This window comes from Pseudopipra pipra, chromosome 14 (genome assembly GCF_036250125.1).
Source record: "Pseudopipra pipra isolate bDixPip1 chromosome 14, bDixPip1.hap1, whole genome shotgun sequence".
Classification (NCBI taxonomy): Eukaryota; Metazoa; Chordata; class Aves; order Passeriformes; family Pipridae; genus Pseudopipra; species Pseudopipra pipra.
Window position 1 is genome coordinate 17,849,871 of NC_087562.1, and position 144,179 is coordinate 17,994,049.

General features: G+C 39.8%; 2 long non-coding RNA genes across 2 annotated transcripts; both read right to left on the reverse strand.

Moving 5' to 3' along the window:
- Positions 1-27,985: 27,985 nt before the first annotated feature.
- LOC135421808 (uncharacterized) lies at positions 27,986-115,187 on the reverse strand. Its single transcript, XR_010434208.1, has 4 exons — positions 115,095-115,187; positions 39,757-39,817; positions 37,418-37,514; positions 27,986-28,212 (listed from the first exon to the last, which is right to left on the reverse strand). It is a non-coding gene; the product is annotated as an uncharacterized LOC135421808 (long non-coding RNA).
- Positions 64,805-66,462, reverse strand: LOC135421807 (uncharacterized). Its single transcript, XR_010434207.1, has 3 exons — positions 66,334-66,462; positions 66,096-66,185; positions 64,805-64,915 (listed from the first exon to the last, which is right to left on the reverse strand). It is a non-coding gene; the product is annotated as an uncharacterized LOC135421807 (long non-coding RNA).
- Positions 115,188-144,179: the final 28,992 nt, after the last annotated feature.

A 144,179-nucleotide genomic window follows, 5' to 3' on the forward strand; every position in this document is an offset into this window, starting at 1 on the left:
AAGGAAAAAAATTAATTCAGGTTCATAAATATATCAAAAGCCCCGAGGTTTGCAAAATATTTGGTGCTTTTTCATGGAGGAATTTTTAGGACCAGGCAGACACCTACCTGCTGAGTACTTCTTTTCATGAGAGGGACCTCTGCTTGTCATGTTGGTGAACTGGAGGCTGAGGTTTTTTGGACACAAACAGTCTGGGTGCTGTATTAAACTTCAGCAAAACAGTGAAGTGGGTGAACGAGACCACAAATAAAACTGTCACGTAATTTTAACTTGAATCTTTATCTTAATTTCTTCACCAGAGTCAGATTAATTAGCAAAACGAGAGTTATTGCAAGTGCTGACATTTTGCAAGCACTAGCCTGACTGAGCACTGTGACTGTGACAGCAAATTGTATTCAAGTGCTACTCTAATGCCAGAAGGAGCAGAATAAAGCCCTCACTTCTGTGGGATTACAGCAGCGGGTGTGTTTATGACTGCTGGAAACATCCAAGGCAGAGCCATTCCAGCTGCAATCCAATTGCTCAAATCCCCACAAGAATAAGAAGCTGGGGCTTAGAGTGCAGGGTCATTTGGGGTACTTGGATATGCACAGTTCCTGGATTTTGAATTCCCTCTGCTGTTCCTGTAACTATTCTGTTAAATGTTACTGTGGCTATGAATGTCGAGTTTGCATTTTCACAATCCCCCCACCCGTGTGCCATGAGTAGGTTGGAATTCTGGCTCTGTTCCTGTGTACAGAGTTCTCATTAAGTGCATCCCAGGTTAACACCCCCTCAGCTTGCAGTGATCATCACCCTCAGCTGTACTTACTGTCACATTCTACCAACAGTCTTCCCCCAAATTTACCAAACTTGTGTCATTTTTTCAGAAAATCTCAGCTTCAAGAGCCATAAATACCCACACTCTTTGCTTGTGTACAGCTAAAAATCGTGGATTCCATAGACCTCTCCACTTCAGTGTTGAATTAAGCAACTCTGTTGAATCAATTTGTCAAAAAGACCCAAAACAACAAGCCTAGATGATTTGTTACCCAGCCTTATTTTGAGTCCACGTTAAAACTTGTTCCTCCAAGCTTCTTGATTATAATTTCAGAAACATATGCATAAACTCTTGTAAGATGAAATCGTTATTTTGCACAATGCAATAATGTTGGAGGTGGGTATCCTAAAATAAACAGAAATTATTCGGATCTCTGAACTGACAGTGGGCAAAGAATAAACTTTTTTACAACTCATTACGCACATCAGTCCAACTAGAGGCTATTTTGAAAAGGAATAAACTCTTAAACTGTTCCCCAAACCAAACTGAGTTTTCGGGTCTCTTTCCATTTTATGTCTTGTTAAAACTAGCCAAAAAGAAATGCAAAGGAAGGGTTTGAGGTGCCACACTTGGTGGTGTTCATAAAGAACTTGTGTGTAATTCCTCCTTTATTTACAGATAAACCCTCCCCAGGGACACCATAAGGTAAACTTTGGGCTTAAAACACGACTTTGAGTGATTCATGGAGGCCACTATTTCCTTTACATTCCCAAACAGGGGACTCAGGCTTTCAGAGACAGAACCTGAAGTTCCAAAGACACTTAAAAAAAATGTACTAATTTTGTATTTTCCACAGCTAGTTTACCCCTGTAGATAATATGCATATAAATATACATGCACCCATATAAGTGCATACATATTTATGCATATTTTCTGTTTGAAATATTTATTAAAATATATTTCATATGTATATATATATATATATGAATATATATATTAATATATATGTAAATAGAAGTCCTAAGGCAGAAGTCTGGCAACAAAAATATAACAATCCCTTGCTAGAAGCAGCTGCTTATTCATTTGTTCTGTGAAAACTCTGTATTTCACGTGGCTATCTCTGCAAACCACAGTGCTTATAGTACTTCTGGGACAGGGGATTTGCCTCCAGAAATAAATATGCAGTGATATGTGTAATTGCTGAAACATTTTCAAGGCAAGGGAAAACGCTATGAAGATTTTGCTGGTCTGAAAAAAATCTACCACTGTTTGTGTTGTGGGGTTTTTTTCACTCTGCTGTGTATTTTAAAAGCTGCAAGCACAAAAGTTGGAGAAGGGGGGGAATCCTCAAAGTGTCTGAATGAAATCAGATCGTTTCCTCCCAAATCCACGACTGCAAAATGCAGGATTTCCTCTCTGCCATTTCCTCCCCCAAATGGCTGCTCTGTGCTGCCTCATTGGCCAGGACACATCTATATAATCTGGACATTATCTGAAACAGGGCTCGGCTGGCAGGGTAATTAAAGCAAATGGGCACAAGTGAGGGAGCAGTCTGATTAACTCACTGAGGTTCCAGTCCAAGTGGTTATCAGCCGAGGATGTAAAACTGTCAAATTGCAGCCAGTATTTTGGAATCTCTAATTTAAAGGAATCCCTGCAGCTGTGTGTGAAACTTTACAGCGCTTGCTTCTGATTTAAAATATCCTTTAGTTAATGCTTGTAAAAGAGAGAAAAGGTAAGAAAAGCATTGTGTAAATACTAAGTGATTTTTTAAGAATGTTAATGATTGTCACAATGAAAACTAAGAGGAATATCAGCATATCTTCTAGGAAGCAGGTCTTGTATCTGCTAAAGCAAAGTGCTTTGGGCAATAATGCTTGGAATGTGTTCACACTGAATACATGGATAGAGATTATTTTAATTTTTGTCATATGGAAATCAATGGGTTGTTTTATTGACTTCACAAGGAACGAAATCATCTTGCATGTGGAAGAAATTTCCAAATCTCTCTCTGTAACACAAGTAAATTGTGGGTAAAAATCAATATGAGTAATCTGATCCTGATCACTAATGCCTGTCTCATATTCCCTCTCTATTCCTTTCATTCATCTCTATCACAGGAAGATTCATTGCTGGTTTGGAACAGATGTCAGCAGCACTAAACAATCTGCATTTCCATAACTTATGATGCACCTGTGTAATATTCTGAAGACAAACAAAACCGTTAAACTAATATAATCCATTTTGTGGCAACAATAGCCACTTTCTCTTGGCAGCTTTACAAACAGTTGAGTTGCCTGATGGTTTACTTTTTATTTTTAATTAAAAAGTCCTTCACTTGTTAAGCTTTGATCTATCTTTCCCTCTGCTTTGTCCTTTGCACTCAGCTTAAGCTGCTGTGTGAATCATTCTTCACCTGCACTCTTCTTGTTTAGTGCAACTTTATAGTCACTGCAAGTCCTTCAAAACCCAAAAGGAATATATGTCTCAAGTTTTGCTTTCAGAAGCAATCCAAGCCTGCAGAGCTGCTCTACGTTCTTTATATCCTCAGTTCCAAGCCTGCAGTGCCAAGAGTTGTTCAGACCTGTGCAATTGGCTATAAGGCAGTAATTTTTGTCATGATGCTGCTGTGATAAAAGAAACATGAAGAGTTCAGTGATGTCTAGAGCTGGAATTTCAATGGTTTAACCCTGCTCCAAAGCACAGCCTAAAAGAGCAGGTAGGGAAAACAGGAGAGATTACCTGGAGGGCTGCAGAAGCCATGAAATGTTTTGTCAAAAAAATTGTTTCTCTATTTTGCCACTGTATTCAACTCAGCTCCCTGTAACCTGTATTATGCAAAGCTCAGAAACCACTGCTAAAGGAGTTGAATTGTTGTATTCCAGGTGGAAACTTAAAAAAACTTTACAACACTTCCTCAAGCTCAGTGAAGCCTTAAAATCCGTGTCGACATTCAGAGACTCTTCTCCATTCAGACCTGATCATTGACCTTGACTTACAGTTCCATAAAAATCTACTAAAATGAGATAAATTAATGGTATCAAAATAATGGAAAGAAGACAGAAAGAAACAGTATAAAACCAGCTATTCATTCTTTCCTTTTACATTAATTTCTATTTTTATCCTCATGTCTTTTTAAACTTGGATTCCTGTTTCCAGGTTCTAGGTTTATTTTGCATTTTTTCACTTATCACTTGGCAAAATCAAATTGTCCTCTTCCCCCATGCTGCTCACTGAACCTTTAAGTTTCCCATAATTTCTGCAATATTATATGTGGGTCTGAAGGGTTAAAGTTCTTTCAGGTAACGCTGAGAAGAGAGCAAGGATTTTGGCCAAATCTTGTATTCAATTTTTTCTAAAAATAACCAATTAAATATATATATATATATATATATACACACACATTAGACAAAGTCTTGAAACAACTGAATAAAAACAGTTCAGGTTCGCAGCATCTGGTATTTTTTAGTAGTTCTGCTGTTTCCAGCTGCTCATACTTTTGCTCATAAAGTTGGATATTACTTTTTTTGCACTCACCTCTGGAATCTGGATAAAGTGAGAGCATCACCCAGTTGGCCACAGTCTTTCAGCTCAGCAGCCACGAGGAGTCTCACGAAATCTCTCCTGATTCAAAGCCAGGGGAGCTGCAAGAGAGAGGAGGGTGGGTCATCACACATTTCTCCTCTCTCAATCCAAACTCATCCCACTTCTAGGAGCTGCTCTGAATCTTCTCAGTTGCTGTTGCTCAAAGGAAGAGTTAATCACTCTATTACTATATTGCTTCTACTGTCACACCAAGCTGCTCTGCTTCACTTATTTTTCTCAGATCTTCCCCATAAAAGCACATTTTAAAGTACTATTTTCTGTTAGCTGAGAATAAGAGCTGATAATTTCAGGAAAGAAAAGGTATAGGAAGCACTGCACACAGTCATTTTAGTGAGAGAATTGAGTGCCTACAAACACAGCACTAAAGATTTCTCTGCAGAATAAGGACACAACGTTGCATTGTTGGTGCAACATCAATTTTATACCCGGGTTTGAACTGATTTTAATGATAAGCAAAGATATTCAGGATCAGAGAAAGCAATATCTGTTTAAAATATATGTGAAGGAACTTAAGAATAATGATAAAAGCCAGCAGTGGTACATCTTGCAAATATAACATGTGAAAAGATCCCAACACTCTCTTTGAACACAGCTCTTACACATCCTTTCCCCTTTAGATGCCAGAACACAACATCTGACATAAATTGATTTATATTTAAAGCACTAAAACGGTATTTTTCTGAAATCCTCTAGAGAAACAGCTTTACCAGCTCTATGTTCCTCTGGGAACTCTTTTGTTCAGAGAACAAATGAAGATAAATAATGAAAACTTTTGTTTACATAATAATTCCTGTGCATTATTGCAGTGAATATCCAATGATATACAGCTGTGAGAAGATTCACTTGCTTTTTTTAATAGGTATTCATGAAAATCTGAGATCAAACATTGGAAGAAATACATGCAGAAGCCTGTATTGTGATTATTTGATCATGCAAATTAGTACAGAGCAATACCTTATTTTGAAGGCATTTTAATGTTTGGTCATATCAAAAACTTGTTTGCTGAGAAAATAATGGGGTAATTGCTAAATACTCTTTTAGAATTTAAAATTTAAGTTTCAGCATCAGGCCCAATGTGTTAGGAATTGCAAGAATATCCTCTGCCTTTACCTGCTTGCAGACAAAAGTGGACTATAGAAAGCAGGAGAGATGAAACAGTGTTAAATTGTGAAAGGATGAAAAGGAAAATCCCTAAAATGAATTTTCTGAAAACCCACTGAGATAAAATTTTGAAAGCATTCGTTTGAAAACTGTTCTACTTTCAAATAAAAATTATCTTGCAAGTGGCACTATTACCTCAAAGAGAAATTTCAAGTTTCCAAAACCGACTCCCTCTCAGAATATCAACAATGAAGAACTGGGTACAAAGCAGCACAGATTTACTCTGACAAATTATAAATAAATAAATAAATAAATGAAAATCACTAATAAAGTTGAGTGATATATTGTCTTTAAAGTAGAAGGACAGAGGAAATGGTAAAAAAAAAAAAAAATTTTGATATCTGGACATTTTTTACTGCCTGGACATAAATTCCTAAAGAAAGCAAGGCTCTGTGGAAAAGAATGAACTAAAAGAGCAATGAAATGTGAAAAAGAAGAATCTCAGAGAAACCAATATAGCTATTCCAGGGATCAAATATGAGAGGATAAACACAGTCACCTAAATTAAGGATAATCCTATTTTAATGTGAAAAGAAATACATGTTTGATACTGGTTTTTTATAGAAACCAACATTCTGCAGCATCCTCTAATTACGTATTTTCTGCACCACAGTAACTAATGACCCAAATTTGTCCAGTGAGAAACACATTGTTCATAACTGTCTGCAATGAATTCAAGAAATAGCTTGAGTGGGACAAGAATCACAGTCCTTGGCAGGAGGGGGTGGAGCAGCAGCAGAATTCTGAAGGTAAAATTAATGGAGTTCTGATTAATCTCTCCAGTAAACACTGTTTAGGGGGGAGTTCAAGAGGCATCTGGAAGTGTCTCCTACTGAGGGCGAAGCTGAGCATTTCAAGTGCAGCACAACTCACCATGTCCTGTAACTTTTCCCTTTTCTCTTGCTATCTCACCTCCCAGTAAGTAAATACTAAAAATGGGCAGATATTAGAGTCATCCTGGGGCTGCTCTGAATTATCCCAAAGTCCTGGGAGAAGATAACTTTTAAAACATGAAGATTAATGAATATTGAACAGAGGCAGCAAATTAAAAGAGGTAAAATTACCTGTTCAATGGTATCGGTTGAAGACTAAAAAAAAAACCCAGGAAGTTATGATTGTGGTTAAACCCATTTTTTTAATTCTATTTTTTGTGGATGATTATGGCTTAAGGAGGAGTCCTCTTCATCCCCCAGCTGTGTGTAACTGCCAGATATCAAGGAGATGCCCTTTAATCACATTGTTTGATGTGTGTGTCACATTGATAAGGAGCATGAATCAAATGCACATTATAAATATTCAGGATCAGTTGCAGACCTGAATATCTCTGGGAATGTGAAGTCTTTAAAACCTATTTGTTATCAAGCAAATGTGTTTCTTGCCCATTCACCATTTTTAACTTTGAATTCCACTAACAAGGAACAGAGGCTGAGAGAAAAACTCCCCTCAAAATCTCAGAATGAACCCAGCAGAATTTCAGCTCTGTGTGTGCACGTACGTGTATAAACCACCCCCCTGCATCAACATTTTCCAGGGGAGCCACTGCATGTGAGTGTCATTCTTTCAGTTTAAATGCAAACTGTCTTTTAAAAATCACTTTTTAAAAGCACAGTGGAACACAAAATTGAATTAATGGGATCACAGAAGAAGAACCACGGAAGAGGTCAGGTTGGAAGGGACCTCAGTGGGTCAGGTCCCACCTCCCTGCTCAAGCATGTGACACTGAAAATCAGGCCCTGACTGTGTGGGCTCTTCATTTTTCTGTAGCAAAACCACGAAAATATTTGCAAAAAGTATACAAATTAATACAATATTATTCTGCCTGCTCTGATGATCTTTCACATTCATTGACTCATGTCCATCATGTCATCAGAGCTCAAAGTAAAAAAAGTTAGAAGGGATGTTCAGAGGGCAGTGAATTATAAGGAATCCTTGATAATTATTGTAGGACTCACCATAATTTTGAAAGGAAAGCTGCCTTTGTGTGACAATTGCCATAATGCTGTTACATTGCTGATTTCTGAAGCAGGAAAACAGAGAAGAAAGTTCTTACGATCAGAAGAGTTGATGCCATAAAATTCTTACAACAATATTTTGATAGAGAAGGAGGAAAGATCTTTTTACACACGAAACAGAGATTAAAAAACGGCAACCTCCACTTACATAACACAGATTAAAAATAATCACTTGTATAATTACTGCCATATTTATTAAATTCAGCCTCTGGCTCTGACACATCCCAGGCATGGGGGTGCTTAACCCCCAGTCATGCACATGTTGTTGTGTTTGTTTGGAAATGTATCACCCAGGGAAACTTCACAAGAAACAAGATTTTCTTACCTGTATATTCTCCCACATCCAGAAAACCAGCTCTGTAAGTTTAAAATAACACAACTGCATGGATCCAATTAAACTGCAGCTGTTTTGCAATCAGACCAAGAAACACCTTCCAGCCACCTTTTAATCTTCCAGCTGATCATGGGAACACCTTGGAACCAAGTGTGTGGTTGGCTCTAATTTTCATAGGTAGTACCAACAGGCTCGAGAGTATCAGCTCAAGTAAACCCTGGTTAATTAGGAGCATGCTTTGAAAATGTTCCTCCAATTCAGATCTCTTCTTAGTGGTGAGAAGATTTCAGCACAGGAGGCACAGAACTGACAGACACTGCATAGGATGCAGAATTCCCTTTGCTTTATCATAATATCAAGTCATGCCTTTGATGTCCTTATTTTGGCTTCTCAGACAAAACCTAAAAACCAATATACTGCTACATCACTGTCAGTCTGCTTTCCTTTAGAAAGAATACATTTCAAAACAGAGAAGTCTTAGTACCGAAAATTTTAATTTCCTGTTTAGAAAGGTGGAAAGGGTATACATTTATAAACTGCATTAAACTAGTCTGCTCCCTCGCCTTTCTGTATTTTTGTAATGGAGCACAATTAGTCATTGAAAGAATAGATAAAAGGTTTATGTATTTTTTACTCATTTCTTGTGATCAGTATCCTACTCCTACACAGAAGATTAGACCCATTTATTTTGCACATGTTCCATCATAAAACATCACGTTAGTGTGCTGCCACCACAACCCAGTATTAAAAAAAGGTGCCCAAAAAAAGGTATTTGATTAAATCTTCTAACTGGAATGTTTGCTTATGAGCAAGACATTAAGCTGTTTATGGAATTATTAAGGAATTCATGAATGTGGCAGGAGGATGATAAAAATCTGACCTGAGTATTCCAGCTGTGTGAACTTTTAACATTTTAACAATGGAATAACTAAAGATAACACTTTCTTTGAAGCTTGGCAATAAAGAACTCTTTGTAGACAGCAGAGTTGGCATTCAGAGATGTTGTGACAGACATATTTTTGCTTATTTCATTAATGTATTGAAATTAAATCTTCAAACTAATTTAATTCGAAGCTTCTTTCCATGAAATTGTGCTGTGTGGTATTTACTATGCAGAGACTCGCTGACCTTTGATCCACAGCAGATGGCAGAGCCCACCAAGGAGATTCTGCAAGACTTCACACCTTCTGAGTACTGACTGCACCAGGAAATATGTCCCCACAGCATCCAGAATAAAGTAAGTCCTTAAAGGGGCACGAAACAGTGCAGGGCATCTATAAAAACAGTTATTTCAAAAGCATTGGGGGGGGGCATTTGTATTGTTTTAGAAGGATAGGACCTACTTATATTCCTTTATTCTGCTGGCTTGAAAGGCTTAAGTTTACAGACTGATAGAAAAATGTGGCACAGACTGTTTTAGTGCCTTTTGTTTCCCTCCACACTTCCCAACTGCAATAGAACATCTATTCCCAGGCTTTGAAAAAGAGGAGGCAAAAAAAGGTTTTTGTGTTTCCAAGCCTTTATATATCCTGGAAGGGTTTGGATTATAAGGGACCTTATAGATCATCTTGTTCCAATCCCTGCCATGGGATTGGAACACTAGCCCAGGTTGCTCCAAGCCCCGTCCAACCTGGCCTTGGACACTTCCAGGGATCCAGGGGCAGCCACAGCTTCTCTGGGCAACCTGTGCCAGGGCCTCCCCACCCTCACAGGGAGGAATTCCTTCCCAATATCCCATCTATCCCTGCCCTCTGGCAGTGGGAAGCCATTCCCTGTGTCCTGTCACTCCAGGCCCTTGGAAATAGTCTCTCTCCATCTTTCTTGTAGGGTTCTTTCAGGCCTCCTCTGGACTTGCTCCAGCAGGTTTCATGTCCTTCCACCAGCAAAGTATCCATTTACACATAGAAAATACTTGTGGCTACTTTCTGTAAGAAATACAACCTATACTTTCTGTTCCCCCATACCTTACAAGGCTTAAATGAACTTGATTTCTTTAACCAGTAGGATGCTGGACTATGCTTGGACCTTTCCATGAGTGAAGACAAGGCATCTGTGACTCTTTTTTTAAAAAATAAATGGCTACAACTCAAATATTCCCCAGAAATATGGTATCAGTTTTTCCATATGTGAGCTACAGACAAATACATGCAGGAAGAAAATGGGAAAACAGCAATTTCATTACCCACCCACTTCAAAATTCCATAAAGTCTGGCTATTAGCCACCTGGTCTGCAGCAAAAAAATTATATTTACCATGAGAATTATTGAGATCATAAAGCATATTTAGCATTCAGATATATTTGTCCTGGTTGCTCTCTAATAACTTCATTACTTACAGTAAAGCTCTCTGTGTGTGTTTGGAAATGATGCTCTATGGCTGATGCTGTGGTGAACTGTCATCGACGCCACACTGAGTTTATGGAGATGCTGGTAAAAATGCAAAGCCATCTTCAATTATTCAGAAAGGTCATTTACAGAATATTTTGTGGGGGTTTCTGTAAAATTGTTCCTAGCTAGCAGAGAGTTACGTATACATTCAAATGTACAATAAGAAAAATTTCTTATTTTTGGTAACGTCACCATCTTTTTAAAATAATGAGGAAATGCAGAACCTCCTTTTTATTCATAAATTCTATTCATACATTAGAAGTTATATATTATTATATATAATTTCCTTTAAAACCACGTTAGTTTAGTCTTGCACTATCATTCTGGAAATATCAAATGGTTACTATTGCTCCTCTAAACTATTTCCAAAATTATTTTCACCAACAGAAGCAACCCCATGAGCACTAATATAGCTCTGACACCAGAGACTTGTTTTATCATGTTGCTGACTAATCCTGCTCAGAGTTGTATAAAATACTGATAACTACAATAAAGAACTGGTCTATTTAAACCTCATAATTTTGGTATAACTGATAGTGGCTAAATACCCAAGGTAAACAAAGCTTAGTAGAGCCTTGTTGTGACAAAAGTAAGATAAAATGAAGGTGAGTCAGTTGAGGAATAGTATTTTAAAACATCTCTGCTATTTCCAGGCCTGTGTCATGTATATTGTTGCCTCTATGAGCAGTTATTCCTTGTAGATAAAACTGACAAGATTTTCAAAATCAGCCACATCACATTTTGAAAAGAGTTGCTTAGTCAAATTTTGCCCAAGGGCTCCCTGCTCTGATAAATTCAGATCTAGAGCCCTTGGCTTTCATGTGACTACTTATGGGATTAAACTCTGTTACGTGTGAGGACTGAATTATCCACCTCTTTGCCATCAATTCTCCTGAGCAGCAGATCTGAAGGCAAGGAAATCACAACTCAGAGCTACAAAAAACACAGGCAGTGACAGCCCATTTATGTAGCTAAAACAGAGGGATGAAAGCTTGCCCAGAGACAGGAACACACCGGGGAGGAACAGCCCCAAGGACCAGCACAGCCTGGGGGCTGATCTGCTCGGGAGCAGCTCTGCAGAGATGGACCTGGAGCCCTTGGAGGGTGACACATGGACTCAGGGTCAGCTCGTGTCCCAGCAGTGTGTCCCTGCAGCCAGGAGGGCCAGTGGGATCCCGGGGTGCATTGGGAAGAGAGTGGCCAGAAGGTCAGAGAGGAGATCCTGCCCCTCTGCTCAGCCCTGGTGAGGCCACAGCTCGAGTGCTGTGCTCAGGTCTGGTCTCCACAGATTGAGAAAGACAAGGAGCTACTGGAGTGGGTCCAGTGGAGCCCCCAGAGATGGTGAGGGGTCTGGAACATCCCTCTGATGAGGAGAGACTGAGGGAGCTGGGCCTGGTTGGTCTGGAGAAGAGAAGACTGAGAGTGGATCTCATCAAGCCACAGAAATATCTCCAGGGGTTGTCAGAGTACGGCGCCAGATTCTTTTTGGTGGTGTCCAGTGACAGGACAAGGAGCAGTGGCCATAAACTAAATGACAAGAAGTTCCACCTCAGCATGAGGAAGAACTTCTTTCCATGGAGGGTGGCAGAGCCTTGGAACAGCTGCCCAGGGAGGGAGACATTCCAAACCCACCTGGACACATTCCTGTGCCACCTGCTCCAGGTGTCCCTGCCTTGGCAGAGGGGTTGGACTGGATGATCTCCAGAGGTCCCTTCCTACCCTAAAGATCCTGTGACTCTGTGAATATGGACATTTTTTCCTCCTGAGTGTTTCTGGTGGACTGTAACTTCAGCTACACTGATTATTTGACTCCTCGATATTGGTTTTACAGAACCACCACCTCTATGTGCTACATATGGATCTCATCCCACACTGGAAGCTGCAATTCTCTCCTGCCTTGGAGAGAAAAACATTTTGCCCTGAGCAAACTTAACATAGCAAAACTAAAGGTACAGGCCTAAATATCTAACAATACACGTGACAACTTCAGTACAAACCCCAGGTATCATGTGGGAGAATAACACATTCAACAGCTACTGCACAGACCTTGAAAGTTAACATCAGGATGCTTTGATTGAGGTTAAAACCACAGAAAACAGCTCACAGGAAGAAAAATCTTCTATGAAAATGTGCTGTTTCCACTTTAGTCGCATTCATCAGATCCCATCAAACACCAAAGCTCTTCCCTACCAGTTTTAAAGTAAGTATTATGATAATTTCATTTTATTTTTTAGCTAGGATTGTGGTTGGATTCTTTTGCACCTGTTAAATTTACCCTGTGATAGGGATGTAGGGGTAAGAGAGTGCAGAAAGGACAAGAATTATAGCTGTGCTCTGAGTACATGAGAACTCTTTCAAGACAAGGTACTTTACTTTTTTGTTAAGATACTCCTCATTCTACGATGTGAATTCTGTGAAAGTGGTGTAAAGTTGTAATTTAAAATGCTTTAAACTCTCAAAATTTGCCTGGTCTCATACTTTGATAAAATGACTTTTCATGGAAAGTCTCGAAGAAACAAGTCACTCCTTCAATAAACAAAAAATTAATTCACCACCCCATCAACTGAGTCCACACAATCATGGGGACTGCAAAAATGTTACTTTAAAGAAAAAAGCCAGGCTCCTGATTTCCTAAGGGGGACACTGGAGAGAAACAGTGGTTCCTCTGAGCCCAGAAATGTACTACCCTGCACCTGATATTTGCTTCTTCATTTCAACAAGGTTTTTTAATCTGTTGAAGACCTCCCTTTTCTTCCTACCATTATCTTGGCTGGCCTCTCCTGTTTTATAGGGAATGGGCAGGAAAGGACATAGAAAACTGCAATTTGGAAAGTTGTGCAGAACACTGTAATAAAACACAAATGGGTGCTGAAGTGTTTGCTGGCTCTCAGGTCAAGTGTATAAATCACATTTTGGGAGGCGGTTTGAAATATGCATTTGATTAGAGATATTTATGTGGATTAATAAACTTTCACTCCAAAAGCACTTAGAAGAATCAGATCCATGTTTATTCATTGTATCCAGCACTCTAACTTACACAATTTTCCCATTTTTAGAGCATGTTTCTTTAATGTCTGCTATGATTGCAATTAGATCGGTACCTAGAGGAAATGTATGCACTTAGAAATTGATTGAACCCACTATTAATAGTGCTTTTTGGATTCTGCACTAGATAGCAAGGAGTCAGATGAAACATAAAATATTATTATAATTGAACATTAATGCAAAGAGTAAGAAAAAAATCAAATAAGATTAACAGAACATAGATGCAGTTTCTCACTTGGACTAATGTAAGAAATAACCCTGCAAAACAAGGAATTGTATTCGCAGTTTTTCTTTATATTTCAACAACAAAATATAGAGGAGCTGGTACTCTTAGGAAATAAAATCACCATACATTCTGCACACTTGAAAGTGTTGCTGAGTATTTTGAACAATATACCTGAGAAAAACTGTGTTGACTATTATAAATGCTCATTAAAATGTGATGCTTTAATGTTCTATATATAGCATACATAACGCTGTATAAAAAATACTATTTCACATCCCTGCATGCCTGGAATTAAAGCTGCTTTTACTCTACTAGAGTTCCTGGAAATCCCTGATCTGTGCACTCCACAATGGATCTGGAACCACTCTCCTCACTGCTGGCTGACCACTGAACTCCTCTGATATCAGCACTCTCCAGCTGTTATTTCCATACAGAGCTGTGACCTGAAGATCCATCCCACTCACAGAATCTATAACATTTTGTCCCTGTGTAGGTGCTTCTGCAGAATCATTCAACCCATCCCAACAAGAGCTCTTAAGATTTTTGACTATTCCAAAAGAAAGCCTGGCTGACAATTACGGCAGACCCCAAAATAACAAGTGTTCCACAGGTCAAGCCTCCTCAGCTCAACTCTGCTCCTGCAAACAGCAGGGCATGTGTGTTCAATTCCCTCTGAAGTAGGGAAGCCTCAAAGAGTAAATGGGACATGGACTATCCAACAGGCAGTTGCTAAAAGTGGGTTTAAGCACAGGAAAAATATATTCAGTATCCTGAGTAATGTATTATGCCTCAGACTAACAAAAAACATCGAAGAACACAAACACCTTGTGTTTTCTCCCTCTTACACTGTTTTTAAGCAGAAGATGGGAAGTACCTGGAATATGTCTGAGGTTTCTCCCTGCTTCTCTAAGTTTAGGAAGAGAATTTTTAAGGTGATGTTGTACTACATGATAAAAGAAAGAAGTTGAAGTACAGAGCCAGGTCACTTTTTTCCAAGGCTAGTAAAATAATATGTCTCAATTGGCTCTGGTAAATTGAGAGTCAGCTGAAAGATAATGCTGCTACACTACAGTAAGGAAAGTTAGACTTCTGTTAGTCAGTATTAGTGGAGCTTAGGTTAGCCCAGGGACTAAGTAGCAAGACAGGAGCTAAAAAATTACCTGGATCTATACAGTAAGTAACAGTCAGTGCTGCTGGTCTGTTTATCTGATTACCAGGGGACAGGTGGAGGGAGAAAATTAATTATTAAAAAATTATTAAAATCACTTATACCAGGGTACTTGACTCCTAAAGGGCTGGTGTTTTACCCAGAGAACACTGGTGTCATACAGCTCTGCATCCATGGATGCCACTTTATCCCTCTTTCCTTACTCCCAGTCCTGCAGCACTGTTTTTGTTGAGAGAGCCCACGGATCAGCTCTGGGGAGTTTCTGATACCTGGAAAAGTGTGGAAAAGGCTGTGGTGACAGTGGGGCCACACACCCTGCAGGACCCCCCCCGTCCTGTGAGCAGACAGATCTGCTGAACACGTCTGCTCATGCAGGTCTGCCCACATCTGTGCCCTGGCTGGGGACTCCTGCTGCTGGAACAGAGGAAAGTCCCCATCGGTGCTCAGTGCTTTGGGCTTTGGGGAACTTGATAGTCTTGTAGAAAGTGAAAAACAGGTTAAAAGGTTGTGACTTGGTGTCTTCATTTAACCCCAGCTGGTAACTAAACACCACACAGCCAAGGGAGAGAATTTAAAAGTGAGAAAACCTCCATCCCTGGAAGTGTCCAAGGCCAGTCTGGACAGGCCTCGGAGAAACCTGGTCTAGTGGGAGGTGTCCCTGTCCATGGCAGGGGGGCTGGAATGAGATGAGCTTTAAGGTCCCTTCTTACCCAAACCATTCTGTGATTCTAAAATTTGTGAGAAGAGATAAACACAGTTTAACAGGTAAAGCAAAATCAGCACACTCAAGCAAAGCAAACCAAGGAAATCATCCCACGCTTGGCACGGTTAGACAGGTGTGTTTAAGACAGCAGGACTCCATCTCACAGAACTGTGACTTGGAAATTCAAACACCATCATTCCAAATATCCCTCCCTTCTTCCCTCTTTCCCCAGTTTTACATCTTGAGCATGACACTGTATGGTCTGGAATACCCCTGGAGTCAGTTGGGGTCAGCTGTCCAGGCTGTGCCCCCTCCCAACTCCTTGTGACCCCCCTATGGTGGGCTAAGAAGGAAAATCCTTGTCTCTGTGTAAACCCTGCTCAGCACTAACAAAACATCCCTGAATTATCAGCCCCATGTTCAGCACAATTCCAAAACACATCCCACTGGGGAGAAAACCAGTTTTACCCCAGTCAAACCCAGCACACTCACACAAAAGAGAGTGTTCACATCACTGCTTGGAATGTCACTGGCTGTGTATTTGCAGTGTACAGGGCAAGCTTTTCCATGATCCTCAGTGTCACGGAAAAAGTTTGCTTGGGCTTTGGTATTTAGACACAACCAAACAACTCTGGTTTTTTCAAATGTAGCAGTTCCATGGGAATTACTGCCAACCTAACCTGGTGTTCACAAATTTTGCTGGGTATTTTGTGTGATAGACTAAATGTGAGTTGTCTATTATGATAATTATGTAAAGTGATGATATATTTAAGCTTGAGGAAGATACTATATATATAACAATTATATATATATATATGAGAGAGAGTGACAGAGTTATAATGGTTAAACTCAGCTTATCAGTGTTAAGCTAAGTGAGAATACAGGAGACGCTGTCCCTGACTCTGTATTTCATTTATTATTGGGAAAAATAACCCAAACAGTAAAAACAGAACCAGAAATTCCTACATGACTGAAGCAATCAAATCCTTCTTTCCAGCCAAGGAGGAGGAACTGAGTATTGCTGCCTTGGAATAGCCATTAGAACTCATTTTGTGGAAGTGGAATGGGGTATGATTTACTTCAGGTGGTAAAAAGGAAGTAAACAGGTTCCTGGGTCTGTTTTAAGTTCATTCAACTGCTTAATGAAAGCACCCTTGAATTTTATTTTTTCTTTCTTATTTTAAGTGAAAAAAGTACAGACTCATACTGAAGTAGAAAACTGTTCACAAAGTGAAGCAGGACCTTCTGATAAAACCAGAGGAGAAAAGCTGTGATGCTGCTCAGCCCTCAGCTTAATGCAGACACAAGCTCTTCTCTTCCACAGATATTTGTAGATTTGTGCAGAATAAAAATACCCTGACAGGTGTTTTTCCCTTAACAGGAAAAGCTGAGAATCTCTGGCACTTCATGTGCATCCAGAATCAGGTTTAATCTGACCAAAAGGGAAAAAACTCAGGGTATGGAGGAATTAAAATTGAAAATTTTTACTTGGATACTGAAGCTCTTCTTAAATCTGTGTTTGATCTGGAATTTACACTGGGGTGGTTTTTTTTAAAGATCTGTAACTATATTGGAAGATTGGTAGCTGGAAAGATCCTTATATTAGTTTCCATTCACAATCCATAGACAATATCTAAATTATTCAGAGTGGATCAAATAGTTTTATGAAAAACAAAAAAAAATGAAACAAAAAAACCCAAATCAAACCAAAAACCAAAAGCTGAACAAACAGCTTTTAGGGGATGGGTGTAATTTTTTATACATAACCAGAAATGTTCTGTTGGACACAGTTTTTTATTCAGTATGAAAAGTGCACAGACTAAAGCTTTCAATTGTCTGCCATGATCAGATATTTGTGACAGGTACCTCAAGTGCTTTCATGGCTCACAAGCTCATCTTCACCTGTGAACTGCAAACTAAATTCTACGTTGAGTGAGTTAAAACTTACATTTCTCAACTTGATTTTGGAAAATGAATGAGCACGAGAAAGCAGCTGAACTAAGAACCTCACCCTAAACAACTGTAACTATCCTGTGGGAATAGTTCTCCAGTTAATCCGAAGCCACTGACTACTATTATTGGCTCTGAGTTTGGAGCAGACACCTCACAGGTCTTTTTCACCCTCTGTGTAAACAGAAATTTAACAAAAGCAGACTTTGCCTCCTGGAGCTTGCTTTGTATATCTGTCATTCTTCAATAAAGGAGTGCAAATCCAGCCGGTAAACTAATTAAACTGTCTCAGAAAAATAGGAATAAAAAAAAAATAAAATGCCTTTGTTGATATTTATGTTTGTGCTACACATTCCGAGCAGGCTCTTGGAGTATGTGCCAGGTACAAACTGCAACCCGGGGAGGATGGATTGGTGAACGATCCCCACTCATTTGCACTCCTCTCAAAGGTGACTCCATCACCGGCGTCTGAAAGACACTCTGCCCCTCGGTAACAAATGATTACAGCTAAATGAATCCCACAGGCTTGCCACTAATGCAGAACAGAGGCATAAGAATGAGAGCCGTGGTTCAAGATCTATTTTTTATACCAGCATAATTTTTTGCTTCACTGATCTATCACTAAACAACAGCTGCTGGGGTAGAGACTCGGTGGAACTCAAATCCTTGAGTGACTGGGCACATGTGTTTGCCTCAGGCCTCCAAAAAAGTCAGGAGCTTGGGAAGAGGGACTGGCAGATTAATGTCACCTTATTCTGTAATAGATTTGAAGATGTGACATGTTGGAACAGCAGCCTGCAGTAAACTGAGATTTCTAAAGGACTTGTATCGAGATCTAAGGACGTGTGACCAGCCCCTGCTGAAAGGAAAGGTGGGAGAAAGAGGGAGGAAAAGAAAACTGAGTAAAATTCAAACAACTCGGGGAGTTTATATCCTGTGTCTGAAATTAAACTTTTGCAGCGTTTTATAAGATGCTGTTTGGTTTTTTCCCCAATAGAGACCTAAGTTCTTGTTTCCAGATTCTTGAAATAACCTTCCTATCACTTTTGGGGCAAAAAGTGTCATAAAAATGGCAGCATATAAAGCATTCATAATTGCAGAAAAAAAAAAACAAAGCCAGAGTTTTCTTATGTTAGATGCTATCAGTTGTCTGTATATAATCAGATTAAAGTGAATGAAATTATGTGGATTGCTTTGATTTCCATGGAAACTCAGAATTCTCTTCATTAATAATCACCTTTTTGATAACAATAAAATTTCTTTTCATTAATAATCATCATCTATGTCTGCATATTTTTGGAGAATCTGATAGATAAAGGGGATTAACCTAACATGCTTCTGAATGATCCATAAAAGATCATTTCCCAACTTCTCTTAAACTTTGTAACCTGGCAGTTAGAGCCCTAAACCAAGCAAATGAGAAATGGACGATCTTTTGTGTGCTTTTTCCACTCCTCTTTTTCAGCAGATTATTAGAAACCTTCACCATAAACTGCAGAGTTTCAGATTTGTTTTTTTTCTTTTTGTTTGTTTGGGGTTTTTGTTTCTTAGTTTGTGGTTTTGTTTTGGTTTTGCTTGGTTTTAGTTTTGGGGGTTTTGTGTGTGTGGGTTTTTTGTTGTGGGTTTTTTTTGTGGCAGGTTTTTTTAATGTTATTTAAGTTTATTTTTCATAAATAAAAAGATCTGGTGATAGACAACCATATGAGCACTAGGTTGGCTGCTGGATCAGCTGCTCAGCTTCACTGTGTAAGTGCTGTGTAAAAGACAGTGAAGAACAGTAACTACTGAAATATCAGAAAACTGGATACTAGTATGGGAATAGCTGTAAGGAGAACGGTCTGTGAATGCTGTAGATTCATTTGAGGAATTGGCATTTACAAAAATGAATTAATAAGAGTTCAAAACTAAAATACTACATGTTGGAGCTGCTCAAACAAGAATGGGTTTGGTGTAATTTCCTTAATTATTTCTAGATGCCAGCAAGTCTTTCATCAATTTTTTAGTCAGAGATAAACTCGATGTGTTTTCTAAATGCAGAAAATAAATGATGCAAATACTTTTTGTTTGGAAGTTTTCTTTCAGAGCATTTCTCCAAGAAATTCCCCTGCTGATGCCTAAAAATCTGTCTAACGCAGTTTTGCACTTTTTTGGGATGTCTTTCAGTTGTTAAGAAAGACAATCTGACTGCATTATAAGTTTGAGGCTTTATTCTTCGTCCTCGTCGTCCCCGGATAAATGGCGGAAAAGGCATCCAATATTTACATTAACATACTTTTATCACACTTAGATGGTTGGTTTCTAAGGTACAGAAAAGAAGGCACACAGGGATCTATTTTTATGCTGTTACACACATTTTTTAAGTTTACACACTTCTTTCAAATTTTTTAACACACTACTATTGCTAAATATATACCGGTATATATTCTATAAGTGGTGTTAGCCTAAAAGAGTTTTTTCTATCTTATTTTTATCTTTAAGTGCAGGTACCCAAACAGGTATTCCTCTGCTGGAGTTAGCAGCTTCTTTGCTCTCCTTCCCAGGCTGCCCAAGGTCTTTTAGTGAATTCCTGCATTATCTCAGAGGCCTCTGACTGAGCTGCTGTCTCAGGGCCTCTGACTGAAACACCTGCTTGGTTCCCTACATTCCCCTACCTGTCAAACCAAAGAATCAGTTCTGAAAATCTGAATATCTGCAGAAGATACAGAAACACAAAGTGCTCCTAACTAGGAAGATCTCCAGTGGAAGCCCTGCAGATTTGACCCCAGTTTCCTGTTTCTCTGTGAAGAGCTGGGAGATTAAACCAACCGAGCAGGACGACACACAGGTCCAACACTTACAATTCCTGACTCCTCCTCTTGGATGGACACAAATCCGTCTGGAACCACATGAAAGCCTGGGAGAGGCAACATGATGAATGAGTGATGGGAGAGCCATCCCTGTGGAGCAGGGATGAATCTGACAGGCTGAGCACTTGGATTTTCCCGGGGTCGTGCTGCTCGGAGTGACGATGGGCACAGATGTGCAGCTCTGACAATTAGCAAAGTGTACAAAGGACTGGGAAGTTCAAGTTGAAAGCTCGGAATATTTTGATGTTGCAGTTCACCTTGTCACAGGAAGCATCCCCAAAGTCTTCAGCAGTGCCTGACATATTATAAAAAATGTATCTGGAAAAATCAAATTTTAGTCTTGCTACTGGTCTGATGCCTGAAAGCTTATTCCAGCCAAAAAGAGCTGTATCTGTGCAATAGAGTCACTCCAAATATGATTTTTGAGATACAGAAAGCTATGAGAAAAAGAGAGTGTGTGGATGCAACGTATGAATGATTTCTTTCTCTTTTACTCATGAAGTCCCAAGGCAGAGGTTTTTAAGACTCAGTTTGTAACTGAACTTCCTTTCTCATATACAGCACTTAGAAACATTTGTTCAACTCACACTCAATAAATGCATATAATTGGTATTTGCAAACTTGTTTATTCATATTCCAACAATCTCAACTTACCTAATTATCATATGAATGCTTTCAAGTCCCTATAGAACATCTGCAAGCAGAATAAAAAGCAGTGGCTGTGCCTCAGCAATCATAAGCTGGAAAAGATCCTATAACCAATCATAGAATTATAATCACAGAATGGTTTGGGTGAGAAGGGACCTTATAGATCGTCTCATCCCACCCCCTGCCATGGGCAGGGACACCTTCCACCAGCCCAGGTTGTTCCAAGCCCCGTCCAACCTGGCCTTGGACACTTCCAGGGATCCAGGGGCAGCCACAGCTTCTCTGGCCAACCTGTGCCAGGGCCTCACCACCCTCACAGGGAACAATTTCTTCCCAATACTCATCTATCCCTGCCCTCTGTCAGTTTGAAGCCATTCCCCCTCATCCTGTCACTCCAGGCCCTTGTCCAAAGTGTCTCTCCATGCTCTTTGCAGGCTCCCTTCAGACACTGAAAGGCCACAATCAGGTCACTCCAAAGCTTCTCTTCTCCAGGCTGAACAATCCCAACTCTCTCAACCTTTCACTAAGATACCTCTGTAGAGTGGAAAGGGAGTGAAAAGGATGAGAAGATGATACAGTTATAAAAACCTTTCTCCATGGCCAGCTTACTCCACCTCTCACCCCACTAAATCTTCCTTTCTGTGTCCTGATGTGAATTATCAAAGGAAGTCAACAGCTCTTGTACATCAAAGCCTCTTTGTTCACTTCTTTTTCATGGATGTGTAGGAGCTCCAGAAGAAATGGAGGGATGGGAGAATGACTGTAGAACAAGTAGGAAAATTAAACATTTTTCTTTCAACTTTGTCACCATTTCACATCAGTCTTCCCATTTGAACCCTGTTAAATTGCACATAAAGTCATAATAATGAAGGCCAAAAAAGGTTTGAGGAGCAAATTGCTCAAGGCATAAATGCTAAAAATAAAAGCTTTTTCAAACACAGCAGAAGCTTAAAGCCTGCCAGGGTTGGTAGGACTGACAGATGATCAAGGAGTAAAAAGAGAACTCATGGAAATTAAGGCCACCACAGAACAACTAAAGAGATTCTTTCCACCAGTGCCTACTACGAAGTCTGGAGAGATTCATGGCATCAGGGCCACGCTCTAAAAGTTATGAGTTCTGGATCTGCTCAATTTGAAATGTCAATAAAAGGTTTCATGGAAAAAGAAATATTATAAAGCTATCAAAAGCTGACAGTAGAAGAAATGATTCACCCAGAAGTTCTAATGTAATTAAATGTGAAAAGGCTGGACCCTCAGGAGGGTGTGTTACCTGCTGGCTAAACTCCTTCAACAACTGAACAGAGGGCATTAAGTGCAATATCTGAGTTAAAAATGGGACCCACTGATGATTTCATGAGCACAGATGAGCAATTCTGACCCTTATACTAAACACGTTTGTAGAAATCTGAATAAAGAACAAAATTTCTGTGCAAATTCATAAACCTGATATACTTGTACAGAGTGAACCCATCCTTGTTGATCCATTTGATTAAGGGACTCCAAGGGCAGGTACAGAAGGATGATCCAGAGGATTATTTTTTAATTTTTTTTTTTTTAACATGATCCATTTCCAAAGACTTAGCAGAGAACAGAGATGGCAAAGGGTAAAGGAGAAGTTTCTCTTAAGGACTATTGACAGTTTAAAAGCTGGGATACAGTGGATAAGGAGAAAGACCTGTTACCATTATAGGAAAGGCACCAAAGGAATTATGGAAGGATTTATGTAAAGACACAGACTATTCAACATATGGGGTCCAGAAGAACAAAAGAATGCTGAAGTAAAAAAAAAATATGCTGATTATGCAAAAATATTCCAGATAATGAAATAAAACAGTTATATGAAAAGAATTATGTTGAAGAACTCCATAATACTAAGGATAATAAAACAACAAATGAAATGAAGTAATGCTGAATGCAAATAAATGCCAATGGACAAGAAACAACATCAGGATATGCATCTATGCTATTATTTTCAATGATTTTCACTGGGGAGACAGAACTTCATTTCACTTTGGATTGTTCTTTGCATACATTCAAATAAGAACAGAACTCTTCTATAAGGGAAGCAGAGCATTAGAAATTACTGAAAATAAAAAACACTACTATATCACTACATAAATTATTCACAATCCAAAAATGTAGATAGCTCAGGCTTAAAATATAAAGTAGAAACAAAAAAAGTATAAAGAGGCTGACATTACTGATGAGACAAGATCTCTACAAGAAATTAGAGAAGCAAGACTAAACCTCTTCAGATGGGAGAATAAATCCCCTAAAGGGTCTGTGATAAATATTTATCACAACATGGGTATTTTTAAAAATCTATTATAACACAAATGATTGCAGGAGTAATCACTAAGTTCCCAAAGAGCAAAAATATATAGCACAACAAATTTAAAATCAGAATTATTCATTGGCTGGTGTGAAGCACAATGGTTTCGAACATACAACCAATTCCAGAGGTTCTTAAACAAAGACTTTTAGAAATTACAAGCCTATAGAACTGCAAAGATCCTATTTTATCTGCCCTATGCCATAGATGTGCTACCAGCCAGAACTGCAAGCAGGATACTAAATGAGACCTTTGATTTGATATGGTCTCATTTTTAGACTCCCTAAATCCAACAAATAATAATACTAGCTCTGAAGTTCATTCACATATATATACATAATATATATATAAAATTTGTATTAACGGGTTTGTAATTTTCTTCTAGGACAATCAAGCAAACATTAAACTATTAAAAATCCTACTCTGCTTCTTGTCTTAGCCAACAAATGTTTTCTCTTACCCTCTTAGTGGGTTACAAGATTTGCCTGCCCCAGCCTGTTTTCTGTTTTTAAAGTTATTAAACTATTAATTTGCTATTCTGTCAGTACAAAGACACACTCCATACTTTCATCCAGATAAAGGACTGCCAACTTCCAGGTTACTGGTGGAGTATTGCAGCAGCCAAAATTATGTTGGAGTAAAATATTATTTAAGCATAAGTGGATCAAAATGTTTCACTTTTTTTGCATTTCTCAGTGATCTGACAGTGTTGGAGCAGAAGAAGTGACTGTATTTGTTCCTGTGCTCCACAAAAGGGAATTGCAAATTGGAAAATCACGGTCAGCAAAACTTTCTCAGGGTGGTCCCCAATTTGTCAATGAGTACAAAGTCATTAGTTTCCTCAATGCCAAAGGGGGAGCTCTTGGAATTACACAATATGTGTTTGCCAGTGCACAACCAAGGTGGTTCTTCCATTCTGGATGTGAATCCTCCCTCTAGAATTCCTTGAGGTGCAATAAGGGCACAGCACTCCTGCTGCAAGGACAGTCACTGGGGCTTTGCCACTGCTTTATTTTCCTTTCTCTTTTCCTCTTTTCTTTTTTCTTTTTTTTCTTTTCTTTTCCTCTTCACTTCTCCTTTTTTTTCTCTTTTCTTTTCTTTTCCTCTTTTCTTTTTTCTTTTCTTTTCTTTTCTTTTCTTTTCTTTTCTTTTCTTTTCTTTTCTTTTCTTTTCTTTTCTTTTCTTTTCTTTTCTTTTCTTTTCTTTTCTTTTCTTTTCTTTTCTTTTCTTTTCTTTTCTTTTCTTTTTTTCTTTTCTTTTCCTCTTCACTTCTCCTTTTTTTTTCTCTTTTCTTTTCTTTTCCTCTTTTCTTTTTTCTTTTCTTTTCTTTTCTTTTCTTTTCTTTTCTTTTCTTTTCTTTTCTTTTCTTTTCTTTTCTTTTCTTTTCTTTTCCTCTTCTCTTCTCTCTTCTCTTCTCTTCTCTTCTCTTCTCTTCTCTTCTCTTCTCTTCTCTTCTCTTCTCTTCTCTTCTCTTCTCTTCTCTTCTCTTCTCTTCTCTTCTCTTCTCTTCTCTTCTCTTCTCTTCTCTTCTCTTTTCTCCTCTCTTCTCTTTTCTCCTCTCTTCTCTTTTCTCCTCTCTTCTCTTTTCTCCTCTCTTCTTTTTTCTCCTCTCTTCTCTTTTCTCTTTGTGTCTGCAAACACTGGCCTTTTTCTTTACTCCAGGAACAGCTTTTGTAAGTATTTATGTTTTGAAAAGCCATTTATTAATTTCTCTATCAAGTTTATTTACCCCTATAAAGTGGATTTATGCTTCATTATCTTCAATTGACGTTTGTTTTTGCCAAAGTTCCCTTTTGCTCTCTCCAGACTGTATGTTGGGAAATGCAGAAGGTTTTTCCTTCACATTACAGTTCTCTAACTCTCATGATTGCCCTCTGGGTTTCACCACAATCACTGGCAGTTGAGCATGAAATCGTGCTGCTGAGTGAAACATGGTGGCTTCCTCGTGAAAGAATTCTTGATTACATCTCTTTTACATATTTATTTCTACGTCAGACAGAAGCTGAGGAACAGAATGCCAGTCACTGAGCCCCACTGATTGGCAGGTGAGATCCCTGAACCACTGAGCAGCACCTGTGCCTACACAGTGTTTACAACAAATCAAGCCTTCCATGGAAATTAATTACCCAACCTAAACGCTGGAAAGGCCAAGTGACACTGATTGGGAAATCAAAGCAGGAGCTGAAATGTTACCTGCCCCCTTCTCTGGAGTCACACAGCTTCCTCACCGCTGCATTTTCCACTTTTAGGAAGCGAAAGCTGGGGCTGGCTGTAGGAAAATCTGCACCTCACACCTTTGTGGTGCAACTGCTTAATACTGTTTGTTTGCTGCTGTTCGAAGAATAGGGTTAAATGATTTAAGACATTGATTTTTGAAGCAAATCGTATTAAATTATGTCAGCAATTCAATTCTGTCTTCCTGAAACTCAATACAAATCGGGTCACTTGCACTGACAGGCATCTGAATTCTTTATCCTAGAGGCAACTCATTTAGCTGTGATTGTATCACTCACTGAACACCAGCATTTCAGAGCACATTCCAACACAGCAGCATTTCCTGATTTTTCCTGATGCCTCAGGTGATGATGGGAACAAAAATCAGACTTCAGAGAACAGACAAGAAAACAGAGGTTTTTCGCTGTCAGGGACAAATTCTTTTGCTTCAGATGGATACACAGTAACAAAAAGCTCAGGAAACAGTTGTCCCTTTTAGGCATTCCAGCCTGCTTTCCATCTTCTCAGTAAGCAAAGGGTGCTGCAAGGCAGTGCCCAGATACAGGATTGCACACACTGGTGATCTGAGCCTGCTTCCATATCCAAACCACCCCAGTAAAGAACCATTCAAACCTACTGGATTTCTTTGCATGACAAAATGTGAAGATCACAATCTGCTGGGTAGAATTCTCCATCACTTCTTGTGTTCCCATCGCACCTTTAAATGAAGCGGACTTTTCAAAAATATCCAGTTTTTAAAATAAATAATATCAGGGTTATTAATGTGGTATTTTTGAACGCAGTTTAAATCACAGAATCATAGATTGTTTTGGGTTGCCAGAGACCTGGAAGATCATCTCATTCCAAGCCCTTCTGTGGGCAGGGACACCTTCCACCAGCCCAGGTTGCTCCAAGCCCCGTCCAACCTGGCCTTGGACACTTCCAGGGATCCAGAGGCAGCCACAGCTTCTCTGGGCAACCTGGGCCAGGGCCTCCCCACCCTCACAGGGAGGAATTCCTTCCCAATATCCCATCTAACCCTGCTCTCTGTCAGTATGAAGCCATTATTCTTTCTGTTTTAATGTTGTGACAATCCATTTCACACCATTCAGTCAAAATTTTTGTAGGAATTTCCATCCTTGCAAAGGTTGGAAAGGTTGGGAGGGGGCAGAGGAAGGTCTAAATTATCAGAAAAGAACAGAATATAAAAATACCATAATACATGCAGTTCAAATGAAATCTTGACAGCTGCTATTCACAAATATTGCTGACATGATTTATATTATATTAAAATTCAGAATTACTGCGTTTTCATCAGTTCCTCATTTCACAGCTGGCATTTCATGCTGTCAGCATCCTGTGATTTACAAGGCTGTATGTAGTGTAAAAATGTTGTTTTAAATGGACAATCTCATAAGCATGTTAACTAATTGATAGTCTGGGGCAACATAGAGTGTAAACATACCGTGTGTTCCAACAGCCAGAGTGCTTTCCAGAAGAAAAAAACTGAACCTAATAGCTCCAGTTTCATTAAACTTTTATGAAAGTCACCAGCAAACAGACATTTCCATGCAAATTTTAAAATAATGGCTTAATTTGTGAAGTTACTTTTGCAATGTCAAAAATGCAAAGTAAAATACATTAAAAAATGATGTTGATACTTGTTATTGGAAGATATAGGAGCTCCTAACCAGAGAGACCGTGGAGCCTTAATAAAGCATTGTTTTCTAATAATGTTTCCATAGGATTCATTGTGATATTTTCCAAAGTGATATAAAGTAAGCCTGGCACAAAATGCAAACGCTCTATTCCAGCAATGTTATTCTTTATCTAAAACTGCAGAAATGATGGAAAGGACAAATTTTCAGGGAATTAAGTCAATATTTCATACATTTCATCATGCTCCTCTATTCCAGTCCTCAGCAGGAATATGGGATACAACTTGCATTTCCACAGTTCCTTGTGACATGAAAAATCATGTGCATATAAGTAACTTGGAAAGTTTGGGTATGTCCACAGAATTTAGTGGAATTCCTTATGTATAACATTAGTCAGAGAAATGAAAGCACTGCTTTTGTCAAAGCTGCCTCTCCCTTTTTACATAAGCTGAGCAGTCCAAAGCCTGGAATATACTTCTATAATTCATACAAAGTTTTAACAATAACAAGACACATTTGAATTTTATCCTAAAATCTGAAATATCCCAGAATATTTTGTAACAGAGCTGAGAGAATCAGGAGAAAGAGGTGGCAAATTGATTGCAGGGCTAACCACATTTCCCTCTTCAAGCCTTTTACACTTTCACTAAGAAAGAAACTGTCCTTGACTGTGTCCAAGCAATGCTGATACTTCACTGCTTTAATTTTCAGGTTTTCTACAGATTTTTTTTTGCAGACAACCATGGAGAGAAGCTCTGATAGCATCACCAGCAACTCAGCACCCTCCTCCAGTGACCTTCTTAGTCAAATCCCTTCTCTTCCCACCCATCTCTTCCCCAAATATAGTTTATTCCCACATTCTTTTGGTGTTTTTTTTTTCCTAGCACGATAAAATAAAAAGTACAATTTTTTCTAGTCTGAATTTTTGCCATAGTTTGTCACTTTATTTCTGCATAGCAATAGTAATGATGTTTGCCTTTTGTAACATCACAGCTGCAGGTTTTCCTTCCAGTTCTGCTGGGGGCAGGTTTGCTTGGATACAGCTGGAGTTCAATAGGCTCAGAGTGTCCTCAGCAGGTCATATGAAAATCAGACAGCCAGAAACCCTTTTGGCTAATCTTTCTGCATAAGTGGATCATAATCCGTCCAGCCTGCCCCTTATCTGGAAAGTTTTAAATTTTTGAATAATGTTTTCAAAACGGATTTCCCTTAAAATTATGACAAACTCCATCCATCAACACAAAAATGTTTAATGTCTTGCATCAAACAGGACATGATCACAGCCAGGGTCTGAGCACTAAGTCCAAAATATGATAATTAAAACAAATCTCTCTTTTGGGGTGTTAGGTGAAGGCTGCACACCAGCCACCACTCGCCTAAGCAAAAATGTGTATTAATAAGTGTCCTGTGGCCTCACAGTATTCACTCCAGAGGAGCACAAGTAATCATGGCACTTGTAGGATATTCTTTATCTTGGCACTTAGATCTGACACATCTCCATCCTTCAGGTGTGCACAGAAGTCCATGTATCTTCTTGCAGAAGCCTAAGCATTCCTCACGTGAGATTTCCTACCACTTTTTATACAGCCCGAGCATGAATTAACTGGAATATGCTGCTGTTAGAGCCATGATTTAGGCAAGAGGAAGCAGATTTTCCTCAGCTGTGGTTGATGGCATGAATTCCTCCAGAAGTCAGCAGAGTTCAAGTCCAGAGGAGGCCCCAGAGTTGATGAGGGGACTGGAGGCAGGATGGGAGAGTTGGGGCTGTTCAGCCTGGAGAAGAGAAGGTTGTGTGGAGACCTCAGAGCCTCTTCCAGGATCTGAAGGGGCTACAGGGAAGGTGGAGAGAGACTCTTGACAAGGACCTGGAGTGACAGGATGAGGGGGAATGTCTTCAAACTGACAGAGTAGGGTTAGATGAGATATTGGGAAGGAATTCGTCCCTGTGAGGGTGGGGAGGCCCTGGCACAGGTTGCCCAGAGAAGCTGTGGCTGCCCCATCCCTGGAAGTGTCCAAGGCCAGGTTGGACGGGGCTTGGAGCAACCTGGGCTGGTGGAAGGTGTCCCTGCCCATGGCAGGGGGTGGCACTGGATGGGCTTTAAAGTCCCTTCCAACCCAAAGCATTCTGTGATTCTATGAACTAATCACCTAATAGTTTTCTCAAAGATAAGTGTTTAGGGGAAGACAGATCAACAACTGAACTTGTTGATGTCACTCTAACAGCACAAACACAGTTGTGAGTCAAGATTTTCAAGACATGTCCAGGCTTCAGTACAGGTTATTGGTTTTGATTAAGTCCTGTGAAATTACTATCTTTGCTGGAATTTACTTAGCTGTTTGTTTGGTTTTTTCATAGTTGTATGTTTACATATTTGTATAAACTGGGCTTTCACGGCAAATGATAATATTTTATAATCAATAGTGCTCTAGTGTTAAGAAATAGTGTAAGATTTTCATTAAATTGGAGGAAAGTGCAGTTAAAGGAATGCTAACAAGTATTGATGTTTAGATTTTTATTTATCAATGTTGTTAAATTCCTCTCCACTGCACTGAGTTTATTTTTCCACATTAAAAAAATCTTATTTGGTATCTCTAGGGCTGAGTTTTAAACAAGATAAAGTACACTGTGAATTAATTTATTTTGAAGAAAACAGAAAATACAATTTGTGTCTTTTCATTAAATTATCCTTAGCTTTATTGATTTAAACTAAGTTAAAATTTATTTAGTTGAAGAAGAAACAAAGCTAAAATTAAACTGTGTATCTCGATCTCTGTTGAATTTGGAGAGTCTATCCTTGTAGTATTTCAGCTCCTATTTTATCTATTATTTATCCATTATTATTCATTATATTAATATTATGTTCATTTCTTGTATACCTCACTGACACCCAAAGTATATATTTGTGCTGAAAAAGTGGCATCTATTCAGATGTTTGTGAGAAGCTGCATTAAACCTGATAAAGCATTAACTACACCTGAGAAAGGGTGGGGTGTTTCTTGCTTGTAAATACACTGGAAAATATCATTTGCAATGAAAGTAAATTCTCCCTGTTCACAAAAAAACTTGGAAACAAAAGCAGCAGTCTGCAAAGAGGGTTCTATCACAGTGCATTAAAGGCTTAAAGAAAAGAATTGGTAGAATAATCATATCATAGAGTGGTTTGGATTGGAAGGGGACCCAAAGATCATCCAGTCCCACACCCTGCCATGGGCAGGGACACCTGCCACCAGCCCAGGTTGCTCCAAGCCCTGTCCAACCTGGCCTTGGACACTTCCAGGGATGGGGCAGCCACAGCTTCTCTGGGCAACCTGTGCCAGGGCCTCACAACCCTCACAAGGAACAATTCCTTCCCAATATCTCATCTAACCCTACTCTCTGTCAGTTTGAAGCCATTCCCTTTGTCCTATCACTACATGCCTTGGGATAAAGTCCTGCTCCAGACTTTTTGGAAGCCCCTTTTATGTACTGGAAGGAGCTATAAGGTCTCTCTGGATCCTTCTTAAGGCTGAACAGCCCCAAGTCTCTCAGCCTGTTTTCACAGGGCAGAGGTTCCAGCCCTCTGAGCATCTTTGTGATTGTTTATCACTGTATTTAAATTGGTTTTAATGTGCCCAAACACACTGGGTGTATGAGAGTCATGGAACCATAAAACTGTTTAGGTTAGAAAAGACCTTTTAGATTATTGGGTCCAATCCAACCCAGTGCTGCCAAGGCCACCATTAACCCATGTCTTCAAGTCCACATTTCCATGTTTTTAAATCCCTCCAGGAATGGAGATTCCACCACTGCCCTGGGCAGCCTGTTCCAAAGTTTGCCAACCATTTCTGTGAAGACATTTTTCCTAATACACAACCCAAACCTTCCCTGCTGCAACTTGAGGCCATTTCTTCTCATCCTGCCTCTTGTTACTTGGGAGAAGAGACAAATACCCCAAAAACATGAAAGTCTTCACAAATTTATATGTCATCCTTGTGCAGGGTCCATGCACAGATCTACAAAATACAGAGCAGAAGGAAGGCTGAAGGAGATAGCAAATATCACTATGCTAGTCAAGGTTCTGGTCTCAAAATTAGTAACCTGAGCCACTGCTGATGACAAAAATTCTTATTCTCTTTGTGTGAAGGCATATTGAGACATTCCTACCTCGTGTATATATTTAAGTTCTATGTTTGAATTGCTACTGATCACAACAGGGGAAGAGGTGATAAAATATACAGATGTGAGTAAAATGACAGCTAGTTCATTTACTGTGGAAAATAAGCTATGTATATTCTGAAATGTGACACACAGCATCAAGGTGTCTTCGAGGCTATTCTGAAAGAATTTATCTTATTAACAGCACAATAATATTTGCCTGAAAACATCACACTGTCATCAGAGCTAATGTATATTTTTGACTACAAAATAATGATACTGTAGATAATGAGTACATATAGTTCACTTAACACAATTCCTGCTCTCTAATTGTATACCATTTCTGTTTCAATTTCTTTAACAATTATACATAAAATGTGTAATTTTATTTTTGGTAAGTAGTGGTCACAGTATCATCGGAACAATTAAGGATGACAGTTATCTGTCGTGACACTCACTGTGGTTACCAAGGCTACCTTCAAAAGAAATACCTCTCTGCAATATAAAAATGTGCTCATCAGCTGCTAAATCACAGCATCTTCAACACAAAATGCTGCTGCAGTTATGTGATGCACAAAAACCTGCAGGTGATAGCAGAGTATGTTTGCACTGCTGGGGCCACACCTCGGGTGCCGTGTTAGTTCTGGATCCCCCAATGCACGAAGGACATGGAGGGGCTGGAGCGTGTCCAGAGAAAGGAATGGAGCTGGGAAAGGGGCTGGAGAGTCAGTCCTGTGAGGAACAGCTGAGGGAGCTGGGGGGGCTCAGCCTGGAGAAAAGGAGGCTCAGGGGGGACCTTCTGGCTCTGCAACCCCCTGACAGGAGGGGGGAGCCGGGGGGGGTCGGGCTCTGCTCCCAGGGAACAAGGGACAGGAGGAGAGGGAACGGTCTCCAGCTGTGCCAGGGGAGGGTCAGGTTGGACATCAGGAGGAATTTCTTCATGCAAAGGTTTTGGTGGGTCATCACAAAAGGTTGTTAAATACTGGAATGAATTATTCCAATTCCAGAATCATTGAGGCTGGAAAAGCCCTCCCAGACCATGGAGTCCACCCTGTGCCCCATCCCCACCTTGTCCCCCAGCCCAGAGCACTCAGTGCCACATCCACTCCTTCCTTGGACACCTCCAGGGTGAGGACTCCACCACCTCCCTGGGCAGCCCCTTCCAAGGCCTGACCACACTTTCCAGCAAGAAATTCCTCCTGATGTCCAACCTGACCCTCCCCTGGCACAGCTGGAGGCCGTTCCCTCTCCTCCTGTCCCTTGTTCCCTGGGAGCAGAGCCCGACCCCCCCCGGCTCCCCCCTCCTGTCAGGGGTTGGGGTTTTCTTTCCCTGAAGGAAAGCACTCCTTTCCTTACTGAGGGAGAGATGCCACTGCAGAAACCAGTGGCCTCCTCTTGGCTAAGAAAGTACTTCAAAGGCCAGACCCCCGTGTTGTTCCTACGAGCTTCACTTAAGTCAGAAAATTTCCAACCCCGCGCACCTGCTTTTCATTCTTATTTCAGAAATTATATCAGATTTAACATTATCCAGTTAATTAGGGGGGTTGTATGTTTTTTAAAATAAACAGAAGTTTTTCCCTGAGCTTAACTGTTGCAATCACCAGAATATTTTCTCTTCTAAAAGAAAAGAATGGTGGAGGGCATAATGCAAACAAGATCAAAGCTATAGATTGAGAAAGCAATTTCCAAATTTTACCACATTTTTCCCCCCAGATTTACAGTCATACACTTAGGAAATTTAGTCCAGACTGTCTGGGCACATAGATATTTCTGTTGAATACATAAATATCAGAGTAGAATGAATAAAGTATTTTCCATGAATAGTCATTTGAATTTTAATAGAAATTTTACTTCAATCAAAATTTTTTTTCATTACTGAGTGACTGAACGTGTCTAGGAAAAAATAGTTTCCAAAAGTGAGTCTGTAAACTTGCTATTCAACTAAATTTTATATATTTGGGAATTCAAAAGTATTATTATCTAAATTCTGATAAATTAATTTAAAACCAGTGCTATCCTGACTATCCAGAAGAAAGAAACAAAAAGATTTCTTTCATTGAAGCATAACTATAAATTTTTATTTTTCTGAGTAACCCAATAATTTCCTCCTCTGCTCAACCCCACCTCAAGCCCTACTGAATTTGGGATGGTCTAATACTGTAAATGAGGCCTCACATTCCCACAGAACTGATCCACGAAGCAGGAATTAGGATCTGGAACTTTGGACAGCCACGATCAAGCACTACCTTGAGCTTTTTACAAAAAAAAAAGATTCCTGGATAAATACAGAATGACTCAGAGACTGTCAGAGCACACTCAGGACAATTTTGCAAGCAGATAAAAACAGAGAAATTAAATGAATTATTTATCAGGACTCTAATGTTGGAAGTCAGATATGGTGAGTTCTGCTCCGAGCTCTCCCACCAACCTTCTCTGTGCCCTCAGACAAACATCTTTATCTCTTGTGCCTGTTGCCACAGGGGCTTTTTCTGCCCTGCCTGGACAACTTTAAAAGACTTCTGCCAAAACATTTTCCTCCGTGTTCATAGAAACACCTGATGCACACCTGCCCAACCCTGACTGGTGTCTTTAAACATTAAAGAAATACAAATAAATAGTAAAAAATAGTTAAATGAGATTAAAGATGTGAAATCACTCTAACACTGTGTAGGGAGTTGTTCTTTACAGTGGTGCACTGTATTGTATAAATACAGTAGATATCATTATCTAATGAAAGTTTCCACACTGTGGGTTTAAAGATAATTAAAGACCAAGATTTTCTCTAAGGACAATTATTTCAGGATTAAATTCACATAAAGCTTTTTTTTTTAAGTATTTTCCCTTTCTACACAAAATTTGAAGGCAGCATACATTTCTCTGAGATTTCAACAGCAGGTTTAAATAGACTTTGGGAGCCTCCAAAAGGCCTCCAGTCCATGGAACATCAGTTAAAAATATACATCCCAATGATTTCTATGTATGTGATAAATCTGACACAGTCTTAAGCCCATTGGACTAACTGCATGTGCAGTGTTAATAATGAGTGAAATAGAGTGCTCAAGGCAAGAAATGGGAAAAAGACTTCAGGATTTAAAGCTTGGAATGATAAAGGTAAAAACTCTGAGCCAGGAAAAACACTGTTCCCTAAGTTTACACATAAAATATTTTATACACTGAGGTTTATGTGTCTGCCCAGCCTGTATCTTCTAAACAAGCACCCAAGTTCAGGGAGAACATTAATAAATCTTTTAGCAAATACATATTAGCAGGAAAACTGAGCAGGTTTTGGACATAGAAGTCCTTTTTTATGCTCAACCATGAGGAGATGGTTTATGTACCTGTATGACCTCAAAAGTCCCCTTCAGGCTCCATGACAGTGACTCTGTGACTCTCCAATACAGCTCCATGGACAGCAAAATCTCTTACAGCTTGTCAGGTAAATGTTTTTATATTAGTTGGATGGAATCTTCACATTTCTACAGCACAGCTTTGGAAAAGTGCTTATTATGGTGAAAGAGATCATTCAGTTCAATTTATGTTAAATTTTCTGGACAAGAATTTTATGTATTTTATGGTCTTGTTAGGAAGGAATGTTGACTAATTTCCACCAAGAGTTAACAGATGTGCCATAGCCACACCTCTGTTGTTGTTTTTTCCCTGACATATATGAATTTAAACAACAACAAAAAAAAAGACATAAAATAGAACACTACAAGAAGAAAACATTTCTTTTTTTATGATAAAACTGACATGTACAGCATTTGTTATTTCTGCATTGTCTTCATCAGTCTGAGCTTGTCACATGTATTTTAATACATGATTTATGGTTATAAATTCATTTTCCATTCTCATTTATAATATGGTGTCACATTTTATCACAAGTGCATTTAATCATCTCCTGTCTGCATACTAGTGGTTACAAATATGATACCTGTGTAGACCCAGCAACCAGTGGCTGTAACTGTCTCTGACTGCAACGCTTGAGCGCTTTGAAAAGTGCTGATAAATAGAGAAGTTCAGATATTTTTATGTGTCTGTCCCAATTTTAATAGCCAAGCTAAAATTCCCCAGATTCACTAAGAAACTGGGTTCTTTTTCCCACTTGAAAATTTTTTTGCATGTACTTATCTGTCCCCAAAACACCGCCAGTGCAAAAAATTAAACAGGCACAAACATTTTAAGAATTGATACCAAAAAAGCAAAGATAAAAAGACTGTTGGTTATAAAAGAGAAGCAGGATCAGGAAAAAGAAAAGCGATATCTATCCAAATTTAGAATAATTAAAAAAAAATAGGAATAAAGTCAGTGGTTTGCTTTAAATGTGTTGGCCAAATTCTGCTATGCAGTGAATGTGAGCACATGTTTAAATTTAGGACATTTTCAAGGCACAACTGAACCCCCAGATACTACCATTTAAATTCAGCATATCAGCACAGCCTTTTAATTAATTTTTCTGAGGAAAGCAATCCTCAGTCTTATTTGTTCCATGTCTTTAACTTAGACCTATGCCAATTTTTTTTTAGTTTATCTAAAAGTAGTTTCTGAATAAACTTAAGCAATTTTCACAGACACACACACAAAAGCTTTAAATTCCTACAATAATCTCTACATTGCTATAATTTAGGGTAACTTATTTGAAGCTGTCAATACCAACAGACTTATTGTATTATTAGGCAGAGAAATTGAGCCTTCAAGAACTAGGCTTGTGAGTATTTTTAGTTGTACTTCTAATTGACTGTTTGACACTTTTTGTGCATTCTGTCCCGAGCAAAGTAATTTGCCATACTCTGAACCAGACAAGCGTGTGCAGCTGACAAGCCAAAAATCTTGTGCTGTCACTTATGTGATATGGATGGAGCTTCCTGCAAAATTACTGAAAAATAAATGTTTCTGAGTAGGGAGGAAGATAAATATAGTTCTTATCTGTCAGAAACTGCTAGGTTATGCATTTTACTGTAACCTCTAAAACAGAACCCTTTCAAAATACCTTATAAATCCAAATGCAGGAATGCATATTCCAAGTGTGTGCAGAAAGCTTACAATTAACAAAGTTCACAAAGTGCACAAAGTTCAGCCGTGAGCAGGCAAAATTCAAACTGCAAGTAGAGAGTGTTGCCCGAATTCTGAGCTCCAGCTGTGAGGAATTAAGTGTTCTGTACTTTGAAAACTATTGCAAGATCATCTGAGAGTCAATTCTATAAAATACGTCTGATGATTTGTGCATTTGCATTTCTGCAGAGACTGAGGGAGGTGATTCTGCCCCTCTGCCCCCTCAGGTGAGCCCCCCCTGCAGAGCTGCTCCAGCCCTGGGGAACAGCACAGCAGGACATGGAGCTGCTGGAGAGAGTCCAGAGGAGGCACCAAGAGGATGAGAGGGATGGAGCAGCTCTGCTGGGAGAGTTGGGATTGTTCAGCCTGCAGAAGAGAAGCTTTGGGGTGATCTAATTGTGGCCTTGCAGTGCCTGAAGGGGCCTGCAAGGAGCATGGAGAGAGACTATGGACAAGGGCCTGGATGGACAGGACAGGGGGGAATGGCTTCCCACTGCCAGAGGGAAGGGATAGATGGGATATTGGGAAGGAATTCCTCCCTGTGAGGGTGGGGAGGCCCTGGCACAGGCTGCCCAGAGAAGCTGTGGCTGCCCCATCCCTGGAAGTGTCCAAGGCCAGGTTGGACGGGGCTTGGAGCAACCTGGGCTGGTGGAAGGTGTCCCTGCCCATGGCAGGGGGTGGGACTGGATGAGCTTTAAGGTCCCTTCCAACTTAGGCCATTTTGTGATTCTATGATATTGATTATTATAAATGTAATTGTGGGTCAGGCTAGAAAGTGGATATGTGTATTCACTGTGCTGCTTACAAGACTTTTGTCAAAGCTTTCAGTTTCAAAAAAATAAAACAGAATCCTCAAATGCATGAGTCCTTTGTTGAGAAAAGCCATATACTAAGGCAGAAAATCTCTACTAAAGGAAAAGAGGTTCTGAATATGAACAGTTCTATTTTCTTTACCAGGATATCAAAAGCAAAACAGAGCAAATGTCATAACAGCATCATCTGAATGGAGGAAGATTAATATAGTTCCATTTTTTCAGAGGGATAAACTTTTGCTACTGTAATTAGCCATATAGTCTATCTGCCTGGGAAAAGTCCACTTCCCAAGAAGCTGTTCCTAATTCACTGGACTGCAGGTCAGTTTTGAAGACCTTCACCATGACAAGTTAATAGTTGCTTTGCTTACCTAAATAGATGGAGTTTTATATCTCTCACTAAAATCTTCCCTTTGCCTCCAAGCATTTCTGTGTCTCTTTTCTCTTTAATCTGCATTTCTTTAACAACTGGGAAAAATATTAATGTGTAATATTCTCCTGTAAGTCTCACCAGCGACACACAACTTGTTAGTAATCAAGCCTTATGTTCTGTCATGAATACCCAGTGGGTTTCAGAGGGGTGTAAACAGACTCAAAAGGCTTGGTTTCCATCTCAGTTTCTACACAGGATTAGAGTGAGAACAGGTCTTTTTGTGTTGTTATTGCTGGGCCCTAAAAATAGTCCAGCTTGACCCCATTGCAACTTGAATAATGTGCAATTTTTCCAAGCCAGGCAGCTTTGCCAACAGTGAGAACTTTCCTCTGTCAAAGATCATCATCCAGTTTTAAAACAACAACTTTTAGCTCTTTTCAAAGAAAAAACCTGTGACTCTCTTTGGTACAATAAACCAAACCCTTTCATAACCATTTCTCTTTGGAAATTGCTTCACCATGTTGCCAATTGTCTACTATGAAGGGAATTTGGGATTTTAGGGCATTGTCCTCTAGCAGAATTTTCATGCAAAAATATTGGCAAGTCCTTTGCAGATTTGTAGGTGTAAGCAACTGAAAACAGAACCCTTCATACCAAAGCTGGCAACTCTAACAAGCAGCAATACCAGCCCCATCTTTAAGGATTATGTCAATTTAAATAATGCACAAAAATTAAAAGGCACTTTCTTTTTTTTGGAAGCTTTTTACACCATCTAAAAGTGTGAGAGATCGTTCATGTGACACTGTTCTTGAAGAAAAATTGAACTTTTAATTATGCATGATTCACAATGTGCTACTCATATCTGTTTGTCTTTATTTGTACTGCTTCTTTGGGATTCCTCAATGTCAGCAATGCAAAGAGATTTGTATTCAGAATAAAGGGCATAAAGACTAATCTCAGTTTTTACCATAACTGAGTTTATTCGTGTGTGCATAATGAAGGAGGCTGTGCATGATGAATCATGTATCACAGCTATTATCTACCCTAAATATAGAGGAAAGATAACTGGCAGTTCTAGCAAAGGTTGGTTGATACTAGTTAACAAGTCCTGGCTTTTAAAGATCATTCTAAAGCATCATTTAAGAAACATACATTCCACTTTTGGGCCAAGAGAAGAACTACACAACCTCTTACCCCCAAAAACTAGAGGTAAGTGCTTTCTCCATCATGCCTTTTGTGTACTACATTATTGCACTGTAGAGTATCCTCAGGAATAAAAGCATTATCTCACTTTTGAGATACCTGCTCTTTTAAGATACCTGCTTTTCCTTAATCTAGTTACACTATTTCAAAAGTGTCTTATGGAAAACTTTGGTGTCTTTTCCTGTAAGAAAAGCACTTGTAATGAAAGGGATTTTTTAAATTAAAAAATTTGAGTTCATAGTTTCAGTTTGACAATTCCTGACCGGCATCCTTGTTTGTTTTCATGTAGCTGATCTCTATGATCTTCTCAAAGCTCAGTCCATTCTTCAGTCCTGAAGGCTAAATCTAATTGGCCATGGCTCTCACATTGCTATAGATCAAGTGATTCACTTTAAATTGCTCCTAAGTTGGTTGTGCATGGAGGATACTTGAATCTGCTGCAAAAGTTTCCAGATCTGCAGCTCTGTGAATTGGCAGCAGGAATGAGGAGGTGTCAGGTTGTGAGAACTTTTGATGATGAGATGCTGAATCAGAGTCCCTGATCACAGTTCAGTCAGCCCAATTAATGTCATTGATTAGGAGAAAACCAGCTCATCCACTTATTAAAAATCTTCTCTTACCTCCTTGTTTCATGACAGATCTTTAATTTTTCCTTTCTACCGCTTTTATTTGTTGCCTTCCTGACCCTGATTACTACTGGAGTGTGTCCACTGTCAGAGCAACCTCACTGAAAATGCCTCTTTGCTCCATATTTCCAACTGTCTGACCTCTGAGGAATAATCCTCCCAAATTATTCTACTGCCCACAGGGACATATCTGACTGCAGATGGACAAGACAATTCCAGAGATGCATATCATGCACACTGTGAGGTTGAAGGTGTTCAGGGCAGGCTCACCAGGTTCAGGAGTACAGAAATGGACCCAGGATTTTCATGGATAGATAAAGATTATTATGAATTGCAGCTACTTCACTGAGGCTGCAGGGAACAGATCACTGTGCTCACACCTCACCTGTCCTGAGACACAAGAAAGCACATCAGAGCACATCCCAGGAGAGAACTCGGAATACATTTAATAAAAGTCCTCAAATCAAATCATTTTTAGAATGAAATGATCAGTAAGGACTGGCCTTACCCTGACTTGGATCCGTGGATAGAAACTCCAGTGGGGAAGAGGAGACCTCACACTCTTCTTTCTACAGCAAAGCAGACAAGCACATTTCTGTCCCTCACAACACGCTGGGATGTGGCACTCAGGGCTCTGGGCTGGGTGACAGGGTGGGATCAGTCACAGGTTGGATGATCTTGGAGGTTTTTCATAGAATCTCAGTGATTCTATGATTCTATGCCCTTAAATATATATTAGTAATATGCAGCCAGGGCTTTTAGTACTATAATTATGATGTGCAGAAGCTTTTCAGCATCACCAAGTGCCAGTGTGATTCCTGGAGGTTTGGTGTATCTCCTCATTTGGGTAAGAACAAAATCCATCAGCTTCCTGTAGACCTGGTTAGTGCTGCTCAGAGTGGAAAAGGAAACAACACAAGTGTCAGTGGAAAGGAGATGGAACCTGCATCTGATGGATCTATATTTTTTAAAAAATAACAGAGTGAAACAGGTTGCCCAGAGAAGCTGTGGCTGCCCCATCCCTGGCAGTGTCCAAGGTCTGGTTGGATGGGGCAGGAGCAACCTGGGCTAGTGGAAGGTGTCCCTGCCCATGGCAGGGGGTAGAACTGGGTGATCTTTCAGGTCCCCTCCAGCCCATGAACCATTCTGTTATTTGTGTTAGTGCTGAGCCCTGAGTTTGTGCTTAAACTGCGTAGCTCGAAGGGACATGGAAATTATTGTTTGTGTTACATCATGTCAGTTTGTAAATAACCCAAGACTGTAAATATCAATTATTTCAGAGTGTTTCACTCCAGTTGGAGATTTACTGGCACACCTTGCTGCCTGTTACCTTGAGGGCGAGGAGGAGAGAACAGGAAGGGGATATTAAACACACAACTCACACCTGCTTTATGTCTGGCCCATCATCCGTTTTATGAATGATCAATACTTTGAGACACACACATCTGTGACAGAACAGTACTGAAGGAAATCCTAGAGAGGTAGGATTTTCCACCACCATTTTATTAGTGAAGATCACAGAAGTCCTTCCTCTAATTAAATTCTGTACACATACTCAACATAAATGAGTGGAGATAATCACATCTAGATGTGAAGTCTCATGATCAGCCCTGTTTGTTTAGAATCATCAGACACTGGTCTGTGTTTAAAGGGCAGTGGAGAAAGGACAGTGGCCTTCCCCCCCATTTCAGAAAGAACAGTCCAAGGAGATCTGAAATACCAATGCAGTGGATATCAGAATATTAAGTATAATACTGTTAGGAAGGTATGATATAAAGTCATACATTTTTAAATACTGTTCTTTAATTATTACTGTAGGTTCAAAGCAATAGGTTTCAAGGACAAAGCAATGACTTAAGCTGTGAAATCCTGTAAATGGATCAGGGTACATATACCATTTGTTTTTCAAAGCCCCTGAATAAGCAATTACAGGAAATTCAATTCCAAATTGAATTTAGACTAAGAAGTATGCTTGAGCCACAGAAATTTCTCGGAGCTCAGACCAAAACCAAAGCATACTGAATTTAAACAATCTTATTAATATGGGGAATAATTTATACGGGGAAAATAAAAGTAGGGTGTGGGGTTTTTTCTTTTGGAAAATGATGAGCATTGTATATTTAGAGTACAAATATTAAAAGATAAAGAAAAGTTCTGAAAGAAAATCTAGACTATTCTCTGTCCCATGGAAAGACCAACGGTCTTGAAACTATTTCTGAGGTAAGTATGGTTAATTTATTCTTAGAAGAGCTGGCATTCTGTAACAGTCTGAGACAATTTCTCCAGTAAAACTTCACTTGAAGGATTTTTTCCTAATATCCTGCTTAACTTTCTACATCGTCACTCTCAGTGAATCTCCCCAGTTAGATAGTGAGCCACTGAAAAATACTTCCTGGATATGATTCTCTAAGGTACTTCATAACAATTTCTTCTAGAGAGTATATTTAGCTTCTAATGAGAATATCCTGCTGTTAGATAAAGATATATACAATACCTAGTACCTCACACATATCAATAAAACACCTAGTATAAGATGAGGAAATGGTGGTGTTGACATGATTTTTTTCATGATTCTGTTCTATCAATGTTCTCACTGCTTTTTTGTGTTTATAAAAAGTTTGTTTCATTTTAGTTCTACCTAATTCATAAGCCCAGCCTCTCATTTTCTCCTCTTTCTTCAAATAGCTAAATATGCTTCCCATTTTGCACTTGTTTGGACCTTTAGCCATCTCTGTTTCAAGGATCCCCTCTGATGACTCAAAGAGCTTCAATCAATTCTCTCCAGCAGTTTAAGTGAATTTCTTCCAGACCAGCTGATGTGTAAGCATCTGACTTACAAAGAAGTCCCTGGTCTGATCTTGCCCTGTACTATCACCAGTTCTTTTTCCTTTGACACTAATGTTAGTTCCTTTAAAATTATCACAGCAGAGCTTTATAGTTAAAACTGATGCAGAAGAGATATTAACACTCTGACCTTCTAAAAACATCAGCTATCATTTATTTTCCTTCTCATCTGAGGAGCAGATCAGCTCTTTTTCTTCATTTTTCTTTTATTAATAATGTACTTACAGAATCCTGCCTTTTATTCTTTATGTGCCTTGTGAGTTGTATCAGGTCTTTTGATGGTTTGCTTATATTTCTGTGCTATTTTTTCATATTTAAACTCTTAATACTTTGACTCTTTTTCTATTTTCTATTTTCTATAGGCTTCTTTTTCATGATGAAATCATTGAAGAATTCATTATTTAGCCAGCTTGGTGTGTCACTAATCTTCCTGTGCCTTCTTTTTTTAGGATGGCTTTTGCTAGTCTTAATATTTCTTCCTTAAGGAACTGCCAACACTTCCAGAATCCCTTTTCCCCTTAGACACCAGATTTTACCTAGTGATCTTCTGAGCTTACTGAAACTTCAGTTCTATTTTATTTATTCACTATTCTTCTCTTTCTTTTCAAAAACTCATGTATTAAACAACTTTTTCCTCGTTCAGGTGTGGTCCATAGAGTCTACTAATTCCTTTGATCATGCAGCCAATCATGGCAACAAATGAAATCAAAACAAATGTTGCATCACACAATATTTTGTGATTATCTTCCATTAGAATTTTACATCTTTGTACAGTTTGCAGGATGTTTTTGGCTGCTCATGGCAGGATAATGTGTCTAATCAATAAGAACGGTCCCACAGCATCTCATTTGTAAGGACTACAGTGGTGAATGTGCTTTATCCATGAAAACCCCCAAAAGCAAAAGTTTTTAAGATTGATGAGGCTGGGATGAACTACAAGATCAAAAGCATCAGCCCTTCTAGTTTCATATTTCTCATGGAAAGACTTGTAAAGGACAGAATCTCCCATAAACTGTTACCAGAGAGACATGTGTACCCTGCCAGAGCTGACAAATTCCTCTGTGCAGTTATTTGATGTTCCTGCTTATTATATCAGATTTTCTAAATCATAGGCACTCCTTGTGTTTAGTTACCACCACAGTGTTGATTTAGGCATGAACAGCACAAGAGAAGAGCAACTCAATCCACTGATTTTAAGCCATGAACCCTATAAAATAGGTGTTTTCTATCTGGAACAAGTGAATGATGGGCAAAGCAATTAAAATATGCAAATGCTACAGTCTATGATTACAGTAAACAGTTATTTAAGACTGTCACTGTAAAAAGGTACCAAAATAATAGCAGTTCACTTGTCTTTTTGTAAAATTAAGTTGTTCTGCAGTAAATCGACAGAACCCATAACTGATACATTTTTAATAGAAGTTGTAAATGTAGCACAAAAACTAAATAGTGCCTTCTCAGTTGAACTGTGACTTTAGTACCACAAATGCCACTTAATGTTGTAAATGTTAATAGGAAAGTCTTGGCTGTAGAGCTGCTTTTCCTTCTGTGCTAAAGAACTCCAACATTAGAACTCAATTAGTAGTGACACTCATATAAACTCATTTGCTCTCACCAGCATGCCCCTCTCTGCACACTAAATGACACTGTCATGAGGAAATACTCCACATGTTGATGAAGTTCCTGGGGTGGAATTTCTTTGAAGAGAAGAAATTAGGGAGGAGTTTTAACTGTATCTTTTTGTTAGATAAAGAACACAGTAATAATGGTGGAAATAAAGTATGAAATCAAAAATATTCCCGTGTATTTAATGTGATAAATATATTCTATTCACAGTATCACCTGATTATTTTTTTTCCTGCTGTATGCAGCTTTAATTTTTCTCCCCTCTTTTTAGAACATTTAAGCATAGTTTGGATCAGGCCAATAATTATTAAGAAAATAATCCTCAGAAGAAAATCATTGCTGTTTTAACAAACTCTCATTTAAGCAACTCAATCAGTAAAATTTACATCCCAAATGCTGGGTAATTACAGTACTTCTCTCAGAATAGACTGATAAGTATGTACAGTGTACTAAACAACTAATAACCCACTTTGAGAATGAGAACATAGTCATTTTAGCATTATCAATAATCAACCACCTCTCAGAAAGGGAAGAAACTGCCTGTTATCAACATTATAATCTTCTTGGAGAAGAACCAGAAATGCTGAGGATGATTCACCAGAACAACCCCTTCCCACCTTCTTCTTCAGAACAACTGGCCCCCTCCACCTGAACACCCAGAGGGCCCCTGGAAGGGTCAGCAGAGCAGCAGGGGAGGGGAGTTTGCAATCCATCAGTGTTAGCTGCAGAATCATTGAGAATCAGACTCTGCATTAGCATAAAAATGTTAATATCCCTGCAGCTAGACTAATAACAACTCTTAGACTGCTAATTCTTGAGTTAGACCATGAATAAATTCTTGTCTCTCTGCACCCTCAGCCTACACAAGGTGCCCCCAGCCTTTGAGGGCCACTGTGCCACAGTTACGGGCTCCCAAAGGCACCTGAGGTTACTCTGCAGGGTTCCAGCAGGGGCTCGGGGGCCACTGGAGAGGAAGAGGGTTCAAGAAGCTGTGCTGGAACTTGAGATTTGGGGTCACAGCTGTACAGGACCAGGGCTTGCTCTGTGGAACCCGAGTGCGGGTTTTTAGATTTTGTATCGTGCTGATGTTTGGAAAATCAGTGTCGCACTCAGAAGAAAGTCCCACGGACAGTGAGGTGAGGGGAGCTGAGGTTTTGGGAGTCATGGGTTAAGACTTGAATAGTTCAAAGGGCAGGAGTATAAAACTACAGTAGGTGCAAAAGCAGGAGAGGCTCTTACTGATTCTGAGAGCTGATTCTCCACAGAGTTAGGGTTATAAAGTTAATGAGTTTCAAAGAATATTCTGAGTGAGGAGGAACCCACAAGGATCATCAAGTTGTTAGCACTCTTTTATTTTACTTCGGTATCTGGAAGGTGTGTAGCAAAAGAGGTAACAAAAATCCGTGTTTTGTTATGTGTAAAGCATCCAAGAATTAAATCATCTTGTTGCCTTTAAAAGAGATTTCCTATGTACAGCTCCCCAACCCAGGGAAATCAAACTTTTCCAAGCTGCACTGTCTCTGTTTCACTAATCTAAAAATGACATTAGACTAAACTAGATGTTGAATGAGGTAAAGTGAAAGTGGTTTAAAGTGCAAAGGCTATCAAAATGTCGAGTGTTGTGAAAGAGAACAGGCTCTGGATATCTCAAGTGGGGAGACAAAATGAAGTATTTATGCATGGAAGTTTAATTACCACATCTCTGAACTTCTGAAAACTTGTTTTCTCAAAGATGATTATTCCCTGGTAAAAGCTCTTTCAGATGTGTGCACATGTGTACATCTTTAAAAATAATGTTGGGGTTTTTTTTAGGGTTTTTGTGGTTATAGTTCATCAAAGCAGACAGCAGGAAAAAAATGGATATCAAAAGAAGGAATGAGACAAGTTAATAATATAAATTTGTAAAGGGGGGAAAAAAAGATAGGCCATATCCTCAGGTATATAAACTACTACTGAATGTGGCTTCCACCAAACTAGGCCAATTAACACAGCTGAGAATCTGCATCAGAGATTAGAGCAAAAATACATCACGTAGCACAGTGGAAATTTTTCTTATTCTACTGCAACAATTACTGGTAAATAGCTAATTATCTTGTTAAAAATCTTTCCTGTAATGGGTACTAAATTTGCCTTCAGCTTGAGAAGCAAATGCAACTAATAATTACTGCAAAGCAACCAGCTCCAATACCTGGAACCTAAATTAAAGGAAAAGGACCACCTGGCACCAGCAGGAATATCACTGTTTCAGAGTCATGCACTGCTAATGCTACTAAAGAAAGGAGAGTTTAAAACATAAGAGGGAAAGAAAGGAAATGTTACTTGCTTTTGTTGCATGAAAACATAAAATATTCAGCAAACTCATCTTCAAAATGTAACTGGCTCCTCGTTCAGACTCTTTTTGTGGACTGGTTAAAAAAATGATACATAAATTGGGAAGCCATCCAGGTTTCTCAATGAAATCCATAGTTTCCATTTCCAAGCGTGGGATTCAAATATCACAACCTCACTTTACAACATCAGTGAAGAGCCATTCTCCAGTGAGTTGGGGTCTTAAAGGGTTAGAAGTTTTTTGAGCATCAGTATAAATTAAAAAAGGGTTTGCCCCCCAACTTGAAGCAAATCTGTTATACACTGGCTTGGATGTTGGACTCCTCTAGCAATGCAATTAGGTGTGAGTGCAAGGTACAAGAGAGGAAATTCTTTGGAAAATTAACAATTTTTTGGAAAATTTTGGAAAATAAACCATTTTCTTGTGCAGCCAAACATAGAGCAGCAGGAACACACCTGCCCTCAGCGGGACATATTGATGTCCTGCAAACAAGAGATAATAAGTTGTTTTAAACAGTGTCATCCACTGAGCTGCAGCAGCCTCTTTGGTCACACTGGGCAAAGAGGAAATGTTCTGTGGCAATAAATGCACCAAGACCAGCTATTCATTCTGACTTTCATTTTTGAGTTATATATCACACTCCTTTATAGCCATGATTCCAGTGCACTAAAACACTACAAGCCTCGAACAGTTAATAACAGCAGGAAATAATAAAGCTTATTCAAGTTTTAGAATGTCATTCTCAAGTTTTAGAATGTCATTCTGAGCATGAGGAAGAACTTCTTTGCGTGCAGTGCCCCAGCACTGAACAGGTTGCTCAGAGGGGGTGTGGAGTCTCCTCACTGGAGATATTCCAGAGCTGTCTGGATGCAATCCTGTGCCCTGTGCTCTGGGATGGCCCTGCTGGAGCAGGGGGGTGGGACCAGATGAGACATTGTGGTCCCTTCCAACCTGAACCATCCTGTGACTGTGTGATGTGAGAAAGGAAAATAGTTCCTGACACGGTGTCCTGGCTCTGGCTGGGATGGAATCTATTTTCTCCAGAGCAGCTCCAAGGTGCTGTGTTGTAGATCTGTGACCAAGACAAGGCTGAAAACACAGGAGTGTTTCAGCCATGGCTGAGCAGAGCGTGCACAGTGCCAAGACCTTCTCTGTTCCTCCCTCTGCCCACCGATGAACAGACTGGTGTGCAGGAGTTGGAGGGGGACACAACCAAGCTGATGCTCCAAACTAACCAAAGAGACTCCATACAATGTAATCTATGGAAAATATGCTCAGCAATAAAGAGCAAGGAGAGGGGCTGGGGAGGTCAACCATTCTTTTGCAGGGGAACTGGCTGAGCACAGGTCCAGCCCGTGGAAGATGGTGAGTGATTGCCTTTGTATCACTTGGTTTATTTTGTTCCACTCTATTTCCCCTATTAAATAACCTTTGTCTTTCTTTTATTGCTCCTTCCCTTCTCCTTCAACCAACTGCAGGCAAGAGGGGTACTGCCTACTGGGGTCAACCCACAACACACTGCAACCTGCCTGGTCCTTCAGCTGGGGGATCACCGTGCTCGTGGTGAGGATCATGAACTTTAGTCTGAAGTTACATATCCTGGTTTACATTTTAGCTCTGAAAAGGATTCTACTAATAATTATCATAAACTCATGCCTTCTAAAAAATTGTGCATGTTAAAAGTCCCACCCCTGGAGCCCTGATGTATTTTGGTAGCATATCCTTTCACCATCTCTTTCAGTCTTTCTTTATGCTCCTTATTCCTCCCTTTCACCCTCCTCCCAAATTTACCTTTTAACTACTTAACTCGTTGACTTTTAAAACAATCCACAGAGTGAGAGAACATCTAAAGCAGATGAACAGAAAGGTGGAAATGAGCCAGAAAAAATATAAGCATGAGAATGGACTCATAATCAAAGGTTTACAGACAGTAAAATCTCTGCTTGAGGAAGGGAATTTCGGGTACCAAAAAAACCACAAGGACTAAGACTGTAAATACTGCAGTGGACTGAGGGATGATGGACTTAAGTTTTCCTTGGTCACGTTGAAAGCTCAGAAAACCAGAAAGTCAGGCTTGGAAGTGTCAGGTTAAGTATGTGGAGAAAAAAAAAACAAACAACCTAACAAAACCCACACCACCATAAATTCACTAGTAGGATAATGCAGCCTTGGAACAGGTTGTCCTTTCAGGTAATAAAGTCACCAGTCACAAGGGTTTCTAAACCTTTGCTAGACAAAGCTGTTGACCTTATCTAGCAGTAGGCTCATAATCATTTTTCTTTAAGTGGAAAGCTGGCCTTGATGACCTGTGGGGCTCCAATGCAGGTAACTCTGCTATGATTCTGTGACAAAGTTAATCTTTTTCTCACAAAACCTACGAATTTATTTTTTTTCACAAGAACTTCTATGTCACTGACAGAAAACAATAGCACTTCAATAACTTCTAGTGGATCCAGCTGCAGTGAAGCACTTGAGAAGACTTACTCCGAAACAGATTTAATTAGAAACTGAGAAGCACAAAGCATCTTATACCTTACAGCCAAATACAAGAACCTAATGGAAAGGTATAGGGGTGAGAGAAGGGAGAACACACAGGGAGCTGAGAATGACCCCAAGAGTCTTCTTATTTATCAAGGCTATAACGCCGAGATTCTTCTCAGCAGAACTAATCTCACACCTTCAGCCACAGACTTTGCTAAATCCAAATGTTTCATGGAAAAAGATAAAAATGACCTTTGTGGTTTCAGACAGGATAGCACCCTCTGGCTTGACATGGGCTGGTTTCTGCAGCTCCTCAGAGCTTTGGAGCTGCTCAGTCCTGAGCCAGCACTGCAGGGAGGTTATGGGCTCACAGCACAGGTTTGCAAAGATAATGGAGCTGGCCCAGGGCTGCATTTTGAGGCTACTGCAGGCAACTTAGAGATGATATTTTCTGTCAGTAGTACTGAGTTGCCAATGGATAAGTGAAATGGGGACAGATCTAAATAGGGAAGTGTTATCCTCATACAATGTGGTTCTGTTAATGTATTTATCATGTTTAATTACAGGTGAGAGGCATTGTTTCCAATGAAATAACAACTTGTGGGAGAATAACCCAGGGAAACATCTACCAACAATCAGAAATTCACATATAGCTATCCCTGCTGAACGGGGAATTTTATCCATTAGACTTTAAATGTCATTTAATGGGCTCTTTTAAAGAAAGCCAGTTGTGTTCCCTCTCATTTTCTTCTTGTACATTCCATTATACTTCCTACTGTAAAATGAGCTGGTTGTCTGAAACCCTTTACTTGTTTGAACTCTAAAGTTTTGTTACAATGCTTTCATTTTAACAGTCACATTTCTGCTTCTTGGGAAGATTGCTTCCATGGAACACTTCACAAAGTTGCTGTCTCAGTTCTCTGTGCTGTAATACCTCATTGGGGAAATTAAAAATTCTAAAGATTGGTACTTCACCAACATTAGGACCCTAAACTGGCTTTTTTCCTTCTTCACCTACATGAAACCAGGCTGGAATTCGCTCATACTTTGCCTGTTTCTGATAATTTCTGTCCTATGAAGGGTTACACCACTTACTGCTCAGCAGGCCCTTCTGAGCGGTGGCACACGAACTGTTCAACACCAAATAGCAAACACTCAGTAAAAAACCCTTAAATTTAACAATCATTTCTACTCAAATGTTTAACACTCTTAAACTGTCCAAAATTTTCACCAAAGATCACGACACAGTTGATGCTCTTGATGAAGAAATTGTGTGAGCACAAACACAGTCAATTGAAAAAATTCCCTCAGGCAAAACTCTGTAAACTGCACCTGGTATTAAATCTTAACTGGGCTAAAAATCCAAACCATATTTGACAATTTGGATTATTTTGCTCAAATTCTCTTCTTGTATTACTTCAGGTACAGCCAACATGAACAACTTTTCCTACAGTAACATCAGAGCTGTATGATATTGTGTTTTCTCACTTTATTTGAAATGAAGGAACAATTCATCCTCACGGGATGGAGGGGTAGAGTGTCACTTGACAAGAATTGGTGTAAGAGAGTTGTTGTATCACTGTTCTATTTATCTGCTATCATTTGTAGAATAAATGATAATGTCTTGCAGGCATTCTTTGTGTGATGTTATATTCTTTATCTTATCTCACCTCTGCACAGGTTATATTTAATTACTGCAAGCTCATGGAAAAAAACTGATTTTAAAAATACCATATATTTTTTCCTGGCATTTTATCCAGTTACAGCAGGACTCCTGAATAATTATGGCTACAATGGTGTCTTTATCATCTGAAAGCTTCACTGTTCACTTCTTTTTACTGCTATAATAACTGGTGTCACAGCAGGCTGCTTTGCAAGGCAGTGGCAGAAGCGAGGTGAACATGGAGATGCTCACTGCTCTCAAATTGGGTGAACATAAATAAAGGTTAACTTCAAAATATTTAATATTTAAAGTAGTCATGATGTATTTTATGACTCAGTTTCCCAGGACATCCGTCATGTTATTGCACTTTTTTTTATAACTCTTTGAAATGGAAAATTTTTGCATGTACTTTTACCTGCTAATTAGTTCAGAGGTGCTTTGGATGAATTACCAGAGGTGGTTACATGGAATTGTGATAGTTTTTTATTGACTCAGGAAGCTAGTTAGTCCCCAGGGATCTGGGGTACGGGGTGACAGCAGCTCCCAGGAGTCAGCAGTGTGGCCTGGCAGCCAAAAGACAAACCACATCCTGAGGTGCATCAAAGAGCACAATCAGCAGGTCAGAGGTGACCACCCTGCTGTGTTTGGGGTTGGGGCACCCTCACCTGGAGTACTGTGTGCAGTTCTGGGCCCCACAATTAAATAAGGATGTGGAGGTCCTTGAATGCATCCAGAGGGCAAAAACGCCGGTGAAAGAGCTGGAAGGAATGTCCTGTAATGTTTCCCCTTTCCTAGAAACAGTCAAGGTCAGATTGGATGGGGCTCTGAGCAACCTGATCTAGCTGAAGATGTCCCTGCTCATTGCAGAGCAGTTGGAATCGATGATCTTTAAAGGTCCTTTCCAACCTAAACCATCCTAAGGTTCCATGAGGAGCAGCTGGGGACTGTGGGTTTGTCTAGTTTGGAGAAAAGGAGGCTGAGGGATGATCTCACTGCTCTCTACAGCTTCCTGAGGAGGGGGCAGGGAGAGGGGTGTGCTGAGATCTTCTCCCTGGTGCGCTAGAACAGGCTGCCCAGAGAGGATGTGCAGACTCCCTGACCGGAGATATTCCTGGACCCTCTGGCCACAGTCCTGTGCCATGTGTCCTGGGATGGCCCTGCCTGAGCAGGGAGGTGGGGTCAGATGATCCACTTTGGGCCTGACCATTCTGGGATTCTGTGTATCCAGTGATAGGACACGTGGGAACGGCTCAAAGCTGCACCAGGGAGGTTTAGACTGGACATTAGGAAGCATTTCTTTGCTGAGGGAGTGGCCAAGCACTGGAATTGGCTTCCTAGAGAGGTGCTCAATGCCCCAAGCCTGTCAGTGCTTAAGAGGCATTTGGACAGTGCCCTGACCAACAGGGTTTCACTTGGTCAGCCTTGAACTGGTCGAGCAGTTGCACTGGGTGACCACTGCAGGTCCCTTCCCACGGGAACAGTCTGTTCTATTAGCAATCAAGTCTAATGGGCACTGGCACTAACTATGAGGAGAGGATTTAGGAATAAGACAACAAAAATCTAAATCTCTAAGCCATTTGTCAATTATAAATAAAGTATAATGCACTATAATAAATTGTCATTCCAAATCCCACTGACCATGCAGACAAGTAAATCTATGTCAGCTCTAAAGTCTAATAGAACCCTCAATCAAATAAGTCATTTCAATTAGTGATGGCTGAAACAGATGTACAGGGCATTCTTGATAAAAGCACAGATAAAAGATTAAATATATACAGATTTAAGAATTTCAGTGTTTTCTTTCAGCTGTATGTATCATCTCAAAAAAGCATTTAACCTTTTGTAACAAGCAATATTCCCCAACTTCCCCATCCCTCCACTGCACTGGCATCATGGGGTCATTAGTAACAATGCATCAAAAACAAAGTAAAAACCACAAAGCCAGGATTTGGAGAACGTTATATCGATGCAAGAGGTTAAGATTTAATCATATAACTTCCACTTCTAATTATAAATAGTCATTAGAGAGGGTTTGGTGCCCTCTATATTATACCCTTATAAGAGGACAACACTAACATCTCAATTCATACAAAGCTTTGAATAAATGGGTGATTTGGAATATAGCTTAATTGGCTGTAAAGGAATTAATATATTTATTCCTCTGTGCAAAGGTGATTGGATCTACTGCAAACTGTTCTGTTCTGTACCCAGTTCAGCTCCAAAGCAAAAACTGAGCTCATGGAAAACACTTGAGTTCACACAGTTAAACATCTAATCAATTTGTCCCCACTGTTTTTTCAACTGGCAGCTGATAAGTGGTAAATAAGATACTTAAAATAATAATTTTAAGCATATCAGTTATAATTACAAACATTTAATTTGAATAGTCATAACATATAGTTATTTGGCACTTAGGTTCAGATCTCTCAGGCATAGTATCATCAGCACTCTCACAATTTCAGCCATTTCATACTGGTTTTAAAGTATAAATATATGCAGAGCCACATGAATTACTGCTTTACACTATTAATTTTTTAAGTGGTTTGACTTGGTGAGCTCCACTATTGCCTTCTGTGTCTGTACTTAAAAAGTACCTGGAAGTAGAACTGAAAGACATTCCCATTTTTATTCCCTGCCTTGGTTTGCTTTTTCTTTTAAAACTGACACTAAATGTCACCTATCAATAGCTCCTTTTATCTCACTGTCACTCTGACAAATATATTCAATAACATATAAGGAAAAAGAGGGGTGGGAGACTTGACCCAGCATTCAAAAGTCAAGCTATGCTTTTCCTAGTGGTTTAATTAACATACCCAATATTAATGAATGCCCTCATTTTCAGAAGTACTTATTTAATTCCCCAGATAACAAATAAGAGCTGTGAGTATTTGATACCCAAGAAAGCTGGGCTACACAATTTTGTAATTGCACTTAGGTAACAATTTAGTTGTCGATGCATGAAGTGGAATAAAATCCTATTTTCTCATTAAACTGGCTGCATCATCTCTAGAAATTAATGGTCGCTAAGAAAAAGCCTAAATTAAAAATGCACACTGAATAGTGGTGAAAGTGTGAATCCATTATGCACAGGGGACTGAGGTACAAGGATAAAAATGACACTCTTTAAATTACGGCTTATTTTGTTGGGGGTTTTTTTGTTGGGTGTCTATGTGCTTGTGTGCATGTGATCAACAACTAGGAGTAGCCAAGAAGATGCTGTGCTGTGTGTAAGGAACACAAGGATTTGTGCTGTGTGACCAGGGAACCCTGGTTTGATACCAACTCAGACTAGGGCAGACAGCAAGGACCCTGTAGGGCACAGTGCAGACTTACAGGTGAGGCCTCATTACCCAACAGGTTCTGTCTCTGCCAAAGCCTTTTACTCTCAGTGCAGTGTCAGAAAGAACTACTAAACTGCCTGGCCACAAACCCTTATCAGCTGCCAGGGAACTCCAGTGCTGTTCCCTGCTGAGGGAATTGGGCTGTGTGCACCCAGGCATGGCACTTACATTGGATTTTTGGGATACACCTACAAAAATATCCCAGCGGGATAACGATGGAAAATCTACACAGTGCAATGTTGTGCAGCATAGCTACAGTCCTAGGCTGTGCCAGGGGAGGTTCAGGTTGGCCATCAGGAAAAAGTTCTTTACAGAGAGAGTGATGAGGCGTTGGAAGGGGCTGCCCAAGGAGGGATGGAGTCCCCGTCCCTGGGGGTGTTTAAGGACAGACTGGATGTGGCATCAGTGCCATGGGCTGGGTGACAAGGTGGGGTTGGGTCAAAGGTAGGACTTGATGATCTCAGAGGTCTTTTCCAACCCAGGTGATTCCGTGACACATGTCCAACTGGACTTGACTTCAGGGTAGAAGAGGCTGGGAAGGGTTTGCCACAGGTATGGTTGGGTATGTGACAAAACAGCCAGTGTACAGATCCTCCACAATCCCTGCCAGGGGATCCATGACAGAGTAAAAAAGGTACATGTGGGCATAATTTCTCAGCTCTTTCCTTCCCATCCCATGTGCAATCCTATCTTATTTTAAAAGAGACAATACTCATGTTGTGGATTAACCTGGCAGTTAATTTGCAGTGAATCCTCTCCTGATTTCCCAGCACACAGCTGCCTCCCAGCCCCCAGAATGAAAAGCAGCTGCTTCCAGTTTCCCATCTGAAATAGCCTGTCTGTGCTAGTCATCCTCTAAGAATTCACTGCAGTATGGTAAGAACATTTAACCTTCCTGATCAGAAGAATGTAGGTGCATCAAACCTTGGAAATCCAGGATCTCTGTGCTGGGGGGTGTCTGGATTTCCCTCCAGGTCTCACAGCAATAAACAGGGACACCATGCAAAGAAAGGGTTTAATTCGATCTGCCAGGTGAAACCAGAGTACCCCTAAGAAACTTCCTCCAAAAGTGCCAAGCATTTAACAACTAATCATTCCTGTTGGTCACTAATTAGCCACTAAGAGACTGGATAATAGGCTGCTGCATGTGAGAACCCCATGTGAGACTTTAATAGTAACATCATGGCCTTTCAGCACAAGCCAATGAAAGGTTTTACAAGAATTCAGGTATTAATCCTAAAGGCATCATTAGAATCCACTTTTGGATAAGGCTGTGCTATTCATCTAGAACTGCACTGTAATTCCCAGAGGTTATTTCTAACTGTAAACTATGGCACAATATTTCTGTTAAATCTGATGCTGCTCTTTCTGCAGAACTCCGTTAATTTTCATGGGTGAGAGTGTAATTCTTTGTGCTCATAATTCTGGACATAACTACACTCTGCCAGAGCAATAAGGCTCTCCAGCTTAAATTGCTTTAAAAGAACTAAATATCCCTGAGGATAAAAAAAAAAATAATTACAGCACTGCTAATATATTACTCCGAATTTGTAGAATAATTGAGGAAATCAGATTGTACCTATCCAGCTATACTTCAAAATGAAAGATTGGGCACTCAACTAATTTTATTTAATTATTATTTTTAAAGTATGAAAGATGTATGCAAGTGATGATAACATTTCTACTTTGGAAAATTCCAGCCACGGGTGAATTCACAATCAGCTGGGAATAATGTCCTTGGATCATCTATTAGGATCAGGAGCTGTAAAGTATAATTATGAATATGATTTGGAGAGGAGGGTTCCCATGTACTTTTTAATATAATGCAAGCCTAATGAAATTTTTATTTGCCCCCCCCCAAAAAAAATCCCAAACAACAAATTAAAAAAAAAAAAAAAAAAAAAAAAAAAAAAAAAAAAAACACAGAAGAAAGCTTAATTGGAAGTATGTGTTGAGTATGCATAAGTTCTTCTAGATATTGACTTTGTGGGGCAAGAATTGTGCCAGATTGACTGTTTACCAAGGCAAATCTCTCAAATAGCTTTCCAGAAAGCACGAGCTGACCACAAAGTTGGCCCCCTAAATTTTCCAAACTGATTCTTGAGTACATAAATACTAAATCTCACCCTTCTGTTTACTTTTCTTTATGAATCATTCAATATGTGCACAACATCCCAGCCACTTTTCGGTATATATTGTGTATATATATATCTTTTTTTTTCATATACTTCCACTTGCACCACAGTATCTATTCACAGGATGAAAGCCAAATTACTGCAAAAGGTCTTTTTTTCTTGTTAAGTTATGTTACACCAAGAGAAAAACTATTAGTGTGACTCCTGTCGATCTTTTTTCTGCACTGGTTTGGGAGGCATCTCTCAAAAATCTGAGTAATTGTAAAATGGAATCTTTTGTGGATACACACAAAAGAAGAGCATGTTCTACTAAAAACATAGCTGAAAACAGTACAACTCCCCTTCTTTTATTTAGTAAAACAAATGTACACATTTGTCTACATGCACAGAACTGGATCACTTTAAAAGTTCTGTATCTGTGGTTTACTGAAGCAGTGTCTTATAAGCCAGCACAAATGAATCACTAGTTCCACTGGTGCTATTAACAGCTGAAGCTGGATATAATTACAGCAGTTTCAAAATGAAACAGCACTTCAGAGGGTATGGATTGATGGGAAAGGTAAAAACTTCGCAAATGATCAAATAGAGGATAACTTGACCTTTGCACGAAAGTTGGATTTCACTTTAGCCTAATTACATTGCAAATCATCTTCTCTCTATTCAGGGTAATTTACTTTAAAAACATGAAAATAGGATGTTTCATCTGAGTGCATGTTGAAACTACATAAACAAAATTTACATCAAGAGCTATCTAAAAGGGCTCAAAACGAGGGTATTGAGCTCTTCTATATTCATGATGCAGTTACCTGACTCACAACAAACCTATCTTACATCACTTAAACTAACCTGGACAGCCTTGCATAAGGGCCACCTCTTATCTGTCTAATCATAGCTTCATTCTCATCTCTTATTGCCTCTAAACCCTTTTGAAACTTCTGCTGTTATTAATTCTATACATAAAAATGAGTTCTGGCAATTTCCTGATTTCCCTCTCACCTGCTAAGTAATAATCAGGTTGCATAAGTTTTCCTACTAAACAGAATTCTTTTAGATGTTGAGACTTTAGAGCTGATTTTAGCACAGGGAGCAGATGTTAATAGGTTCTCTTCAGCTTCTTCAGCTTGTTTTCTGCAGTGTGCTTCTACTTCAGCATAACCTATTCTGCTCCTTTTCCTTTGATTCTTTATTTGAAAATTTTAAAGTATTTTATTGCCTCTTTAAAATTTACTTCAGCTAAACCCAACAGAATTCTAGAGAGCTTTTATTATTAAATGTAAGAGATATCTTACTGACAGAAGTTTTAGAAACACTAAAATTAAAAAGACATCTAGATTTCCCTTTGAATTGCTGACATCACAAAGCAAATCACCCAAAAGAAACAAAGCCAACCCTGTAAGATACATTAATTCTGCACATGAACAACTGGGAAATTTTCTGCAGGGGAAGGGAACGCTCACCAACCCAGCTGCTGAAAATATTTGGGTGTGAAGACAAGAATAACTGCTTGAGAAAAGGATAAAAACAGGGATCTTGGAAGCCTTGTGGCTTGGGTTCTTTCAAGTTCCCAACAAAACAGTTACCAGCTCATGCTCTGTGTTGGTTTTATTGTGGTTATACAGCTTCAAGTTTATAGATGACTCGTGTCCAACTAATTTAGGCAAAGCAGAATTGCTGCCATAACTTTTATTAGTTACTAATACATGTGTTTCTGCAAGGGACCTTAATTACTTTTGTGCACAGTGCTCAGCTTCAGAACTCAGTGCTAGAACTCCCATGGAATCCATTCCTCCCAAAATATGCATCTATCGCATCATGTAAAAAAAGCAACCAGCTGAAGACTTAGTGCTTGACAGGTACCAACTCTGAAACTGGGACAGTTCTGGATCAGTGCAGGGCCAAAATACTGAACAAGAGCTTATTAATGACTTTAAATCATTTTACTTATGGATATGATATTTAACCTCATAACTTATAAATAAACCTTCTAAGGTTTATTAATTTCTTACAGTAGTAGGTTTTTTTTCATTCTTTTCTCATGTCATAATAGAATGTTGTCTTTGAATGGGCAGCAGCCTATAAAAACTATACACAGTTCAAATGCTAATATATTTTCTCACCTTTGCTCTGCTTAATACTCTATTTACTATTACAGTACCAAAATAATTTTCAATATTAACTGCAACTCCCTGGCACCCACAGCGCCCTCCACATCCTCTGTTTCATACCCAGAGCTACATTCAATCCCTAAACAGAGCCAAGAGCTCAAAAACGGGACACCAGAAAAAAAACCTGCAAATGATGTGTCTGAGCCCCTTACTTGGGAGCCTTTCATTTAAACGTGCAGTGAGATGGGAATCAACTCTGAATGTGCAGGTGGAAATCCCAAGTTTGACACATAAGTACGTTTTTATTTAAGGAATGGAACAGGACTGCATATTTTCTTTTCTGGCACAGCTGTCAAAGAGCAAGAAAGAAGCAGCAATAATACTGATGTTGTACCTGTAGGGTATCATATGATTACGAATACACACACACACTGTGCTTACAGCAGCTGCAAGGACTGCACCAAACACATCCAACCCCTCAAATCCCTCTGGCAGGACAGAGCTGTAACTACCCTGTTATTTAGCCTAACATTTAGCCATGTTATTTACCAAACATGGTAAACTGACTCCAGACAGGTACCCACCCCCAGCCTTCTCACAGGGGAACCAAAGTGGGAAGAAGGGAAAGCCTTGACACTGGGCAAGCACCGTTCAACAGCCACATTAGTTTTCTCTCAGCGCTGGTTTAGTCACAAATCCAGAACATTCTCCTATTTTTGTGCTTTGAAGGAAGTTAACTCCCTCTCAGCCAGACCTGGTTTAACAGAATTCCACGTTAATCCCGTGAGGTGGCTCACTAAATGTATTTTATGAAGTGGGTGCTACACTTGTAACTCTGCTTTTAAAGGAAATTGAAAGCAAATCTAATTTGAATCCCTGCCCCAAAACAAGGTGATAGATGAGGGTGTGCCCTTGATGGTTTAATCATCTCCACTTGTGTCTGGTGCAGGAGGTGGAAAGTGAGCAACTGCCAGGTCTGTGCAGTTGGCAAGACAGAAGGGCAATAGTTTAGGAATTCTATCTGCCACTATGTGTGGAGCTGGTTAGTGACACAGAGACCAGGCTAGCTGGACAGGAGCAAAAATTTAAACACAAGGAATTTCACTACTGGTAACAACATGACTAAAGAATGTAAATAGATCCCATAGATGGAAAGGCTACAAGTGGTCAGGAAATAATGGAAGGTCTAATATTTGTCCACAAGTCTCAAATGTTCTATGTCTAAAAGCATTTATCACTTTAGTTTTTAGAAGCTGGAATCTCACTGACTGTTAACAGGAGGTGTACATTTCAACCCAAAATACACCAAAGCCACTGAAATGGCCAAGGCTGATATAAGATGTGTAAATTTTGTACAAGAAGTTGGAATAATTCTACCAAAAAATTTACACATATCTGTGAGCTCTGCAGAGCTCCATCACAGTAGAGATCTACCCCAGAGGAATGGGTGAGGACTTTCTTCACCCTGATCAGTAAATCTCAATACAAACTGGACCCACTCACTGCTGTGCCTATACTGCCTTTAATCCCAGGAACTAGGTTTTACTCACACTCCCTATACAATTTAAAAACTTGGATAAACTATCCAGAATTTTGCACAACACATATGCAAGGGACCTGCAGGACTGACTGCAGACAGGGAATAATGAATGACACAGTTTGTACACTGTGCAAACCATGGGCTGGGATCCTGAAAGCAGAATATTGACATTGCAGGTGCATTCGCTTCCATTCAGAGAAGAAACAGAATATATTCCTACTATAACTAACAAGTAGTTTGTTTTCAGCAGTGCTCTAAAGAGCACATAGATCTGCAATCAGTACAACCAGCTGGCCAATGTTAATATTTCAAGAACAACACAAATCACTTTCCATCAAAAACTTGTGGTCAAACAGGCAACTGAGTTCTCAACACTACGGAATGTCTGTGTTCAAAACATGAAAACAATTACATACTCCTCATTTTCAGTTAACCTGACTCTGTTTTCAAATGTTTACTCCTCGGAGAAGTGTAATTAATTGAGAGGTACCTCTTTTATCTCACTTTCCTACAGAAGCATAATTCAATCTGCAATCAGGCAACAAATCTATTTAAAAATTTAATAGACTTTACACAGTCAAATGGAAGTGCTTCAAGTTGAGTCTGCCCCTCTGCCTCCTCAGGTGAGAGCCCACCTACAGAGCTGCCTCCAGCCCTGGGGAACAGCACAGCAAGGACATGGAGCTGCTGGAGAGAGTCCAGAGGAGGCACCAAGAGGATCAGAGGGATGGAGCAGCTCTGCTGGGAGAGCTGGGATTCGAATTTAAACTTCAATCACTTTGAAAGAGATTAAATTCCTACAGAACAGTTGTCACGATGACTGTAGAATATAATTACAAATATTAGAATTACCTATTGGAATTTATTATGTAGTTATATTATTGATCCTCCACATTAGCAGTGGATTGAAAAGTAGTTAGTTGCCTACAACTCCCTTCTGTTTGTTGCTAAAAAAGAAAATTAAAAACATTAAAAACAAAGTTCTGCCAGGTTTATTCTTTATTCATTTCTGATCATCATCCAGAGTTCCTCAAAAAATATGACTTGTCACTTAAGACTAGCTGCAGTTTACTGTGAGAGGATTTGGCTCAGGGCAGGCATCATTAATGAGTCAGAGAAGTACTGCCATCCTCAGAATAATTATCTGCAAGTATCTGGCAAATCAGTGGGTCGGATGTCAAGTTTGTTCCATGGAGTGTGTCTAACCTGGCAATAGGCACGTCTTTTTCATATCTTAATATATGGAGTATTTTCTTGGTCTTTTACTCATCTATTTGGCTCAAACACAAAATTCCAATAGAAGTGCATATATGATTATAGAAGTAGGAGTCAGAATTAGTGCAAAGGGCACTAAAAAATCATAAATTACCTAGAAGGACATTCAGTAGAATAGTACATTCTTTATACTATTGTTGATCTAGAACTCAGCAACTGAACAAGACTGTAAGAACTATTATAAATCTCCATATCATGACTTCGTTGATGATAAGACTGATTTTATAGCCTGCATTAAATAAGCTATTAAGGAAGTAAGTAACAGAAAACTAAATAGGACTTCCATGTCTCGGTCCATTGCAAACATCAGATATTCTTTCATATATATGAAACTCCTATAAGTTCAAGAAAAAATACAGAAAAATGGGAAAAGGTGCACAAAAGGAAACAAAATTTACTGTTTTCCCTATGTAAGGAAACTGAATGCCAGGCATCTTATGGCCCCAGCATCCCTCAGCAGACTTTTGAAATATAATATTTAGATTCTAATCTTCAATAACACTCCTGGTGAATAAAACATTTCCTGAGATATACAGTGGTTGGGCTTTTTCATAAATCATTATTCTCTGTGAAAGCCCCCTTTTTTTTTTTCACCCCCCAGCCCAGCCATTGCCAAGTTGTCAAACGAAGCTCAGTCTCTGGGGCTGCTTTGTCACGGAAGGTGAGATCAAACCAAGGCTTAAAAAAATCCCAACAGTTTGAACCAGAGGCCGCCTCAGCCACGCAGCAATAAAACCAGCAGCAGCCTCTCCAAGGTCCCTGCCAGGCTTCATTTGTCTCAGCATCCTCTGCCACATCACATGGCCCTGCTTTCCCATCATCCTTTCGCCCTGTTACAGCCACTCCTTTGAGTGCCTGCCAGAGGAGTGGGAATGCCAGGAGATTTCCAAATGAACATGACTTTTAGGAGAATCTCTAAGTCGAGGACCCCAAGCAGGCATCAATTCCTCTCTCTCTGCCAAAGAGCTGTCACTTCCTTGGAAAGTTAAATTTGTCACAAGGAAAGAAAATTTCACCATGGTCTGTTTAAATAACTTAGGGAGTAGAATCTTTTCCCAGGTGCTTTTTCCACACAAAGCAAATGTATCAATCATTTTATTCTCTGAAATAACAATTTATTATCCATGCAGGAGGCCTTAGATTCAATCTGCACAGTGTTCTGAGTGTCGTGTCAGATTCTAGAATCTGTCATCAGTCTTTATCAAGGAAATCATTTTATTCTTGTCATCCATTTTTATTAATAAGACTATTTATTACTTCAATAATTAATTATGACAAGTAGTCTGCCATTTGGAGAATGAATAAATATTGATAAATTGCATGGCTAATACACTGTTGCTGTATAACTAGCTTTGAAAATATGAAGACCTGAATGGTACTATACCAAATAATTCTAAATTAGATATCACACAGCTAGAACTAAACATGTATTCAACTAAAACAGTAACTTTTGGACTAGATGCAACTTGCAGAGTGGTGAGATTCTGGACATATTGAAATGGCCTATTTTTTGAAGCTAACATAACAAATTACATCCCATATTTAAGACCTTTTCAAAAATCATAGTTCATTTAGAAAGTTTCACAGTAACTGGCTGAATGACATCGCCTTCCAAGAATAAACTGAAAGTGAAGACCTCGTTTCATTTCCCATTTCCCCCTCCTCTCCTGTTTAAAACTCTCATTTTTCTGTTGACTGGAAATCTGGAGGAACCAACCAATATGAATTATGACCTAAAAACCACAAAGTAGCTTTTATCCTACATTGTTTCCTTCCCAGGCAGCAAATCTCCACCATTAATGGATTCTTCTACTTTTCCTCTTCATTATCCTAAACCTTAACCTTTGTCCATATTCCAACTACTCATCAGAAGGTGGGGATTCTGCACCTTTCAAAGAACCATCATCTTCTCTTTTCTCCAGAGGTTTCTAACATTGCCTTTACAAATTAACTGTTCTTATTTCCTAAAATCCTCCCGTACTCTCTCTCTCACCTACTCAGGTTAGAAGCCTAGAATGAATCATGGAATGGTTTGGGTTAGAAGGGACTTCAAAGCTCATCTCATTCCTGCCATGGGCAGGGACACCTTCCACCAGCCCAGGTGGCTCCAAGCCCCGTCCAACCTGGCCTTGGACACTTCCAGGGATCCAGAGGCAGCCACAGCTTCTCTGGGCAACCTGGGCCAGGGCCTCCCCACCCTCACAGGGAACAATTCCTTCCCACTATCCCATCTAACCCTGCCCTCTAGCAGTGGGAAGCCATTCCCCCTTGTCCTGTCACTCCAGCCCTTGTCAAGGGTCTCTCTCCATCTTTCCTGTCGGCCACTTCAGGCCCTGCAAGGCCACAGTCAGGTCACCCCAAAGCTTCTCTTCTCAGGCTGAACAATTCCAGCTCTCCCAGCCTTCCCTCCCAGCAGAGCTGCTCCAGCCCTCTCATTCTCTTTGTGCCTCCTCTGGACTCGCTCCAGCAGCTCCATGTCCCTCCTGTGCTGTTCCCCAGGGCTGGAGGCAGTTTGAACATGTTGGGTTTGTTCTAAGGACAAAAAGTATCTTCAAATGTAAAAAAGATTTCTTTGGGAAGAAACTGAAACGAGTGATTTTTCTTCTGAAAATGCTCCTGTTTTTTTCACTGTCAAGACAGAAAACATTGGAATTGATGATGTGCAGTCCTTGGGAGGTTTTGTAGTCCCCGTAAAGAGTAATGGAGTTGTGTTTAAACTCCCGTTCAGGAATGACAGCAGGTACAGCTGAGCTTTGCCATTGGGCAAAAGAGATACCAAGGAAACTTTTAAATTTTTATCAGCTGTATGACTGTTAAGAGAGAAGAATGAGCACAAGATAATTCACAGTGTATTGGCTAAAACGCAATGCTAAAAAGACAGAACTGTTATACAGTCAAAATCAGATAACTTTATAATAGAATATAAATCTATTCCTCCAAGGAATGAAATATCCTAATGTGTGTCTCTCTCACAGTGCTCTACCAGTCTTTTTACAAGAAGAGCTTGTAGTCAAATATAAACTGTATTTAATAAAAAGATTAATATTTATTGATGTAAGTTACTTACAATTTAACAATTTTATTACCTGAAATAAATCATATGTAAGGCAATGGCACTGCATTTAATTCCAAACTGAAAATATTATGGCCTCAGATTCCTAAGTAGATGTGGTGTGAAAAGTGTGTAGAGTTAACCTGAGCTCACTTAGGCCAGTGAAATGAGCTGATTGATACTTTGAAGACAGAATATATTTGGAAAAAAAATACTCCAGGTGATTTAAAACTACAAATACTGATTAAACTGACCTTTTCCTTACTGAGTTGATCTGCACTGCTTTTAAATTATGTAATTCAGAAGTTATGCCACATACACCGAATAATTTCAAGCTTAGGATCACGTCGAAGTTAGAATATTTTCATTGCCTAAAATTCACATTCAAGAACCTGAAAGGTAGGGAACTATATTGTACTCATGATTTCGTGATGTTTTCAAAATTGAATCACATCAGTTTAAGTTATTTGTTAAAATAAAATTACCATGGAAAATGAGTCATATGTATTTTGTCAGACAGCTTTCCCAGACCATACATTAAATTTTCTATGCCAAGATTAGCTAAGCACTCATGGATATATTCCTAGGCAAGCTTTAAGTCAAAAAATAAGGTTTACAATAGAAACTCTGACATAATCTGAACAGTAGAATTCTGTGTGTGGCATTATAATGGGGGAAATAAGCACTGCATCAGCAACATGACAACAATAATAACAACTTTCAGTTCTTCTAAAGACTTAGCACATCTACTAAGGCATCCCAAAGCACTTAGCAAGTATTACCCTCAGGATTGCTAAAAGCTAAAAGGTTTACAACATTAGAAGGATTATGAAAATAAATTGAAAACGAACAGCAAGAAACAAAGATACCAATGTAATGAGAAGTCAACCTCAGTCTTCTTTATGAGAACAAAGTCTTTTTCTTTGGAAACCACTGCATTGTACTGTACCTTGTGCAGTGGTGCCTCAAATGCTTTTCAGCAGTGACAGTCTCACCAGGTAACCCACAGCAGTGGTGTGTGTGTCTGCACCCACCCTGTGTGAGAGCACGTGTGCTGACAGCACTCTGTGACAGCAGAATAACACAGGAGAGTCACTACCAAGGCAGTATTTCCATAAGGACAATATGTGGCTGGTTGCATGTTGTAAGACAGGAATAACGACCGTTAACTTGGGAAGGATCCTCTTATAATTTTCTCCTGTTCATCCCTTTAACACGAGCTCACAGCCAGGAAAATCCCTTGGGAGGTCTCCTGACTTCACCCTCTGAAACGTGCCTGAGAATTAGGAAGTTATATATTTATTTACCTATGAAATCTTGCTACCTCTGATCATCTCGACTGCTTTTTGCTCTGCTGCACCCCTAGAAAGGTTGCAAAGCTGCCACCCTTGGAGGCACCATTATTAGGATTGAATGACACAAGGCTTATAAAATTTTGACCATAAAAGCCACTATAGTCAAGGTGAAAGTCATCCTGATTGTACATTTAGAAAATAATTCTAGAACTGCACAGGAAAATGCTAAGCAGAATACAACAGATTTCCGTGACAGCAGTGAAAAGATACCTTAAAAACCAAAACCAAAACCAACAAAAAAAAAAAACAAGTTCATTCATATCAGCTTAGAAAATATCACCAAAAAAAGTAAAAAGAAGATGAAAGAATTCTGGGGCATCATATAATACAAAAAAACACAAAAAAAAGTACAAAACTTATTTAATAATATTGTATATCCTTAGACTTTTGTTTCTTAATATTAATATTGAATTCAATGTATTCCTGTCAACAATATCAAGTTTTCAGTCTTACGGAAAAAATTTGAATCAGATTTCCTTCAGCATTAAGTTGTCAAAATCTTGGGCAGCAAAATAAAATTATGATTCTTCTGCCTCTGACACTTTAGGAAGTGGAGACTAAGATTTGATGGCAACATTAGAGATGGAGGCAGAGTTGGGTTCCCCCTCCATCTGCAGGTTAATATGAGACATAGAGAGGGTCTGCTTTTTAAATTTTATCATTTCCTATGTGTCAACATTCTCGCATTTCTTTCCTTGACAGATGTATTCTGGATACATTTTAGTCAGATAAAACTTCTTAAGCAATTAGACAATGATGCAGCCAGAAGTTAATAAGCTCACAGATCAAGTCCTCTGCTGTGCCTAAATTTAATTATATGGTACATGTAAGCATTTAATTTTATGAGGATGAAAATGGGATACCTTGCAATAAAAAGAACACTGGCAAAGCACTCAAATTTGCAGGTTTAATGTGTTTCAAAATACATTCATTTTATCACCATGGAAGAGAGACTTACACAGGAATATCTATTAACTCTGATACAAGAATATTCAAGTATTCAATCTGATAGCCCAGAAGTCCTATCAATATATTGGAGATTTAGAGAACAGTTGTGAAATCTGTTCTTAAAAATTATCTAAAACTATGAGAAAATGATACCTATAGCTGAGGAAGGGTAAGATTAGCAGGAATTTCCATGGCTGTTAGATCTGCTATCCAGATTCCAGGGCACTATTTGAAATGCCAGTCCTGTGAGTGAAGCAGATACAGAAAAATGAACAAAGGATCATTTTCCACTGCAAATAAAAGGACAAGCACATGCTGTCATATCAACAAATATGACAATGACAACATGCTAAATACAGCTTTTGCTAACTCTGCTTCTATCAAAACAGACCTGCTTCTCACTGGCTCCTCATTTCTCAGCTCATTCTGTGATAGGAACATCTTCCCTTCCAACAATTTGACTACTTGCCAAGAGCTTTCTGCAAAGTGTCTGCATCAGAGTTCAGGTTCCTCCTTATGCTAGAGTGCAAGATACAGATTTCCATGTTATTATTGCTCCCATTCTTCATACACACCACTGGTGCAATTGTAAAAAAAAGCATAAACAGCAGAAGAATTGCATTTTTAATTTCCACCTTACGTCGTTCAGTATCTGTCTTCCAGAAGAAAAATTCAGAGATGGAAATGACTGAGATATGGGAGAGACCTTAAGTATATATAAAGAGATATAGAGATTGTATTGGTGGAAATGGAATCCTGATCTAGGGCATTCCATGGAGCAGGAATTAAGATTTGGATCATCTTAGTATATAAGAGAAAAAACCATCTTCAATGTCATTTATAGTCTTAATTTTAATTACTTAATTCACCAATAACTCCAATTAAATAATTATCCTTCTGGTTCCCTCTTTACATTCAGGTATATTTGAATCTGTAGCAATTATACAATTCTTTTATTCCTTTATCTTCCCTTTTACTTAAAAAAAAAAATAATAATTTCCTATAATTCAATTTCCTTTTCTCTGTTTCACCTCCTTTTGTTTTCCAGTTGCTCCTGCCATTATGTGCCTTTTTGTAGGCTTGCAGATGCCCCTTTCTGCAGTGTTGAGCTCCTTGTTACTAAAGTATTTTGCCCAACATCCTCCACTGACATCTGTCTCTGCTCCCTGGGATTCCTGAACATTCCAGCTGGTCCCCCCTGAGGTTCCTATCTAAACTCAATCACGTTGCCATCTACTACTGGCTAAGGAAATACTTTCTGTTCTAGAATCCTTCCTCTTCCTATTTCTAGCAGTGTTTGGGTATATTTTAACATGATATATAATGGGATTTGAACAGCTTTCAGCCCCTTTTAATTGTTCTGGCTTTATGTTTTTGTTTCTCAGAAATGAAAGAAGATTAAAAGTTTATAATCATTCTAATTTCCCATTCTGAGCAAAAGATAAGAGCTGGTCCTGCAGAGGACAAGCACTGCTGAAGGTTTTAGTGAACTGGAAGCTTTTAGAACTGGTATCCATGTGATGGTGATTTCCAATAACTCTTAAAATGCTCATTTAAATACTGAATTTAACCACTACCTAGGATGAGACATCATTGCAATTGTAGTCTTGACACAGCATGAAGCAAATAGTTTAGAAAGTTGTTTTATATTAAAACTTGTGCAGCTGTTTGGATGTCCACAACAACATGCAATGGACAAAATATTCTCTTATTCACAAATGTATTCTAATTTTCTAATCACCCAATTCAATTGGTTCATAATCTGATTGTCCAAATACAACTCTGACTTCTTTCCACACTCTTATTAAACTTTTTCACAAAACCAATATAACACAATAATGACATGGCTCACTATTACTGTATTCCAGTACTACACGAAAAAAATAAAAACAAAGTTCTGACTCTCTAGGAACTTTCCCTACGGGGGTTTGACCCTGTCTGGATGTCAGTGCCCACCAAAGCTGCTCTGTCATCACCCTCCTCAGATGGATGGAGAGAGAAAATACAACTAAAGGCTCACAGGTCAAAATAATGACAGGGAGAGATCACTCAGCAGTTACTGGTACAGGCCAGACAGACCTGACTTGGGGAAATGAATTTAAATCAATCACAGTAGAATCATCGATTCATTAAATCATTCATGTTGAAAAAGACCTTTAAGACCATCAAGTCCCACTATCAAGCCAGCATCACCACCATGTTCACCTCTAAACCATGTCCTCAAGTGCCACATCACACATTTTCTGAACAGTGCCAGGGATGGGGACTCCACCACTGCCCTGGGCAGCTCCTTCTCATGCTTGACAACCCTCCTAGTGAAGAAATGTTCCTAATATCCAATCTAAACCTCCCCTGGCACAGCTGGAGGCCGTTCCCTCTCCTCCTGTCCCTTGTTCCCTGGGAGCAGAGCCCAACCCACCCCCGGTTCCCCCCTCATTTCAGGGAGCTACAGAGAGTGAGAAGGTCCCTCCTGAGCCTCCTTTTCTCCAGGCTGAGCCCTCCCAGCTCCCTCAGCTGCTCCAGCCCCTTCCCAGCTCCATTCCCTTCCCTGGACATGCTCCAGCCTCTCAATGTCTTTCTTGTAGCAAGAGGCCCAAAACTGAACAAAAGAAGCTACTAGATTACTGCAAATGTGATTTGTGGGATTGTAAGATCTGATCTCAAAGACACTAATATTCCTCAATCCCTTTAAGGAAAAAACATCAGTAATTAAATCAAATTGAGGAAGGTGCCTAGTTTTTTTTATCTCTTGATTTTCATATTTTGAGTCATATGGTACTATGGGAGTGTTCTCTCTTTTCAATAACATTACTCATGGATAAGTAGCTAAACACAGTGATTTAATACCTGATGCTTAAATGTTTCAAATATATAGACTTCCTATTGGATCTGCTTGTTGCAATTTCTGGCAGCCTCACATCCAACAGGTAGTAAATGTTCAATGTTGGAATAAATATGTTGTTCACGTGACAGAACTTTAAATAAATGCCATGTCTGACATATGCTATGCACAACCAGTAACAACTTCAACACAAGGACAGCTAGAAAGGTAAGATTAGGACTGTCATCACCTTATCTTCATCTCTGTTTCATACCACATTAACAGCTTCCATTACAATATTTCCAGCTGAAGACCTTTTATACCCACATTTGTTCTGATTTCTGAAAGCAGGACAATGAAGTCCCTGAAGGACTTGGAGGATGAAACAGAAGAATTGCAATCTAAAGATTAAGAGATTCACAGTGACCCACCTTAGTTCTACTCTACAATAGTCCTGTTATTTTAATACATGAGTTGCATCACTATCTAATACACTGAGACAGTCACCTCTTACAGTTCTGACAAGACATACCTTAGATAAACATATTTGAAGAAAAATGTAGTGGCACAGCCCTTCTGCTAAAAGTTTTCACTCCATTTTCAAGTGGAATGAGACAGTGTGTAAATATGAATTCGATATTAAACCTCACAATGGAATATTTGAGAAAAGGGTCATCCAATATATTTTAGTGTCCTATTTTTAGCCTAATAGTTTTTAAGTCTTTATAATTAGACCAGCCTAATTCAGAATATTAGAGTTTGATTAAACTAAGCTACATAACAAAATATTAACAGCACCCAGAGGCATGTACATTGCAGGGTATTTTCACCTCTGCTAAATTGTTCTTCACTTTTCAAAAAAAAAAAAAAAAAAAGAATGTGCTATTGTATGAATACAAAACTTCAGATCTTCATAAACTCAATTTGTCAGATATTTATCCACTATAAGCCAGCTTGGTTCCATTGGCTTCAAGGGAACTACAGCTATTAATGTTATCTGAGTCGATGGCACTCCTTTTGTTAAGTGAAATCATCACATCCAGCACAGCACTTGAACAAGTGCAAGTAGAATTAGGGGTGCAATTTTTCACCATAAAGAATTTCCAAGGTTTGCACAATATTCTCTTGACCTGCACTTTCCTCCAAGATCGTATTTCTCTTTTGTCAATAAAACACATTTTTCAGGAAATCCCTTACTTTAGTCTGGTAACAAAGCAGTTTTATTAAAGTTCTGATTACATTCCATCAATACAAACTATAGTGAGCCCTTTAATTTAATTTGCTAAAAAAACTCTGCAGTTTAACAATGCCTGTCTGTAATTCTGCAGATAAAAAGCATTTAATTCAGTCTTCCTGCCAATAAATAATGTACTTGTTGGAGGGAATAAAAGCCAAGAGACAGAGAATTTCATTTATTACTTCACTTGGTCGGCAAAAGATACTTTATATCAGATCATAGTAGAACAACAAACATGACCCCAGGTTCCATGGGTATGTCCACTGTTGTAAGAGAATTTGCCACTCCCACTCTCTGAAAAGGGCCTTAGATATTACAAACAGCCAAAATAAGACTGAGGAAAAAAATGGATTGGCTTTTTTGGGGAGGTTTTTTTGTTTAGGTTTGGTTTGGTTTTCATTCTAACTGGACAGGTATTCTGATCGTTGTACTGCTAAAGGAAGTCAAAGGAGAGACTAAAGCAGGTACACTTTACCATAAGACTAAATGGTCATCAAAAGGAACAAGAAGCTAAAATTAAAAAACTAACATTATGGCTCCCAACCCCTCTTTCCCCTCTCCGAGCCACTCTAGGCGTTTGGCTGGAGTTCAGATGTCACCACTCCTAACCAACTCCTGACCAGAGAGAATAGTCCTGGTAGCCATGGTAAAGGCAAAGGCAAAAACATTTATCAACATCCAGGAGTGAATAACAGGATAGAACAGACAGTGCCAGGATACTAAAATTCAGAAGATTTAAAATGACTAGTCCATGTCTATATAAATTACACTAAAATACATCATCGTGAGTAAGGAGTAGAGACATGTCAAGGACAAATGTTCAAGATACTAGTCTTATCTCTTAAGAAATATTAATTTTCTGCAGATTTGACATATAAAATAAAACATGCTTGAATAATGAGGTGATTTTCACTCACCTGACAATAGGAACAAGATGCTTTGCATGAATATTACGTTTGAGCCATTCCACTAACCTGGTTGTCCTGATACACAGAACTCTGAGATTCAAATTTGCTAAATTCAGAAATTCAGTAAGCAAAAACATTTCAGATACTCCACAGGCACACAGATAACATATACATGGACATCAGGTATTTATGAGGGTTACTTGCAATTAACATTCCTGCAGTAAAACTGTAGTAGATATACTCACTGACCAACAGGTGGCTAAAAGCACTCCTCGTTTTCCTTCAGAATTTGGCAAATGCTTTTGATGCTCTGAACTGGTGGAATGCTACAGACTATTCTTTTCTTTCCTTATACAAATGTCAGAGCTGTCAGAGCACTGAAACGTGGGCACAGAGAGAAGGAAACAAATTGCTGACCTAAGCAGCATTTCGAGGTCCTAGACCAAGGCTTTTTCAACATGAATCTAACTTATTGCAACATTTGTTGACTGACCCACCATGCTGGTCCAAGCATTACTGTTAGCTAGGAAATTAAAGTTGACAGAGTTTATTCTGGGAACTGATTAATTAAATGCCTTCCCTGGCAGATCCATTAATATCAACACAGCATGGCACGTATATTGACACAGTGAGAGAAATTGCTTTCAACAATAGAGCTCTGTTGACAAAATAGTGTAACATTTGCACCATTAGTAACACTACACGAATTTATCTTCTCTATCAGTCCTGTTTTTGCTGACAAAAACCTTTAGCAGCAAGACAAAAAGGGACAGGAAAAATACAAAAGATAAACGTGTGAGTTGCACATTTAATGTATCATTTTGAAGTAAATATTGCAAACAGAAAACAAATCATGAAAGTTGAGGCTCTGCACAGCTCAAGCTGAAATGAGGAATAAGTTGAAGGGAGAAGAAAATATCAGAGAAGTATTTCTGATGAAGCACTCAAAGTTACTTTGTTAATAAAAGTAGCAAAATAAGATGAAAGTATATAAGGAAAACTAAAATTCTTAAATCTACCCTGAATCCAACCAACCTTGATGCTCAAGAGAAGCTGAAACCACAGTATCTGTTGTTTGTCATCAGTGGCTGGTGGATTTTATTGCCCACAGCCTAGAACTGCAGCTGAAATATTCTCTTTAAAATCTGAGTGATAAATGCACTCTCTTTCAAACACACAAATATATCCCCACAAAATACTGAAACAAATATCCTCAATTTTTTGGCCACACTCTTCACTGGGCACAGCTACCCTGATTTAAATTGTTTATGTGCCTGACTCCTTCCTACCACTCCACGAGTGAAATGTCCTTCCTTATAAACTGTTGAAGATAAGGACGCCCCAAGCAGAAGAAATAAGGGCCAAATACAAGACCTCTGCACCAAAAAATCACAGAGTGTTACATCCTGAGGGAAAGCTGGTGAAAAGATCTTTTCATCCATCCTGTACTAGTGCCAGTGACAAACAGGCAATTCAAGTCACCTCTGGGAGCAAATGAACAACAGAGACTATATTGCAGGTTTATTCAGGAGAATGGTCAGACTGGAAACTTAGATCTTGCTTCACAGTAGAGTAACCTACCTCCTAAAGTTCTTCCTCTCCCACCTTCATTATCTAAGGGTAAAAAAAACACACACAGGAAAAAATACGCAGAGGAACTTCATCTGTGACCTTAGCAACGGCGTTGAAGGGGGGTCTCATCACAGAGGGCCCAGTTGGAGGCCTGTCACCAGTGGTGTCCCCCCAAGGGTCAATAACAGTCCCAGTATTGTTTAACTTATTAATCAATGATTGGATGAAGGGGGAGATGTCTCCTCAGCAAGTTCACTGATGACACAAAACTGGGAGGAGTGGCTGATCCCAAGGGCTGTGCAGCCCTTCAGAAGCTCCTCTGGAGCTTGGAGAGATGGGCAGGGAAGAACTGCCTGAAGTTCAACAAAGGCAAATGCAGGTCCTGCACCTGGGCAGGAACAACCCCAGGCACCAGCACAGGCTGGGGGGACCTGCTGGGGAGCAGCTCTGGGGGAAGGTCCTGGGGGACAAGGAGCTGTCCCTGAGCCAGCAGTGTGTCCTGGGGACAAGGAGGGCAATGGTGCCCGGGGGGCATCAGGGAGAGCACTGGAGCAGGGCAGGGAGGGGATCCTGCCCCTGCGGAGATGCCCAAGGGATGGAGCAGCTCTGGGAGCAGCAAAGGCTGAGGGAGCTGGGGCTGTTCAGCCTCCAGAGCAGAGCCTGAGAGGGGCCCTCCCCAGGGTGTGTCAGGGGCTGCAGGGAGGGGGCAGAGGATGGAGCAGGCTCTGCTCGGGGGGCCCAGCAATGGCACAGGAGGAACGGGCAGGAACTGATGCCCAGGAAGGTCCAACTGGACAGGAGGAAGAACTTTGCTGGGCAGTGACCCAGCCCTGAACAGGCTGCCCAGGGAGGGTGTGGAGTCTCCCTGACTGGAGATTGGACACACTCCTGTGCCCTGTGCTCTGGGATGGCCCTGCTGGAGCAGGGAGGTGGGACCAGATGAGCCACTGTGGGCCCTTCCAGCCTGACCCATCCTGGGATCATTTCTATTTGCTTCATGTTTAAGTTTCTCCTGTAATATAAAGTGACCATATGAACTTACAAGTGATACATATACACACAGCTGTACACAGGTCATTTTTGTTTGGCTACCTGACAAGACAATACAAAAGCAAGAAGAAAAAATTGTAAGAGGTAAAGATCACTGAGAATGTGTAGGAAAGGTGAGACATAAATATTATTTACTATTTCATGATCCTGATCAGTGTTTTCCAAGGGCATTAGAAATTCATATTAGAATTCTTTACACCACAAAAAGCCACTCTTACACGACAACGTCATGAATTTTAGAGATATCGAGAAATACAATACATAGTAAACATAATATGATAATATACATGTAGAGAAAATATTCAGAGAGCATGGCAACCGCATTTCCTGTGTTTATGGCAGTAGAGAAAACAGAGACAACGCCTCAAGCCCTCTATCACTGTAATTGAGATATTTACAGAAAAATCATTGAAATTTTTAACCAAGGATATTTCTTACCAGAATTTTTAGTATATTCAATAGATCTATTAGTTTAATTTTATTTCTTTTAAAACAAACAAAAAATGATAGGACTCCAATTCAGACCACACTTTCATTTCCACTTACATGTGCTATTCTTCAGTAGAATAAATAAATAATAGCCTTTCCTTTTCCATTTTCCACGTTCCATCTTTACATAAGCCATATGAATAATTCAGTAGTGTAGCTACTTAGCTGCTCTCTGACATACTATCAAGCTTTTTTCTTTCTACTTTTAATTTTGTTTATACTTTGGACATCTTAGTGGCAAATAAGTGAATTATTTACTGTAATCCATACTGTAAATGAGAGAAATTTTTTCTGCCCTGTTATAAACTGACTTCTGCAAATATACATCACATGGAAGGAAGATGTATTTACCTATTCATCTTAAATCTTTGCAGTGGAGGCTAGTTAGGTTTCCTCCAAAAAAAATAGTGTGTTGATAGAGGAATTAAAATTAACTGCAGAAATAATTATGGAACTGGTTTTTGATGAGCTGCATTACTGAAAATCTGTAAACCTGAGGGATGTCCAGCTGTGAGGATGGCACTGCAGCTGAAGGACATTCATAGAGTCCTCTGGTGTCTTTTGATGAGTTACATAAGTGAATGGAGACTGTTGATGTTCCCTGTGTGCTTCCTACTCCTACAACGATTCCCCTCGTTCCTCAGCACAGATCAATCCATCTTAACACATCCACTGCCTAAATTAAGACTTTCAGAACATTTAAAAATTCTCAGCAGCACAGTCACAGAATGCCAACAATGTGTGACTGATTAAGAACTGTCGGCATAAGGTTTTTAATCAAGAAAGAACTGTAGAAAAATTATAAATACAGTAAAAGCAAGACTCTTCCCTCACATTGCACGTCAGCTTCAGGCCTTGGAAATTGTCATTGATATCACAGGCAGTGCTCTTCACCTCACTAAAATTATGTTGCCTCTGAAAACCCAGCACTAGAAACACAGATTGTCCCAAAAATGCTGTTGCTTTGGGGATATCCAGCTTCAGCTTATTCCTCACAATTCCCCCTCCTTGATAACCTGAGGCCAGGGATGCTGGGTTGGAGTCTATAGGCACTTTCATGTGCTGGTCTGTGGTGCACTGAACAGTTCTTCACAGGATTTGGGTACTGCCACACCACCACCAGAAACATTTGGACAACTTCCACAGCCAATTTCCTCACAACCTCCTGACATTTTAAGAACTGATTAAGCGTTTGCATAATACCAGAAGTTTAGAAGTACTTCTCCACAGTTTCACACATTTATTAGAATTCCATTCTCATTCTTGCGACAAAAGATTTTGAAACTTCCTAACAATCAAACCTCTGTTTTTCACCAACTGAGAAGCCTAATCAAGCAAGTCCTGAGAGCTTCCCTGAACGGCCTCAGCTCTCACAGTAATCAGCAACAAAGGCAGGTGCTCAGCACCTCGAGAACCAGCCTGGGGAACTAAATATTAACATCTACCTTCTGATGCTTGGACAGACAGCCTTTGCTGGCCATGTCAAGGTTACAGACATTGTCCTGATAGAAGCCTATTCAACCTAAGGCGACTGAAGGCCCACACTGAGACCTTAAACCATCTTGTCCAGGAGCTGCTTTATGCTGATGACGCCGCCCTTGTTGCCCACACAGAAGCAGCTCTGCAGCGTTTAACATCCTGCTTTGCTGAGGCTGCTGAGTTCTTTGGGCTGGAAGTCAGCTTAAAGAAGACAGAAGTTCTCCATCAACCTGCACCTCAGGAAGTCTTCCATCATCCCCATATCACCATTGGCAATCAGAGCTCAAATCAGTCCAGCAGTTTAATTCCCTAGGCAGCCTCATCTCCTCGGATGGTGAGATTGACGGAGAGACAGACAACAGGTTAGCAAAGGCATACAGTGCCTTTGGAAAGCTTCATAAAAGAGTTTGGTGAAATAAACACTTGAAGAAAAGTACAAAGATCAGTGTTTACAGAGCCATAGTGCTGTCTGCTCTCTTATATGGATCTGAATCATGGGTCATCTACAGCCACCACCTGCGACTCCTGGAACGCTTCCATCAACGCTGCCTCCGAACAATCCTAAACATCCACTGGTCAGATGATGTGACCAATACATCTGTTCCAGAACGAGCAGCAGTCACAAGCATTGAGGCCATGTTGCTGAGAACACAGCTGTGCTGGGCAGGGCACGTCTCCAGGATGAAGGACCAACCACCGCCTCCCTAAGATCTTGCTTTATGGTGAACTTGCCACCAGCAAGAGAGGAGCCCCGAAGAGGAGATACAAGGACTGCCTGAAACAACATCTGAGCCTTGGCCAGATTGATCATCATCACTGGTCTACTCTGGCCTCCAGTGGGGAGGTCTGCAGACACCCCATCTATAACGCAGCTGTCTCCTTTGAGAACGCAGCAGGATCACCCTGGAGGAGAAAAGACAACGCAGAAAGAATCGTGTCTTGCAGAATTTACCACCTAAGGAGTCTTTCTGCTGTGCCTTTTGCAACTGGACATGTCTATCTCATATTGGCCTTTTGAGCCACCAACACACTTGTAACAAATGTGGGTAGAGCCCTGCCCAAATTTTCGTTCACGAAGCCCAGCCATGAATGACACCTTTGATAGAGTTGCAAGTGCTTGCCAGCTCCAAAATTCAGACTACACCTAGGCACTTAAAATTGGGCTTGTAATTAAGGCCATGTTTCAGAACTTTAGCCTTCATAAGTACTTTGTCAGTTGTTACAGTTCAGTACCCCTGGGAAACTGCTGATGTTAACAATTTAAAGATTTAAATCAGGTAATTGCAGGCACAGGAAAAGCCCAACTCCCCTTCCCTGTTCTGAAAAAGGGGGATGGAAATCTTAACTGCACAGGCCTTCCCAGAGTTCTACTCTTCAATTTAGAAAAAGACTATTTGAATAAAGTCTGATGGGATTTGGGTATTTCAACATTTCTGTGTCCTCAAAAAAAGTAGAGATGAACTTGCATTATGAAGTTCACTCACTTTTAATAGAGAACCAATTGTTCCAACTAAAACTGGCTTAAAATATAGTCTAGATTTTAGATAAAAGCTGTTCTTTTGTTTGAATCAGTTAATCTATACAAAAGATGATTATTCAGTAGATACTCTGGAAAATTCTATGGTACTGCAGATATGTAACAAACCAGTCTTCCAACAACACAGCAAGAAACTATAATCAGATATCCAGAGTTACTTTTTCCATATTAATCCTCATTGCAACATGCTATCAAAGAAATTAAAAAAGGGATTTTTATTTTTGAAAAAATTTGATTCAGCTTCCCTTTAGTGCAAAAGTTTGAGATACACAAGATGTTTTACCTCAAATCCATCAAAACTTGGGGAAAAAGACATGGAAGAAAGCCAGATCCTGTTCTGTTTCCTGCTGTTTCATCCTAAATCAGAACAACTTAATATTTCTATCACAGCACTGTTTAGTTATTATTCATATATGCAGGTTTAGTTTACTAATTATTTAAATGTTTAATTATGGTCATTTTAGATATTTATCTGGGTAAAGTGTAACCAACACAAAATCCCTACTTAATATCCTAATTAGTGCCTAATTACCAAAGTCTGGCTTATCCCTCACTTACCAGGGTAAGATGTCTTACCCCTTATATAGAATGACGTAGTGGATATAGAATTCTCCACTAACTGGACAAAAAGCCAGTCTTTGCCTAGGTGTGCCAAAAATGCCTAAGACAAGCCAAGAAGGTTCCTGCCTCGTGTTGGCAATGGCTTTGGGAACCCCAACAACACATCAGTGTTAAATTAGAAGTGAGATTTAGTAAATGTCCACATATTTTCTGATTTAATATGATTATTGTGCACAGAATAATTGCTCAGAACTGTGTACAGGCCACAGGTTCCTTTTGCTGCAGGAGGTGCTGGCTTGTTATGATCCCTGCAAGGGAGGTGCTCAGCCCCTGCAAAGTGTCAGCTGGAATGACATTTGTTGGAGTATAGATGGTACAGATAATTCTCCATCCCTTCACAAGCTGGGTGACACTGAGTGTGCCCCCAGCCAGGACACAGCATGTCATGGAGAGCCTGTCTGGGCAAAGGGATTTGTGTTCTTACAGCATGTCCTGGACAAAAACAATTCTGTTCGTTCCTTCTGTCAGAAGTAAAGGATGTGCACGTGAGGACCTGTTTCTGCTCTTTTGGGTAGGAGCAGGGATCCAGAGTTGGTGTAATCATCAGCACCAATTAGAAGCCCACAGCCTGCCCTTTCACCCTGAACTGGGTACATTTCCCCTGCAGCCAAGCCCAGCACAGATCTAAAGGCCAAGCTGTGTGTGCAGCACAGCCCAGGCCTGAGGTGACTAAACACGGATTAGTGAGTTCCCAGGTGATCTTCCAGTTTGGAAGTACAGCAGTTACACCATAGACACCAGAACTTGGTTTCTGGCAACATACAAACCCCCAAACTCTTTCCCTAAACAAGATGTTGTTTTCAAAATGCAAATTTTAAATACAGTGTTCTGGGATGCATTTTTCAACGTATGGTCTATGGAATGCACTTAATTTATGTTTTATTCAAGTCACCCCATACAGTAACAATGAACAAAATCTTGTCTTATCAGGGGTGACTAATTTCTCCCTACGTGCCTAGCTTGTACCTTCACCGTTTTACAACACATCACATTCAAAAATTATGACCAGAGATGAGCACATATCAAAGACACAGCTGGACCTACCCCTAAAGAATGTGGGAAACCAAAAGAATATGAAGAAAAGTCAGAGGTTTTGCTCTACTGATAAGGAAGATGCAAGACTGAGTGAGGAAGAATGGTACCAAAGAAGGAGGGGAGCAGTTAGCCCTGCACTAGACTCTGGTTTTTTTACCATCTGGTAGCACAGTGGAAACCAGGAGACTGATTTCTGCTCTTGGCACTGACCTTTGAAATCGTTTTTCTAAGTCTCTTCTCTTAGATTAAGATTTTTCATCTGTAAAATGGGGTAATAACAATCAAATTCTCTTCAATGTGCACTGGGAGCTGCTGAAATATCCACTATATAGTAGCCAGGCATTATTTACTATTAGTTTAGACAAAAGAAAAAAATTCTTCTCAAATCACTGCAAGTGACACAGATTTGAGGTAAGATTTTTCCAGTGCTTCAAACTGACTCAAGAGAGAGCAGACAAGTACTAAGACAACGGTGAAATAAAAAAGAATTTTAAAAGAAAAAGATTCTTCCACATATCTTTTGTATTTCCTTTATATGACTTGAAAATGAATTTTTTTTTCTAATGAAAATATACTTTAGAGAAAACATCTAAACAATCCTGAACTATTTCAGAGCAGAATTCATATTCGAGTTTGAACATCTACAGGTGTTAACAAGTGATGCTGTTGTATGTTATGTGTAATATGTAATTACTCTGGTTATGCCTTTAGCCCGTGACAGAGAGTGTATCTCTAAAAGCAACTCTTTTTGTGTGTGTTGTGTGTAAAAAAATAACAATTTGACGAGCTTTAAATGACACAATAATTTAGGAAAATGGATGTAAATTGCTGAAGTTTGTCATACTTCTAAAGGAAGTCAGTGATCATTTCAAGAACAAGCTTTCAATTTTTCCAAACAGAAAGAACAGGAAATCCATTCTCTCATTCCTTTCATATAATGTTCATATTTCCATAGTGAACATTGAGCTTCTCCATTCTCTCATTCCTTTCATATATTTCCATAGTGAACATTGAGCTTCTCCTATAATAAAATTATGTTTGAAAAAGTAAGGCAAGTACAAGCAGAGAAAGTATTTTTCTCAGGAGTGTTGCAGTACTGTCCTTGCCTTTAATACTGTGAATGAGGAAAGACAGAATTCGGGTTCTGTTTATTCTAATGATCTGAATTTCTCACTCTTTACACTGATCCATTAGTATTTCCATAATTTTTCAAGATGTGATATGCCATCATTCCTTCAGCTTCCTAAAGAAATCTGTCCCCTTGTATAAAATTGTATAAAATTGTTAACAAGAGAATTAATGGTAGCAAAGACAATCAGGCAAGATGGTTTAATATCTTTTTTCTTTATGGACCAGTCCAGTTGCTGATTTCCTCTCCTGGCCTTTTTTCCTTCCTGCCCCTTTTCTAGTTTACCACTCCAGTGTGTGTTTGGAAGGCCAGGATAGTCACTGGGCTCATGTCTATCACAGTCATTGATTTGCTAATAGGAATACAACTTTAATTTTAATAATTTTCAATAACAATTAACAGCCAAATATGAATTAACAAGTGATCAGGCACAGACCCTTTAGAATCCAAGCATCAACCCTCTGTAAAAAATCCATATTACAGGTAGGGAGAAACTGGCTTTTTAATACCTGACTCTGCTTTCACCTCCTGCACAGTCCCTCTTTATATTCCTCCTGCAGTTCCCACCTGGTATTCTTATCTTGGGACACTTCCCACCTGGGGTTCTTATCTCAGGACAAATCACACTGCCCAGGAGAGACAATCCCAAGGGAGAGGGAGGGGTGTGTGGGAAGATGCACACAGAGACCCAACTATCTTTCATTCCAGTCACACTATTCTAAATCATTCTTTGAAGATTAAGATTTAAAGTCTAAGTCCAAAATTAGACTCTTGTAGTCTTTCAAGAAAAAAAAAAAAAGAAAAGAATAAAAAGGAAAAAAAAAAAAAAGAAAAAGGAAAGAAAACGTCCCTCTTATTCAGCAGAAATTTGTGCCTAAAGAGCTTCCCCAGATTACCTGAGGTATTTATTTTTGCTCTTTCAAAGGGAAAGTGTTACAACTGTAAAATACTGGTAAACAAGCTTCTGTTTGTACAGTAAACATTTTCCTCATGAGTGCCATCTGACAATATGAAGAGGTAATAGAGGATTTTTATTATGTTTAAGGATCAGACCTACTTCGATTGCAGCAGCACCTTCACGAGACTGATGGTGCAGCTTGACTACAATTCCCTGCTGAAGTTCCACGGAAGGCAAAGCAGGATCAACAAAACACAATCAAGGAACTCAGTTTCTTATATTCCTTGGATTAACTGGCATGATTCATTCTGGGTTTAATATTATCTTCCCTATCATTATATTCTTCCCTACAGCTGCAGACAACTGAAGCCATATCCTTCCACGAACAACTTACAAAAGGCTGCTCACCTGAAGGCAGCTGAAACTCTTACAAATTTTAGAAGTTCAGCTGTTTTTTAACTCTGAATCATTTAGAAACCATTTACAAAATCTTGCCAATTGGGTTTGTTGGGTTTTTTTGGTGGTGGTTTTTTGTCTCCTTCATTCTTCTTCGGGATAAATGGAGGAATTAGTTGTGTCTCTGCAGCACCTTAGGATGCTCAGAAGAGACATGAATTTCAGGATTTAGTGCCTGGTCCACTGCATTCTAATTTAAAAGTGATAATTCTGGAGGCAAAAGAAGAATTTAGAGGTGTCTACTGCATATTTTTTTTAATTCCTTTTCTAACGAGGATAATGTATTTCAAAAGTCCCCTTTTGTTTTCACAAAGCAGAGAAGAATATTGTATAGTTACATCACATGGTCTCAAAGGTTTCATGCTTAGCTTTTTTTCCCCCCCAACATATACATTTTTTTACACTTGTCCATGTTCATATAAAATACAACTCTATTAAGAACAATTAAGTGCTTTCCAGTGCATCAGAATGTATACTGCCACATGAAAGTAAACCAAACTAATTGCTTGGGTTTGACTGACTGTGTTACTATATTTGCTCAGAAAAGGAATGCTTAGTGCCTGCAATATTGTCACTTTAAACCAGACCCATGGTAATATGTGTTTTTGTATGAGAATAATACATTAAATTAATAACCACATTACAATCACACAGATTTAAAATATTGCTTACCCATGGCACTAAGAGGATTCCTTTCATCTTGAAAGAATATTTAAAAATTAAAATATGATTTCACAAGCATTAATCTGTTTCTTGTGCAGGCCCATAAGGCACATTCTAAGTGCTTTAATGCATCCCTGAGCTGGTGGTTTATATGAGAAGATGAGGTTATAATGAGCCACTTCCTAACAATACAATGTACTTGTGTGTTATTGCAATGTATCTTTGCTTGGGAGCAATCTGGAACTCTCATAAAAGAAATAACTATCAGCAGCATAAAATAAAACAAAATATAATTTTTTATACTGTTAACCTTTACAGATTAGGATTTGTATTACATGTATTGCATTTATAGTCCCTGTTTCCCTAGCAAAAATTAGTCACACGCTCCCTTCAGGATTTTCCCACAAGTGAAGATCTTCTTGAGGGAAAAAAAATCTTGTACTTTCTAATGCATGCTGGCTTTGGGGACCTCCAGAGTCTTTTCTCCAATTAAGTGCTACAGATGAGACTTCACATAAGCTTCATAAGATCTTCAGTGGCCATTTAAGAGCCACATTAAGGCTCCCCCACAGTTAAAATGATCCTGCATCTAGTGCAGCTATTCACATCTTAGCATAAAAACTTGAATATTTTAATAATCTAATGTACTAGGAACTGTTCAGTGTCTCTGTGGCTACTGTCACAAAAAAGGGCCTCTAAACTACAAACCTTGTTCAAGCACACCCAGAGACTGTGCTAAGGGACAGACTACAATATGTGATCATTCCCTTTGAGCAGTCCCACATCCTACATGTTCTTAAAACAGAAGTGAAAATACTTTTGATGCAGAACTGCAGAACCACAGAATGGTTTGGGTTGGAAGAGACCTTAAATATCATTTTGTTCCACCCCTGCCATGGGCAGGGACACCTTCCACCAGCCCAGGTTGCTCCAAGCCCCGTCCAACCTGGCCTTGGACACTTCCAGGGATGGGGCAGCCACAGTTTCTCTGGGCAACCTGTGCCAGGGCCTCCCCACCCTCACAGGGAGGAATTCCTTCCCAATATCCCATCTATCCCTGCCCTCTGGCAGTGTGAAGCCATTCCCCCTGTCCTGTCACTCCAGCCCTTGTCCATAGTCTCTCTCCATCTTTCTTGCAGGCTCCCTTCAGGTCCTGGAAGGCCACAATCAGGTCACCCCAAAGCTTCTCTTCTCCAGGCTCAACAATCCCAACTCTCAGCCTTTCCTCACAGCAGAGGGGCTCCAACACTGATCTCCTGGTGCCCCCTCTGGACTCACTCCAACAGCTCCATGTCCTTCCTGTGCTGGGACCCCAGAGCTGGAGGCAGTATTCCATGTGGCATCTGTGCCAGGAAAAACTGGTTTATTTGCTGCTTTACCCAGAACCTCCAGCAGGAAACATGGCATTCCAGAGTTAGCAGCCTTTGCTGGTTTTGTTGATTGACCAAAACTTTGTGTTTCTAGAACAGAAACATTATATTCCAAATAACAGTAACTCCACCATAACAGTTTCTTTTCAAGTCCCCTCACTATACCAGTATAAATTACTTATGTCTTTATGTCTCATTGACAGAGACATGAAATTTAACCGAATACATATTTTCTATTAATATGAAAGTTTTAAGACACCCAGAGCCTTATAGAAGTTATCACTGCCACCCCTCCCTGAAAGGACCAAATCTGCAATGGCAAAAGGAACAGAAATGCAACACAAAGTGGGAGTAAATTCTTTCCATCTCTAAGGCCACCTGCTATCAGTGCAAGAGCACATTTGTGGAACTGCACTCCTGGGGGAGTCTTGTACACTCCCACAGCTCTGCCACCTGCAGAAAGGGCACTGTGCTCTCTGTTAATAGGTATGACTGCATGGGGGTCAGAGCAGTGCAGGATTCATGCACAGGTAGGAAAAAAGCACAGAACCTATGCAGAGGTGACACCAAAATCTGACAAACTCTCACCAAAAATATCCTGAGCTCAGCACAAAGTGACCAGTTCATACTGTCCATCAGCAACACTGTACAACATTCACACCCTACAGCTCCTGCTCAGGCTCAGATCTCCCACATGAGTCCCACAAAAGGGCAAGGAAAAGCTTTCAGTTCTAGAGCATAAAAAGATTTCAGAAATATTTGGTTTTCAGTTTACATTTACCATTCCTTGATGGCAGCTATGCTGACTTTTAGAGCTCTCACACTACACAAATTGTGGATTACTCAGGATAAGTCTCTAGCAGAGTGTAGTTCCCTACCAGATGCAGCATCTGGTTGCTACTTGATTCCCTAAATTTTGAATCCATTTTTAAATGACGACTGAATTCTTATCACTGCCACTGCTTCCAGCTTCATCTATTTAAATATATGGGATTTAGCCATTAATAGCAGATCGTGCACATCACAGAGTGAGGGGGTACAAACACCCTCCCTTTCCCAGAGGGTCACCTTGACAACAGGTTACATTTGCAACTCCTCTTCCCTGAAGAGTACAGATACAGAGGGCAAACTTCCAAAAATACCCTCTCCCTTTCCCCTCTGAGAAGAAAGATGTGGTAAGGAGAAAGGGAGGAATGGAGCATGTGGAGATCTCCTGGGTTCCAGGGAGATGTGCACTCTCAAATGAAGCAGCAGATTTCCTTCTCTCATCACAGCAGGGAACCCCTGGCAGGTGGGATGTTTGGGAGCACAGCAAACCCAAAGCACAGCTGGGAAAAAAAGCCAAAAGTGGACACAATCAAATCTGCATTTTCTTCACAGTCACACCAGTTGCTTGCCCAGTAGATTCTCGTCAAGAACTACACCTAAATATAGCATTGCCTTCAGACTATACTAAAATATTGTAAATGTCAAACATGTAAAATAATTATGGCATCATGTTGATTACATTTTTATAAGTTTCCTTTTCAAAGGTGCAAAGAAATCACGCACTAAGTCTCCCAAGACTTGTTGCACTAACAAGCAAAAACTAAGATTATAGCACCATCTACTGATTTAATTTAATTTTTACTTAAACTACAACACTGTTTTCCCATTTAAAGCCAATAAGAACACTGTGGGCAGAAAACAAATTCATGGTTATATTGAACCTGTTTTTACAAGCTGAGACAAAAACCTCCCAGATGGCAACAGTGGTTTTTTTGGGAATCTGTGGCTGTCACATATCCCACTGGCTGTTCATTAACATAAAACTAGAGGGTCACACAATTCAAAAGGAGTGACAAACAGTAGAGAAGCAGCAGTTATTAAAGCATCAGCCTGGATACTTTTAGAGCCCAGGCAGAGATCTGTCAAAGAAACACAGTAAGATTAAGTATAGGTGAAGAAGAAAAAAGGAAAACAAACAAACAGTAATATTTTTTAAAAATTCAAGTGTCCCCAAGAAGATACACACAAAAAAAACTCTCATGAAAGGTAGAACAGCAGGAGATTTCTTAAAAGGGTATTTGAAATCTTTTCTAGTTACTTTTTTTAACCACTCCTTTTCCTGTGTTTGCCCCCTTCTATCTCTACTTCATTCTTACATTGATTCTTAATTTAATTTCTGAAGCATTTGAAAGGGAACTGAGCACTAGATTCTTAAAATCTAAATTGCCTCTCTTTTGTTACTCTAAGCCTCATAAGCACAGGGAAATAATTCACAAAAATAATCATTTGTCAGTAATATTGAAAGACAACCTCCTTTTAACCTGAAAGCATCAAGTCAAAATACAAGACACATTTGGAGTTCCTTATGTCTTGCTGTTGGAATTTTAAACATGAGAGGCAGCGAATGAAAACCAGAAAAAAAACTATTTGAGGAATTTGGGGTGTTGCTTTTTCCTAGGTTTTTTTTTCTTTTCTTTTTTTTTTTTTGTGGCGTGATTGTTATGTTGATTAAAAAAAAATAAAATATTATCTTAGACTCCGAGGGAAAAGTTTATGACAACAGAAATCCTGATGGTATTCATAGATTAACACCCTGTAACACCAGGCAAAATAGCAATTTATATATATACATATATATAACAAACATAGATGTTATAAATTGGGCAAAAAACGCCATTGATGGAATTAAAATTACAATAAGCAATGCTAGTAGGAAAAATTCCATAGTCATGGCTCAGGGAACACTTTACAAAATTCATAAGACATTGCAATTTTTGTAAGAGGAAACATCTGTCAATCCAGGTTTGTCCATTCATCAAATTCCTGCAGTTTTATTTATACAAACAAAGATTCAGGTCTTTATTAATAGTGTTTAGTTCCCTGGGCATTCATATTTCAATCCCAATCTAGCAAAAAGTTTGTTTAATAAGAACAAGCAAAACTTAGTTGAGGAATACCATGAAAAGCTAAAAAAAAAAAAAAAAGGTATAAAATACTAAATTTTGAATCCATACACTTTAACCAGACAATGCAATTCTAAAATTAAAGCTGGAAATATTAAGTATTAACCTAAAAATGCTGCAAGATGTGCTTCTAAGCATTATTTAGTTCTTACTTTTTAAAAACTCTTAAAAACTGTTGCCCAACACTGGCCTAAAACAAAGCCAACCAAGTTGTTAATGAAAAATAAGCTTTTTTGTTTCTAAAAAAAGGTAAATATTCATAGTCTATTCACATTTAAGTCACTCAGAAAAAGGAAGCAATATATGTAAGTAATTGCTTTCTATGACTTTTTTACAGCTAGAACTCTTTCAAAGGGTACTCAACAAAAATTATTTATTACTGCTATGTAGGAGAGAGATATTGAGTAATGACAGGAGGAAAAAAAACCCAGGCCAGTTGAATCATGTCTCTCAAGACGATAGTCTCAAAAATAGCTTTTTATTGATTTAATTTTGTTTTTTAAGAAGGAACTTTTTGAATGTACACGATCCGTAAATGTTTCTGTTGAATTTAGCAAAGCACTCGTGTCTTGTCAATGAACTGACAAGGCATGAGATTAGTGAGGGACAGAAGACAACTCCACATCTCCAGATCCTGACAAAACAAGCAAGGAGAGCAGCATCACAGGTCACACTCACAGCTAAAGGCAGCTGCAAACAAAGCTTTCTAAATAAAAGCTTCCAGGCAGTGCATTGGACTGTCTTCTCTCTCTCTTAGAGAGAAGCTCTGAACACAGAACTTCCCTCTGAAAACTTGAAATCTAAATAAATTTTAGGAAAAGTGTACCCTGTATTGGTACTGGAAGCTGTAAGACAACACAAATACAATTTGCACTTGAGCTGGGTGTTTCGACCTGAGGCAATGGTAAATTATTCCCTATTTCTGAGCACTGCTTTAATGGGTTCTCAGCATTGGTGATGCTTTTCTGGAGCGCTACAAGTAGGCAAATTTGGCTGAGGAGAAGAAAGCAACTCCTACAGCACTTCTGAAGTATCTCCTTGTGTTGAAGTGAGGCAAATTCAAAGAATGGTTTCAGTTGGAATGGAACCTCAGAGATGATCTAGATCCAACCCCCTGCCATGGGCAGGGACACCTTCCACCAGCCCAGGTTGCTCCAAGCCCCGTCCAACCTGGCCTTGGACACTTCCAGGGATCCAGGGGCAGCCACAGCTTCTCTGGAAAACCTGTGCCAGGGCCTCCCCACCCTCACAGCCAATAATTCCTTCCCACTATCCCATCTAACCCTACTCTTTGTCAGTGTGAAGCCATTCCCCCTTGCTAACATTCATTGGGAACAATCAGCCTGGATTATCCAGAGCGTGTTTTGTTTCCTTCGTTGTGTGTGAGATGTTTTGGTGATGTGGTTGCTTGGTGGGTGGGTTTAGATTCTATTGTTAAAGTTCACAAGAGATTCCTGTGAAAGGTAGGTGAGGCTGGTGGAAGTGTCCCTGCCCATGACAAGGGGTGGAATGAGAGGAGCTTTAAGGTCCCTTCCAACCCAGCCACTCTATGATCTTATATGAAGTCCTGTGAAGAAAATCAGTGCCCTGGTGGCAGGTCATTAAACTACTGACTCAGAAAGAGTATTGTCGTGGTTTGGACCTTGTTTTCCCCCAGAGGCTGAGAAAAGTGGTAGACCCCAAGGGGTGGAAACCCCTGAAGTTTTGAAATTCTGCCCAATGGACACTCCTGCAGAAATGTAAACATATCACAACCAGACCGGAAGAGAAGAGTTGTAGTTTTGGTTGTTGAGGAGAGGTGGCCATGTTGTGAGCCACGAGGAAGGGGCTCTGAGCCCCTTGGGGCCTCTGGCCCCCTCCCAGCCCCGGCTGGGGGGCTGCAGGGACCTGGAACAGCATAAAGCTGGGCTAGGTGCCTGTAGTTATGCCGGGAGAATGTTTTCTCCATGGGCACAGACAGCAGCAGGCACTGACCAGAGAAACAGTGGCAGAGAGCCAGAGATAAGAACCTGAACTGGAGAAGCAGCAGAAACAACATGCAGCACCAGAGAGAAGGACTCCTGGAAGACAGAGCCGGGAGAAAGAGAGCCAGCAGCTGAGAGACAGAGTTTGGGGTAAGACTGATACCAGATTCCCCAAAACTCCCTTGGAGACCCTCTTGGAGAAGAGGAACATGGACTCCTATTTTAGAGGAGCCTTGGAGTACAGCAGCACCGGAGAGAGAGAGGAGCTGAGAAGCTCAGAACGTCCCGGAGCTGGACCGGGACGGCCAGATGGAATGCGGGGGGAGTTGACCTTGGCTTCCCCCCTCGCACTGCTGCCACGGTGGCAGCCTGAGAGACAGGGCACAGAGGCCCTGCAAGAGATACCAGACCGTCACGAAGACCCCCCTGTGTCTTCGTGATATGACGTGGTGAAACGACCTTGTCTGGGGTTACGAAGCCCACGGAAGACCCCTCGGTTGAGGCGATGGGGCCGGGGGAGTTTGATACCTCCCTCGTTGAGTGCTGGCAGAAAGCCAGCTATCAGCTGCTGCATGTGGAGAAGACAGACAGACTGCTGCCTCAGAAGATGCTGCTGCTTAAAGACTGGAAGGGATCTGTCCTTCTTTCCCTCCTGGACTTTTATTTGGAGGGGAGAAGAGATCTGATCCACTGTAAATACTATATGTCATGGTAGAGATAGTTTGTGATCATGTGTATAGTGTGATATGGTATTTATTTGTACAGTCATTGTAATATATTCCCTTTTCCCCCACTTTGAGTCTGGTGTGTTTTGTCTGGAAAAGCCCATCTCACATTGGGTTGAGATGTGGGAGGGGGGATGGAGCCAGGGAATTGGATTTTGGGGCTATCTCAAACCATGACAAGTATGATTTCAGTTTTTCTGTCTGACTTGTATCTAAAACTTGGCATTGTGAGGCAGGTTTGATGACAGGCACTTAAGTCCATGCGCTTTTTTCCCCCCACTTTCCTCTGTAAGCAGCTTCTGTACCCTTAGTTTGACCTATCCATAACTGTTATGAAAAGACAGGCTGAATGTTTAAGTATTTACATCTGTTTGTTTAAACAAATAAGCAATTAGAAAAAATATATCCAAATTCAAACGTATGCCTGGAGTATGCATGGCAGTAGCTGGCTATAACTGTAAATATTAATACATTCATTTTTAATTCTCCAAATAAGCACTGTAGACTTGCATTTACAATACTATCTTTAATTTTAGACTTTAGCTGTAATGGATTTATGGAGACTCACAAAACTTCTTTCCTCTAACAGCTTTTATGTGTGAGGTTAAATTCTTTTCTTCCTTTTCTTTTTTTTTTGATTGCAAATGCCATGACCCCCCATGATCCTGCACAGAACACTTCTCATGTATTTCATGACAAGTGTAACAATGCAGACCGCCAGTTCTGCTGCACTCTGGAGTCACAGGAGTACACCAAAGGAATTCCATATGTGCTACCTCCAGTATTTCACTGTGATTGAAGTGTTACCCAGCTCTGAAATACTGATAGCCTTGAGAGGTCATGTCAGTGATAAAAGTATGAGCTATGGTTTTCTGTATACTTTAGGACAAAAAAAAAAAAAAAAAAACCACAAAAAGCATGGAATCATTCTGCAGGAATAAATTAACAAGGATCATTACTCTCTATTGATTCATTTATTTACCACCAGCATTCCAAATTCCACTCCTTTGCTAACTGCAATAGTCATAGTTTGTTTCCTATCCCCCTCCCACTGTTAAGTTACTCAGATCCTCCCTCACGTTTCTAGCAACTACAAAGAAACATATGCACTTCTGCTCTACTCAGTGGTAAAAATACACTCCCTGTGCAATTCCTGAGTTTAACTGCTTGCTGTGTTCTAGGAACTAGAGTCCTATTGTGCACATGCTGGAGCAGTTAAACTGTATTACATGAGGTACTTGTGGTGAATGGCATCACATCCAGTTGGGCCCAGTCCCGTTTAACATCTTTATAGGTGATCTGGATGAGGGGATCAAGTAAGGAAGATTGCAGAGGAAACTAAGTTGGGTGGGAGTGTTGATCTGCTGGAGGGCAGGAAGGCTCTGCAGAGGGATCTGGACAGGCTGGGCTGAGGACAATGGGTTCAACAAGGCTGAGTGCTGGGTCCTGCCCTTGGGTCACCACAACCCCCCGCAGCTCCAGGCTGGGGCAGAGGGGCTGGAAAGATGCCCAGGGGAAAAGGCCCTGGAGGTGCTGGTCAGAGGCTGAATATGAGCCCAGGAGGGCAAGAGGCCAAGGGCACCTGACCTGGATTAGGGATGGTGTGGCAGCAGGAGCAGGGCAGTGATGCTCAAGCTGAGACTGCACCTCAACTGTGTCCAGTTTTGGGCCCCTCATAGGCCCCCTCTTGCCTTCATGGCAAGAAAGACCTGGAGGGGTTGGAGCGTGTCCAGGGAAGGGACAGAGCTGGGAAGGGGCTGGAGCAGCAGGAGCAGCTGAGGGAGCTGGGGGGGCTCAGCCTGGAGAAAAGGAGGCTCAGGGGGGACCTTCTGGCTCTGCAACCTCCTGACAGGAGGGGGGAGCCGGGGGGGGTCGGGCTCTGCTCCCAGGGAACAAGGGACAGGAGGAGAGGGAACGGCCTCAGGTTGTGCCAGGGGAGGCTCAGGTTGGACATCAGGAGGAATTTCTCACTGGAAAGGGTGGTCAGGCCTTGGCAGGGGCTGCCCAGGGAGGTGGTGGAGTCCCCACCCCTGGAGGTGTCCAAGGAAGGAGTGACCGTGGCACTGAGTGCTCTGGGCTGGGGGTCAAGGTGGGGATTGGGCACAGGGTGGACTTGGAGATCTTTCCCAACCTCAGTGATTCCATGAGTACTCCCCCAGCTTGACCCAGCTCCTCACCTGAATCTACAATATTTGGCATAGACCCATTTCTCAACAAATTCGAATTTGTGCCACTGTTCTGTAAGAAAACAATATCCTGAATTTCTGCACAACTGATTCCTGATGCCAGTCTTTTCCTCAAAATTCAAACATTCAGTGGATAACTGAAGGGGAAATACCAGACTCACGTCAGTCTACAGGTCTATGTTTTTCAGTTCAGCCTAATAGCTCCAAACAGGTCAATTCCACAGCAAACATCTTGAATTTCTCTGTGGAACTCTTGAAAAAATTAGAGGATGTCAATGTTTTTGTTTTGTTTTAACCACAACAAACTTGTTCTATGGAAAGGTTCGTGGCATTCGGAATGAGTTGTGGGACTTGGAGAGAGGGCTGAGCTTGGCAGAGCGATAAGCTGAGTGACTGGCAATAATAGATTAAAATGTGTAGGAAAAATATGATTTGAACTAGACTTGAGAAGCACTTGAAGACAGCCATGAAGTATGAATATTAAATCAGGGAGGTGAAGGAAACAGCCTGGCTCTTTCCTGGAAGACAAGATAGGGCACAGAAAAGGGCACTTGAACTTTCTGAATGACACCTACAGATGAGAGGGAAACATGTCACACAGGCTTGGCCAAAAGGCAGTCTCCATGGAGCAAAAGCCTATTAAATTCAGATAAAACATTCACAACAACATGGAGCTGGTCACAGATACCTCCTAAAAATCATAAAAAAATCCTGAAGTGAAGAAGCCCCTTAACTGTTCCTTCTCTTGAGGTGTTTTCTAATGTTGGTGAGAAAATTACATTTTATACTGATCACAAATTTGTCCATAATTGCAAATATTTAAAAAATACCCCACTGCACTAACTATCAAGACTATTAACTGTTTAGAAGGCTTTAAAGTGTTGGGTTTTTATTCACACTAATTGTTAGAGACAATAGTTTTTGGTATGAAATCCCAGACAGCAAAAACACCTCCCTCTCTCATCTGAAGTCAAATGCTGTGTCACCATAAATTGATCCAAATCAACTACTCCAGCAAAAAAAAAAAAAAAAACAAGCCAGCTGCAATAGATATAAAAATAAATGTGGGGTGGGTATTCTGACACTTCCTCTCAGTCTGAAGGGAAGCAATTTCAGGAAAAACACAGAAGTTGAAAAATCCTATATAAACTTTAATGGAGACAGTTAAACTTCTTTTCACATCTGTGAAATACGTTTAACAAATTACTCCATTCATTTACATGATAAATGAGGACTTATATGCAAGCTCTTTATTGCATCCAGCAAAGAAGAATATAGCTTTTACATGCTTCTGCAGTTGTTATTGTTTTTCCTTCCCTTTATTCTGATGCTTAATGTCCATATTTTCAGTGGGAAAATGTGACAGCTATTGTATGCCAGGAAACTGATAATTAGTGTTATATGACTGCCTTTATGTTGGCATGGCTTTTCTAAACTCATTTTCACACAGTTACCTATTCCACTCCTATATGGCCTCTTTCAAAATGAAACTTTTTCATTTAAGCAAAGGAGTAAAAAGATTTTTTCCAATTTTTAAGACTTACACATTTGAGAAAGACTGCAATAAAATCAGACCAGACAGATTTAGTTCTTGCTTTCTGATGGACCAGAAATGAGAAACCTGGATGCAGATAAGTATCCTAAACTAAGTATAAACTTAAATTTCCAAACACTTGTCTCAGCTTCAACTTCATAATATTATAAAGACTATATAAGCAAAGGAAAAATATTCCAAACCCTCTGGAAAATTGGACACGACTCTCTGCAGAGTATCTAACAACCAGCAAAGTGATAACTCACCAATTATTCTTTACTTTCCCAGTCAGAAATAGCTGGAGACACCTGATGCAGTCATACAAGGGAGTGAAGGTGCAGTTTTACTCCAGCTGAGGGTGCCATTCAAAGCAACCCCACAAGGCACTTTAAGGGCTGGATTAACCAGGTTGAATGTGCAAATTTCAAAGCCTGCAATCTCTGACTAGGTTTAAGCACAACTGAATTCCACACGTATCTACAACTTTTAAAGAGCAGGTTCCCGGGTGTTTATCTCAATAAAATTTCATTTTAAAAAGATTGCTGTGGATGGCACATACACCCAGGAACACACACCGAGGCAAGAGGCAGAAATGAGCCAACACAACCCAAAAGCTGGAGGGGCACTAGGACAAGTCTCAGGAGCACATCCACTCTCCTGTGTTCAGAGCCCACCAGTAGAGACTCACAGACAAGGTGTCCTTCACTTCTCCCAGAGCCTCAGAGCTTATTCTATTCTTCAAATAAGCTGTGTCCACCCTCTGTCCCCTGAATACAGCACTAACCCAGAACAGTCAGGTACAATATCCTTCTCATCCTGACTTCACAGAATACCCTGAGCTGGCAGGGACCCACAAGGACCATCCAGTCCAACTCCTGGCCCTGTACAGACACCCCAACAATCCCACCCTGTTCCTCAGAGCATTGTCCAAACCCTCCTGGAGCTCTGGCAGCCTTGGGGCTGTGCCCACTGCCCTGGGGAGCCTGGGCAGTGCCCAACCAGCCTCTGGGGGAAGAACCTTTTGCTGAGATCCAACCTGAGCCTGCCCTGACACAGCTCCAGCCATTCCCTGGAGTCCTGTCCCTGGTCACAGAGATGGAGCTGCCCCTCAGGAGGAAGGTACAGGCTGTGATTTGGAATGAGCTCAGTCTAGGTCCCACTTCTTAATTGAGTGCCACAGCAATTAGGCTGTTGGACATGGGGTGGATCTCTGAAACAGAGCTTACACTGCTGTCTCTCACACAAGAGAGGACTGATGATACCAACCATTCTTCCAAACTAATTCACCTTTGCTTAAGGGATTATGACACAAGGCTGCTTGCAAGAAACAAATCATTCCCCTTTAAGCTCTGTCTATAAAATGTTTAAACACAAAATTTTAAAATCTTTTTGTTATTTATTTTTAGAAGTGCAAACTGTATTAACTGCTGTATATGGAACTGCCTTAAACTACCCTATAGCTGGGCTTGCGTCCTGGTTTCAGCTGGGATAGAGTTAATTTTTTTCCTAGTAGCTGGTCCAGTGCAGTGCTTTTTGGATTGACCATGAGAATAATGTTGGTGTGTTCATTGCTGAGTAGCTCTCACCCCAAGTCCAGATGTTTCAGTGCCCCACACTCTGCCACCAAGGATCTATACAAGAAACTGTGAGGGAGCATGGCCAGGACAGCTGCCCTGAACATGGTCAGGGATATTCAGCTGTCCAGAGGGATATTCCAGAACACAGAACACCATGCCCAGTATATAAACTGGAGGAGGTGGTTGGGAGGGATCAATCACTGCTGGGCATCAGTCAGCTCGTGCTGAGCAATTATTTTGGGCATCAGCTGTTTTTCTTGGGGTTTATTTCTCTCTCTTTTTTCCTGTTGTTTCCATTTTCATTGCATTATTATTATTACAGTTTGCTTTATTTTGATTATCAAACTGTTCTTCTCTCAATCCATGGGCTTTATTTTCTTTCCAATTCTCCCTCCATCCCAATGGGCAGGGGGATGAACAAGAGGCTGTGTAGCACTTAGTTGCTGGCTGGGTTTAAACCACACCTTTCACATGCAACCCTAAAGTTACTTCACTTTTAAAAGATGACTAATGAGTCAGTTATGCTGAATTTTCTCCCTCTCTTCCTCTCCATCCCTCTTCCCCTACTCCCTCCCTCCACAGTCTACTTCATTTTCCCCCCTCTCCAAACTCAGTGCTGTTCTCACACTCACTAATAGAAAAGAGATTCTGAGTGCTACTTTGAGTTTCAAATGCTATCTTTTTTTAAAAAAATGTTAGAGAATCAAACCCCAAAGCATGGAAGCACACTGCAGTGACTCCAGTGCATTTGCATGCTCTGCTACAAGTCCCAACAAGGCCCCTGCAGTGTTATTTTCTTCCTTGCACCCATAAATCTGCACCACACTTCCCAGCCTCAGGAAGAGGGGCTTGGCCTAGAGGGGTTGGACAGTCTCCTGAAAACACTGCTGATATTTATTCCAATATTTTGTAGCTGAATAATGAACAAAACATGCATTTTCAACTTTTTGGATGATGATTCTACCTATTGAACTACAAAATTGCCCAACTGGAGAATTTGTTGACAGGTGGATGCTGCTACTCATTCCTCTATAAGCCATTAAGAGAAAGAAGCCATAACTAAACTTTTAGAAGGCTAATCAACAGTGCTCAGCCAGAGAATATCCACTGAAATGAGCTGTACTGGGAGGTTAGGTGGAACAATTAATGGATTCCAGAGGTTGGATTAAATTTGGCACGATGGACCCTGCACTGCTCAAAGTCTGATGCATTTAGGACACACACAGAAGGAGAACTCTGCATACCAAGAGAGCTTTAAGCACTACACAGCAGCTGATCCTGAGATTTCTACACAAGTTTCTGTGATCCTTTAGTCAATCTGGTCCACAGAAATTCTGCTCCTGCATCACCTTAGGCAAAAGAGCACAAAGGTACCTTTTCAAATTCAAAACTTCATGGTGTCATCCAAAGGACATTTGGAAAACTGTATTATCTACTACAGAGAACACAGAACCCTCTACTTCAATGCATTGCTTCTGCATGACAGGCCAAGCAATCCTAATAGCATGTGGTATGGTTATCTTTTCCTATAAAGTACCTTAACATGGTCCAACTTGTGTAAGTCAATTGGACATCTTACAGTAAATTAAAACATGGTTAAAAATAAGATCTCACTTAATATTTTTTAATGGTTGCTACTGAGTAGAGCTTTCTTCATCATGACCAGGTTGAAATCAGTATTTGAATTAATTATGACAGCCATATAAATTAGACATAAGAGACTTCTAAAGCTAATTAGAGTCTGAGAGTTTTAATTTTATGTCTGTCTTGGTGTAATATGGATTAAATTAATAAAATTAAGACTGCATCATTATAAATTTCCACTTTCATAGTTCCATAAGGTTTACAATTACATGCCATATTTGAATGATAATTGAATGAAACAATTGTTATGTCCCTGTCTGCTTTCCTACAGACTTAAGAATAATAGCCCCTATTTTCTTCCAGTCACAGAAATCATAGCTGCTGTAGTGCTCCCAATCCAAAGAGTAGTGTACACCAAGGAATTATTAATCCAGGTACCTGAGGAAGAACAGGCCTGTGCTGCACTGTGCATATCCCCTGGCAGGTTCACTGTGGTGCAGGAGACTCTAAATGCAGCTTCCAGCAATAACACAACCCCCAGCTTTTGTCATTATATCAAATTTCAGCAGCAAGCCCTTACGTGATCATCACTGTTGTGTGAAAGGACAAATAATGAATGAATTTTTTCCTTTCAACAAACCCACAGCAGATCTCTGAAGACCCAGAAGGCAGGTCCCCTTCATGGTCAGGATCTGCCCAGAATGCTGTGCCCTGAGGAAAGACTTGTTCAGTGCTGCACAGATCAGGTACAAGGATGAGGCATAATCTCTACTATTTTTTTTACAGCTTTAGCTGCAATGAACAGCATTTTAAATAACATATTTCTTATTGGGATCACAATGAACCAGCACCTTCTGGTATGAAACAGCTACTGAGTTGTATTTCACAGAATCAAAGAATGGTTTGGGTCAGAAGGGACCTTAAAGCTCATCTCATTCCACCCCCTGCCATGGGCAGGGACACCTTCCACCAGCCCAGGTTGCTCCAAGCCCCGTCCAACCTGGCCTTGGACACTTCCAGGGATCCAGGGGCAGCCACAGCTTCTCTGGGCAACCTGGGCCAGGGCCTCCCCACCCTCACAGGGAAGGATTACCTCCTAGTATCTCATCTAAACCTACTCTCTGCCAGTTTGAAGCCATTCCCCCTTGTCCTGTCACTCCAGCTCCTGATGAACAATCCCCCTCCAGATCCTCTGTAACCACTTCAGATCCCAGAAGGTGCTGTGAGGTCTCCAACACAACCTTCTCTTTCCAGGTTGAACAGCCCCAACTCTCTCAGCCTGTCTCCCTGTGGGAGCTGCTCCATCCCTCTGATCAACTCCTCTGGACTCTCTCCAGCAGCTCCATGTCCTCCCTGTGCTGTTCCCCAGGGCTGGAGCAGCTCTGCAGGGGGGTCTCACCTGAGGGGGCAGAGGGGCAGAATCCCCCCTGCCCTGCTGCCCACGCTGGGGGATCAGCCCAGAAGACAATTAATATGCCCAACAGTGCTTTTGAACCAGCATTTCTGAGAAGGACAACTTGGAATTACAGGAAATATATGAGAATTCTAGCTAAGCAAAAAGAAGCTCCAGGTTAATTCCAGAGCATTCAGCACTAAGGACAGTGCAGATTCATTAATTTATATCCACTGAAGAAGTTCTCCCTTGCCCCCAGCTGATGGGGAGTTCTGTGTGCAAACTGTGTCACACTATCACCTAACAAACTATACATTATGTGCCATTTGATGTCCTTGCAAGATGGTGGGACATCAAAAAACCTGACACATTAAGCACAACAGTTTCTGATATCATACACAAATAGATATTACCCTCTACTTTCAACTATACACATCACATACTTAGCTCTGATTTGGAACAAAACTTCAGGATATTCTGTAGAAAACATACTTGACGTGAAGCAAACACTTATTTTACTTTTAAATGGGGACATAACATCTGTGACAAAGGATCATAATCTTGGCTCAAAGATTTGCTTTTGACATTTGTATTTTCACAGGCAATTAAAATTTAATTTGGCCTATGATGAAAAACAAATCCTTTTATCCCATAGTTGCAGTCACAAGGGGAACATATTGCATTAGAAAGCAGCACTGTAGCTTAAGGTTTCATATTTGACATTTGTGACATCGTGAAAAAAAAATAATAGACAGGAAAGTTTATGCACATACATATACATCCTTATACTTTCCCACTTATTAACTAAATTTGATGTCACTGGTGTTTTAATCTACAGACTATCAATTCAGATTTTAAGCAGTGTTTAAAGTGAGGGCTACCTGTACATCTAGAAGTCTAGTGTCTTATCATATTAACTAAATGCAAAAAAATGTTGCTGGAGGCAGCGGATAAATGATAAATACAGAAGACAACATTAGTTCATGTTCTGAAAGATACTAAACAATAACATCTCTGCAGTTACTGTTCCTTATCCTTGCTCAACATTCTTCTATTCTGGACTGGTTTAAATCTCTTTTTCTCCGAGTTAGAACTTACAAACCCACAAAAATAACACGAGGCAGTTATTTCCTTTTTGCTATGAGCCAGAAGAGCACCAGAAATTTTCTAGAAATGAGCATCTCCAGCAATTCATGAGAAGAACAGCCAGTTTCATCTCCATGGAACTCTTCATTTTTATGATTCTGTGACACTCACACACAATCGACAGAGTGGACACATCAGAGAGCAACAACAATCTGACTGAGGTTCATGTTAAAAACAGTGCTCCTCAAGTGGTCTAGAGAACAACACAGAAAAATGGGGGCTAAAATCTGGATATAGAAATCCTATCAGTATTTACACCATAAGCCATTTCTAGTTTAAATAACTGGCATTTTCTTCTGCTGTTTATATTTTTAACGACCACTTACAAAAGAAACCTGCAGGTTTCAGACACATGTTCCAAGAAAAAAAAAAAAATCAGTTATGGGCTGGACTATCCCCACGCTCCAATCCCAGCTAAAACCTGCCACGGGTTAGCATTCTGTGTTCTCCTGAAACCACTCACAATAACTTAGACTCATTTCTGGGGAGACAGAATCCTCCAATACCTCAGAGTTGATCTGCTGCACCTTCCCCACCAACCCAAGCCTGATTCCCTGCCAGGGTTACAGCCGTGTCTGGCACAAAGAAGGTAAAGAGTTGAGAATGGATTAGCCTTCCAAAGGCACCTTTCTATTGGCTCTGCAGTTTGTTTGATGTTCCTTATGAGTGGATCTCGATTAGGTCTGATTCTCTTGGGCTCTTCCAAATGTCAGCTCAGCCCCCGGGTGGTCCTTTGACCACTTTGTGGGGCCATCTCTGGAGCAGCTGCTTTGCAGTGGGGCTGCAAGTCGTGTGTGCAACTCAGATCTGTGCACTTTATGTCCAGTGCACCCCAGGTTAATTAGAAATGTTACTGAGTTTAATCACTCAGAACTCATTTGGTACTGATGTGGATGCCACCTGTAATTCCATATAAACCTATTGTAATTTAGCATTAATTAATGTCCATTTATACAACAGCTTTGCCATAAATCTCAAGAGTGATGTACTCTGGGATAAAAGCACATTTAAAATTATAGGTCCAAACACAATCACTGCATTATTTTAAAATGTAACAATTTGGGATATTTTTCTTACTATACCATATAAAAATGGTATAAAGTGATAATTGGCAAAGAATTTATTGAGCTCTGAAAAGGATATAAAATGTAAACAGTAATCTATTCTTATACATGGATGACAGGAGAGAATCATGTCTGTTCTTATCACTCTGCTGCAATAGGCAAAGCAGCTAAATTCTCAATAATAATCATAGAGAAACAGCCATATTCATGTTAAAATAAAAGTATTTTTCCTTATGTAAAATGCTATTAGCCATATTTGAAGGCATTATGTTCTGATATTTTTCCATTTCACTAAATGACAGCCATTAAATGCAATGGCAACTGCGTGACAGGGATATTTTTTATTACTTCAAAAGGAAGAAAAGGATTAAAATGAGTTTATTCAAAAGTGTGATTTGTCAATTTTTTCTTATCAAGGGCTGTGTGGGACAGCTTTAAACCTAAACACTGTGATCTGACCTCCTATTTGAATAAGTTAATGTGATCCAGTGTTCTTAGAAAAGTAGTGAAACCTATCTTTTATATGCAGAAGTCCCAGGAGGAATCTGTGCTTTTACACGGTCAGCTGCAAGGTGCCATTCCCTTTTCATCGTTGCTGCTTTTATCATATTGTACTTCTTGACAGCTTAGAGGTTCTTTTTAGAATCTGGTGGATGAGCAACTATATAGAGACATTTTTTTCTATGAAGGATTTCTTTGCAGCCTCCAAGGCTTTACAGTCAAACAGAATTCCGCTGCCAGAAATCCCTCTCTCATATTCAAGAGGGACTAATCACCATATTTGATAGAGCAAGCATCTTACCTAAACATCAAATGGAACTATAAATTACAACCTTAGAGCATTAGAGAAGGATTTTACACACACCAGGTTCTTGCATTATACATCCTAGGAACTGTAGTGAAAATCATTTCATATACGTACAGCCATAGAGAGAGGCAACGTCTGGCTGGACAAAATACTGCTCATTAGGGATTTCCTTGGAAGGATTATCCTCCTTCCAGCAGCTGGTTCCCATAGGAGATCCTATACAGCACATAGCTGATTTTTTTCAGTGTTCTCTGCACATATTTTCCCAACTGCTTACACTAATTTACATTTGAAAGCATTTATATAAAAAGCCGTGGTAATTTAAAGACTGGTACATTAATCAGAAAAATTCAATCCAAAAGTATACATGAGTTTAGTATCTTTTGTATACTGATATTTTAAAGCTCCTGCATCTCTTGCCTGACTTCTTGTAGAAGCTTATTCCTTTCAGAGTAGAGAATTCTCAAGGCTTCAAAACAGGAACTAAAAGTAATACAAACCAAAGTCCTCAGCCAACCTGGAACAACTCTGCGGGCTTCGACAAAACAAAGCCAATTTCTAGTGGCTGCAAATGTCATTGAGCTGAAAGCTCACAAATCAAATAATTACATAGTCAAATATTGGAATTAGGCCCTAAAGAGCAACCTGAGACAGAAACCCTGGAAGTTTAGTCTCTCAAACCAAACTATTCACAGTTACGTGTAGAACTTTTTTATGTAATAGTTTTAACACTGCAAAATGTAAACTGTTTTTCAGTCTGTAAGCCAAGCAGGTATTTTGATACAGAAGTGTGCTAGTAAAAAGAAGTACTTCAATAATCTTAAATAATACTAAAATTATCTCAAATAATTAAAAACTAGTGTTTTTAAAACTAGTGTGGAATTACAGCAGAAACCCAAATGGGCCATATCTTTACCCATTTCTGCTGTTAATTTGCCATTACACATTGCAAAATTGTTATGGTACCAACAACAGAACATCTTTCCTACTCAAGACTGCAAATTAATATTTTATACTCAGGTTCTATCTAAAAATATTGCTTATATCTAAGTCTGGGATAGACATTTGGTAACTGAGAACAGTTCCACCAAATCCAGTTTAGCTAATCTGCTTTGAACCAGCGAAGAACTGCACAATTCCTAAATTCTCCTATTAAAAACAGGAAAGGGCATAGAAATGATGAAAACCCGAGCGTTAAGATGCACCATTATTGCACATGGTAAGTGATTCCTTTTCTGTGTGAGTTTGCCTTGGTCCCACGTCCAAAGGGACATTTCAAACAATAAACTCACAGTCATTCCCAGGCAAACACTTCCAGGCATTCCAGCTCCTGCACTACACTCACGTTCCCACATCTCCCTGTGGGTTTGCTACGAAAACCAGACACGAAGGGGTCATGGAGGAAAGGCAGCCTTTGTCTAGGGATCGTCAGAGAAAAGCTTTCAAACACACTTGGCTTCACCATTTGTCTCAATTCCTGACCACACTTTGTGTTTACAATAAAGCTGTTAACTTGCTGAAGCCTTTCTGACTGGTTTATACTGGCTGGTTTTTTCTGCATTTCATGTTTTTGGTTTGAACAACTCAGCAGTTGATCTCAGGTTTAATGCATGCAGTGACATAAAACAACATAATCAGACTGTTTGAGACAACGAAAAACATGATCCAAGCACATGAATTCTTTGCTAACCAGAAGCAAACCATAGATTAGTGGAGACATCCAATTAAATGGCCTTACTGAACATTTAAAAAATTAAAAAGCTTAAAATACACAGTCATCTGACAAGAGATACAGTAACTAATTGATGCAAAGGGGAATTTCATAAAGACTTTTTTTTAGCAGGTAATTCAAAGCAGAAAGAAACTTACTGCCAATTTTTTCCTAGTGGACAACTATTCTTATCCTTTACTCTGTACTTGAACAAGAAAAATATCTCAATCACCTAGAGGAAGATACCTTCCAACTGTCAAAGCTTTGCATGGATTTGGAGGCTTGTGTTTTCCACTGCCAAAGAGATGCCCATGTATGTGCACCTACACAAGTACAGGGGCAGGATGAAGCTGTTCCTTAGGGTTCCCTTCTTAAGTGATTCTGTCAGTGAAAAGCCAAGTAATGTTTTACAGATTACTACACCACACAATACCAGTGAGGTTGATCAGAGGGATGGAGCAGCTCTGCTCTGAGGGAAGGCTGAGAGAGTTGGGATTGTTCAGCCTGGAGAAGGGAAGCTTTGGAATGACCTGATTGTGGCCTGAAGGAAGCCTGCAGGAAAGATGGAGAGAGACCTTGGACAAGGGCATGGAGTGACAGGACAAGGGGGAATGGCTTCAAACTGGCAGAGAGTAGGTTTAGATGAGATACTAGGAGGTAATCCTTCCCTGGGAGGGTGGGGAGGCCCTGGCACAGGTTGCCCAGAGAAGCTGTGGCTGCCCCTGGATCCTGGAAGTGTCCAAGGCCAGGTTGGACGGGGCTTGGAGCAACCTGGGCTAGTGGAAGGTGTCCCTGCCCATGGCAGGGGGTGGGACTGGATGAGCTTCAAGGTCCCCTCCAACCCAAACCATACTATGATATTATGATCATAATTTTTTGTGTGTGTAACATGTAACTTTACCATTATCAATATAACACACCTTAAACTACAAATTAGTTTTCCCATACTAAAAAAGGACAGCAGCTTACACTGATGTTTCCATCATTGAAAAGTACTCCTGCTACTGAAATTTTTTTTTGTACAACATAGAAAGTCTGTATTTGAGCAGTTACCAATCACTGTATGGACATAACACAGTGGTTTTGCACAGGTTATTGTCTTCAGTATCAAAAAGCGATGCCAATAATAAGCAATTTAATTGAGGTATTAATATTCTAAGTACTTGTTTATGATATAGAAAATGAGCCAATGTAAGTTCTGTAAATACAGTTCAATATTATTAAAGATGAAAATAAAAGCTGGGAAGTGACTTAAAAACAGAATGATGTTGACAGTGACCTTTATATCCATAAGATAACTACAAAAGAAATCACATTTTTCCATAAGAATAGCCTTAATTATTAAAATTGATTCATTTATTTCACAAGAACACCTATTTTGCAAGTAAATGTGTATTTCATTCCGAATTCTTTTATCAAAAATTCACATAGATCACTATATATTCTACTCAAAGCAATCTTATTGAACAATATTTGCATCAGTTGTTACCTAAAAGAGTCAAAATTTTTAGGTTCATTTTAATCAAACAGCATCTACCCAGTCAGACCTGTCAGGTTTGATAGCTTTATAGTTTAAGTGAGTAAGATGAACTATTTACTCATTGACTACATCATTTCTAATGCCAATCTGTGTATATGCTTAGACTTGGCAATTCACAATGACAGCAGTGCAGCCTGTCCAGAACTAATTGCTGCAAATGTGCCAGATGTTCTAAAAAATCTGGGCATAATCATATTCAGGGAAAATGAAGCAATAATGCAAGAATGTAGGAGTCTGTGATTTAATGGTGTAACCTTTATTTCCAGCATTGTAGGTCAAATAAATATAGTCACAATACAGACCATTTACTTTCTCTTTAAATTTTTGTCAAGATTATAGATGTATAGAGATATATATGTAGATAGATATACTCTAACAAGACTGGACTATAAATTCCAGGGTTTTCTCAAAGGGCACCAAACCCATGGTTAAAAATAAAACCAGTGTCCGTGTGTGCACATTCTGGGTGGCAGTAGTAGGGTTGCTCTATTTTTTATTATAGCCAAGAGCACATATATTAAATGAGAAAAAAATTATAATACCCTACAGTCCTTAAGAATTCCCACTGTAACAGGCATATTCAAGTTAGAAATAGGATCTGAAGCTACTCAAGTGCCATCTGAATTCAAGCACTGTGACCTCAATAATAACTACAGACACACAGCTGAGGGCTGAACTAAGTTTTGTTTCCCTATAAGCTTTGTCACATAAAACACATCAGGAGCCCATGAAAAGCTGTGAAATACACCTAATATATGTTAGCATCTTAATATTTCCAATGAAGGCAAGAAGTGCTGTTTTAATTTACTGACATTTACCTAAGTAGAGTGCACATACTGCCTTGGCATGTCACTAAATTCTGAGGGATGAAATTCATACAGGTGTGTTTTATGCCATTTCCTTCCAGTGTTTAAAGGTAAGAAATGACCAATTGCACAGGCATAAGTTCTGTCATTAAACACTGAGTGGAAACTGTGCTTTAGGTTAAATCACAATTAACTCCCAAGCCAACAGAAGGTCAGTTTTGCTTCCCTTGTCTTCAATTATCACATGATTAATCACCACCAGTCTTACAGACATTTATGCTCAAACATTCCTCCATTGCTGTTTTTGATGCAAAGCTAAGGATGAGGGCCAGAAACAACAAAAAAATACTATCTACAGGATATTATTGGCTCAAGTCAGCCAACACAACCACAGACACCTGCAGGCCAGGGTTGATTTTAGAGAGAGGCTCTTTTTATCATAGTTATTAAATGCTTCCAAACCACAGTCTGGTGCAGCTGTTCTATTATTTTTTGGAATACCAACATGTACATGCAAAATATTTACCAACCATTATCACAGAACCTTTGCATCAGTTGCCTTTCAGGGTCTAAACCCACACAAGTGGCAAGACAAATATTCATTTAGCACTCGCAGTTTAGCATTTAATCAGATGCTTTAAACTCATTTTTTTGCAATATTCAGGGGGTATGTGTCACCTTCAGGTACAGAATACCAGATAACCTCCAACAGCTTTTTTCAAGCCCATAGTTGCTTCACAGAATAATATTAAAACTTTATTTTGTCCATAGAGAGTAAATTGCTTGTGAAAATAAAACTCTTCAAAGCTAAAGAGTCAGTTAATTCTTACTGCAGGGACAGAAAGCACAGTGTCAACACAATTTTAAAGGTATTCCTCCAGGAACCATGAAATATATGAAAAAATTTGAGAGCAAATCTGTCAAATATCTACATTTCACAGGGCTAAAAAAATCTGGTCTGTAAAATGCCAGCAACAGGTTGTGTTTGAAACTGATGTTGACCTGCACCTAAATTTGGTCAAAGTGTTCCAAAAAAATCCTAATTTGAACATAAACACACCTAAATTCATATCATATACAAGCTAAAGTTCAATAAGCCCTTCACAAGCTTTTAGTGTTCCTCAATTTTTGATACAAGCCACATTTTTTCCAAGAATATATAGACTATTCCATGCCTTTAATGATATCTAAATATTTCCCTCTCACCACCAGTGAATTAGGTTCTTCTAATAAAAGGAAGGGCATAAAGGCTGATATCTCTGTTGTTTGGGGCAAAGAATTACGATATTACATCAATAAATAAGTTATGAATAAAATACACAGAAATCAAAAAATACACAGAAATCAGACATTGGCTTTTACTTCTCTGATCAAGTCCTTCAGTGTTTCCCTCGCTGTTACTTTATTAAAAAAGTATTTTTAGCATTTCACTCCTCATAACTGCCTAAAATTCGGAAATTACGACACCAACAATTAAACAGAGTGAACCAGTTTCTGGAATTGCTACTGTGTATTAAAACAGGTATTATCTGAAGGACAAGGGCAGGAGGCAAAGCACCATTGGATGAAGTGATTTCCAGTGCTGTGGTTCCCACATTGCCTGTGGGTTTGTTCTGAGCAAGGAAGAAATTCCCAAAACACACAGTGACTCCTGCAAACTCTTCTGACAGGCAGGAACAGTATATAAACATCAAACTGAAGGCTACACAAACTCGACAAGATTGCACAGGATCACCCATGTATTGGCAAAGGCCAAGCAGCCAGTGAGATTATTTGGGAAGATTTCATTATGGAAAAGGAGATGAAGTACTCAGGTGTCTTCTGGCAATGCCATCAGTTATGTGCCAACTTTCCCTTGAAATCAAAGCCATGGGTTCAAATCCTCCTGGGTTCCCTAAGCAGTGAAGTTGGACAAAGCTCTCAGGCACATGGTGGGTTCCTGGAATTGTTCTGTGCACGATCAGGAGTTCAACTTGATCCTTGTGGGCCTTTTCTAACTCCGTATATTTATGAAATGAGGGGAAAAGTATGGGGAAGGCCATACTTAAGGACAAGGGAGAATGAAGACTGAGGTTCTGGGGAGTCAGTTTTATCTCAAACAAAAGTATCTACAAGCACTTGTTACCATGAGAAGGACTTGGCTTGGGATTCACAAGACAATGCCAAGGACAAGTAAATGCCTCCCCTGTAAAGGGGCAGGACATGCAGTATAACAGATCTCAGATCCAAAGGTGGTGTTATAAAGGATTATTTCATTAAATTATTTTTCAGCATAGAAAACAAGCTTATAATTTGTATGTGGTTTTTATACTTTATCCTAAAAATAACTTCACTCAGGCATCGATTCAGCACTTCAGTGACTGATGAGAGAAATCAACTTCTTCACAAAAAATACTGCAGAGAAATTTGGCATTTTAAAAACTTATTACTAATTTTACTTTTCAGCTGAAACATAACATTAATAAGACTGCAGTCAAAGGCTAAGAACATATGTTAGTTGATGTTTTAGATGAATCATGCTATGCAGGAGATGTTCCCCAGCCTCGTTTTTAAGAGGATCATCAGTGTGAAATCTCTTAATACACTGCTTTACTCTGTCAAGACTTCTAATACCTCCAGCCAGACTGCCTGATATGCCTCAAGGTACATCTCCCTTGTTCTCACACCATCCAACACGGACAGCATCGTAATGAGTGCCTGGAAAACTGACACCTCCATAAGGTGCTCCCTGAGAAACATTTCTCTGAAGTCTGATTATCCCAGGACCCAGGCCCAGCCATCACAGCTAATGATGGCAGCTGGCACAGCACAGTGCCCCAGGCATTCCTCTGCAAGGTCATTCTGCAGCATTTTTATTTCACATCCATGTTTATCATCGCCTTTAAGCACAAATGCAATTGCTTTCCGGTGTGTCCAGACTTGCGTGGCTCCTAAGCCACTAAAAACATGAAGTCACAAACCACAGCAGTCCTCACACCCACAAGCAACGCTTCTGTTCCTCTCTTAAAATTAAAATATCACTTTTAGCGTTTTGTTTTTATGTTACCTAAGCAAAGATCACTCAAAACTTCACCTCCCTAAAAGGAGTAGTTCCCAACCCTAAGAACAAGGATTTCCAGCCTGACAGTTAAACAGCAGGTTTGGGGGGGCTACAGTGGTGGCTTCTCTGCCAAGATGCCAAAAGCTTCTCCCATGTCCAATAGAGCCAATCCCAGCCAGCTCCAGCTCCAGGACAGACCCAACACTGGCCAAGCTGAGCCCAACCATGACAGTGACAACATCTCTGGGGCAAAGTATTTAAGAAGGGAGAAAAAACCCTACACAATTGCAGCTGGGAGCGAGCAGTGAGGACAGATGTGAGAGGAACAGCTCTGCAGACCCCGGGGCAGTGCAGCAGGAGGGGCTCCAGGCACAGGGGCTGAGGTGCAGCCCCTGGGGAGGCAGTTGTGCCCTGCAGCACATGGGGGTCCTGATGGATCAGAGACCCCCTGCAGCCCCTGGAGGAGCCCCCACTGGAGCAGGGGGTGCCCAAGGGAGACTGTGACCCTGTGGGCATCCCACACTGCATCAGGCTCCTGGCAAGACCTGTGGAGCCACAGGGAGAGGAGTCCTCTCTGGAACAGGTTTGGTGGCAGGACTAGTGGCCCTGTTGGAGCAGCCTGTTCCTGAAGAGCTGACCCCATGGAAAGGGCCCACGCTGGAGCAGCTTGTGAGGAACTGCAGCCCGTGGGAAGGACTCACTTTGGAGAAGTTCATGGAGAACTGTCTCCCCTGGGAGGGACCATTCACTGGAGCAGGGAAAGGACTCATCTCTCTGAGGAGGAAGGAGTGGCAGAGATAACCCACGGTGACCTGACCACAACCCCCAATGCCCCCATTCCTGCACAGCTGTACCACAAATGAGGAACTGTGGGACTTCGAGGCCCACCTGTGATCCAAGGCTCATGTCCATAAAGACTTGCAATAATACAGTTTGGAGAAGTGGAGAGAGAGATGGAAGTGGAGTCACAGTGAGCAGACAGCCAGGACAGTGAAAGTAATGGATAACAGCAACAGCTCCAGTGAGGAACAAGCTGTGGAACTGCAGCAGGACAGCACACCCTGCACAACTGGATCATGTCTTGTGAAGAGTAAGTACAGGCTTCTCCATCCCCAAGTATTCAAGGAAACAACTAATATTGCACAAAGCAAAGCCCTGCATGTTTTTAGAAGCAAATGCAAATTCAAGAAGGAGGGCAGGGAAGAAGAGGACTCTCTTTTCTTTTGCTTTTTTGCTGTTTTTTGGATTATGTTCCTGTAACATTTTTAAGGTGTTCAAAGACTTGTGGTGAATAACATACTTCCTGGTCACTTGTCTGTCTAGCAAGACCTATTTTTTCCTAAGATTCATGCTGACTGTCTAATAAGAGTGGTCTGAATGTCCTCATAAAACTAAAAAATAGACAAGATAAGGTCTATTTCTTTTTAGAAGAACCACAGTACATTTCTCTTTCAAGTCCTATTTCTGTTTATCCAAGCCTTCCAGAGCAAAACTCATCCCAAACAAACAGCCACAGCAGCCAATTGCAAGGATTTCAATCAGCACAAATGTTTAACAACATGTACTTGCTGCCCCTGGGGCCTTCAGTAAATAGTACAGTGAAATATGTCCCCTCTAAACCAGGAGAGACTTAAAAATACTTCTCAGAAGAAAACAAGATAAAGCACGGATAGAAGTCCTACAAAAGAACTTTAAGCTATTTTGTTCAAACCACAGGAAATCATCAAGATGAAGAGAGAAGGATGTCATTCTCTGGATGCACAGTCTCACTGATTGGTTTATGTGTGTCAAAGCAGCACGGAGAAGAAACAGCACAGAAACCACTGTTTCAACTTCCACACGTGTCCTTGTGCTCTGTGAAAGGATGAGGAGGTTCACAGTCATGCCAGCACCATGAATGTGTGAGAAAAACAGCCACAGACATTGCTAATGAAACTAAAAAGCAGTCAAGTCAGAGGTTGTGTTTGGTCTCTCACTGGTAGCACAGCAAGGTCACTAGAGAAAGCAATATCAAAGCATTTATCTCACTATTACTTGGACACTTTTCCCCCACACCATCCCTCAGAAGTGTTCTGTTAATTGTCAGGCACTCTGTTTACTCTCAGTTTCAACCTCTTTCTCCCCATACGACAATTTTTGGAAAATATTTCCTTTTTCACTTCTGAGAGCTGTGGAAGCCACCAGTCTGCTGCCACGCCTGCTTAAGGATCAGAGTCCCGTGACCAACAATGTGAGTTCAGATGCACTGTGACAGAGAACTTAATCCTCAGGAAAGTACAAAAATATGAAAAGAAAAAGGCTTCTGGACATTTGCTTTAGAGGATGGTGAGAAAAGTTTAACTTTTTTTTAAACTGTTCTTATATGACTCCCACTCCTTCTCCTCTTAGGGGGCTAAGCTGGTTCTATTTAAGTCCTATTTTTCATATTTCATGCAACATGGGCCCAAATTTCTGAGAAAACTGCCCAGTTGTGTCTACTACGAGAAGGAGCATAAGCCATGCAAAATAGCAAGTGTATGCAAAGGGAATATTGTTAAGACAGGAGAGTTAACAGCATAAGGGTTCAAAGGGGAAATGCCAACATCAAAAGCTAGAAAACACTTAAGGGGATTGCACAGAAAACCACACCCTTTCTGCACTAACCATTATTTTAACTTTTATGGTGCATATTTTCAGCTCTGAGAGTCTCTCCAGCAGCAACAGAAACAAATGACAAATTGAGGGGGGAAAAAAAAGAAAGCTCTGATTGTACCTCTGTTCCTTCCTACCAAAAGAAGGTCACAGAAATGAAGGCAGAACTGTGATGGTAAATAAATGACACTAAAGTGCTACACATGCACAGAAATACACATTCAGCTGAGTCACTCCAGCAGGATGAGAACATGGGAAGGCGGCATAGCCAAATATTGCCAAAAGCACATATTGTATTATTACATTATTAGTGTATTATAATTAACACATTAATGTTGATTATTTAGATAACAAAGAAAACAGAGCCATTACCACTGCCAGGTTCTTCACCCCCTAAAGCTCCATGACTGAGTTGCAATGGAGTCAAAGTAGTTCTTGTGTTCGAGTGTGAGGAAATACAGTAATTTATCCTTGAAGAATTTGTTTGTCACTTCTTTTTAACATATATTTTTAAAACAGGCTACTTTAACCCCTAACTCCCCAGATTTGCAGACTGCAGTGCCACTGTGGTTTGTGCACTGTCAAAGTCTACTTCTGGTATCACAAATATTTCAGCAGAAGATACAAACACGTAGCAGTAAAACACAAAAGTAATGCTGGGTAAGACTTGGTGCAAGCTGTGAAGAAAAGGGTCTAGAGGATCTGCTCCCAGGGATAGCACAGAGCTGGGGAGTTTTTCTGTAGGAACAGGGTTGTTTCATTTGGGCACTCCTACCCCAGGATTTCTGAGAGCAGATGGCAAAAGCCAGTACTTTTTTAGTCCTGCAAAACAATTGAAGCCTGATGCGCAAAGAAAATAGGAGAATGCCTAAATTCTAAATTGTTTGACTGACAATTTGGAAAGCCCAATATCCCCAATTAGTGCAGATATAGTGGAATAATAATGAGGGACAACATGAAAAAAATTAAATAGTACCCTCACTGCCTCCAGCACTGGGGGGTAACTGCCATTGGTAATATAGACATTCAGACAGAAATGAATTAAAAAAGGAAAATAAATTGAGGTCAAGAAATGCTGTGAATTTCCTAAGTATTGAACTGCAAATGCTGCAATTTTTAGTTACCAAAACTTCTAAGGCTCTTCCCTCTGAGGCTGTGTTTTATATTGCAAAGTTGGTTTGCCAGGAAAAAAATATGATGTTGTATGAAATACAGACAAAACTTCACCACTAAGGGAAATGCCATATTTTAGACTATATGTCATTATGTATATTTTTAATTACATATCCAGTTGTGCATTACATTACAGGAATGCAAGTGAAAACACACAGGTTGCCTCCCTCCACAATCCACAATCACTGGTTCATTGAAAAACACAATCCCTGGGTTGGGTTTACCTGTGAATTAACGGTAGAGAGGCCAAAAAGACCTGTAAGGAATGACTAACACCCAAAACTTCCTGACCTGGGTCACTTTAGTGAACTGAAAGGACTGTGGTTTTGTACAAATAGCTGATCTACAATCCTGGGATCATTGGTAACTTCCTCCCTCACCATCTATTAATGTGAGAATAAGAAAATGAAGAACACTTTTTTCTCTCTACTTAACAGACACATCTCACTGCCTGTAATAGAACAGAAAAAGCAGAACTTGCAGTGCATTAACAAAGTGCATAAAAGATGTATTTGAAACACGAAAACTAAGAAATAAAGATGTTTTCATCCTTGCTGATGTCAGGCTGTGTTTTTCAGTAGTATCAGACTAATTCTAACCAATGATTAGGACATTAAAACTAAGGTACAATAAAAAAGAAAAAAATATAGTCAGTAAGTATAGCTTCCAAGTGCACATGTACAGGGAATAAAAAGTTTGAATAATGATAATAATTAGTGCATTTAAAGATCTAGTCAAAGGATATTACATTTTTCTTCTTAGAAAAAATCTTGTATTAATTATCCACCTGCCTTTCATTGTATGAAAGCAGCCTACAAACATTGCAAAAACATTTATATGAACTAATAGAGCATTAAATGTTTAAATTGCCTCTTTCTAATTGTGCAGCCTATATTTCCCTTAAATTTATTTATAATGAACCTCAATCCTCCGTGAGTGTTACAAAGAAAAATTTACTCATCATTTCTCATTTTAATGCCATTTACTTTTATTTGTGAACATTTGCTGGGATTGGGTTTTAATCAATAACCAACTGCTGGGTTAAGTTAAAGTAACAAAGTTACAGTGAATATATGATAACACCTGTCCCAACCAAATAACTCACACCACCCCTTATAAAGAAAATAAATCTAGGTGACATACAGATAAATTCCTCAGAATTACTTGAGCTGAGGCAATGTTCACCAGGACCCATTTTAGCACAAGTCAAAATAGTTTCTATTACTAGAAATTACACACAGAAACAGCCCTGAGCTTTGATGAACACAAGTATTTTGATTTTTCAGTTTTAAAAGGCTTCCTGGTATTCAAGGCCAGGTTGGACAGGGCTTGGAGCAACCAAGGTGTCCCTGCCCATGGCAGGGGGTGGAATGAGATGATCTTTAAGGGCCCTTCCAACCCAAACCGTTCTGGGATTTCTCCAGGCTGCAGAGGATTTCTCTCCTTTTTAGACTTAAACCTTACACTAAGTATCCAAAATAATATATTAAAATAATACATTAAAATAAATCTCTTATTTCATCAGCGATGGAATTTTGCATAACCAGGTACAGAGGCAACAAAATGGCACTTCCACTGACATCACAACCCCTCAGGCTCCTGGAATGACATGGAATGACAGCTCTGGGGCTGTTACCACATCAGTGGGAGCATGAGAGACACTTCACTGGCACTGTAACAGCTCCAGTGCCTGGAAAGTGAGAGTAATGACTCCTCTGGGGCTGTTATTGTGTCAGAGGAAATATTAATGAGACCTTTCATTGATGTTGTAACAGCTCTTACACCAGGATTGTAAGTAAAACCCCAGAAATTTGTCAATAAAAATTATCAAGCTTGGGGGGGGAAAAAAAAAAAAGAGGTTACGGTGCTCAAGGAAAACAGAAACATTCAGGAGACGTGTTTGTTTCAGCTTCACTGAAACATGTTTATGCACAAACATACTGCTAAAACCAACAGGAACAGCATCAGCAGGAATAGGTGAAAATAATGCCAAGAGCTGCTCCCCAGCCTTAAAACCAGAATGAAGGTACTGGCCCTTTATGACTTGTACTTATAATGAACTTTTCCTTTAAGGTACATCTGTGAAGAATAAGTGTTTTTATTAGTGCTTCATAACTTCAAGAAAAGTGATTTATGATTAAGAGTCAAAATAAGTGATTTTCAGTCTGGGGGATTTCATTATTTACTTTAACTCTTTGGCAAATATTTGTTTTAAAAATGTAAGTTCTGCAGTCCTAATCCTTAAAAAAATAATGCTCATGGGAAAAGTGCTAATGTACTGAATTTATTATCTGAGGTCACAAACTAGTTGTCAATCCATGTGTGATTTGTTAAACTAAAATAAAATCAATTAGAGTTCCCCAATTACATATAACTGACAGAAATTTAGAATTATAATAATACTATAAACCACGAACAAGGGCCTTATTTCTTTGTGGTAAATTTAAAAAAAATAATTTCATATTTTACTCTTTGCAGCCACTTCATAGGTTCAATTTTTTTTCTGTTAAGAAAATGCCCTTGAATAGATTCTCCAAGGACTGCTTTTGTGTGTTGTCCAGGACTGCCTGGATCACAGACCTACTGCTGAAGGCCCATGTTCTATAACCTAGAAAGCCACCAGGAAAAGTTTAGGAAAACTTAATAAATAAATAAACACAAGCCAAAGCAGTAATGGCAACACTCTGCTAACTAAAAACAGTGGGGAAGGTCTCACAGACACACATTGGGATGATGCAATATTGACAAACCAACCTCCCCACATGTCCCAAGCTGGGGAGAGTGGGGTAGGGGCTGCAGAAAACCCAGAAATAAACCCATCAAGACATATCTCTTCCCCTACAGCAGAATTGTCCCTGCAACAGAAGCTCAGGAAATGAAAGCAAAAAAAAAGAAAACACACCAAAAGTCAACTAACCCAACAAAAACCTCCACTAGTACTAAAGGAATTCACAGCAAAGATTAGATTAGAGCCTATTAAGTCCTTGCTCTTATCAAGAAGTTTCACTTGTGGTACCAGGTGGGGTCAAGATGATTCAGGAAAAAAAGTGAGAGAAGGGAAATCAATTTTTGTTTGTGGAAACAAGGACTATTTGAGATGCTGAACATGTGCATTGCTCTGAAACTCATTAGGTACAAGAATCCACATATTGAGTAAATCTGATGAGAGCTAAAAGGAAAGAGGAACCCAGAGTTCCTAAACAGGTGTAAAAAAAAAAACCAAAACCAAATAACATGAGAAAACAAACATTTCCTGACACTCTCAGAGGGGATGTGGAAAAGAAGAGCTGCAGCTGACCAGTTCCAGGTATCCTTAATGCACATTTACAGGCAGGAGACCAAACAAAATACACAATTGTATGTTTTTCAGTATCTCTGTGACAAATATTTTACTGCAGCTTCTACTACTGATGAAAGAGAGGTACTAAGTGTTTACACTGATGGACCAAGTGAAAAGCTACTGAAAAAACCATCACCAGTTCAGTAAAGCACATGGGTTCTGTGAAGAATTTAAACATATGCTTGACTTTAACAGTCCCTAAACTTGACAGAAACCACCATGACTTCAGTAGGTAACAAAAGCAAAAAACAAGTTCCCTGACAGGGAAGGACCAGGAGCTTTATCTGCAACAAATGCCAACTTCAGCACAGACAAGGCTGAATTTTAACACCTGCCCAAAGCACACAGACACAGCTAATAAAGTCAGCTTTAAAATGCACAGCCAACTACAAATACAGCAGGAACAGCCTTTGAAAAGTGTATTTAAACACCATGGTAAGGTCACTTGGAAGCAGAACTTTTCCAACAGCAGGTCAGGCAGGACAGGTGAACAGCAGCGCTTCTCCAAGGGGGGAACACGGTGTTACCAGGGGCAAGGCAGGGCCAGCACTGCCACAGTCAGGAATTTCCATGGAATCAACCACAAGGGACACCTCCTTCTCCCAAAAAAACCCAACCAAAGAAATCCCAGATGTCATCACCAGACCAGTGAAAAGCTAAATCAAGGTGTGCTTCCCCCCCTGGGAGGGTCCTGGAGCCATCCCCGTCACTCACCTGCAGTCTGGACACACATTCCCAGGACAAGGTGCTGAGATGAGCTGAGGGACCTCCTGCCCACCCCAGGCTGTACCTTCCAGAAGGTTCCAGAGAGAGCTCTGTGAGGTAACTGCTCCAACTGCACCAGCACCACAGGAGGAGGGCACCAAGGGGGTTTTCTCCCCCTTTCCTGAGCTGTTTTAAACAGTGGCCAGGAAATGCAGCAGCTTTGCCTCCCACCCCTCAGGCAGGTGCCCCCCCAGGGCAGCTCTTTGTGCCGTGGCTCTCACACATCTGCCGAGGTTACACAGCTCACAGCCTTCCTGGCTGAAGGTATTTCCTCCCTTTCCCAGGAGAAACTGCTGAGACAAATCATCCCCAGGTGCTCCAGATAAGTCCAGAGTGCAATTTGGCAGGGATGGGATGCACCTGTCCCTGTGAGAGTGATGTGCTGCTGCTTTGGGGGAGGCAGGTGCTTCTCGTCCTGCTGCTAGTTAATATTTAAAGTTAGAGCTCTGCTTTGGGGTGTAATCTGTACTGGGAGTGATTGGAAATCTTGTTGGGTCAAGTGTTTTGTGTTTAATAAAACTGTGGATTTATAGACAGGTGTTTCTTTTTTCTAAGAAAAAAAAAAAAAAGAAAGATCTCAAAACCTAAATTTTTCACTAGAAAAGTTGGACTTTCACAGTAAATATGAAGCCTGTTGGGGACTTGCTCTCCTTAAGTATGAAAAATACACTTTCAAAAGCTCAGGAGCTGTCTGAAAATAGAGAAGTTGTTCTCTGTCAGATCCACGGGAAAAGCCAGTGATATTTAATGGTTTCATGCATTGGCTACTTGAAAATTAGTAAATTGGGAACGAGATAATTGCTTTTATTACTGCTATCGTTAATGTTGATGGAATAGAAAGGTTATATTTCTTTTAATGCTGGATTCTTGAATATGCATTGGCTGCTGCTTGTGGAATACAGTTTTATTCTATATTGTTTAGTGTCATAAACGAGGCACTTCACCACCACTGCTCTGCTTTGTATAAATTTTAACTCAACACTCCACACCAGGGCATTACAACCTACCAGACGTGTGTTATATTTGTTAGTGTATGCCTTGTGTAATATTTAAGTTGTCTTTAGATGTGTGTTTTAAGTAGGTGATTATTATTTTTTTTATTATTATTATTTTATTACAAACCTGGCCATAGCTCAGTGGGTTGTATATATAACAGGTGTTATCTTAAGGAAAGAGCCAGGGTAGTAATGCAATTGTGTGGTGACAGTGAACTCAGCATGTTGTACTAATAACATTTAGTGAATGGCATACCTATAAATCTTTCAGGGATATAGGTCCTGTATTGCAGAAGGTGAAATATGCAGTTGCAATTACACACTGGTAAAAATTTCCAACTTGAAATGTCTCAGTTTCATGTTTGTCCTGCATCCCTGCTAACACACAGAATATTGCACCTTGTGAAGTTTTAAATAAAAACTCTTGCTTGTAGCTTTGTAGCTTTCATTCATCTATTTCCTACTAGTAGAATATTTTAAAATGAAAAAGCTTCTTATTAATTTGCTTAGGTAGTTAGAACAAGGATCTGCTGAAAGATTTGATTATTTCTTCATATCATTCCCATCTGATACTTTTATCCTGCACTAGCTTCTTGCGGAGTTTTGATCTTTATTTTAGGCTTAGATGGCAACACCTGCGTCCTGTTAATTCAGGGCAGCTCCTTCCTGCTCTTGCAGCAGTTCTTTCCTGACTGTTTATGAATGTACACACATATTAATTTCAGGCACAAAACAAGCTCGTACACAGTAAGTTAAGCAGGAAAATGATGCAAACACTGGCAGGTTTAGAACTGTCATTCCTTTCTCTGCTGTGCAGTGATGAAGACGTGTAATCTCTGCAGCAAAAGTCTGCGAGGCTCTGCCAGCTGGCTGCCTGCCCCAGCTCCAGGGAATCCAGGGAATAGGAATAAATGAAGCCCAAGCAAATGGCCACCATCTGGGTAAAGCTCAAGTGAGCTTGTCTGGACAAGGCTCCAGGGTCGTGTCATGAAAAGGACTTTAATGTTAAGATGCATCTGTGAAGGTACAATTGCTCCTTCTGTGAGTCTGGTTGGGCTCGGTGCAGGTGCAGGGAGTTGGCAGGAGCTATAAACGACCTATAATTTAGAGGTGTTTAAAGGTGCCCGCTGCTGAGGTGTGTAAACAGACACCTCTGATGCCCATCTATCAAAACAGCCTCGAAAACAGAAAGACAGCCTTAAAAAGGAGTGAAAAGTGCCTGGAGTAGCCACATAAGTAATCCCTTCTGGAGGGCTTATTCAGACCTGTTGATTCTCTATTCTTTTTCCCAGTACAAACACCAATGCTTTGCTGCAGTTAATCACTTGTACATTTGTAGGACTTTTAGATTTTTGAATGCAAACCACAAATTTTGCACTTACAATACCTGCTGAGAAGCATCTGTAGTTTTAGCAGCTGCAATGTAATGCATCATCAAAGGTCTCTTATTTTGAAGTCTTGATTCCAGACTTAGTTTTTCTTCTTCTGATTGTTGTTACACAGTATTTCAACCATTTGTGTTGTGACAAGATACAGAAGGATTTGTATTTTTGGAAAAGAGTTAGCTTTCAGAAGTTAGTTAATTGTTGAATTTAATCTGTTGTGTGACTCTTGGGATGTTCAGCTCTTTTGTCTGTTTTATTTTACTCCAGTCTGTGCCTGATGGTGAGTGCCCCTTTGGAAGAACCACTTAGTACATCTGTGTATCCCCTGTAAGTTTGGGAATCCTGAGTCTGTACCTGCTGTTCTGAGTCCTTGGATGACATTTTTGTTACTTGGCTGACAATGTTTTTTCCACACAAAGCCATTAGTCTTGTAATAGATGCTCACTAACATGAATATTTTTCATTTCTAATTTTGTCTTTATGCATTTATGTTTCATATGCAGTGATGCACATTTCCAAAAAAAAAATCCCCGAAACTTCATCTGTATAATGTTGAAAATTCATAAACCTACACACAGTGATGACCACTGCAAGCCAATGTTGCCAATTATAGGTGATCCAAGCACTAGAGACCTGCTTAAAAACACGAAAGAACTTTAATTCCTAGTTCACAGCTTCAGATTAAAGTTTCTTTGGCAGATTCTGACAGCATGGTGACAACCACAATCAGCACTGCAATTTCCAGCCCCTGTCACACACATCCAATGCCAGGTGGATTTCTATTTATGCTTTTTCCTTATTTGTACAGGACTTTCTACCTGCACTGAAACTTATTCCTGTACGTCTGTCCAGGAAGAAGAGAGAACAGCCTGTTTCTGCCAGGCACTATTAAATTTTCCAACCCCCACTGCCTCAGCCAGACTTGCAATTATTGACCCTTTATGTCACAGAACTGAGACCCAAGTGAGGATTCTCGTGGCTCATAAACAGTGACTCTTCCAGCAGAAATCCAGGGATCATCTTCCCGAGGAGCCAGTGGGAGCCGTGCTGAGCTGCTGGGCTGGAAGTCACTCTGCATCTGGGACAGACTGGTAAAATCACTCCTTCCAGGGCAGCTGGGGTGAAGAATTTGTTTTGGAGTTAAGCAGATGCCCCTCAAAACTATGCACTGCCTTTTAAAATCCAGTTGCCATAACAACTGTACAGTACTTTTCCTCTCAAACAAAGCACTTTTTTGGTGTGTATTAGGAAGCTTGCACTCCAGGAGAGCAGCTGATTTACTTTCCCTGAGGAAACACCATATGACTTGCAAAATGTCAGGGAGTGAGGAATACAAGCTGGAGATATAAAACCACATTAGAAATAAAACACTTTATACCCTCTCTGGGTTCTTAACTATTTTCTTTTTTTTTTTTTTCTTAATAAATGGGAAGATTAAGTCAAAATGTACCACTGACAGTATCAAGGCAATGGCTCTGAGAGATTTTGAGTTATGAAAGGGTTGAATGTCAGGCCCTGAAACCTCTGACAAAATAGGTTTAGATTGAATATTGGGAAGAAATTCTTCCCTGTGAGGGTGGTGAGACCTTGGCACAGGTTGCCCAGAGAAGCTGTGGAAAGTGTTCAGGGCCAGGCTGAATGGAGATCTGAGCAACCTGGTTTAGTGGAGGGAAAAACATTACAGGAAAAGTTTTCCTGTGGAGAATAAATCAAACACCTGCCTATTCAACTGGTTAAAACTGCAACACTTGATCACTCCTAGACCTGAGAGCCCACTATGTCCCTATGGAAGGGACAGGGACCACGACAACTAGCACTGAAATCAGTACATTCCAGCTTGGAGAACCACAGTGTGTGAGAGCAGAGGCTGGTGATTAGTTTTTTACATCACCAGTGATATATGTGTTGCCATTTTTTTACATGTGCAGTATAAGCTTGCCCTGCACTTCTTCCTCATTCTCCTTCAGTCATGCTGTTTGCATAATTTCCATTTTTCTTTTGTATTTAGCTTTTTCTTAACCGGGAAAAGTAGATTCCCCACATAGCTTTATTTTGCTGACAAAAAGCAGTAACCACATTTCTAGAAAGCAAACACTGTCAAACAGCTTTGTCATAGTCTGAGCAGAATTAGGCTTGCATATATTATTTATCAAATAACACATAGAAAGGAAAAAATGCTGCATGTAGCACTGACCCCACCACCCGAAGGCACGAGGGTGCCTGACTTGCACTGACTGAGAGGTCCCTCCTGGGTCACTGCAGGCTTGAGAAGCTGCAAGTCTGCATTTCTAATCCATTTAATTACCCGGGGATCAGAAGTTAAGTGCTTCTTGTGTTTGCCTCAGCAGCCACTTGGTACTTTGAGTGCATCTTTGCTCCCCCTGCCTGGAGCTGCCCGTGTGAGCAGAAGTGTCAGCAGCGTGTGCACACACCGGGGGGGCAGCACTGGCACCAAATACCTGTTTGTGCTTTGGGCTCCATTTGTTTAATTGATAGCCATTAAACACAGTGACTCCACTACTTAGAAGGGCCATTATACTCCTCACACATGCTAATTTAATAATTGTGACTGCCTATGTTTTCATATTAATTCGTTGTTAGGACTTTGCTAGGTCAGGGGCTTAGTCCTTTTCCTCCTGAACGGGATTTTTGGGAGCACAGTGAAAATAAACATTAGCCTGCAGTCTATATTGTGCAGTAATCCACCAAATGCCCAAACCTAATCACCCCAAAATTCATGTTTCCTAGCATGGAGATGTCTATAGAACTGTATCACTGCTGGCAGCAGAGCCACAACATCTGCAGTTGTGTTCTTCTGAGATATTTTCATGCCAGGACTGGGAGGCACTGAGTGGTACATGAGAAAGGGAGGAGTGGGTGGGAATCTCTAATCTTCAGGGAGGAAATATCTTGTTGAGCATCACAGATGAGCCAAGATCAAAAACTGGGAATGTGATGGCCTCATGCAGAGACATCATGGCACTGGAGCATTTAAAATTTCAATTTTGTAATTAAAATATTTTGAAAAATACCTGTCATACCGTGTTAGAGTAGAGAAACATATATTTAGCAGTTAATACTCTATTCAGATGACTGAGGGCACCAGTAAATAAAGTTTTATTCATTTTAAGCATGATTTTAAAATTTTGGGGGATTAATTATTATATTTTTTGAGCGTCATAAGAGGTAACATTCAGGTGTGTCATCTTTCTGAACTGAAAAGATGTATTACATTCAGTCTACTAATAAAAATGCCTCTCAGCAATAAACAGCCATCATTACTTCCAGATTGTTTACTATTTCAGTTAATAATGCATGGTATCACAAAAGCCATTAAGGCTCAAAAGACAAAATGTGTTTTGTGGAAATGAAAGGAAAATTCATCAGCATTTTTCAAAACTAAAATTTAGAAACTGAAACTTTGACCTGATTGCAGGTCATCCCTTTCTCAAGGTCATAGATACAAACAGAATTCAGGATTGTGTAAATTGTAAATTGAATATTCTTCTCCGGAAATGCCAGTCACTGGTGGTTTCCACAACGAAATAAGATGGGCATTAGTGTGAAGCAGTATCAGTCACATTTTCTTGCCTGCCTGGTGCTTTTCAATATGACCCATGATCCCACGTCATTTTAGCTCTCCTGTTAATAGAGTAAGAAAAAATATAAAATACTTTTACATTTAAGATTAGTTAGACATATTATCACTCCCCCATTTTGTCTGTAGAGAAAAGAGAAAATAGATTTTACAATTTCAATACATGTGGGTTTTTTCCCTCCTTGCATATTTTAAATGTAAATTACATTTTTCTTTTCTTTTCTTTCTTTTTTTTGTTTGTTTTACATTCTAAAAGAAACAATTTAAGTTCTTTGAACTCAGGAAAAAACAAATTATATTTGGTATCAAACAGTGTCTTGAGAGATAGAGCTGTTGCTATTAAAAATCAAGACAGGTAGCATAAAAAAAGAAGTGTCTGATTGCTTTCTTAGCAATTGCATTGTTTTCTTTCTGGTTTCAGAAAATTGTCTTGAGATTGGATTTTTCCTTACTCCCCCATACAGTAGCATGCAATAGAAAGTAATTTTTTTGTTTCAAATGCATTTTCTTTTTGGTGCTATAGAGGTTTATTACATAACACAAGAGCATTTCACCTTCAGAGCACAAGAAGGGTGTTTTGTTCAAGCACCTTCTGGGCTTAAACAAAACTTTTAGTAGTGAATCACTCACATAAATAATATTTTATATATCCTTTATTTAGATTACAAGGCCATCGAATTTCTTCATATAAAAAATCTGTGTTGGCTGTGTTATGACTCTGGGTGTATTTTAGTACTGAGCATTGTCTTGCTGAGGAAAAAGGAAACGTTGCTTTTTTTCTTGCATTTATGGCTTTCCAGATGAGTAGCAAGAACCTCTGTTTCAGCTGTGGCTCCTCAGGATTTTGAGAACTCTGTGCCTGTCAGAAGTGTGGAGCCTCTATGAAGCTCTGTCAGCACAGTTAATTAGGTTTAAAGAAACATAATCAACCTCTGCAATTAGTTAAAAGCAAGTTGATGTGAAAATCCCTTTATTCATCTGCTCAATTTCGAGTGCAGGGGACAATGATTTAAATTTTGCAATAAAAATCTGATTAGGAACCTCCAAGGGATTTCCTCATCTGACAGCTGGGATAAAATTTTGAGCAAAAACTTGGTCTAGTGGGAGGTGTCCCTGCCCGTGGAAGGGGTTGGAATGAGATGATCTTTAAGATCCTTCCCACCCAGACCATTCTGTGATTCCATGTTCCCCTAAACCTCATTTGAGTGAGAAAGAAGAGATTTTATCTTCTATCAGTTGATATCTAAAAAGGACAAGTATAATCCTGGCCATGAACTGGGAAGTCAGAGATGTTTATGGTTTTAAACAGCAAGATTTTTAGTGTGGTCTTTGGCATTGTGGATTAAAGACAGAAATAAACTCTCTAACGACTGTGAGTGCCACTCATTACTTCAGCAATATCACAAGCTACAAAATAGAATTAATGAGAAGTATTGCCCAACTCCCATAGTTCATTGTCTTGTTTAAGAAAGCCCTGATTTTGGTAGCTAAGTGTCATGGTACCTCACATCTCAGTGTGGCAATTAAATATAAGGAAGCTCATTTGCAGTGTGGTCTGAAACACTCTGAGCTACTGTACCAGCTGAGGTTTTTCTGTTCAAGAACTGGACTCAGCAACTTCTACATTAGTACTAAAAGCATACAACTGTACCATAAAAAAGAAAAACCTCAATACAAGTTACCTAACAAAGGTAAAAAAAATTCCACTAGTCTTGCCTCTCTTATTCCAATGTACCTGCTTATATTTAGGCCATGTCTTCACCTTTTAAAATCATTTTGTACCTTGTATCATATCCACCTTAGAGAACAGAGATTTGCCTCCACTCAGGAAGTGTAAAGGCAAATTAACTTTTAAATTTGAAAGTTAAATAAAAAGGTCACTTTTTAGCTGTGTTGTAGCTTTTTGTGCTAATTTACAGCTGATGCTGTTGCATCATGTTGGAGGGTGGGTGTGCTGCTTTTTAGCCCTGTTATTTAGAGTGGCAATCTTAAATGTTATGCAAAAAATTTCGAGTTCAAAGAACAGGAATATAGTAACAAAGCTGATCCAGTGACAGGTAGCTGTAGCATTCTTTGTACATTCCTCAAGGGAACTTGGTCCTTTAGTGATTTGCAGGTCATATCATCAATATTTTTGATATTGTTACACCATGAGACCTTTGCGAGGTGTTGCTCACTTTAGGCCATCACTGTGTAGTTTAAAATGATACTTACATACAGAAGGAAATTCTTTCTTCCTTTTTTTTTAGTATTAAGACTTCGAGACCCACATTTCTGCTCATTACCACAAAATAAAAGTACTTACAAAGCTTTCTGAAATCACTCTGCTCAGACTGTTTCCAGCTGATGTGTAGAGATTTCTTTTGAATTGCTTCAACTGTGCTCTGAAATAATAGTGTGAGTTGTCAAAATTACTGAGAAAAACAGAGATTGTCTCTATACCTGTGTATGCTTAACATTAACAACAGAAAGGGTGGTCAGGCACTGGCAGGGGCTGCCCAGGGAGGTTTGGAGTCCCCATCCCTGGAGATGTCCAAGGAAGGACTGGACATGGTGGGGATGGGGCACAGGTTCTTTCTGTCCTGTGTGTCTTACTGTGACATTCCATCTGCAGTCCATTACAGTGTATGAAAAGATCAAATGGAGATAATTAATGAATTGCATATCAGTGGATTAGTCCTATAAAGTGAATATTTCAGTACTTTCTTGTTAGGTATTAAGCTCTTTATTGCCTTGGGTATTCATTAGGGCTCAGTACAGTGACTATGCTCACACTTCAAGGTTCCAGCTCCTTCCTTTTTCTTACTAAATGTTTTTATTTTTTCCAGTTTGTATACAGTGGAAATTAATTATTAAACAAACAGAAAAAGGAGCCAGACTAAAACCTGCTCACTTTTGAGCCAAGTTCTTGAGGAACTTCTGAACTGTGTGTGCTACACTGGGGCACTGGCAAGACACTGTGACTGATTGATTTAGAAAGAGATGAAGGTGGTGAAGTGGAGGTACTTGGCTGGCAAAAAAAAGGAAATTAAATATGAAGCCAGGCACATGTTTGGGTGTGTAACTCTTTAGTAGCTCTGTGTTTGTCAGATTTGGATTAGGACAGTAAATTTGAGGTTCCAAATATGCAAATACTTAGATCTGCCTTGCTTCTGCAGCCAGGAGGGACCTGGTGGGCTGTCACAGAATGACAGAATGGTTTGGATTGGAAGGGACTTCAATGCTCATCCAGTCCCACCCCCTGCCATGGGCAGGGACACCTTCCATAGCCCAGGTTGCTCCAAGCCCCATCCAACCTGGCCCTGGACACTTCCAGGGATGGGGCAGCCACAGCTTCTCTGGGCAACCTGGGCCAGGGCCTCCTCACCCTCCCAGGGAAGAATTTCTTCCCAATACCCATCTATGCCTGTCCTCTGGCAGTGGGAAACCATTCCCTGTGTCCTGTCACTCCAGGTCCTTCAAAATAGTCTCTCCCCATCTTTCCTGTCAGTTCCTCCAGGTGCTCAGATGTTGTCAAAGGATTTCTCTGTCCCTACATTAAAATGAAAGATGTTTTTTATATGTTCAGACACACTGATGGTTCTTCTAGAGTAAAACTGCAGGAGTTGTAAAAAAAGACAAATCTTTAAGTCATTGCATGTGACCATTCCCCATATGCTACAGGAACACCTACAAATGTTGGTAAGATTTTCCTTCCTAAAGGGTTTTGAGTAAAAACAGCCTTATGATTGTGGAAAGATTGTACAAAAGTATGGGGGAAATAGCTGAAGGAATTCAACACCTCATTCTGGAGTCCATATGAAATGTCTGAGAGACTCTTAAACTTTATGCAGCAAAGGTGAGTTTTGCTAATATTAACCTCTTAATGTTAACATTTTATAGTTGTTTTTCTTAGTGCAAATGTGTGTGTGCTGCAGGGGAGGTTTCAGAGTAGCTCCACTAGCACTACTATTTTTGGTAAACCAAACCAAAGGAGTGTATGCAGGCAAAAAAGTGAATAATCTGTTGCTCAGCTCCTTAAAAGATTTGCCATTCATGCCTATTAAATGACAGATGGGAATTTACAGTAGAAGAACAAATGTTAAAATTATTACTTTTGACTGATTATAATATTTACAGATGTAATAGTATGAGTATTTTATTATTCTGTTATCTTACACCATGAGGGGAAATCTTTTCTTTGACAGATTTTTGTAGCCATGATACACAATCTAATGTATTACTACAGTGAAAACCTCTAGGATTGAAACCAGATGTAATTAGATGAAAACCAGAAGACTATAATAGTGTCCTTCATTAAAATCATCCTGCTCAGTCTTATCTTTTATGACTTGGTGCTTTTATTTTTGCTTATTATTTTAAATCCTCTCAATTATCAGTCCTAAAATATTGATTCACATTTCTTAATTAAACACTTTTACTACTTTATTCTGCTAGTCTGATAACAAATTAACAGCTACTGAAGAGGGTTTAGTACTACAATCTTACAAAAACAAAACTCATGGAAAGAAATTTTCCACTTTTTTCCCTTGATTATTGTGGAGGGAATTACTTTAAGTGCACCTCTCTAGTTGTCTAGAAAATGAAAGACAAAAGGATTATTTTTGTTAACTTAGAAGTGTTACCATGATACAGAAAGGCAAAAATAATAGGGAAGTATATAAATTATAGTTGGTTCCTAAGCACTCCTGCTGAGTCCCTCATCCAAAGGGAACTGATAAAAAGACAGAGTAGATGTAGGACTGAAGTATCCAGCTGGATATGGACAAAGCCAGTATTGGCTAAATCATTGAGTGCATAAACTATTGTAGACAGAAATCAAGTTTCCAGGCAAAATCTTAAAGTGATTTTTTTTCCTTGTTGGTATTTTTGAGAGAGTGATGGAAGTCTACTTGGGTAAATATTACAGAATCCAGGATGCAGAGATGGTGATTTATTATTTCACCACCCTCTGAAGGATAATCTAAAACAATCAGCTTTGCTTCCTACCTTTATAAACAAAGATTTCCACAGCACTTTGTGCCCTTCCCGATTTTGGATAGAACTGTGACTGGTTTCTACTCTGGGAGAAATTTATCCCCGAAAATACTGATGTTTCTTGGCATCTACCAGGATGCTGAGAGAATTCCTGTGTTGTCCCAGACTTTTCCTGTAGGGTTTGCCATTCCCCTTGTTTTAACACCAGTGCTAAAAATAGTTTGATATATTGTGAATTCAAACTGGGATGACATTCCCCCACCCACCGTTCAGCCCAGAGGTTTCCTCCTGTCAGGCCCCTTGATTCCTGCTCTGCAGAGAAATTCCATCATTTGCAAGCTGAACATTTATTTACAAGCAAGCAAAGAAGAAAAGTCCTGGTGCAAGAGAATGAATAAAAGTTTCATATGGAGGGCATAGGAACAGGAGGAAAATTCTAAAGCATAAAGTTTTCATAGCATGGTAAAGTTCTTGCACAAGCACCTAATTTGAGCTTTAATTTATGTAAATAGGCTGGATGCTTCTGCTGGTTTGACTGAGAGCTCTTTGGGGGTTGGGGGAAAGTGTCCTGGCTTTTTGTTTGGTTTTTCTTTGCTATCCTTTATATTTTACACTGGGGTAGAGGACTAAGGCCAGACTGACCTGTTGCAGAACCATTTTATTTCTTTTATTTTATTACTTTTATTTCATGCCTGACTACTTGCATTGCTATAAAATATCACACTTGGTTTTTTGCTGGCAATCTATTTTTTTTACTCGGTTGCCTTCAAACTTGCCCCTGAGTGTTCTACCCAATTACCACTTCACAGTATTGGTGTTTTCTCCCTTTCTTATGCTCCTCTGGTTTTTGACAGTCCTCAGGTATAACTATTTTTTCTCTCCCCGTGTGACTGAAACCAACAGCACAGACATCCTCCACCCTTCCCTGTTTTTCTATCCTTCATATCACTACAGTTCCTTTGGGGGGGTTTCCTTCAGCCTAAATCTGTTATGTTTTCTTTCAAATGTTGTCTTCTTTACCCCTCCATCACTTTCTTCATGGTGAAAACCTCTTCCATGATTTCAGGTGTTCTTTCCCACAAGCCTTTGGAAGTCTTGTATTTGTCACTGCTCTCCCTTAACACAAAAAAGGATTTTATTCCTTCCTTTCTCCTTTTCAGCAAGTGACTGTAAATGCTGAATTGCCTGAATTCACCGTTTATTTCCAGTTATGCAGTTGTTTACTCTTTTATTTTATATAGAAAAGGGATGTTAAGAAAAAATGGTCAGTTTATTTTCACACTTGAAGAACTAATAATCACATTTTTTAATGTCATGGACTTACATACACTTAATTTTTAGGGGTAAGCTACTATTTACCTGTTGTTAATAAGTAAATATTTACCATTACTTGTTTATAATAGCAACAATTTATAGGAAGCATGTTATATATGGTCTCTAGCACCAAGCTGTTATACTGTGAGGTGTTGTGGGTTCTTTTTTTTGGGGGGGGGGTTGGCTTTTTTGGGTGCTTTGTTGGAGGTTTTTTACATCAATTCAATATATTGTTAAATAATTTGAAATCAGTTCTTCACTTTTCTTCACTATGGATCAGAATAGTTGTTTAATATCTACTTCAACATATTCTCTATCAGACCCATTTGGAATTCTTCCAGAAATGTTGGATAATATATAAGACACCGGATGTTTTATTCTGTTATACCAGTGGGAAAGAAATAATTATTTTTTTTACATCTCATTCAGTAACTATTAATCCAGTGTTGAATAATAATTTTAATTTCAATTTCTTGAATATATTTATTAATTTACCTCCTGCTAATACGCTGCTTTAGATGCCACTGTTTTGAATTTATTTCTGTACTTAAGTATCATTTGCATAATGGCATTAAGAGGTCCACTCCGGAGTATTTGGTGGTGGGATGGTGGACAGAGTGGATAGGTTGTAATTAGTGGCATCTGACCTTCAACTTCATTAATATGCAAATAGAAATACCACAGGGTGCAAAAGCATGGTGCTGTTAAAAGAGTCCCTTCTGTGTTTGTCAGATATTTCAATCTTGGTGGCTTGGTTTTTATTTCTTTCATATAATACTATATTATTTTATATAATAATTTACCCCTCTAGAGGTGTGTATATATAATTGTACATGTGGAGGAGTAAAGGAGTGCTCACACCAAAGGGGAAAATTAAGTGTGCACATAGATAGTTCTTTGGTTTGTTTTTTTCACATGACTTTTCTTTCCCTAATGACCAGATATATCTGAAGCATATTCAAAGATAAGAAAACAGATATTATAAGTTTTGTTGTAGAACTACCACGACTGACTTTCTAACAGGGTTTTATAGAAGAAAGGTAGGCAATGTCTCCCATTGTTTTGTGCAGTTTCCCCTGCTGCAGCTCAAGAAAACGGATTCGAAAATAATTTTTTTCTCAAGTTTATTTGGGGGATTTCTCTTCTCCATCTCCTTGTGAACTGTATGTAAGTAAGCCACACATCACAGAATCCCAGGATGGGTCAGGCTGGAAGGGCCCACAGTGGCTCATCTGGTCCCACCTCCCTGCTCCAGCAGGGCCAGCCCAGAGCACAGGGCACAGGAGTGTGTCCAGAGGGTTCTGGAATATCCCAGTGAGGGAGACTCCACGCCCTCCCTGGGCAGCCTGTTCAGTGCTGGGTCACTGCACAGCAAAAAACTTCTTCATGTCCAGCTGGAATTTCCTGGGCATCAGTTCCTGCCCGTTCCCTCTTGTCCTACTGCTTGTTCTTGATGCCTGGGAAGAATTTAAATTAATCAACTAAGCTAATATGCCAGGTATTTCATTTTTCTTCAAACCAAGGTCCTTATTTGTTTAGCCTACTCACTTCTTTTTCAGACAGCCTCTTTACTTTATGGAGACAGCTTTGACTGCCTTTTAGGTACTTTATGGGGCAGAACATCAAGAGCAGTGTGGGCAGCAGGTTGAGAGAGGTGATTCTGCCCCTCTGCCCCTCAGGTGAGCCCCCCCTGCAGAGCTGCTCCAGCCCTGGGGAACAGCACAGCAGGACATGGAGCTGCTGGAGAGAGTCCAGAGGAGGCCACAAAATTGCCAAGGGGACTAGAGCAGCTCCCATATGGAGACAGGATGGAAATGCTGGGGCTGTTCAGTCCGGCAAAGAGAAGGTTGTGTGGAGACCTCACAGCACCTTCCAGGGTCTGAAAGGACCTGTCAAAGGCTCTTCATCAGGAACTGGAGTGACAGGACAAGATGTAATGGCTTCAGACTGGAAGAGGGAAATTTAGGTTACACATACAGAAGAAATTCTTGGCTGTGAGGGTGGGGAGGCCCTGGCACAGGTTGCCCAGAGAAGTTGTGGCTGCCCCTGGATCCCTGGAAGTGTCCAAGGCCAGGTTGGACGGGTCTTGGAGCAACCTGGGCTGGTGGAAGGTGTTTCTGCCCATGGTAGAGGGTGGAACAAGATGAGCTTTAAGGTCCCTTCTGACCCAAACCATTCTGTGATTCTATGATAATAAATTTTGCCATTCTTCAAAATTTCCTCTCCCTTGAGTACTTCATCTGTTATGAGCTTATTTAAATGCTGGAGAGGTGTCAAAAATGTTTTGGGTTTCATTTTAATGAGTCTATTTTTGGAGGGTTAAATGACACGTTCACATCCATTCCAGGCACATACATCAATCAGCTGTATAAATCAGACTGCCAAAGCTCACCCTTCTCTGTGGGCACAGAAGAGTCCCAACAAGTTCCTTTGGATCAATAAGCAACTTCTCCCTGGAAACTCTCCTCTCTCAAGTGGGTACAGCTAAATTGCTGCTGTGTAGCTGTACCCACATCAGCCTGACAGAAAGCAAAGCTTGGAAAGCAAGCAAGAGACTGCACAGCCAGAGGGTGATCATGTGTTTGCTCCCTGGAAACAATATTATTAGTGTTTAGAACTTCCTAACTCGCTCAGCTCTTGCTGAGTGCACTTGCTCTTTGGCACAGTCAGAAAAGGTGTATTTAATTGTTATTCAATGAAGCAGAATTGCTGTGCCTGCTCTTCCAGGCAGGATCAGCACCGTGTGATGAGCAAGGAGGGTTTCATTTCTCTCACATGTGAAGGGACACTCAGACCATCCTTGGTCTGTACGTGGGATTTTCCCTTATGCTCTTCTACTACTGAAGTAGCTGTAGTTTAGATTAGTTTTAAATTAAAGAGGTGTAAAGTTGTGTGAGGAGAAAGATGAGACTTAGAAAAAAAAATCCCATATTTCTGCTAATAACTGAGATTCTTTGGAATTCTGCATCCTGTGTGACATCCACCTGCCTGCTTCACCAAGGAGCAGCCACGAGCTTAGTGGTTCTTTTAGCTTTGACAGCTCCCTCACCTCTTCCTTCAGATTGTTTTGCCTTCTTTATGGAATTATTAATGTAGGTGTGCTAAGATGGGATAATTTGCTTTATCAACTGGATGTAGTTTAGGGGATGTTTTGTTACGTGGCACATCCATTGGGAATTCCTGGAGCGATCACACAGCCGAGATCTGGAATTAAAACTAAAATACTAATGGAGGGATCTGATGGACCAGTTCAAATGATAGATAGTAGGAATCACGTTGATTTCCTTACACTTGCCAGATAAGAAGTCTCTGGATTAAAGGATTTCAGTATCCCATGATTGCAGATATTTCCAGACACATTTTATACCCAAAACATTCCTATGCAGCTTATAAAGTCACGGTATTTGATCGATGCCAATTTTGTGCTTTCACCTGTAAAACAGAAATGAAACTGGATAATCTGTGGTGAATAGTTCCCAGGAAATCCAGTGCCCAAACTGGCTGGGAGAACTCTCATTTCCGAGCTCCTCTGCTTTTCGCTTACCTGAAAAGCCAATTATTTGGAAGTTATGCTGGGGAAATGGAATGTCTGCAAGATCAGAGACTGTATTTTCAATGCAGTTACTTCATGCTTCATTGCATAAAGGATATACAGATTTTCTTAAGACTTCTTCTGTCACTTGATGCCAACTATACATTTCTACAACACAGAATATGAAAATACAGAGCAAAGCTGAAACTGTCATTTATGTAATGCTTTATTTCTAGGAAATCTTTATATTCTATATATGCATTTTAATCTTTTTTTAATTTAACCTTGCACACGTCAAACCCAAAGAATTACAAAACCAGCGTCCAAAATTCACAGTTACAATCCAGAGTGTCTAATTATTCTGAATATTTAATTCTTTTGAACAATATGCTTCAGAAGGATCATTATCACACTGAATTCCCCAGCATTATCTATTATTTACAAAAGTGGCTATTCGTGCCAGTGTAACCTCTGGCATGGTAGATGGGATGGTAAATCCAAAGCATATGTGCCCTTTTGGAAGCAGATGGCAGAGCAGTGCCAGCTCAGACACTCTCTGAATTCTCTAGTGGCCTTTACAAAGTTCATAATTATTGGAGAGATTATTGTAGCATTTCTTTTTCAGAAAAGATCAATAAAGATAATAAAAAAATAAACATACAAGTAGAAACAGAAAACCACTTTTTTTTTTTATATTGTTGTTTTTACACATAAACAGGATTCCTGTTTTTTTCCCAACTCAATAGTAAATTCCAGTTGCCTTCAGTTTTGCCAGGATTTCATTCAAGGGCTGTGTGCAGAGTCTAGAGAGTGGGTTTATGCTTAGAAAAAACGTTATTTTTTTGAATTCAAAGAATTTTAAATCATCTGTTAAAAATTTTAAATTTACATTTGGAAGATTCTAAATACGTGTAGAGTTCTTATTTTTTGAAGCATATTTTGATATATTAAGAGAAACAAACGATAGTTTTAGAACTGTTCAGACTTTGAGTCTGGTTTTATCTTATGGCACTGGCATATTTCATATTAATAACTAGAGCTAGGTAACCAATAAATCTCTGTTTTACATCATTAGACATACTTTAGATCACAAATACTGTTTAAATTATTTTTAAATTAACTACAGGCAAGGCAGTGTGCGGAGTAAGATGAAGTCGTGACAAAATTAATGGGTTTGTTCTCCATCCCTGGGAATTTGGAAACTTCCTTTTGCTTACCCGTGCCTTTGATTCGTGTAATGTAGTTGCAGAAGTCAAGCAGAATTTTCTAAAACCTTGAATAAACTTTCTGTTACAGTCTAAGCTTCCTCTAAGCATCTTGACAGGTCACAACGAGTGGACACGTAAATCACAGAATCACAGATCATCTCATTCTTTATATTCTATATATGCCACAGACAGGGACACCTTCTACTAGACCTGAAAAATATGAAAGTACAGTTTAGAGTTTCTTTTCCAGTGTGTTCTGTTCAGGAACAGGTTGCCTAGATGGTCCTTCTTGTTGGGGATAATGCTCTTCCACACCAGGCATGTTTGCTTCCTCAGCTCAGCCAGGAATGCTGAGGAGGAGCAAGACTGAGGGAGTCATCCAGTGCCCAGGGAGTCTAACAGCATGTTTGGGAAAGGAGGGCAAAATAACAAAGCTAAATTTCAAGTTTTGAGAGGAGAACTGTTAAAAAAAAAAAAAAATCAGATTTTGGGTCTGTGACAACTGTTTGAACGACCAAATTCCCGAGCTACTCCTGACTGGCACTAAGGTTCCCATCAGGAACTCTGTGTAGTCTGTTTTGCTAATGGGACTTGTGACAGACTTTAGGTCTGTTCATTAGCAGACAGTTTCCTGCCTTTGATTATGTTTTTTCCTGTAGCAGTCTCCATCGATTTCAGGAGGAACCTCAGCACATGCAGATCAATGACAGGATCTGCACTGGGGATGGAGAGGCAGAAAACAACAGTAAGGAGTTTATAGTGGCCTGGGCCACTCCCAGCAAGTTTCTTATGCATTTTCAAATTGCAGAGGCTTTAGAAAACAGAAGAAATAATTTGCTTTGAGAAAGCCATAATTATTTGCTTTGGGAGCCACGAGAAAGAAGCAGTAAAGGAAGAAATGCTTTATAGATTCCTTTCCTCAAACTAACATAACAAATTTTCCTGAAAAGAAGAAAGATGTCCCTGATTTTCTGCAGTGTGTTATTTTTAAAGGGCACGCCAGAATTGTTTTCTGTTTCCTAACAGTTGGCAGTGAAGACTTGTGGTAATTTTGCAGTAATTTTACATTGAACATCTGCCATAAATGCCTCTACTGGACATAAAAATTTCTGTTGTGAAGGGATTGCTGTATGCATTAGACCAACTTAGGAAAACTGATCCCTGCAAAACAGTTTCCCAAACTGAGAGAATAAAAAGACTGATGTTATCTAGAGTTGAACCAATATAATAATGACACTTCTATCTACCCTCTGTAACAGTGTTGGGGTTTTCTACCATAAATTCCCTATATGTTTTTTGGAAACCAGTTGTTTTCTCTCTTGTAAAAACTTCTCTATCTCCATGTGTTTTAACTCAGCTTAGAAAAATATTTTAGAGATCAACCCCAATACCACTTTCTGCACGTAACTACAGTTACATTATGACAGAACTATTTAAAATGGAGGTGTGAAACTCTAAACCTGCACTTCTGCTGTATCATCTCTAAAGAAATGCTAATGTGGGATCTTCTGAGGGATAAATTCATTTTCTTTTCAACTTTGCACCAGTCAATGCTTTTCTGGTAATATGAAGGTGATTCTTGGGGTTGTCCTCTGCAGGGCCAGAAGCTGGATTTCAATGATCCTGGTGGGTCCCTTCAAACTCAGGATATTCTATGATTCTATGAAATTTAATTTTAAAAAATCTTTCTTTATTTTGCCATTTTCATGTTCACCTTCAATGCACAGAACCAGATATTTAATCAAAATTCCCATTGAAATCACAGTTGCCATTCACAAAAAGCAGTTCTTTGTCACAAACACAGTAGGGACAGGTATTAAAAATAGCTTCTCTTGAGCAGGTCATTTGTGGGTTGCATAATTAAAGGCTAGATGCAAGTTTGTTAAGATAATTCAGAAGCATACTTAAGAAATACCTAAATAGTGCATTTACAGGGAGTATTTATGCCACAGCAACCTGAGGTTCAAGTTTCCTGCCTATCTACTGCATTAAAGTAACTGTAAAGAGGAGGGAAATTATTAAAAAACCTTTTCTTTGCTGTGCAAAGTTTGGATTCCATCTTCTATGTGGATGTGTCCCTGAAGCAGCAGAATAAATCAAGTACAGGTAACTCTGGTAACGTAAGAAGGCTTTTCATTAGCTCTTCTTGTTGTTAATAGAGTATCTAGTTTTTCCAAAAGAGGTTATATTACAAGTCTCATGTGAACAATTGCTAAGTGACACTGCTCTTGACACGAAGTATTTCACCCTGACTGGCACCAGGGGGTTTTCAAACACACCCTATAGCACTGTCAGCTATCTAACAGATCATTTTTCTGGCCAAGAATACAGCAGGACTTCTGTCATTTCTGTGAGACCTGTAAGTGAAGATGCCTGAAAGAAAACTGCATCTTCCAGAGGTGAATATTTGGGAAAGTCAATCCATTTGGTGTTGCTTTTAGGGTCAAAGCCATTTGATGTAGGTGGATTCTTTGCTTCAAATGTGTTTCTTTTTCATTTCACTGGGGAAAGGCATCCAGGTGTGTGAGTGCTCATTGTGGGGGGATGAAAAATCCCTGATAGTTGTCTCCTTACATTTCAAACTGCAATTGGTTTTCTTAATTATGAGTTAGAATCATGTAAAACCTGAGGTATTACCCAGCTCTGGTTCACTCGGCCATCGCTTGAGTGATAACTAAACTCAGACACATTTGGTTCTACAGCTATAACAAAATAAAACATTACTGTTTGTGCTAATTGTAGCTTTGGGGTGGTTTTGCAGTTGTTTGTCATTATTAGTGTCCTAAAACACATATGGTACTGCCAGGCTGCACAGACAGAAACATTTGGGGGATGGTTTAGTTGCAAATGGCACAGTGTGGGTGTAGAGCAGGTCTGGCTGTGCTGCCTGGTTTGGCCACAGTCCAGTGCCTGCATTCCTGGTCCAGCTCTGCCTCTCCAGCTCACAGAGCTGAAAGCATTTGGACAAAGAAGAAGAAACAGCCCAACAATTAATACTGAAAAATTGCTGTAAGCAACAATCAGGGCAGAGTAAACAGCTTTTTCCTGGATCTGGGTAGAGCAAAGACCTGAGGTACATCAGGAACTGAGTAACCACAAAAGTATGTGTATTCCCAATTGTTCTCTTAACTAAACTATCATTTATTTTTAATTGATGGTGATAAATTTCCTATCTCTCTTTGGGACAAGTATGTGGGACTAGTTCCTGCGTGCTCCTAAACTTGTACTCATTAGATGTTAAAACTATACCCTAAACTGCTCTTCTGTGTATACACATTTATGTTCCTGTGTATGATTTTATAAAGTAGAGATAAAATTGCATTTTTTTTAGATGTTTTGCACAAAGAAAATATTGTATATACAGTATTTACAGCTGAGGAAAGAGATGATGTTAATTAGAAAGCAAATAAGTGAAATTTATTTTAAATATCTGGTTTCAAAAGCCAGGAAGGTTCTAAATTAATGTTAGACTCATTTGGAGGATATACCAGATATCAAGGCTAAGAAGATATCTTACAAAAATAATTTTATTTGTGATGGCGAGGAATAGGAAAAGAAGAAGAAATTGTATTTTTTGTTCAGAAGAGAAGTGTGATGTCCTCATATTTGGAAAAAGTAGCCTTGAGGATACAAGGGAAGTTTGAAAAAAATATAAAAAATTATCCTCTGACATCTTAAACTACAATTAATAAAATTTTCCCTGCATATTTTCTGATTTGAAAGTTAGAATAAATACTAAAAATCCCAGTATCATCTGATACGTTTGATAATGAGGATGTTCATGCTAAGGACCAGCACATCCACACTAACATCAAACATCTAAGGTCATTGCAGGGAGTGTCAGAGGCTGATGGATGGCAACAAGATGCCAAATAATACCAACAATATCAAATGTCTAACACCTTGCTAGGCTCAGTCAGATACTGAGCTCTGATAACATGCAGGTCTAGGGTCAGGCAAGGCACGTTTCTGTCCTGCTGAAATCCCTGACAGAGCCTGGACACTCTTCCCTGGTGTCACAAAGCTGGTCCTGGGAAGCTTTGCCGGGGAGCAAAGCACACTGCAAACCTTGGCTTTGGCACTGACTGAGCAGGGGGAGACACCAGAAGAAAACTGAAGCTGTTCAAACGTGAAACAGCTAAATAATTTATCAATTGCCATCTCTGTAGCCTCTATTAGGCAATGAAATTCATAACAATAATGCTTTTCATCATTTGTCTTCAGGAGGGCTGGCACTGGCGTCACAAGGCAGGCTCCTTAACTGCTCCTGTCTGCCCTCTGTTCCTGTTTAAATCCTCCTGATTCCTTGTCTAACTTCCATCATCTGAGAGGGTAAGTTACATCTCTGTTGCTCAGCTGTTAAGTGTGTTCCCTCTGCTAGAAATTATTTATTTTACTGGCACGTGGAATAGCATCTGTCACATCCAAGGAGAGGAAAGATCTTCCTCCAGTGTCTTTTCTGCTCTTTAATCTTTCTATGGAAAGCTCCAACTTTCCCTTCTTTTTAAAGAGTTTCTTTAAAGCTGAAGGGTTCTTCTTCCCCCACCACCACCACATTGGGTGCACAGGAGCCTTTCTGTGGGCTTTATGTAGCACTAGAAGTTCATCACAATAGTTTTTCAAGTGTTTTGAGGTTAAATACAGTTACTAACATCCAAGCTGAGTATTTACACATGAAAGACAGACAAGTTCAAATTTTTCTAGACTTCTACTGGAAATTAAAATCAAATTATTTTCAATGTATAACATATTAGAGGCAACCCAGACTTCCTACTGATAGCATGAACCTTAGTAGCATTTTGCTAATGAACATATTTCAGTGAATTTGAAAACATGTTTTATTGCCTTTGTCTTCACTAAATGAATGGAGGATTATTCTGTCTGAGGGCAAAAGGTTTCACAGAGATCTATTTAATTTTTTGGTGGAATTTTAAGTGAATATCTACTTTCCAGACTAGATTTTTCTCCATAATACTGTTAAAATTTCCTATAACTGCCAGACTCCGTTCTGTAATAAAGTTGTTTTGGCCACTGTGACATGTTAAAGACATAAATATATTCAGGATATAACTAAGTACTATCATGCAAATTGTACTAACTTGCTGGGCAAGTTAAGTTGAAGTTTGGTTGGATTTTCCTATCCCCTTGTGTGTTCCATTTCTCCCTGTGATTCTTCCTTTAAGTTGCTAATACCACGGGAATTGTTGTTTCTATTTGATGAAATATTAGCCTGGGTAAACCACTTGTAGTATTTTATAATTTAAGAGTGTTAAATATAGATCAGAGGCTTTGTATGATCTTCATCTTTCCTGGATTTTTTTTTTATAACTCTTATTTCCCAACACACAAATTGCTGGAAAACATTATCCATCTTTGACGTTTTCCTTTAGATGGGATATAGAAACAAAATGTTCAAATTCTGGTTCCATACCACCAGGAGCTAAAAGGTGTCTTCCTTTGCCTAAACACATTGAAAAGTATTATAAACCTTCAACTTTTCAGAAGTTGAAATAACTCTAACGAGACACAGTAATGCAGATGTTTGAGTAGCTATTTAATAAAATATGAATGAGGCATATTTTAAAAACCAGGTTACGAAAACACTACAAACCTTAGTTTACAGTTGCAGTTACTCACAATGGACTAGATTGTTCCAGTCACTGTTTTACTTTTTAACACTGTAAAAATCTCAGACAAATGAACAAATGATAAAAAAACTGGGAAATAAAATTTAAAAATCATTTGTATTCATTGATATTTGATGAAATTTTATCCTCACCCAATTTTGGCCAAGCGTGTTGACACAATTGCTCTATTTTATGTAACTTTCTCTTTTCACTTCTAATTTTGTGTGACTTAAGTTTGAAACCAAAGTCAAGCACATTGTAACTCTGGATTGCAGAAATGGTTTGTGATGTACTGATTTCACAGAGTTCAGTCATTCCCTCATCTGTGACTGAGGACACTGTGGCAAAATCCCTGTTTATTTAAGCACATTCTGCTTTCTGTTGAAATCCCTAAGCATAAAGTACAGTGCACTAATTGTGTCCCACATGCTCCTACTATCCAGACTAAGTGTAAGTACTCAAAAAAAAAAATTTCAGATCCTTTTCCTCTAAGAAATTAAATCATCAGTGCTTATCCAGATCAAAAAGTGAATTTGATCAAGCATTGTACTTGGTAATTCTGCAAGAAGGGCTTTTATCCCAGTCTTTAAAAAAACACTACAGAAATGTGAGAAGTGAACTACCAGCAGAAGTTCCCCTCCTTCATGAAATTTTACAATTTCATGAGACAATGTGATAAGGTTGATCTGGTGAATCTATGGTTTAAAAAAAATAACAGAGTGAAACAGGTTGCCCAGAGAAGCTGTGGCTGCCCCTGGATTCCTGGAAGTGTCCAAGGCCAGGTTGGATGGGGCTTGGAGCAACCTGGGCTAGTGGAAGGTGTCCCTGCCCATGGCAGGGGTGGAATGAGATGGTTTTTAAGATCCCTCCCAACCCAAACCATCCTGTGATTCTATGATAAATATTTTGCTGAATAGGTAATGGCCACCTGAGACTGGATCTAAGTTTAGCTTACTTTGGCATCTCATTTCAAGAGAAGGGACTGCTGGAATTTTAGGGAAAGAGCATATCATACACCTAGGGTCATGTTTTCCCTGTTTCCACAAAATGTGGGTATCTTGTACAAGATCTTGCACACAGATATCTGTGTTTGATAGCTAATACTAAATCTATGTCCTTTGAACCTCTGTAATCCCTCTTTGAACCTGTATAACCCTTTATCTTCATACCTGCACGTAGCAAATCCATTGGTTGCATGAGAGAGTGTTCTGGTTTAAGCCTGATGGTTTCACTGAACAAACCCAGGTTCCTGTGTTTGCAGAAAGAATGCACATCCATTTGTTCTTTGCATGCCTAGGAATTTTCAGGTCTCCTTTCCCAGTGTTTTCTTTAGGAAGGGGAAGTTGTGTAACCTACTTAATTTCCCCTCACACTGAACCTCTTCCGTGTTTCCACTGGTTGTGTTTGTCTGTACTTATTTGAGTTCTCTATTAAACCTCTTTGACAGCCATGAAAATAAAGGGAAGGTCACTCAGCAATTCAGTGGCAGAGCCAAGCAGAGTGTAGATTTTGAAACCATTCTTCTTTAAGTGCATTATATGTTTGAGAGAAATGCAAAGTAAGCATCAGTTGGGGTTTTGCCTGCAGTCTTCAATCTGTAAATATGCCCTGCTGGGGTAGATTAGGATCTCTAATGTGTATTCTGTTCACTGAAGTAGACATACATTTCACCAGGATTTGGGTTTTCTGAGAGTTGGCATCTGGTTACTCAGTGAGAAAACAAAGCAAAGTTAGAATACCTCCAGGAGTATCAGCAACATCTGCTGAACTGAGACAGATACATAGCCCAGGTTAAAATTCACAAGGTGCCCTACTATAAATAGCAAGGTACCTTTCAAAGATTATTATTTACACTGCCCTAATATTTTTTTGGCAATATATTATGTTCTGTAAAGTAATGGCATAGTACAAAGCAAAATTAAATAAAAAAGTAGCAGTGCTGTTAAGGAAAAGCAGATTGCAGAGTAAATCACAAGCACCAAAGGAATATATTTTGAGAGGACTGCATTGAGATGAACTCTTTTAACTGTACTACTTATGTATTTTCTCAGGAGATATAAACAAACAATAAAGCAGCAGCCTTCTGGAAGCCATAAACTGAATTAATAGCAATAACCCATGCAGTGTTTATTCATCTGAGTGAATGTCTAGAATGAATTACACTGAGCACATCACATATCTCTGGGACAACAAGCCTTGCGGTTTCAAGATGTTCACAAGAGGAAATGCAAAAAGCATACCTTAACAAACTTGAGATTACTGAACTCTCCAAGAGTCAGCATGAAGGGAGCTAAAAAGAGTGTGGTGGTAATTTTGCTCTGGGAGGAATCTTCGTCCGCGTGGAATTTTGGCAGTGGGACTGGCAGTTCGAGCGCAGGGCTGAGAAAAGCAAACAACAGCCCTTATCCCCAGGAAAGAAAGCCTGCAACCTTTGGCTCTCTGGTGCAGTTGGTGGGCCAGCCTGGGCACTCCATGGGCAGCAAGAGCTTTCTGTCCTGGCATGTTTTGTCAGAGAGGAATTTTCATCCGTATGGAATTTTGGGAGTCAAACTGACCTTATTGGCACTTGGGGTTTTTTTCTGCTTTTCCCTGTTTATCAGTGTGTACCAGCAGGTAAAACAATATGAAACAACACAGCAAGAAAAGAAAATCTTTTGAGTTGTTGTAGGAAGGTCTTCCATTTAAAGTCAGCCAGTGCTTGTAGATGCATGTCAGCCTGACAGCCCTCTTATTTTGTGTCCTGCAGTGAGACAGATATCACAGCCTGCCATGAAAGTAAGGCAATCAGGGGTAACAAAGGACCAAAACATGGGAGTTAGATTATTGATGCATTTAGAAAACAGGTTTTTTTCCTGTCACTGTGAAGGTGAAATGGTTAAGTTTCAAAGGGAAGGAGCATCATGGACTTAAAGGTTCCTTTTCCCCATACCTCCGTGCCTTGTTTCTCCCTGGCTGCTGTAGTAGCCAGTGTTTTGATTGTTATTATTGCAAATAAAAGTGTGAAAATACTTATTGAATTAACAGTAACATGGAAAAGGGATTTCTTTCAAAGAAACAACATTGCATTATTTGCCTGCTTGTCCTTACTCTTCTGTTATTATTCTGTTTGGGGTATTAACACATTCCTCTTTACAGCTCCAACCTCCTCATTATGCACAACCAAAAGGACCCATTTTGTGCAGGTTTTGCCAGGTGGGGCTGCTCAAGCTTTTTTCATTATTATCCAGCAGCTGGCACACCCAAAGCCAAGCTGAACTTTCGCTGCTCTTCCCAAATGCTCAGGGTATTTACATTATTTCACATTCCTGGGCACCTCAGGAAGGTGGATTTTATCTGCTGATGTGATTTCAACCTCACGCTCCAAGGTGGGGGTTTTGGTGCAGCACATCCAAACTGAGCAGGAGAATTTCAGTGTATAAGAACCTGCTTTTGTTTAATTACGTGGAGTATGGAATTAGGGCTGAGAGAGATCAGACCTTTATATATTACAGTAACTTGCATTGCCAGTGGTCTTCGATTTAAAATAAAATAAAAGGCAACTTTTTGTCTTTTTTTTGTCCTGCTTTAGAGTATAAATTTTGCATGTTTCAAGTGGTTGTAGAATTAATTTCCTGGTTTCTCCAATCTGTCAAATCCCCTCAGATTGAAATCCAAGGGGAAAAGTGTGATTTTTACTTAAATCACCACCTTGATAGAGGTGTTCACCTTCTGCCATGATACATTCTCCACATTGAGTCCTGGAGAAGGTCACCAAACATGTAGAAGCATGAAAACAGGACTTTGATTTAATTGAGACTTCTGCATGGAGAATAGTCGGTTAAAAATAGGTGGGTTTAGTGCATTTTATTTGATTTAGTGCATTTAATGCATTTTAATTGATTTTACCCCAAATCACTAGGAGACTAACTCTAGATTGCCACAAAACCAAAAAAAAAGTAAATTTTTAATAACATTATACTCTGTAGCCCAACATTATTTATAGATTATGCATAACTATTCATGCAATTTAAATCTCACCTGTTGTATTTAGAAGAATAATACACAGTTTACTCTGAAGTTTGTTTTTCAGCGTCTAGGAGACCAAAAATAAACAAAACAAAAAGATGCCAAGGGCTTGAAAATGAAAAATGTTCCTTTGGGTGAATCCAAATATATGAAATTGGAGGCCTTCAGAGATTCTCAGGACTAACTATGAGAGAACTTCTTTTTCTCTGTAGTTGGATATGTGTGTTCCTCTTTATTACGAGTCAAATTTCGAGATTAGTTCTAGGCTTGCACACAAATTTAGGAGAAGATAAATTTTGCTTATTGAATCAGTAAGTATATTTTCTGTAAAGCATTTTCTCACTTTAATATGTTCCTGTCCTTCAGGAATATGTTCTCCCATGCACAGGAGAATTATTCTTCGTAACCGTCTCGTGACAGAGAAATAGCAGATCTGAGATTATAGTCTCCTGGAACCAGAGCTTTGCCTAAACCAGCAAGTCTAACTGAGGGCTTTCATGTCTAAATTAACTTATAATGACCCTTTTCCCTGATGACTGTCTCGTTAGTGGGTTGAGCCAGTTTGCAGTTGACTCTATCAGACCTTAAAGATACGTCAGAAGTCCCTGAGCTGCCTTGATGTCTCATTTGTGCTGGTGGAAAGCTGGAATCGCTCTGTCAAAGCCAGTGGAACTGTGCAGATACAGAGATATTAAGAAAAAAACAGGTTTTCCATCTTTAAAAGTCAGTTAATAAAATCATAAGAATGTGTTTGCATATATCTGCAAATTAAAATGGGTTGTAGTTGGTAACAGACACTTCAACTGAATGACAATCGACTCTTTGGACACCTCACAAAATTAAATTAATTTGAAACATCTTGCTTGGAAATTTTAAAATCAAACCCCTATTTATCTTTCATGTTGTGAGCCATTTAAAAATATTATATGTTTAAAAATATATTAAAAATATGTTTTCATACGGTCCACTCCACCCAAGCATAGGGTGCCATATTTTTAATCCTTTAAAGAATTCATTATTTCTACAAAATCCCTTCTGCCTGATTTATCCCATGAAGAGGTTTTAACAATTGCTATGATTAAAAACATGAAGGAAAGGGAGCTAGCATAGCATATTCACAAATAATATTTCCCATTTACCTCTTCAGGGGCCCACTGTGTTCTGTCACTGAGCAGAACTTGGGAAGTGAAGCAAATCCAGAACCCTTGTCCAGCAAAACAGAAGAATGGGGATAACCAGCTGCCTGAATTCACTGTGAGAAATGTGAGATCTGGGGCTATAAGCCATGGGGTTTTTTCTCTAAAATTTGATGATTTTGGGGGGAAAAAATGCCATGGCAACCCAGAGCAGTTTAGAGACCTGAAAGAAGCATATGGTGGGTGCAGATTTCATGCACTAAAACTCATAAATCCCAAATTACTCATAAATACCTAATTGTGTGTAATAGCAACCAAGGGGGCTCTTCTCAGGGATCACAAAAAACTCAGTAATTATGTTTTGGTTGCTAATAGCTTAAAACAATGTTACTTCACCAATTTTTTCTTTAAGAGAGGGGTGTGTTGTGTTATTTATCCCCTCTCTTTGGAGGATACATCAATGCTGATCACTGTAACAAAGTGCAAATAATGAACATGGAATTCAGCAAGTTATTGGAAAGACAAATAGAAGTGCACACAGCCAGGAAAGGGATTAGGATTTCCTGAATTCCTCTTGATAATCAGGAGTTTAATGATAGCAGCTGGTCTTCTCAGATATAAACTTTCATTTATGCAATATATTTGTGGCCCCTTTCTTACTGTCTTCTGACAAAGAAGGTGCTGACAAATTTTAGGGCGAGGAAAGCAGTTTAGTCCATAGAACAGTGGGCTAATGAGCTGTTAAAGCATTTTCTGCCAGCTTTGGAGAGATGATGAAAAAGTAATTCAAAATAGAATAAGTGATATGGAAACATGGTAATTTACCTAGAGGGGTATTTATTTCTTTCCTTATCTCCACCCTATGTCAATTTTGATTGGCAGCTTAAACAAAGTTGGAACAGCACTGCCCAAGGCAAGTGTGTGATAAATGAGAATAATTTCAAAGAAGAAATTATGGAATCACAGGATGGCTTAGGCTGGAATGGACCTCAAAGCTCATCTCGTTCCACCCCTGCCATGGGCAGGGACACCTTCCACCAGCCCAAGTTGTTCCAAGCCCCGTCCAACCTGGTCTTGGACACTTGCAGCGATCCAGGGGCAGCCACAGCTTCTCTGGGCAACCTGTGCCAGGGCCTCCCCACCCTCATAGGGAGGAATTTTTTCCCAATATCCCATCTATCCCTGCCCTCTGTCAGTGTGAAGCCATTCCCCTTGTCCTGTCCCTCCAGCCCTTGTCAAGAGTCCCTCTCCATCTTT